This window comes from Orbicella faveolata, unplaced genomic scaffold (genome assembly GCF_042242905.1).
Source record: "Orbicella faveolata isolate gen_17 unplaced genomic scaffold, um_ofav_v1 contig_47, whole genome shotgun sequence".
Taxonomy (NCBI): domain Eukaryota; kingdom Metazoa; phylum Cnidaria; class Anthozoa; order Scleractinia; family Merulinidae; genus Orbicella; species Orbicella faveolata.
This window is the reverse complement of record NW_028301577.1, coordinates 6,874,980-6,996,875: the sequence shown is the minus strand read 5'-3', so window position 1 is coordinate 6,996,875 and position 121,896 is coordinate 6,874,980. Positions and strand designations below refer to the sequence as shown.

At 40.3% G+C, this 121,896-nt stretch overlaps 10 protein-coding genes, 1 long non-coding RNA gene, 1 other non-coding gene and 2 pseudogenes across 14 annotated transcripts in view; 8 read left to right on the top strand and 6 right to left on the bottom strand.

The window, feature by feature from the left end:
- Nucleotides 1-1,162: 1,162 nt before the first annotated feature.
- LOC110051987 (ectonucleotide pyrophosphatase/phosphodiesterase family member 5-like) lies at nt 1,163-3,776 on the bottom strand. Its single transcript, XM_089280533.1, has one exon. It carries the CDS (start codon nt 3,702-3,704, stop codon nt 2,478-2,480), a length of 1,227 nt encoding a protein of 408 aa, XP_089136659.1. The 5' UTR covers nt 3,705-3,776; the 3' UTR covers nt 1,163-2,477.
- Nucleotides 3,777-4,524: 748 nt separating this feature from the next.
- LOC110051910 (uncharacterized) lies at nt 4,525-10,611 on the bottom strand. The gene is made up of 6 exons (XM_020757997.2): nt 10,227-10,611; nt 8,600-8,764; nt 7,692-7,878; nt 7,406-7,550; nt 6,404-6,522; nt 4,525-5,471 (listed from the first exon to the last, which is right to left on the bottom strand). Exons 1-6 carry the CDS (start codon nt 10,493-10,495, stop codon nt 5,310-5,312), a joined length of 1,047 nt encoding a protein of 348 aa, XP_020613656.2. The 5' UTR covers nt 10,496-10,611; the 3' UTR covers nt 4,525-5,309.
- Nucleotides 10,612-10,648: 37 nt separating this feature from the next.
- On the top strand, nt 10,649-13,470 carry LOC110051912 (vitamin K epoxide reductase complex subunit 1-like protein 1). The gene is made up of 4 exons (XM_020758003.2): nt 10,649-10,759; nt 11,923-12,110; nt 12,526-12,635; nt 13,198-13,470. Exons 2-4 carry the CDS (start codon nt 11,947-11,949, stop codon nt 13,416-13,418), a joined length of 495 nt encoding a protein of 164 aa, XP_020613662.1. The 5' UTR covers nt 10,649-10,759; nt 11,923-11,946; the 3' UTR covers nt 13,419-13,470.
- A 993-nt stretch (nt 13,471-14,463) lies between these two features.
- LOC110051908 (uncharacterized) lies at nt 14,464-22,672 on the top strand. Its single transcript, XM_020757996.2, has 5 exons — nt 14,464-15,294; nt 16,069-16,543; nt 17,039-17,524; nt 18,098-19,652; nt 20,069-22,672. Exons 1-5 carry the CDS (start codon nt 14,569-14,571, stop codon nt 20,265-20,267), a joined length of 3,441 nt encoding a protein of 1,146 aa, XP_020613655.1. The 5' UTR covers nt 14,464-14,568; the 3' UTR covers nt 20,268-22,672.
- On the bottom strand, nt 20,927-28,976 carry LOC110051911 (general transcription factor IIH subunit 3-like). 3 transcript variants are annotated; one of them, XM_020758002.2, is made up of 13 exons: nt 28,904-28,976; nt 28,699-28,802; nt 28,473-28,579; nt 27,393-27,547; nt 26,943-27,008; nt 25,872-25,901; nt 25,441-25,469; nt 25,264-25,338; nt 24,862-24,915; nt 24,234-24,302; nt 23,725-23,860; nt 23,114-23,150; nt 20,927-22,738 (listed from the first exon to the last, which is right to left on the bottom strand). In XM_020758002.2, the coding sequence occupies exons 1-13, from the start codon at nt 28,911-28,913 to the stop codon at nt 22,660-22,662; spliced, it is 951 nt and encodes a 316-aa protein (XP_020613661.2). In that variant the 5' UTR covers nt 28,914-28,976; the 3' UTR covers nt 20,927-22,659. The 3 variants fall into 3 exon arrangements, with proteins under 3 accessions (XP_020613661.2, XP_089135519.1, XP_020613658.1); XM_089279393.1 differs by lacking the exon at nt 23,114-23,150; XM_020757999.2 differs by lacking the exons at nt 20,927-22,738; nt 23,114-23,150 and having other exon boundaries at nt 23,157-23,860.
- A 928-nt stretch (nt 28,977-29,904) lies between these two features.
- On the top strand, nt 29,905-90,160 carry LOC110051865 (putative E3 ubiquitin-protein ligase HECTD4). Its single transcript, XM_089280559.1, has 49 exons — nt 29,905-30,672; nt 31,281-31,601; nt 32,726-32,864; nt 33,337-33,679; nt 34,162-34,299; nt 35,067-35,174; nt 36,320-36,457; nt 39,327-39,891; nt 42,306-42,426; nt 42,887-42,988; nt 53,663-53,734; nt 54,301-54,522; nt 56,142-56,381; nt 57,366-57,590; nt 57,917-58,077; nt 58,597-58,757; nt 59,168-59,499; nt 60,034-60,122; nt 60,593-60,807; nt 61,269-61,531; nt 62,051-62,220; nt 62,354-62,664; nt 63,008-63,167; nt 63,887-64,318; nt 64,801-65,079; nt 66,135-66,498; nt 66,946-67,101; nt 67,516-67,682; nt 68,145-68,517; nt 68,776-68,927; nt 69,566-69,791; nt 71,393-71,636; nt 73,787-74,041; nt 74,903-75,159; nt 78,565-78,826; nt 79,552-79,942; nt 80,656-81,463; nt 81,687-83,080; nt 83,907-84,097; nt 84,415-84,681; nt 85,275-85,430; nt 85,534-85,637; nt 86,166-86,234; nt 86,940-87,092; nt 87,479-87,606; nt 88,161-88,356; nt 88,532-88,615; nt 88,728-88,869; nt 89,311-90,160. The coding sequence occupies exons 1-49, from the start codon at nt 29,975-29,977 to the stop codon at nt 89,451-89,453; spliced, it is 12,687 nt and encodes a 4,228-aa protein (XP_089136685.1). The 5' UTR covers nt 29,905-29,974; the 3' UTR covers nt 89,454-90,160.
- On the top strand, nt 42,998-47,463 carry LOC110042762 (E3 ubiquitin-protein ligase TRIM45-like). The gene has a single exon (XM_020748132.2). The coding sequence runs from the start codon at nt 43,965-43,967 to the stop codon at nt 46,173-46,175; it is 2,211 nt and encodes a 736-aa protein (XP_020603791.2). The 5' UTR covers nt 42,998-43,964; the 3' UTR covers nt 46,176-47,463.
- LOC149096950 (E3 ubiquitin-protein ligase TRIM45-like) lies at nt 48,103-50,601 on the top strand (annotated as a pseudogene).
- On the bottom strand, nt 70,700-71,005 carry LOC149096949 (Nuclear RNase P). Its single transcript, XR_016204422.1, has one exon.
- Nucleotides 90,161-91,096: 936 nt separating the features above from the next.
- Nucleotides 91,097-95,027, top strand: LOC110052174 (uncharacterized). Its single transcript, XR_016204399.1, has 5 exons — nt 91,097-91,329; nt 91,721-91,814; nt 92,755-92,833; nt 93,496-93,582; nt 94,289-95,027. It is a non-coding gene; the product is annotated as an uncharacterized LOC110052174 (long non-coding RNA).
- An 8,206-nt stretch (nt 95,028-103,233) lies between these two features.
- LOC149096948 (uncharacterized) lies at nt 103,234-110,058 on the top strand. Its single transcript, XM_089280528.1, has 4 exons — nt 103,234-103,428; nt 107,855-107,950; nt 109,322-109,486; nt 109,699-110,058. Exons 1-4 carry the CDS (start codon nt 103,258-103,260, stop codon nt 109,873-109,875), a joined length of 609 nt encoding a protein of 202 aa, XP_089136654.1. The 5' UTR covers nt 103,234-103,257; the 3' UTR covers nt 109,876-110,058.
- LOC110051988 (uncharacterized) lies at nt 105,225-106,458 on the bottom strand (annotated as a pseudogene).
- A 3,330-nt stretch (nt 110,059-113,388) lies between the features above and the next one.
- Nucleotides 113,389-118,187, top strand: LOC149096947 (uncharacterized). The gene is made up of 4 exons (XM_089278849.1): nt 113,389-113,740; nt 114,293-114,385; nt 116,406-116,570; nt 117,878-118,187. The coding sequence occupies exons 1-4, from the start codon at nt 113,576-113,578 to the stop codon at nt 118,046-118,048; spliced, it is 594 nt and encodes a 197-aa protein (XP_089134975.1). The 5' UTR covers nt 113,389-113,575; the 3' UTR covers nt 118,049-118,187.
- Nucleotides 118,188-119,401: 1,214 nt separating this feature from the next.
- LOC110052125 (ATPase MORC2A-like) overlaps nt 119,402-121,896 on the bottom strand; it is a 29,521-nt gene continuing 27,026 nt past the window's right edge. Inside the window, exons 38-40 of the mRNA XM_020758256.2 lie at nt 121,307-121,345; nt 120,610-120,768; nt 119,402-120,163 (exon numbers count right to left, since the gene is read on the bottom strand). Of these exons, the coding sequence (XP_020613915.1) occupies nt 120,068-120,163; nt 120,610-120,768; nt 121,307-121,345 (294 nt within the window). The 3' untranslated portion in view covers nt 119,402-120,067. The remainder of the gene's footprint in view (nt 120,164-120,609; nt 120,769-121,306; nt 121,346-121,896) is intronic.

The following is a 121,896-nucleotide window of genomic DNA, read 5'->3' as shown; positions in this document are numbered from 1 at the left end:
GAGTGTCTTGTGTGACCCAAGAACCCTTAGCCTTTACCACTCCATGTTCAGCTGCAATTTTGTAACGGGCAACAAAATCCAACAAAAAAAAGCCTATGCTTTCTGAGATAAGTGCAACCTTACGTGGTACGAAGCCCGCTTGTTTTAACAGTCCTCAAAAATACACCAATAATTACAAGTTTGTCAACATGTTTCATCTCTAGATTACTTAATCCATGAGTTTGACCATAGGTCTCCTTTAATTTTGTCTTCGGGTGACAGGAAAAACATATCGGGCAACCTTTCTCGGTTTGAACTAGGCAACGAGAAGTTTAAAAAGTTTTCCTAATTTTTAAACAATAAACAAAAACGACTGCTGTTGTAAAAAGGAAAGCCAAAAACCAGTGATATAACTCGTATGCTGGAAAAACCCGTAAGCACACATGTACGCAGTGCGGATCTATTTTTGCTTTTGGCGCCTATTACATGCGAAGGAGACTAAGAAAGGGTCACGAAAAGGTTGGCTTATATTGCTCAACATTGTCTTACAGCATTGGTAAACAGTTTTTTTTTTTTTTAAATAATAACCTTTCTGTTGTGGCTTGAAGTTAAAAGAAAAGATCTTTGTGAGAGTTTACCGTCAGAATCACTATTTCCAGTTCAAAAAGCTTTGGTTATTGCTTATTGTAACTTTTCCTAAACAATTAATGTTTTTTACTCGGGCTTCCGTAGGAAAGCCCGAGTCATAAAATGTGAGCCGTTCTTAGCCGCCAAAAGGGGAGCATGGTCTTAGGCGTTCCTAGCGTAGACCGTGGAAACTGGGGACGAGAATGTGACAGCTTGATTTATCGTATGCTCGCTCTTCGTGTTTTCTGAAGAAAGTCTTGGAAACAATCACGCCTTATACGTTCATCTCGCATACAAAGATGTCGATCGCTTTCGGCACGGGTCGGTCCACGAAATATATTGCTTGAAAGCCTGCGAAATAAGCAAAGTAGCAAGAGATAACAAATGAGCCATGTACGACTTCAAACTACGAAAACACTGACAGAAACCTATGACTACTGAATTAGAAACAAACTATGCTGCTGAGATGAACACATTAGATGTTGAAAAAAAGAAAAAGAAGAAAAAGAAGAAGCGTCGTAAGCAGAACTTCGAAGATAAAGCAAACTACCAGCAATTGGATCAAGAGGATACTCAACGAAGCAACTTGAATAATAAATATCTAAGCGTAACTCTTGTTGAAATATCCTGATTCTTTTATTTGTTTTTACTGTGTTCAGTAAGCTTACTTGTAAAGTACAACTTAATATTGCGTTACGAGGCCCGAGTAAACGCTCTTACATCGTCTAGTTTTTATGAAAAGAGTAATTTCATTCAGTTACGCGATTTCACAGGAAAATTGACGGGTTTGCTCGAGGAGAGTAAAAAGCTGAATGTAGAGGGTACACCCCGCCACTATGTTTGGCTCAACCCCGCCATTCCGCCACACTCAGAATGCCCAATCCCGGCTAGTTAGAGTTTCAGTCAATTCTCCGTGTAAGGTCCGTAACCTGTAATTTTCTGTTGCTTTTTTTTTCTTAACCCCACATCCCGCCATAAGAATTTCAAATTCTGTCATTTCGCATTTTTACTCTGATCCTGCAGGCCGTCAAACCTATGCAGGACGCTCAATTAACTCTTATATCAGATAGCTCGAAAGTGGAAGTGTAGAACGGAAATAAAGACTGCATGACCGACAATTTCTTAGCTATCAGATAACATTTCAGCCCACATTGAGTTAGCCGTAAATTTTGCAGTCCTCAGTTTGTGGAGTACAGCTAATAGTTAAAATATTGACTAAGGGTGCGTTTCTTTGGGAAAAAGCGGATTTTTGGTTTCTTTACTGAACAGATCAATCCAAGATCACTAGGATCATAATGCGTCAAAGAAACCGAAGAATCCTCTCTGGGCAAGGGTTCTTTGGTTTCTTTGACGCACCATGATCCTAGTAATAATGGAATCACCTGTTGAGTAAAGAAACGAAAATGAATCCGTTTACGGATTTAAGAATCCATTATTGGATTTTCCCAAAGAAGCGAACACTAATTGTCAGCTATCAGCTAGCCAGCGGAAAGGCTTTCATGCCCTGCGGTACAAGGCCAAACCGTGCGCGACAACTGAGAGCCTGCCTGGACTCACAGGCTCAGCTATCAGCTGACGCACCCGATCCAGACCCTCGGAGGCTGGACGTGCTGTCGTCATGGTTGTCATGGTCGGTCAATTGTTAAATTGACGCCAGTGTTTTATGCGTCTGTCCTCTTATTGATGACAAATTGCGTCATAACATTGTCAAAATGGCTGTGGAATGCGGCTCGTGGTTCCGCAGTAAAATTTATCCGTCTGTTCTCTTATTGATTATAAAAATGAGCCAATCAGCGCGCAAGAAATTAGAGTTATTGTAAAAACTTGACTCGATCTAAAGCCGTCACTCAGCCCCTCATCACATGGCCACATCATGGTGCTAACAAGTCTGCTGTTGCAACTAAACTACCGTTGTTCGGCAGAGGCTGAATTCCTAATATTTTACACATCAATGGGTAAAGACTAACGGATCCAAAAGGTTTTCCCTCAAAGTTCTCTTTGAACGCAGGCCCGCGCGCAATGAATGCAGTGGACATCGACTTGCACTTGCAACTAAAGCCGTGCGAGAGTTTTTTCCATTGACCATTTTTTGGCATTGGTACGCGCCTGCCTTTTTTGGAACTTAAAACCCAGCCCTCTGAAGGGAAGACCACAAGCGGCGAAATACGTGGGCTGCTCCTGAAGTGCAAATATTCGGGAACTTCATTTTTGTGATAAACGTGTAGGTGACATATGTTTTTAAGGCGTTTATAAACATCCTCCATCTTTCCAGCTTTCGGCGCCAACAACATGTTAAACCAGGAATCCCAGAAATCGTAATTCTCTGGGTCGACATATTTATCAAGGTCAATCACTTTGTTGCAAGAGGTGTTAGCCATGCCATGATCTGCTGTGATCATTATGTTTACTTTGTCGAGAAGCTCGTGTCGTTTTAATCCTTCCACAAACAAACCAACAGTTTTGTCGACTCGTTGAATAGCTTCGGGCAAGTCACGCCATCCCGCGTGGTGGCATGTTTTGTCTGGCTCTTCGAAATAAACAGCAACAAAATTGGGCGGGTTTTTAGCTGTTAACCAGTCAATTACTTTCTTAGCACGTTTCTCAAAGCTCATAACTTTACCTGTTTTGTTAAACTGGTCAACATTGGGAGAAGGCGAATATTCCCTATATTTCGGATACATGCCTTTAATTTTAATGTTGTACCCAGGCCAGTATAAGACACCACTTTTTCCCTTTTGCTTTTGGTTTGTCACCCATATTGGTTCCACACCATTCCACCATCGTGGATCCGTTTGAGCGGCACCAAATCGGGCTTTGAGGACCGGATCGTACATGGTGTTACTTATAATGCCGTGGCTTTCGGGGTAGAGGCCCGTTACAATGCTGTAGTGTCCTGGCATTGTGACTGTTGGGAAGACGGATCGGACATATGGAACAGTGACGCCAGTTTTCTTGAGAAATTCCAAGTATGGTGTATGAGCTTTTCCAGCGAAATCCCACCGGAATCCGTCCAGAGATATTAGAAGAAGTGTTTGAGGCTCACAATTGAGCCCGGGAAAGAAAAATATGGCGAAGAAAACAAGGCAGTTAACTAACATGATTGTCGATAACTCTGCTTGTCCCGATATCTCTTCCAAACAGGTCTCATTGGCAAGGTTTATTGTAGGAAAAAATCAACTTGTCGCATTTCTTGACACCAGAAAAAACCTGCTGTTTTGACAGTTCGTTTGTATCGCTAGCCTAAATATCTAAGTATCTAATGACAGAAAGGCAATATCTAGAGGAGTTTGATTATTCTGAAAAAAAAATTCCCTGTTGAACCTAAATATTCTCGAGCTCTTTTAAAAATATTTTAAAATTTACTCCTAATTTAAATTTATTTTGTCATCCGTTTGGTGAAAGGCAAATTTCTAAAAAGAAAAGTAGGTCTGCCAGTAAAGCAAGAGAGCCAGAGCTTTAATCGCCAGGTGAATATATTGTTTCTTGGATAAAATTAAAGTGTGAATTTAATTAATGTGCGCTAGTGATTTGTTCCAGTGCCCTGATTTATTTTCCAGAACACATGTGATATTCAACGCACGAATTTTTCTAATCAAATTACATGTACCAATGATGAGATCTATCAGAATCCACTATCCATTCTTCTGAGCAGTAAACCATAAATGTAAACGGATCTCACATTGATAAAAATCAAAATGAAATGGGGGTCTGGGGAGAGAAAGCCTTTCTTATAACCCTTTGGGGTTAAAGCTTGTACCAATCTTTCTCTGTTTTTTATCCAATAAAGCCTTACTTCTTACACACGTAAACTGGAAGAGCGGTGTACCACTCGGAGGACTGAGGGGGAGGGCTTTTTCTCCTGCAAAATCTACACCGACGTACAGCAAAAGCAAACAACAAAATGCTGAGGACATGAGATAGTTGAATTAAGTCCAGATTTTATTCTCATGACATTGTCAATAACTCTAAGAATATTTACAAACACTGCTACACCGACTGAGAATCGAGAGTGACTGAGCACTTTCTTGGGGACGCAAATTCTAACTTCACAAAACAGCGCTTATGACGGCACAAGTGTCTAGTTTTTACGAGGTCCGAAACTAACTAGACGAAAGCACCAAAAACAGACCATACAGTCTAAAACTTCATTCTTCACAATGAAATCTTTAACCGTCTCAAGGACCAAGGACCAAGTGGCAAGAAAGGGCGCGTATTAGCGTTAAAACTGCAATGTTCTTGCGCTCTGCCAGCAGAGCTTTCTAGACTTGGTTTCCGTAGTTAACCTGAAGATGATTAAGTACGCTTCATCATATTATTGTTATGTGACGACAGAAGTAATCCGTCATTACAAGTCTTTCAACGCGAGCAACAAAAGCGAAGTAGGCACATGCATCACAGAAAACCTTCGGCGTAAACTTGTTTCTTCTGATTTTAAGCAGATTGTAAGTGGTTATGTTGGGTGCTTTCGGAGCCTGGGATCAGAATGATCACTTTTGCCATCCATTCATAGGTCATTTACCAAACACTGTTCAAGTGAGGCACAGACAGAATGGTTGTAAACACAAACCACATTCCGAAATCCCACCAGAAAAATGATCCAAACTCATTAAACACTGTCACCAATTGTTCAAAACATCTCAGTTTGTGACAAGCTGCATTCTTCCCGCAGAATTTCTTCCTACACTAGTTGATGTTCTCACAAACTACTTTATTCTGACATCTATAACATCTTCATTCTCCATATCTAACTGCTCTGGCGTTTCACCTCCTTTCAGCTCGTCTCCATCAAACAAAAACTTGAGTCGTGAGCGTGGAAGGTTTCTAAATTCGCAATAGGCTGCCATTAGTTTCTCTAACGGGTCGGTCTGAAATGAGAAAGCAGAGTACTTCATTACATACATAACTGACTGAACAGGACTTTGCTGTTCAATATGTAATGCGACAATGTGCTACAAATGACAAAGAAATTCTGCCCTACTTGGGTCTATTTACTATCAGAAGTACTGTAATTAACCACTTAGAATAGACCATTCATGCTTTCAAACTAATCAGGGACAAATCAAGACCATTGGGCTAGAGACCGTAATGAAATGAAATCAAACCAAATTGTAACACATACATGTAACAGTGTTTAACAGAAACGACTTGATTTCACTGGTTTTCACTGAAGGACTATCCTCAGCAGGGTGCAAAGAAATTCAGTTTTCCAGCTTGTTCTTTGAGCAAGGTGTAACTGGAATGTGCAAGCCCCCCCCCCCCCCCCCCCCCAAAAAAAATTTCCCCACCAGCACAATTTTTTAATTACTACAAATGTAAGATAAGACAATAAAGGGTGGACCATAGACTTTCGAGGGAGGGGGTGTGGGTAATTTGGTACAGGCACATTTTTTTTAACCCTTTCATGCACTAGGACGTGTATATGAACAATGTGTTTTTCTCCATGTAACATGCTTTTTGGCTCACTGATCATGCACATTTTTTTTTTTTGGAACTGGTTGTGTGCATAAATTCTTTTCTGGAGCAAGATTGCTTGCAGGATATTATTTTTGTCAAAATCATTCAACAAAAGTCATATAGTCCATTCCTTTATTTGATATTTTCACATTATTCTGAAATTTTACTTTTCTCAAATTTCACCCCAAAACACTTCACTTTTCCTTTGGGCAAGTGAAGGACAGAATCAGCTAACCTGGTCACAAAATCCACAAGCGCCAGGCTACAGGACATTACCTGACTTTCTTTGCACACTGCCAGTGCTTAGAATATTGTTCTAAGAATTATTAATTTCAATAATTACCTTTGTTACTTTAAATGTTTTCTTAGAGTCAGGATCATTTCCCTGAACTTTTATTTCAATTGTGTTTTCTTCATCCTCTTCTTCTCTGTCTGCCACTGGCGCATCCAGAACCAAACATTCTAGAGAAAAGAAACAGTCATTTCATGCACAGTTGTATTCAAGGGAGAGGTTAGTTTGTTCTTATTTGACCACTGCATTCTTTGGCTTTTACACACAGTAGTAAGTTGACTGACAATAGATGGATCAAAAGTTACTAGAACTGACCAATGACAAACTTTACATAAGTCTTTCAGCCGATACCATCATGGCTAAACTGACCGATCACTTTCAAAGGACCAGACTGTTTTGTAACACCACTGACTGATAAATACTATTCACTTCACTCAGAAGATGACTTCCACTCAGGTTGTCAAAACGTCAGTCACCAATATATAGTTGTTTTCAGAGCTACCCTCACCCAGACGATCACACTATACAAACTAGTAGAAAGTTGGTTTGTACTTTTATACAGGACGGATGCGATCAAGGGAGGTATTTAACCAATAAGCTTTTGAACAACCCTTCAGGCCAAGACAAAGCTCTAGTACTATTAGGTAAAGTGGCTGAATTCTTTTTAACCACGCTACTTTGCTGTCTTTGGCTGCATTTTGCAAATTTTCATCCCACTATGTGACTTGTAGATCTTGTCTCCAGCTTAGGTACGACCCCTGAATTTTTAAGTTAGTTGAGTATAGAGCATCATGTTTTGTGAGCAATGAAACATGATCAGCATTAAAAAATAGACACTGCTAGTTCCACAGGTCATTAACACATGTGCCTGGTAAAAACCAGTGCTTAAAACCAGTAGACAATCATGGCACTACAAAATGGTGGGAATGGCCAGAGAACCTGGACCCCTCTCTAATGCCTCTATGCCCGTCCAGTAAGGGTAAGAGGGGCCCAGTGTTGATCAAGCAAGTTGATCCTGTTTTACATCGAGCTGCTTGCCATGTGGGAACTCACCAATGATATCGGCCACACTGAGATGAATAGAAATAGGTGTATCATAGCCCAGGATGTTGATATCTGAAAGGCTTAACATGATCTTGTCCTCCGTCACACCTTCCTGTGCTGCAAGCTGTGATATGATCTTTCCAAATGATTCTGCCTGTGAAGATAAAGATTGTACTTCGATTAGTGAAGAACAAGGATGGCCATCATCATCAAGATTACAAACATGTACAGACAATGTACACTAGGGGATCATACACAATGAGAAGCTTTGCGTAAAATGCACCATGATACTTACAGCCTTCATAGTGAATCTTCTTATTCCTGACCTTGTTCGAACCTTTACCACAACATTCCGCTCAGATGGACTTGGAAGACCATAACTGTCATCAAGATTAATCACACTGCCCTGTAGGACACTGTCAGGCGAGGACCAGCTGTTATCGGCCGACTTTTTCAGTGCATCCAACACATTGTCAAGTTCTCTGTAAAAATGCAAATTATTATTGGACAGTAGGTATTTTTGTTTCCACTATTGAAATGGCTAGATTTAACAACTTACATGTAATGTTGGCTTTCTAACCTTCTCTACTCATTGATGACCAAACAGATACACAAGCAATTTATTATGTTACTTTTTTGATGCCTACACCTCCTAGAGTATCTTGGTCTTCAATCAGATAAGCAATGAAAAAACCAACATATAATGTATTTGTTAAATTAAAAATGAAATTAAAAAAAAAAGTTTAAAATCAACACAGGTGCAGTATGTTTCATAGTTAAAAACATTTACACGTTGACATGTACTCAAGAGGTACAGTCTTCCCGAGGGAAGTGGCCTCTAGCTGCCATTGCTTATTATGCCTGGGCTCAGGCATTTGATGTGTGATAATACATTACTGTCAACTAAAAAAACACAGAGAAGTGTGTTTTGTTAACACTTATTTACTTGATAGTGATTTATCTCGTAATGGAAAGCATTCTTAACCCTTTTAAAACATCAAGAGTCCGGTGTTTCTATGGCTACATGCTACTAGGACAGTAGTGGGTAGAGTTATAAGCTAGTTATTGGCTGGATTGAATGCCCACTTGTCCCTAACATTTTTGTCAATTTTTAACCTCTGTTATAAATTCAACCTTTATCATATGTGAAAGTGTGTCCTGTTTTGAACTTTGAAGCACTAACTGGATTTTTATTTCACAAACCTTCGCTTTCTATTGTTTGCTTGGCGTTGGTTAATCCTGATAAGTGTAGCTGTGGAAAGTTCTGGGCATGGTGGTGGCGGTGATGGTGATCTAGTAAAACTTGTCTCTCTGATGTCACTTGTGGAGCTGTCAATTTCTTCCAAAGACTTGTCACTTGTGATCAAACTAATGACAACAATGAACAAAAGTAACACTGTCAGCTGATTAGGTCGGCATCAAATGGGTCTGTAATCATGCTCGCACAAACAATTAACAAAATTGGGAAGCCTTAAGCCAAAAAGCAATTAGTGGATGACCTCCTCTTTCAAAGATTTAAGGATGATTGTAATGTATGTCTCAAATTAGAAGATCTGAAAATGAAGGTGTTCCTTGGAGATAAGAGTGACCACTCCTGCTTACATCTCAGATTGTCACACAACACAAGGCACCTTGTCATTCTTACCTAGTAAGTCTCACATTGTTCTTTGCACTCCTTTAAAATCAACAGCTACAACAGGCCATTTCCAAGTTACCTTGTGCCTCTGTTTGAAAACGAGTCTTCCTGCAAAACCTTTCATATGAAAATGGGTTTGATTTGCATGAAAATGCAGGGGAAACACATGTCCATATGAATGATTTCACCTGAAGACTTGTTTCGACTGTAAGACTGAACTTATTGTGCAAGTCTCATGACCAACAGGCAAAGCTTGAGAGATCTACCATTCCGATAAATTGTCATGCCCAAAATGGTCAGGAAGCCCTTGTTCTCAGTCATCTCTACATGACAGATATCCTCTGAGTAGCTATAAACTTAGCATGTGATTCCTTGAAAATTCATGGAACAAAAAAACAAAAACAATGTAGTGTCCTCCTTGATCTGGTATACATGTACCACCTGATCTTAGCCAACAAAGCTGATGGATTTGTGTTTCAGGTGATATTCCACATGATTTATCTAATCATAAAACCCAGTGGATATGTTACGGTATAATTCAACTAATATTGACTTTTTCTTTGTCTTATTGAATGACAAGGCACGATAATGTATGTGCGGTTCAAGAAAATATTCATACCCACCTCCAGGAAGGTTTCTGTGTAGTTCCATAAAATATCCATACCCCCAGGAAATTCCAATCCCTTCTGTGGGGGGTCTCCAAGTATGGATATTTTCTGAAACTGCACATTGGAAATTCCAAAGAGGAGGGGTCTTAAAAGCCAAGATTTTTAAAGGAATGTAAGAGCCAAAACTGGAATTTCCAGCAGGATAAGGTGGGGGGAGGGGATGGGGTTCAAACCAAACACCCTTTGTGGGAGGGCTATGGTTATTTTCTGGAACAAAACATTAACATTAAACAAAGGGGATGTTCTTACAAAAAAATTGTCAAAACTGTTAGTCACTAAAATATGAAAATACGAAAAGGGTAATAAAGAATAACAAATGACAAGTGACAATGACAAAATAACGTTGCTTTGCTATGTTGAAGGTAACATCGATCAGAAAATTTAAATAGCTTTAATAAGCTTCCTGAATTAACGGATTAAGAAATAAAAGCTTGCTTATATTGGTATGCCACAAAATTAGAATTCTGTCATCTTAGGTTAAGTTAAAAACATGGTTAATTTGCACCGTCTTGCATTGAAAACTTACATGTCATCTTCGTCTCGATCGCTATCACTGTCCCTTGCTTTAGGGGATTCGCTTTTCATGTTATCTTCCGAGTGCACTCGCTGAAAAGCGTCGTCATTATCCGAATCGGAGCTGTCCGTATCCACCTTAACTTGCTTCGTTCTAAATGACAACGGTATTTGTCCTTTGTACGAAAAGATGTCGTCACGATTTTGCCGTTTTCTTAACAGTTTTCGCTTGGGAGGACGATCAACGGCCCGCTCTGTATTCTGATCCTCCTGCTCAGACATCGTACAACAAAAGCTACACGACACAAGCCAGGAGTTGAAAAAAAATTGACAAAGGTTTTTGGAAAATCTCAAAAACCGCGCGAAACGTTCAACCTCCTGTAGTTGTTGTTCATTATTTGACACGGTGCCTAGTAACCAGGCAATCACATTGGTAACCACGCCGCTTTTGTAAATCTGGCCTCACATGTGATCTGTATGCCAGATTTTACGTTGGTTCTAAGCGTTGAGCTGCACGCAAATTAAATCATTTGAGATATTATTCAGGTTAGTACTTATAGTGCAAGTCATCTGATGTAAATAATTGAAATCCGCGGAGTTTTTGTAAGCGTCGATCAATGTAACGGGTGAACGGCCACCTTTGTTATCGTGCAACCTTTGTTTTCAGGATATTTTGGGGGAAAATCAATGGAATATTTAGATCAGATAAAACGGGATATCGAGTGGGAAAATCATTAATTTTTGCAATTGGAATTAACGGGATACGGGATACGTAGGCCAAAAATGAACGGGTTGTGGGATACTCAGACCCCGGAGAAGGGGGGGGGGGGGGGATGGGGGGGACTCCCATATAAAAATGACAGGGGTGTTCGTCGTACCTTTTAGGGGTTAAGAACGCAGTTTTCGTATCCCTTAGGGTGTTCAGCCTAAAAAGGTCCACAGTGGGAGCTTTTGTGATACCTTTTAGGGTATTGAGCCGAAAAAAATATGACAGGAGATAAGGTGTTATGTAAGGAGGAGGAGTGGCTTTCATATAACATTATGTGGTTAGCCATTTAGGGATGTGCATTGCTGTTGGTTCACACTGAAACAGTGTGTTTCAGTGTAAGCTAAACTATATAATCATCACGATTTCTGTACCCCTAGCCTAGTCAGTATAATTTGTGTGTACTTATTGACCTTCATGTAGAATTTTAATCCAAGAAAGGAAAACCTGTCACCATGGTAACCCTATTTCAGACCAAAACTCCCGAAACCCTGGGGCTCCATAGAAGAGTCATCCTTGGGGAAGTCTAGCAGGACTGTTTCAGATCAAAACTGTCAAAAGGGTTGTTTGAGCTTGCGGTTGCCATTTAAGTGGTTACTTAGCAACAAAACAACAATGTGTGTGACTTTGAGCTGATATTTTTGTCAGACACTGTAATCAGTTTAAAACTTTATGTCAGTTTCATGATATAGAACATCTTCAAAATGGGAACATTACCAATCTTAGTTGGTTATGTTGAATATGAAAAAAATTAATACTTCCCCATAATTTAGAGAGTTTGTAGAAAGACTTACATTTTGTGAAACTTTTGTTTGTATATCCTGTGTCACAGGGCATAGTACTGGCAAATGTTTGCAGCTTCTACTATACTATTTCACAACAAACTGCCAGTTATGCAAGTCTAAGGAAGTTCTAAATTCATTTTTGCATTGAACTCTTGCAGGGTAGTACATCTGAACTGTTAGTCATGGTGGAGTGCATTGGTGTAAGCCGTTTTTTGCTCTGTGTCATTGGCATCACATTATCAGCTTATGCCCTTCATGTCGAGTTCTCAAAGATGCACAATAAGGACTACAAAGCTCTTTGTGACATCAGTGAGCACATGAGCTGTTCAAAAGTGTTTACGTCAAAGTAGGTAGTTAACAGTATCTGTGCCTATATTTTCTGGATCATGTGTACTAAAGGCATCTATGGTTGAGTGTCGATCAACACTTGGTCAACACTAAATTGACACTCTAGCGACATCTCAATGGACACTCAATCAACAGTCAATTGGAAGTTGGTCGATAGTTGGCAGAGTGTCAATCGAATCATGTGTATTGATCGACACTCGATAGTATTTCTGCCAAAATTAGTCGACTCTTGACCAACTGCTGACCAAAATGTTGATCAAGTGTTGACCAAGTATCAGTGGAGTGTCGATCGAGTGTTGATTAGGCTATATCCATGCAACAGTCAATAAATTTAAAGCACATAGGAAGTATAGATTAAACCACTTTTTACTATCTTTATTTTTAATACCATAATGATGCATTCTTTCCACCAGGTATGGAACTGGTTTTGGCTTGGTTGAACCAGTTATGGGTAAAGATTCACCTCTCAATGTGCCCAACAGTATTTTTGGAATCATTTTTTACTCTTTGATTGTTTTACTAGGTAGGAATAATGATTTATATACATTACAAATTTCTCCCTTGCAGGATAATCATATTTACATCTGTAAGTCCTGTTGATATCTTCCTGAAATCTGTGAATCATGCTTGTATACCTAATCACAAGGCAATAGGTAATTTCTGAGTTATGATCTGCCTCTGTTTCAGAACAAGTCTTCTTGCAATTTAACCTTTCATATGAAAATGAGTTTGATTTACATGAAAATGGACTCATAGGCCAAATGCATTTTCATACGCCATGGTTTTGCACATAGACTCGTTTTAATACAGAGGCAGAAGGCAACTCGGAAATGGTCTATTGTGTTCATAGCGGGGCTGTAATTAAGTTTTAAGTCATCAGTTACCTTAATCTTCACACCTGTAAAAAATTATTGTTGGTTTCTGGTTGGAAATAGTATATCAACAACAATGACATTACTGATTGATGATGTTCTAAGACCACTCCTTTTGTGCGTCATAAAGTGTAATAATATGATAATGAGATGTTAACTCAATCTTAATTATGCTTAATATTGAATGATTGAACTGTTTGATTAACATTTCAGGTTTGTCCAAAAGCAAAGTTGCTGCCTGGATTAATTTCATGTTTGCTGTCTCATCCTGTGCAGGCTCAGTTTATCTTGGTTATATTTTATTCTTTATCCTGCATGACACATGCCTTGTGTGTATTTCAACGTATGTTGTCAATGCATGTTTGTTGATCATAAACTTCATAACCCTGAATCGAGCAGTGGCGAGTGCAAGTGCCAGAAAGAAAAAAGAATGAGACCACTACACTGTTTTGTAAAGATTATCAATAAAGTTAATTTTTTTAATGACTTTTTGTGCTTGTCAGATTGTTTAAATAGGATAGCACATAATGGTAGCAGCTACAGACAAATCCAGGGTAGAGTCAACATGGTTGCAACTCAGAATAAGAAGTTACTTGTATTAATACCTCTCTTGCTCTGGAAACAAGAGTAGAAGGTCCTTAAGTCCCCTAGGGACTATGTACTCTGTGGTCCCACTAAACATCTTCTTTCATAAAATCCTTGGGTCCACCTGTTTTAAAAACATCACACATGCCTTGCTGCTCACTACTGTTAAAGTGTCTATGTTGGGCAGCATACTTTGTTTAATGAACTGCACTGGGAAATGATCTGTCCATTCCCTCAAAGAGAAGTGCCGAGAATCTGTAAGCATCTTTATTAAAGTAAGCAAGAAATCAGTGCCAGACATGAATGAAGTTATACAAGGGGCTCCTAATTTATGGTTCACCATCACTTTATCACAAAGTCCTTCCTACAGCAGCCAAGTTTGGAGGGTTTTTATTTTGCTAGTTAAGAATTTCTCAAATTTTATTTGGTTGTTCATGATGACAAATACTTCTCTCCAGTTCATTGCATTTCATGAAAATTTGCCATGGTATTATTTTGGGCGAGGGGTGGGTACTAGTATACTTTGCCATTTCAGCCCATTCCCTGCTCTTCAGACACGCTCCCTGCTCATCACTTAACAATATGATGAAGTTGACCAATATATGATGCTGGAAACTGCATGATCTAGCAGTTCTTGTATATAACAATTATTTAACAGGCACATGAAACAGTGATTTATTCTAGGTTAGCCATCAAGGCCATAATATCTAGGGGAAGTCTCTGTTTTGACAAAAGGCATTGTCCTAAACCCGGATTTTTCTAAATTCATGAACATATTAATATTTGTGGGGTTTTCCCTCTGCGCTGTTACTTTTCCGGTTGAATTCTGATTGGTTCTTGGCTACGTCATCTGTTACTATTTTTATCATAATTCACCGCCCGTATAAAAAACAACCGCAATGGCTTTGTAACCGCTCGTTGTCCCGGTAGCTTTCGACAAGTGTTTTATTCCGCAACCATGTTCAAAGATGCGTTAGTTTTGCAAAGTTCAGCAAAGAAATGGCGACTGGAACCCGTACCTACAAGATCAAGGACAAAAATTACGAGGTTAAGTTCGAGTTAGATGCCCGTTACAAGCTCTTGGAGAATATAGGCAATGGAGCTTACGGAATTGTGTGTTCGGCCATAGACACGAAAAATGGCAGCAAGGTCGCAATTAAGAAGATTCCCCGGGCCTTCGACGTTGTGACCACTGCAAAACGAACGTACAGAGAGCTTAAGATCTTGAAGCACTTCAAACATGATAACATCATCTCTATAAAAAACATCCTGAAACCGCCCGACGATTTGGAGCAATTCAATGATGTTTATGTTGTTTTGGATTTGATGGAAAGCGACCTCCACCGCATCATTCATTCACAACAACAACTAACCGACGAACATGTGCGATATTTTCTCTACCAAATTCTACGAGGTTTAAAGTACATCCATTCCGCAAAAGTCCTGCATCGAGATCTCAAACCGAGCAATTTGCTGGTGAACGAAGATTGCGAATTGAAGATTGGGGATTTCGGAATGGCTCGGGGGCTGTCGTCCTCACCTTCGGAGCAAAAGAGAGTGATGACCGAATACGTTGCAACGAGATGGTACAGAGCGCCGGAGTTGATGCTCTCGTTGAACGAATACTCAGAAGCGATTGATATGTGGTCCGTGGGTTGTATTTTTGCCGAAATGCTTGGAAGGAAGCATTTATTTCCAGGAACAAACTATCTCAACCAGCTGCAGGTACAGTGTACTGTCTGATAGTACACCCCCTCCCCTATGGAGGCTAACCTCTGATACAGGGCCTTTCTGAAAACCTTTTCAAAGAAGCTGACAAAATTTGGAAATCCTCGGGTGCAAACATAAAGGTGCCAACAACAAAAAGCTAGACTGTTGGAATCTGCCCTCCATAGGAAGGGGAAGGAGGAGGGGGGTGGGTGTGGATTTAAAAATGGAATGTTCTTATGCGAACAAGTGAGCATTTACATGTTTGGACATAACAGATTGATATATGCAGTTTTAATTCTTATTTCTGTAATGAAAATGCATTAAGGGGGTTCAGTGAGCCATGACAAAAACAAGAATACTGGATTGTTTATCAATAATCAACAAAATACAAATTAATTTTTGTTTTTAAGCAGGGTTGAGAGGGATAAAGGTCATGTTGTCTTTAAGAAGTGAGGTTTTAACGGGAGCTACATTTTGCTGCTACATGTATGTAGAGTTTAGTACTTAGAAATGAGAGTTTAACAATGTCTTTCACAAGGTGGCTTTATATCATGTGGGGATAGGAGAGTAGCATTTAACCTAGCCTCCGAAGTGGTCTAGTTTGGAACTGAATCAGCAGTTTGATATGTATTGTGATAGTGTTTTTCCAAATCCACCCTTCCCGTAGGAAAATTAATTAAAACAAATGGGATAGGTGGGGGGAGTCTAAGTACATGTAGTCTGTTGGAAGTGATTGATCAGTTCTTTTAACTTCAATGTTTGTCTAAATACTGGTAATCTGAATTTCAGCTGATTCTCAGTGTGGTTGGAACACCATCAGAAAGTTTCATAGAACGAATGGGTGCTGAACGAGTGAAGACATATCTTAGACGACTGCCAAAGAAAGATCCAGTCCCACTGGACAAGCTTTACCCCAAAGACAAGTGCCATGCAGATGCACTGGATCTGTTGGGAAAAATGCTTAAATTGGATCCAAAGGAAAGAATTTCTGTGGGTGAGGCATTGGCTCACAGCTATTTGAAAGAATATCATTGTATCGATGATGAGCCTTTGTGCTTTCCACCATTTGAATTTGACTTTGAGGACCTCCCTTTTACTAAAGATGATCTGAAGGCAAGGATATTGAAAGAAATTGAACAGTTCCACAAAGATAGGATGTTGATTTTGTCTCCAGTTCCTTGCTCTCCAAAACAATTACAATCAAGCCAAGTTTCATCAACCCAGTCAAGTGAAAAAGGAAAGGACAAAGTTGCTTCCAAAAAAGGTATGTTATAACCCTAATGCTTATAATAAGATTGGCATACAGTCTGTAAATTTTGCTTCAGATAAATTTTCTCTTGTTCCTCATGGGGGAATTGAGTAACCTTGGGTGGAAACAAATTAGCCTGTTAACAATTTAGTAATACATGTAAGTAGCATTATTCGGGGGTTTCACCAAGGGCCAAACACTGGGCAAATTGACCAGCTGCAAGGATGATTTTGCCTGCCTGGTTTGACTATCTAGCAGACAATTTTTCTTATAAAGAAGTTCAGTTCAAGTAGTTTTGCTTGCCTGTGAAAACCAGTTGCCCTCCTGCCGAAAACATTAATTAAACTCTGGATTATATGAGTAAGGAAACAGCTACATAGTTTAACAAAATTATGTCGGGATCTCACTACTGACAATGCTGATGCAAATGCTGCTGGTAAGGATTAAAGTCAACTACATTCCTGGATATTTTTAATTTGACATATCTGCTGTTGACTTCTGTCAAACTAGGCAACATTCCAGTTTCTTCATTAACCCTGGTGGATGTTCGCCAGAAAATGGAGCAAAACCTCAAAAGGAAGAAGGAGAAAGAAGAAAGTCAGAGCAAGAAGTCCAAAGCGGCCAGGAGGCAATCAGAAAACAAAGAAACAAAAACAGATAGCTCTACAGGGCTGAGTGACAGTGACAAGCAAATGCTAGCAAGGTGGGAGAACATGAGGAAGCAAACCAAACCATTTATACACCCAATAAGAAAGTATATGAAAGAGCTTCATGAGTTGAAAGAAGAAGCCCTGTGTGACGATACCAAACCAATTGCTGCAGTGCCCTCTCAGCCACTCCTCCCTCCTGGAAATCAGCAACAGTTTCAGTTTACGCAGTTTGTACCACAAAACCAAAATGGAAATGTGACTGCTTTGAAGGCTGTCAAAGTTCCAAGTCAGGCAGTACCTATTGTGACGGAGACTCTTCAGGGGGGTGGTGCTGTTGTTCAGACAGGTAGGTTATACTGCTTACAGTATTGGTAATTTTGATTACTGATGGCATTATGTAAACTGGTTCTGCTTATCCACCACTCATAATAGACCTGGCACCCCCATCTTGCCAGTGTAGGGGAAGAAATTCTCCAATGCATATCTTGACAATGATTACTTGATGGATTAAGAAAGATTCAGAACTGTGTTTGGCTGAATTTTTTGGAAAGGACCTCATGTTTTATTACATATACGTAAGTAACATAGGCTTTGCTATGATGTTTTCCATATTAAATGAAAATTTAGATCCGTACGATTTGGCAAAAGCATCTTGAGAATTTTTAAAACAATGGCACACATGAACAAAAGAAACATGCTTCAAAAAAAAAAACAAAAAAAAACTTGAAACTCGAAAAATACTTGACTGTGTTTCTTCACCAATTTAACTCTCAAACTTAAGGTTTAAGTTTCCAGCCTTTTGCATAAAGCCTTTACCACACCCTCAATTACTGTGATGTGCATGCCGTACATAGCCATCCATCGTACAGAGAGCTCACCTATCATTTTCTTTTTATTAATTTTTGGGTTTACTATTTAGTTGCAGGGAAGCTTGTTCTATTAGCACCCAACCAAGTGGTATCGCTGCCTCCTTCTGTGCTAATGAATGTTCCTGTTCCCATGGCAACTCCACAACTTGTCCTTGCTCCTCAAAAATCTACATCCCAAGCCCCTGTGAAACAAATTCTTGCAACTTGTGTAGGTAATCAAGAATCCCAAGGAAAAACTGCAAGTGTGCAAAACAGCACCATAGGAACTTCAGCAGGTCTGCCACTTGGACTCACCACACGTGTTGCAAAGACTACTGCTGGGGTCACTTGTGATCCAATTAGTAATGTCATGGGAAAGTCTGTCTGTAATGGTGCGAGCAATAAAGCAACATCTACACAACTTGTGATGAGCTTGGCAACAGCTGTTTCATCAACGCCAGTGCAGACAAGTACCTCAACTGCCTTTTCAATGCTCTCACAACAATCTTTCAGTAATTTTCAGAGCCATTCTGTGCCCAGGTTGGTTACTCAACTTGGAATTCCTTCACATGTCACTGCTAGTAAAAACTTGGTAGTTACAGCGCCAGGTCCAAATAATCAGTTACACAATGTTACAAACACCTCAATGGTCAATATGTCAACACCCCAGCAAGGAGCAGCTGTGATTAACAGCGTGACGAGTTCAGTATATCTTGCTAAAGACCAGTCATTGACAGTTTCACCCTCACCTTTATTGAATGTTCCGCACATCAACACTACATGTACAAATAATCAAGGTATTGCACTGTCAAACACATCACCTCCATTCTTGTCCACTTCAAATAATAAGTCTCAACCAACGCAAGTCACTTTGTCTACTCAAGTTCCACAGTCAACAAGTAGTTCTGTCCTTTCTACATTGGACAATATTCCTTGGAGTACAGCTTCACAGACATTTGCAAGTAATAACATTCCTTTACAGACACAAACAGTTCAGTCTGAAAATGCTTTTCTTCATCCAACTTCAAATTTCAACTCAACTTCAGCACTGGTTAGTTCATCGTTTTCCTTGACAGACTCAGTTGCATCAACTGCAGCTCCATTAGACACTAGTTTGGATTTTTGCAGCGTGACAGAAGATGAGATGGCACCATCCCTCATGAGTCCTCAAAGTCTTCAGTCTATGCTACAGTCCATGTTAAGTCAGTCCGATGCACAGTTGCTTTGGAATACAGTGCTCAACTCTCCAATGATACAATCACCCATCTTTAAGCTGGCTGACACCTCAAACAGTACTGCTACAATGACATGTACCGCAACGGAATCCCACCCCAGGACATCACCAGGATCAGAGCAATTTACATCACAGCAAAATTGTGCCATTGCCCCAGGAACTGAAGCATCCCAACAAAACAACAACTTCATTCCTGAGAGTGTCCAAGATGCCTTTAGTGACCTCAATGTACAGGGAGTAACTGAGCATGATAGGTTAACTGAGGAAGTGATTTTCTCCAGCATGCTGTCTTCCAGGGCAAAAGGAGCTGGGAGTGGCTATGGTTTAGGAATTGACATTGAAGAACTTCTTGAAAATGCTGGAATAGCACAGGATCCAGCACTGTCTAGCCTGTAAGTTACTTTTCCTATGTGTTTCAATCAACAGGGGTTAAGGGTGGGGGGCGGGGGGAATTCTGAAAATGTACACGTAAGTGTGCCATTGGTGATTTTTTTAATGGTAGTCATGATGGCTTGTAAACTGGGCTCCAGATTGAGCAGTTGGGGCTCAATTACTAGGTGGGGCCATTGCATTGTGTTCTCGGGCAAGACACTGTACTCTCACAGTACCTCTCTCAACCCAGGTGTGTGAATAGGTACCAGGGAATGCAGGGGACTGGAATCCTGCAGTGGGCTAGCATGCCATCCAGGGGGATTAGATACACTGTATACCAAGTCACTTGATCCTGCAGAAGCCTGGATAAGCGCCTGTGGGATGGGCCACTTGACCTGATGCAGACTTAACCTTTTGCCTATCTTTCCACCTATAGATCTAGCCTTGGTAGCCCTTATAAAGACTCCTGTCTCACACTTCCTGCTAGCTTACCAAACAGTCCATCCCTGTCGGCTTCGCTGCTATCTGATTGGTTGGACGGCAAAGACATGCTTCCCACAGACATTGATGAAATCCAGAAAGAACTCGAGTCAAACTCTGTTCTATCTCTTTTCCAAGAAATGGAGGATTCATGACAGCTGTTTATGTGTATTGTATGTAGTTTGTATTGTTTGTAATGATTGGCCATCTCTAAATTATTTACATGTACAAGTAGGAAGGTGCTGGATTAAGAAAAATTATGAGGAGCTCCAAGGTTCCTCCTAACCATGAAATCCTGGGTGCCCAGCACTTAAGCTTATGGAAAAAGTAAGTTTTTCAGTTGCTTTAAAGCAAAAGTTAGATGCCCGACTATTTTGTTCCTGTCACGTATGTAGTAAATGAAGTAGTTGATAAGGCAGGAACATTGCGTGCCCATTTGGCAAGTAATATTTTACTATGGGCAACTGAAAACTGAAATATACTGGTCCAGTTGGCAACTGGATTTCAAAACTCTGTTCCTGCCCTGTTTTTAGTGTTTTGTTTGTGGAATTTTACAATTGTAAATCTTAAAAGAAGCATTAGAGGATGCCACATATATTGTGTGAAAGTTGAATGCCAGTTAGAGTTAATCCTTAATACTAATTTCATTTTCTTCAGCTTCGAATTTTGATGTGACTTGAAGTTTCAAAAAAAAAAACATACTCCTATAATAAGGTACATCAGATGCCAGGCTACTAAATGCTTATTTTAAGGTGTGAGTTGTTAGTCAGGTGTCAGTAATGGAGACCTAATTGCTTTCTGACATAGGACAACATTCTCTGCTTGGCTATTTATTTGTCAAACATGGAAGTGGTTCTTTCCTAGGAAGTGAAATATTCTAACAGTTAGTGAGCCATAGCTTTAACTTGACAAAGTAAATTTAATCTGCATGCAGTTTTCTGCCATTGCTTGGTATCCATAGTTGTCAAAAATGGAGATTGCTTTGCTATGAATTTTTTTTGAATGCATGATTTGTGCAGTGTTTTACTGGGAAGTGTAAATATTCTATGAAAGTGGTTTACGCCTGTAGTATACCATTAACTAAACAAGAAAATTTGGAAATCTAATTAGATGACAAGATGTTTTGTTCAAGGTTGAAACATAGTCGTGTCATCACGTTAGAGTTTTTGACTTAATTTCATAAAATGACAAGTAGTGTTTCTGACATAGAATGTCCAAAACACTAGGATTAAAGATGGGAACAAAGAAGATTAACTTGAACTTTTACGATTGCATGTGTGTCATAGTGTACCGTTGTTTAGTATTTCTTGTAGTCCCACATTCAAAATGTTAAACTCTCATAACATAAATATAAGATCTCTTAATACATGTAGTTCTGAGAGTGTGGTGTTTCATCAAGAATACTCTAGTTAGGTCTCTAAACACTACTACTGCTTATTTTAATGTATTCATGTTTGAGAAGAAGTGACCTTCTTAGGCCATACTGATACGTTTTTGCAAGTTTCTTTTTTCATTCAAACCAAACACCTCATAAATTGTTTCCATACACACTTCCCTTTTCCTATGGGAACTGCGTTTTTCAGAGTCTCCTCTTTGGAAACCATTTTGAAGATCTCTGTTTTTCATAAAAATCTTAATTGGCATTTTTGATGGGCTGCAGCCAAAATTATAGGCAAAAATGCTCAAAAAAAGTATGCATTCTCAAACAAGAACATGTTTGTGAGGGTGAGGGGTTTAAATTATCATTCTTTACAGTGAAAGATTTAAAAAGTCAACTTGCTCTTTGGTATAAAGATGCATGTTTTTCACATGTACTATTTTTGTGTTAGTGCACTGCATGCACTCAGTGTCTGTAGCAGTTGCTTCTGGGAGTGCCAAAGTAACCACTCTTGTTCCTAGAGCCAAATGTTTCTTTTAGTCACATGGCTAGCATTTTGTATTGAGTAGCTCGGGGACAAGAATGAAAGGTGAAGGCAAGGGGCACATGTAATGACACATGCAATTGGTAGGCATATTCACCAGTTTTTGAGACCTTTAGATCTGATTGAGAGAATTTGCGTATGTGAACACATGCCATTTTGGCAAGAATGGCGTAGTTCTCAAAGGGTTCACAAACTTGTACTATCAACCAACTTAACCTGGCCATTTACGTTGCACAAAAGGAACAAGGGAAAACTTTTTAGGGTATGTCTTTTCCCCTTGAGCACTGAAATCTTGCGGTCAGATCTTTTAGTCATATTCAGATCTAAAGGTTTCTTTGTCACTTAAAGGAACCTACATTTGTGACATGCTTTGCATAAAGCAAACAAGAAACATTTCCATTTCCCAACATGGATAATCTAGCAGAAATGCTTTTTCCCTCTTGGTTATCCATTCGTGGGAAAACAGGAAATACTGCACACAGAATGTGTTGTGTGGTCATAATGAAACTGCTGATTTTGATAAAAAAAAAAATTCTATTTTCTAAACTAGCAAGATACTTTTATTATTAATCACATCAATAATTTACAGTACATGTACGATAATTATTAGAAATAGTAATTAAAGTTATTTTCCAGGGGCTGTGTTTTCTTTCTTCTTCTTCTTTGGTCTCACCATGGGGAGGGCTGGAAGTTTAAATCTTGTCCTGGAACAGAGTTTGGGAAATGGTTAACTTACGAAGACCAACATTTGGCTGTTTCAGTTGACCATCTAGGCCATAGGAAATGTGTTTTCTTTGGTTTGCATTTTCATGGCAAGTACTATCTCTCTCTAACCAATCAGAACAAACTTGCTATTTCCTAACCAATCAAAATCAATCGTGACTTCCCCTCAGCACTTTTTCCCACCCTTTCTTTGAGTTCTGATTGGTTCTGATTTGTTTAACATTTCTTTTATTCAGTAAGTCTCTATTTTTTTGTGAATCAAATTTTCACAATTCACCAAAAGCACAAAAACTTGACATTGAGAAAATCTTGTGTTAAGTGTTTTAAGATTGACAGTCAAGTCAACACAAACTTACTGGCAGGTGAGACAGAGTGGAATGAACTGGCAATAAACTGCAAAAAACAGCAAAAGAAAAACAAACCACATTTCGGTTGCAGAAGATTTCACAAATTACAGTTCGGAATAGTGTGAAAACTAATTTAAAGTTGTATTAGAAATAAACCTGTATGAGAGACCCAAAACTCAGAAAAACTAGTGTATGAAAACACTAATGTTTGCAGCTCATGTTCAAATGGCATTTTTGGTTCTCCCAAACTTCCAAACTTTTCCATTCTTGATCATAACCAGAAATTAATGTTGTCCAGTACTGGCCCTCTCTGTCACACAATGCTGCACTTACAAAAAGGGGACCCTCTTTCCTAAGTGTGAAGAGTTGCGTGACGGAAAGAGGGCCAGAATTGGAGCAAATGGTAATTGATTAATACTGAAAAAAAGAGCAAATCGGCCTTTTATAATAACTATCTGTTAAATAACTCTCTCGTCCACTGGGAGTGAGAATCAAGATACAGGGTATGTTTGGTTTGTTCTTACAGTGTAGCTCTCTGGTAAGGTATACTCTTACTTTGAGGCTCCTGCCTATTTGAAATAGGTCAAAATAGATGGCTTTGAGAGTGTTATAAGTCTTACTTGATAAACAAACTGAACAAACAAAACCAATGTCCACAAGTCGCCTGTGGCAAAAACACGCAGCCCTGTAGTCAATGTGTACTGATGAGGGAAGAATCAACTGTTCACGGACTGACGGCTCGGGAAGAAACACCCACTGAAATGAAATAATTGATGAAAGGCCAGGTTAAAAAGCTCTTCCCCCCAAAATATTAACTTGTTATCACTTAGAGAATGAAGGCAGAGCTTCAGGGGTAAAGGAAGCTTTTAGACTTGATTTGATAGCATCTAGAACCATTGACTTCTAACCCTGATGTTTTTCAAACGATACAAAATGTTGCAGTCTATTTCCATATACGCTATGACTAGTCATCCTCACTTTCTACTGGCTCATTCTGTTACTGGCTCAACTGTTATTATTTAAATCATCAGGCAATGCTGTTCAGCATTGCACGACAATCCACATAACAGCTGTCCATAAGACTACTCAACCCTAGGCTGTACAATCCCCATAATAATCACTCGCTCACCAGTAGGTATTGAAGTAAAGCAAAAGTCTGTGGTACTTTGAGATACACTCCACCTGTTATGTCAGCTGCCTGGGAAAACAAAGTGAAATGGCTTAACTCAAGCCTGCCAACTTTCCAGGATATTTGATGGATCATATAGCTGTGATATTCTCAAATGTGCTCAACAGATTACACCCCCTTCACGAGGCTCACCGATTTTCTTACTTTGTAAATTAGTGAATGTTCTATAGGCGTGCAATTGGTGCATAGGAATTGGTTGGTAAGTTGATCACAAATTATACTTCTGGCGAAAATGTTGACCAAAAGAAGGAAAGAGGGGGAAGAATGTTTTCATCGGCTCTAGTTTCAGGGAACAACCAACTTTTGCGGTTTCTGCATGCAGGGCTGTCATTAAATTTTGAGTCACCTATTGCCTTGGTTTTCACACCCGTAACAAACTTGTGACTTTGTGGGTAAATTATGTCAACAACAAGCAAGTTCACTGGCGTAACATCAAGGGCTCATCAAGGATACTCGGCAGTAACAGGTGTTACAGGTTATGACCTTAATGACAGCTCTGAGATGTAACAACATAAATAAACATGTTCTTCCACACACACAAAAAACCTGTTGCATACTTTAACCATACCTGCTGCAAAAATCCTGAGTGTTCATCTAGTACACAGGCATCGATCACAGTGTTCTAATTAAAATAACAAATGTCAAATAACACATAGTGAAAGAACGTCCTGGGCTTAGCTTATTTGCTCCGATGATGGGTTTTTTGGGGGGTAATTTTAATGGACGGATTGTTTATGGTTCAAAATCAAATTTAAACCATAAACTCAGTGAAAGCAGAATTCAGTAAATTATACTGAGTAACATATTTCCATATTTTTAACTAACATAAGGCTTAATATATGCCTTTGCATTTACTATTAAAAGGAGTTTCGCATCTCTGATTTGGGGCTTCAAAAGTATTTTCAGAAACTTGATACAGCACATACATTTTTGGCTACCATATATGTTAAACATATATTAATTCTCTTACACTTTTTTGAGCAGCAAAAATGCAATTCATTATTGGCATATATTGTGTAGATACATCTGGTGCAGCTTTCAAAACCTGTGGCAAAAAGCAATTGAAAAATTAAAGTTCTAGTCAGCTTCTAAAATGGATCCATCTCTCTTAGAGCATTCAATTTTATAAGCCATCTTTTAAACTTACCAAAATTCGAGACTTGAGTTTCTGCCCAACTAAAAGGAGACATTTCATCAGTCATATATTAAGTATTTGCTACTTAACCTCTATTTAAATTAGTATAACTTAATGGGGAATGTCCCTAAATGAAATATTAAGGTCTCAAGTTACCCTAATAGTTTGTAGATATAATATTTAAAGAGAGGTTCTATAAGCTTGTCAGTGACCAATTATTGAAAATTCCTCTTAAATATGTTTCATTAGCTCTGAGAATTTTATTTTTTATTCCCATTGGCACTGCCTGTTTGATGAAGTCTTCATTGAAACTGTACGGAGTAACTAATTAATTATTACTTAATCAAATAATCAATTATTTAATTATTAAGTAGATTTCAATACAGCACTATAATCTGCATCTTACAAAGAACATAATGCACTAAGGACTACAATTATACTACCTGGGCATTCTTTCTCTGCTCTGTGAATATCTATTTTAAAGGTTAAGGCTATCATTTTCTAATCCTAAGGATAAGAAAGAGTATAATAAAATTATGGACATTCAGATGGGAATACAAGTCCGAGATCTCAACCCTTATACTTATATGTTTGACAATCACATTCCACACCAATCCCACACCAATCCTGTACCAACAGACTTCTATTCAACTTGTCAGCAGCAAGGAGGAGTAAGGACTCCAGGAACATTAGGATCGCACATACAGTGCTGACGAACCTGAGGCTCGCCACAACAACCAACCTTGGCACAGAGTTTACTGGCCATTGTGGAGATGTGGCCATTGCTGGGAGGTTAAAATAAGTCTGGAACGGACATGTGTGGCTGCTGTAGAGAGGTGGGAGGCATGGTGGCCTCATGGTTAGTGCGCTCGTCCCTGGATTGAGCGGTCCGGGTTCGAGCCCTGGCCAGGGACACTGTGTTGTGTTCTTGGGCAAGAAACTTAACTCTCACAGTGCCTCTCTCCACCCAGGAGTATAAATGGGTATTGGTGAATTGTTGGGGAAACCTAACAAATTGCAGGGGAGTGACCTGCGATGGACTAGCATCCCGTTCACGAGGAGTAGAAATACTCCTAGCCACTTCATGCTACAGAAAACAGGATACACTCCAGCAGCTATGAGCCAGTCAGCTCCAAGGCTTCACTTTTGTAGAAAGGTGGCCCTTAGTAGAGGTTCGACTGTAACTGGATTGATATTAGAAAGATGAACTCAACTTGATCTCATACTCATACTCATATTCCAATTTAAAGGTCCTAATACTTGGGCATTTAGTTCATTTTTCTACATGTACCTGAGATCAGGTAAGATGAATAACACAGAACTGTGTTCTCCCCAAAAAATAAGCTGTCACCAAGAGAACACTCAACTTGTGTCTATGTAGATATTTCGTCATCAGGTTGAGATCATTCCACAAGATTGTACAAGGTTGCAGAAAATGACAGATTTATATTGGGTGAAGAACTGAAACATAATTATTTATGATAATTCATTTGACCACTGCTTGCAAAAGATACAACATAAGGCCATGGTCAAGGCACTAGCAAGAAGAGTGGGAGGCACCTCTGAGCTGTGGTCATCCACTGAAAAAATGAGAACATTTTTAATCCTGGGATCATCACAACTTTGGCTCATGAGATCCAAAAATTCATGCACTAAGTTTTACGTGGCCATTACCAAATTCATACTGACAGTACATTAGGAAATCATTTGCAATGTACATGTAGCTTGCTTGTAAGTGTCTCAAGTAAAAATGGAACATATTGGTTCATGTAGGAATAGTCTAACTTATGTCTACATGTACATGTACCTGTACATGATGTCTGAGAATTTGATTGGAAGTTGATAACATGAACATTGCACTAATTAAATAATTCTATTTCCTTCCTTGCAGTGTTGCAGGTATCGTATGATCAGAAAAAGTAAGGTTGGAATTCCATCCAAACTAACAACGATGTCTGTAGTACCTTTTGAATCTTCTGTAGATAACAGACTCTTCAGTTCAGTGATGATGACATCATTGACGTCAGCAAACCCTTCATATTTCCCATCTGATGGGAGATCTTTCTGAGCATTGTCATTGACACTGTCGGTAGCATTTTCTTTTGGAAACACAAACTTGCTGTTTGAAACACAACAGCATTAGTTTAACAATGTATACCTAGCACCAGTTATTTATAAAAATACCAATATTTTAGCAATCATTCCATAAGCACATTGGATAAAAGTCTGTCTTCAAGCTTTGATGTTTTACCATGCCAACATTTAACTCAGCAGGGATGTAGCTAAGAGAAGACAAAGCAGGCTTATTAAGAATTTCAGCCAGCTTTACTTATCTGTGTGCCTTCAAAATGACCTCAAATCTTTGTTTTCTACTGAAATCTCAGCTGGCAGTAAGCCCTCTGTCAGCCATTTTAATTGGCCATTAGCCTGTTTTAACTACATCCATATTGACTTCCATTTCTGTAAAAGGGAATGACTCTGCTCTCCCTGGATAAGCTGGTTCATTGAAGAGTTATTCCCTCCCCACCCCCATCTCCTGGGTGGAAAGAGGCACTGTGAGAGAAATTAAAGTGTTTTGCCCAAGAACACAATCTAAAGATTCTGGCCCGAGATTGAACTTAGATCGTTCAACCCTAAAAAACACTTAACTACCACTGTAACACCCACCCACCCACCACTGTAGCACCTACAACTGCATTGGATGTGAGGTGAAGAGTATTCAGTAAGGTGGGTAGTGTCCAAGGGGGTTGACTGGTGTGAACCTCTGCTCCCCACTGCCCATTTTCCATTTTGCATGTAATCACTTACTTATTGCCCATGGTGGGAGGCAACATCCTATCTGCAAAATCCTACCACGAGACATATCTTCAGGGATTTATTTTTTGAACACCAGTAACAGTGCAGGAGAACAGAATCAAAGAGGAAACCAGCAGTTGGAAACAGATAAACCAACTGGCTGAATACATCTAAACATTGTGTTTGAACTTTAATCAGAGTTATTTTTCTATCAATAGTACATGTGCTTGCCAATTGATCAGCCATACCTTGTGCTTGTGTGTGACACAATGAAAGAAAGACAATTGTTGTGTTTCATCATTAGATGAGCGTTACAAAACACCATGAGACTGTCCACGCAATGTGTCAAACTGATCTGAAAAATTAATAAAAATCTACATTGACTGTTAACTAAAATAGTTAAAATTTCGTATCATAGCTACTTGTAAGAAAAAAGTTAAAACTGAGCTGAGAATTTTTTAAAGCTACGCTGACCTGTTGTTGTTCGTGTCCATTCGACGGATTTCCTTCACAAACAATTCTCCCCCACCACACCGGATTGGCATCAAGAATGACCACCAGGAGATTTGAAATGATTTCTAAGGAAATATAAGGAAATCAGGAATATGATTTAAGTGAAAGGTTCAAGCAACAGTGCAAAATAGTTCATTAGAAGTTGGAGTTGGAGAATCGAGCTCACCGTCCGCCATATTGGAAGTGTGCCCATATTACAGCATGTAACAAGTCACGTTTCGTCACCTCGTACCCAGGGCCTTATCTAGGAGGAGACAGGACCCTAGGAACCTTGACGCTTCTTTCTCTTTTAACCCGTCCGCTCCGGTCCCCTAACACGGGTCAAACAGAAAATTAATGAAAAATAAGTGGAAAAGTCATTAGGATCGTTAGTCAATTGGATTTTTTTACTCGTTTTTCGTCGTATTAAAAAGGAGTAATAAGTTGAAAGAGAAATCCTGGAGTAGTTTTTAGCTGGCTCCAACTTTAAGCAGCTCACTCACAAGGACATTGTTCAAAAAGAAATTTAACCGGCAATTTAACCCAGTACATTCCAGACTTTTAAAGTGCTGTTGTAACTTTCCTCGTAGTTCAAAGTCAGGAATAACTTTAGAAATTCAAGTTTTATTCCTGTCCCTGTATGGAACTTTTTTATGGAATTATGAGAAATTGCAACTACAAAGTCTTTTATCCGAAATTCACGAGGATTTCTTCTTTCAACCTTATTTATTTATCTTATTTATTTGCTACTTTTATTCAGTGGACCTACTATTTATATGCTATGTTTGAGTAGTGTTACCCATCATTTCGAATGAGCAGTAAATTGAAAAAAACTGGAAATAAAAGAAATAAAGAAACGAGTGCTCTGAGTGCAATTGCAGCATTTTTCTTCAAATAAAGCTAATAATAAATTAAATAATAAATTACAAACAGTTGTCCAAATTAATGGACACATGTACACATCCTGTACCTATTTTTATAACACTCATTGACCAGAAAAAGATAAAAAACTGAAACTTTTGAGGTTTCAATACTTTTTATGCTGAAATTTAAGCCACCTACATTAAGTACAAATAAGTTAAAACTGAAACTTTTAAGGTCTGAAAGCATAGTGGTGAAATGTAATGAAACGTGATGAAAGGATTTTGCGTGACTCGTTACACGACATGCATTGAAGCGAGGCAAATTCAAAGATCAGCAGAAATAGCTGCCATGTTGATCTTCCGCTATGTTTATCTACAACAACAATGAATGAAAGATGACGAATACTGCAACAGCTGGCTCTGATGCCTGGTCTTCTGTCACAGAACAGAGTATTTTTCTTGACGATGGCCTTAAATTTGTTGTCGAGGTTCTCCAACCTCCTCTTATCTCCACCGAGCGCTCCGCATTTGTGGAGTGCATTTCCGAGCACAAGTTTGAAACTTCTTCAAACGCGGAACTCAGCAGGCGTCTTTTGAATGCGTGTGCTCTTCAACATGGTTCATATTACAAGTTTTTCAACTATCGACAGCGTGCTTTGCTTGGCCTTTGGCACTCACAGAAATCCAAAATAACAACTTTGTCGTCGAAAATTTCTCGACCTCCTGCCGGTAGTCATGGTGGTCTGAAAACTTCCAAGGCCGATTTGAAACTGAAAGGACAACCGCAGGATGTTTCTTTTTCGTCCCATGTTAGTCTTCTTCTCTTAGTTCCCATTCTACAGTCTCAAAGTCGCACAGATCCTTCACTGGCTGGGCAATGTTCGGAATTATTACTGCAATGTCTTCAAAATTGCGCTCCAAACTCTCTAGCCGTTGAACCTGTAAGCTGCATCAAAGGCCTAGCTGATCTTCTTTGTAGTTGGTTGCAGCAAGCCAACGGTGAAGAAAATAGAAGTAAACATGAAGAATTAGCTCGGTGTGGTGTGAAAAGAGAGGGTTTGGTAGCAGCACTCATCGCATTAGCCTGTGGAAGGTAACAACTTAATCCAGCTGTTTAATCTAATTGGCTTGGCCAAGTAATTTTTAATAAACCTAATTAGGCTTGATTTAAGAGATATGCGAAATATGAGTTAATGGTGACAAATTAATGTGCTTGAAGCTGTTTTTGAATGTAGAAAGGCTTATTGCTGTCAGATCTGATGCAAAGATTGGATACATTTAGAAACAGAAAATTTCTTGTGTTTACATAATGTGATACATTGTAAAAACATGAGAGACCATTTGGGAGAGGTCACAGATTAAATGTAATCTCAAGGTTTACATACTTTCAAATTCTCCCAAACTTTCATAGGTGTTTTATTACATCTGGTAAAATGGAAGCATATATTTTTCATTTCTTATACATGTATTATTTAATAATGAAAAACATTTTTGCAAGAATATGTGATAAGTTGATTGGCGGGGACTTGGTGGAGTACAATTTAGGTGATAATCAGGCTAGTAGGGCACAGAGGAAGCCATTAAAGCTTATATAAGTGATGTGCAAATGGTGTAGCAACTTCACTATGGGTATCTGATTACAAAACGTCCAATGTAGATACCTGTAATTACTGACCCTATGTGATTTATTTTCATCAACAGGCTCTCCATTCAACTATTTATTCAAGTTCTTGAAGTTCTTCAACAACAGAGGACTGTGTTGGGCAAGCTGCCTGTAGGTGGCACACTAAAAAAAGCTATAGAGTATGAAAGGAAGGGTTCATTCAATGACCTTGGTGGCCTGCACACATCTTGTTTTATCACTAGTTGGCAGTTTGAAGTAACTTTAACTGAATCTGAAGACTCCATTAACAGCAATGACCAGATAAATACTGTTGTTTGTGATGGGAAATTCCTGTATCTCATTAGTGGGGCTACTGAAGGTCTGGTTAAAATTGGCACTGGAAAACATGGAACACTCAGGTGAAAATGATAAGAATATTTACTGTTTATAAAGCAACGTGTGCTAGTGTAGTCATAACACCACAGAGTACAGTCCAACAATCCTAATCCCATACAAAACTGTACTGCACACTGATGTGTATAGAGACTGAGGAATGTCATGAGCTGGTCTTGATGAGAGCTGTTTGGCTCTGTGCATACCAGCAACTTAGTAAGTGTATACAATTCAGAACATTTTAGAAGACAATTCCCCAGCTTTCCAGTAAAGTCGAGCTCAATTAGTTGGATTGTATGATAAAGTCTTTTTAACTAAGTCAGCAGTTGGAAAATACTTGGCTCTAGGTCATGTTGTACAGATCTTAGAGCACTTGCTTTCTGTGCCATATTGACCTAAAGCTAAACATTTTCCTTCCTGTCTGATCCTTTTCAACATACAATAAATAATCTTGTATACACAGTCTGACGATGACCTCATTTATAGAGAGTAATACTTCTGTACTCTCTGGAGTGGAGTAATATGGTTGTTCTTTAGAGAGCACAGAGACAAGCATTTACCATGTATCTTGGAAAAGTTTCACCAAACTGCCCATTCCAAATGCTTCCATAATATACTGATATATGGACAATTCACTTGGTCCCAAAGGAATCAGAATTCATACAGTTTTTACCTAATAATACAGACACCTTCTGTCTCCATAATATGGGCACTGTACCCTACACCTTATATGTAAGTGTCCTTTTTTAAGAGGCTTGACTGCAGTTCAGATACTAGTCTTTCCAAATTAGCTCTGGAAAGGTACAGTATACTGTGGAGGTGTAGTGGCCTAATGGTTAGCACGCTGGACTCTGGATTGAGTGGTCCAGGTTTGAGCCCTGGCCAGGATCATTGTGTTCTTGGGCAAGACACTTTACTCTCACAGTGCCTCTCTCTACCCAGGTGTATAAATGGGTACTGGTGAATTTTATACTGGGGGTAACCCTGTGATGGACTAGCATCCCATCCAGGGGGGAGTAGAAATACTCCTAGTTACTTCCTGCTACAGAAACTGGGATAGGCTGCGGCTGTTTGGGCTACTGACCTGATGCAGACTTTTACCTTTGTATCATACTGTCCTTTCAATCATTGTCTGGTCTTGTTCTTTCAGGGGGAGCATGTGCAGAAGGAATGCTGATCTCAGGGAGGGGTGGTTAGCTATTGTACAAGGCTGGTTATTGTTCCGACCGAAGGTGTTTGACAACGAGCCTTCAAGTGTGTGCTACATTTTGGATACAATATCTCTGCAAGTAAGATATATCTCTCAGTAGGAGTGTTTTCTGCATGTTTCATAATGATAATAAAAAAGTGTTCACAGTTAGCAGGATTTGTTTCAATTTGTGTTAAATCTATGAGTGTTCTATCACAAATGCCATTCTCTTATTTGCCCAAGCTACTCGCTATCTATTCTGTTGTAGATGGTGAGTAGCCTAGCAGTATGTGCTTGTTCACAAACAAAGGAGCCTCTTCTTTGCATTTTCGAAGTGTCTGTAAAGAGGATTTAGATAAAGTTTTGAACAACTTGTAGATTTATACTAAAACAATTAAAATAATTATTCATTCTCAATTTCTGTGTGACAGTTGATTCAGGCTGTACCCTCTTGAACTATCATGTGATAGAAAATTTGAGCTTAATAATCTGATTGTTAAATATTGAAGACGACTTCCTGGGTGACCCCTTGTGATAGTTTTGTAATTATATTGCTTTTCTTGTTTCATTAGATAATACGAACAGTCAAGCTGAAGGATGCAATTAAGCCAGAGGTTGATAGAGTACAACCCTCTCTGCAACACAAGACCATACAGTTTCTAAGTGATGGGGTTCACTTGTATTGGCTTTGGACTACGAAAACATCAGAGCAAACTGATCAAGAGAATAGAAAACTGGATTTGTGTTTACAAGAATTCAAACTAGAATCAAGTGAGGATGAGCTTGAAGTTTTTGCCTCTTCCTGTAGTGATGCAGTTGTTGTGATGAGGAGAGAGGAACCACTGTCTTCTTTGTCATCTCCATTACCAGTCAGACGTTCACCTACAACTCCTACTCCTCAGAAAGATGCAGATGGTAAGTTTGGTCAGTCAGTCAGTCAGTCAGTCAGTCAGTCAGTCAGTCCTGAAGTCAGTCAGTCAGTCAAACAATCAAACAATCAGTCAAACAATCAGTCAATCAATCAATCAGTCAATCAATCAATCAATCAATCAATCAATCAATCAATCAATCAATCAATCAATCAATCAGTCAGTCAGTCAGCCAGTCAGCTAGTCAGCCAGTTGGCCAGCCAGTCAGCCAGTCAGCCAGTCAGCCAGTCAGTCAGTCACATCCAGTATTATGAAGTACAAAAAGAAGTACAGTGATGTAATATATCATTGACTACACATTTAATTTATATGAAAATGCAGATACTGAAATGAAAAAATCCACTAACCTTAAGTGCATTTTTTCAAAGTAAGGACGAGTGATTAGTTTGCAAACAGTCGTCTGAACAATTTATGAATAATGATGAATCAAGCCAATAAATGATACAAAACATTTGTATTGTATTTCAGAGATAGTTAGTTGTGGATTGACAATGAGTGCTCTCAAGCAGTCAGCCATGTTTATCAGTGGTGACATGTTAATCATTGTGGTACCACAGCTTGCAAATCCTTCTGGACCCATCCTGCTATCACTCAGGGGACACAGAAGTATGACACATTCTGTTTATCAAATCTTCTTATAATAAATAAATTGTATCTTAATTGCATTTGTCTACGAACACCTCTAATGACACAGACTCTTCTTCTCACAAAACTAGAAATCCGCATACATGTATTTGTCGCAAACAGGAGTGGCTAATGATAAATGGCTTCTAGAGGAATCACCTCTCCTAGCTTTAACTTTTCGAGCACCAAAGGGTTTAAATAGAATGATAACTATCCTACACAAGCTTGTAGCTGTGAAACTTGAAGCACACCACCCCCTAAACTAAAGTGGTGTATTTTGTTTACGTCAGGGTAGAGAGAGTGCCCAAGGCAAGTAACCATTTCATGTTAAAATGTGTCCAGATGCATAACAAAAACAAAAACAAACTCCTCTGAAACTTCTTGTCAGATGTTGAAATGCAAACAGCACAGCTGACGTAAAAGCACTGCTCAGGAGGGTTTCACCTACAAACTTAAATTTTTAAGTTTAAGTTTTTTTTTCAAGGTACATGTATAACCACATTAAGCTGCCTGTTGCACTAACCTTAGGAAAACTGTGCACACCAACTTTATTGATATTAAAAGTAAGGGAGTCACCATTTAAAATCAGACCAGTTATAGCTTGCCTTGACCAGAGAAACTTTCCATCAAAACTGGGTTGCTCAATCTTATAAGTATCACTGGCAAGGTTTAGTTTGTACACTAGAATATTACATTGCCAAGGGGATTCTTAGTATACATAAGTTTGTGTTTAACATCACTTCCTACAGGTCCAGTGAATTATTGTTTTTCAATCCTGGATGGTTCTTCTGTGAAGCATGAAAATGTTGTCAACTCAGCCACACCCAAGTGGCAAGATCTAGTTATTCCAGGCCTGAGTAAGTCACTTTGTTTCTTAGCTACCATTTTAATCCTTGGGTCCCAGTTGTTCAACAGGCAGGTAGTACTATCCAGTAGACTCTGATATATCACTATCCAGTTGATAAAGAGATAGCTTTTGTTAACACTTTTCCACTGGATAGTGACTTATCAGGTGGAAAATAATTTTTGTTGTTATACCGCCCAACTCAAATACGTTTTCCGATTGGAGGAGAATGTGTCACGTGTTGTGGGTCAAAACTAGGGTGAACAAAACTCACTAACTCCCTAGGGAAACAACAACTTGAACTTTAGACTCACACGTGATCAGGTTGTGCTCCTTGAAACTGTGGCAAATTTGTGAGCCAGCTGGCTTCAAGCAAAGGATTTCTTTGCAGTTTTGTTCTATTTTTAAGTTGGGAGGTATGACAAAACAATTAATGTCTGGTCCCATGGGAAGCAGTGAGTTTTGTTTCCCCTCAACCTCAACATTGAGGGTCTTGGGGAAACAAAACTCACTGTTTCCCTTGGGGCTAGTCATTAAGTGCTAATTAACCACCCTTTCAGTAACCAATCTTGGTTTGCCAGACCCTGGTGAGTTTTTATTTTTATTTTATTTATTTAGTTTTCTATATTTTGGGGATATTACCGGTAATGGATGTGAGATGATTAAAGTCAACTTGGTGCTATGCCCTCCTTGGCTAGCTATCATCTCATCTCCAACACGCTTGTGAAAGAGTTGTTAAATATTGATAAACAGAATTACAAACAGGACTTTGCAGACTAAAAACCTGGAAATTGAGATTGTTTGAAATTTAGTGAGGCAAGTCTGGATCGAAACACATGTAGAGTGTAAACAGACAATTCACTACACACTTTTCCATGGGCCATAGCAGAAAACTGAGTTTGGTTTAGATATCAAGTGACTGTATAATACCCAAATTTTGTAGCAGTAGAATATGTATTACACATTTTAAAACAAAGATGCAACATTGAGTTTTGTAGAGCTTTGTGACAGATCTCTCACTTTTGTAATTTCAAACAGGGTTGTTTCTCAGAGTTGAATAGTAATCTTTAGAAAAAAATATTTGCCACCTGACCAGTGACCACCAGTTTTGAAAACTTGTATTTCAAAAGTGTTGTTTAAATTATTACATTATCACAGGTGTTTGCCAGGACTCTGTTAATGGCCGACTATGGAGTTATGGTAACAGTCAGATGGGTGAATGGGTGCATGGTGGACATCCATCTTGCAGTCAGGTGTCTCAGCAGCTTAGAACTCCTCCAAGGTCTCAATGTTCAGGTTAGGAATCAGGTTTTACTAACCTTTTCAGCTAGAAGGCCAGGAAAAAGGTTAACTTTGTAACTGAACTTTTTTATTAATTATAACAATTTTCTGACTAGATGGTCAAACCAAGAAGTGTAAATCATTCTCACTGCTGGCCAATTTACCTTGCACGCGGCCCTTATTGAAACCCTCTGTGAGGAATTCCCTGTTTAATCTGCAAGACATAGAGATTATGTTGCATGGAAATATGAATTTTATTTTCAAGTGGTATAATAAATTGTTTTTAATATGAGAAAATAAAATTCGTATCTTCAAGCCACTATTGTAGTAATTTTGTAGTTGTATTTTGTAGACAAACTGACTGATTGTTTCTGTTAATTTATGAACAAACAGACTGTAGTCATTGATGACTTATATTGTTTCCTCAGATTCCAAACCCCAAATGGTTGTTAGTCAGGTTATCAAATGCTTTGTCTTAAATATTTGTCTTTTCATAAAAAAAATGTTTTATTAAATTGAGATATATATTTTCCACTATAATGACAAAACGAAAATTGCTTTCAACCTCTCCCACCCAACAAGAACAAAACATAGGCACGCAAGGCGTGCAAGAGTTATTTTTTTTGTGAACTATAAGTCTCGGAGATAGGCACATTCATGGAACTGTTTACAGTAATGATTTGGTTGATTTGACAAGTTTTTTTGGTTGCGATGTACAGCAAGAAAGAAACTGGGAGTTTATGATGTACATAAGATGTTACATCGGTAATGGTAAGATAACTAAATAGTAAGCCATAAAATGTTTGACTGAACAAACTACAGTAATCTGACATGTCTCCAGATTAATGTAGAGACCAACTTATTTTCTAACAGGCAATTTTATTCGTTCTTTGATACAACCCACACTGTGATTGGTCTGACACGCGCACATGCATAACTCCCTCACTCACCGATCACGTAGCCCTTCCCCCCCCCCGGGGGGGGGAACTCCCTTATATGGGCTATATAGGTCTGTGCGGCCCCGAAGGGTATGGTTTTTCAGCCGTTTTGGTCATAAATAGGGTATCGATTTTAGCTGATTTTGGCCATTTTGGTCATAAATAGGGGACGGTTTTTGCACTCTAGCCTTGATATGGGTATGCTTTAAGAAGAAGCCACTTTTTCATCATTATCGAAAAGAAAATCAACAAAAGCCCTTCACAAATTTATACGTTTACGGTAATTTAACATTGGTTTGAACTAGGGAGCTAATTATAACGCAGTTCTGAAACAGGGTTTTGATTTGAGGGTCAGGTCGTAAATAGGGTTTCGAATTTTTGGTCAGGTCATAAATAGGGTAAGGAATATCGCAGATTTTGGTCATAAATAGAGTAAGGGTTTTGGGAAGCGGGCCGCACACCCCCGACCAATTTTTCTGGGAGTACCCCCTCGGGAGCCCTTCCAGCCCCCAAGAGGAATTTTTGCTCAAAAATACTCAAGATTAAGAGAACTTTTCGCATTTTATACAAGTAGTAAGTTTACTCTTTTTACACAACACAACGTAACAACACTACTTCACCGAAAATTTAAAGAAAGAGAAGAAGACCTCTCTGACACGTTGAAAGTCTGATTTAATTAAATTGCACTTTAACTTGGTGCCACACAGTCTTCAAAGAACATTTGAACAGTTTTCATACTTTTTACCTTTAAAAATATCGGACTGAAAAGAATGTCATAAAATGCTCATCAAATAAAAATATTAAACTGCTACTGCAGAGACGTAAAAACACTCTAGAAAGGAAAGCTTCTTTTTTGTTTAATATCCTGGGAACAATAGCCGATAACTTGTAAGCTCTAATTGAATTTACTCCCATATGAAAAACAAAAGTGTCGAGTTACCATTTGTAACTAAAAATAGCAAACATCTCGTGGGAACAAGTGGCGACGATTCGTCAGCTCTAATTGAATTGACTACCTTGTGAAAAACAAGAGTGTCAAATTACCCATTGTAACTAAAAAAATAAAAATATCTCGTCATATTTGCATGCAATAAGAACAAAACAATCGTTACCTGTAACGTTACCTGTACCTGTACAATCTGTAATCGTTACCTGTACCTGTACAATCGTTACAAAACTATCGTTACACTTAACATTGTAAACGTTAGAGCTGCTTCAAATCTAAATAGTCTCGTCTCCTCTAAAACATGTCCTAAGAACTAAAAGCGACGATTCGTGACCTCTAATTGAATTAACTCCTTGTGAAAAACAAAAGTATCAAGTTACCCTTTGTAATTAAAAATAAAAATATCTCGTGCCATTTGCCTACTACTCATGAACTGCTTCAAAACTCAAGACTCATCTCGTTCATAACTAGCCACCATTTCACTGAAAATTATGCACTCTAAAACAGCCCAATGTACGTATGTAACCGTCACACTCTCCTCCAAACCGGACTAAAAATCACAAACCGACAACATACACGTCACTCTTTATTTTTCAATTACCAAAGTCCTTGTGTTTATACTTACCTTGTGTTTCTCACGTACCATTTACCTTTACAACAAGAAATTTGATTGGCTGTTCATAGTAGATCCAATCTGATTGGTGTGACATACATACATCTCTCACTCACTCACTCACTCACTCACTCACCCATTGACCCGTCCATAACATACCCGACGCGCCGACTAAGAGGTATTTTTTTTACAAAAAAATAACTCAAAAAGCATATGTTTTTGAGAACATTTTCTGGACAGGTACAAGTATGCTATCCTTTCAAATGCTGGCTTAGGAAAATGTCCATTCATACATACATGTAATTAGTCTGCAGCTTTAGGATGGTGACATGTTACAGGTTATCAAATGTATTTTTCCTTTTCTTATTGTACTTACTATTCTTGCAGCTAAAACTGTGCAAGATCTGCTTGACCCAGCGGAAGCTTCATCATCCTTAGCCCACCACATTACATTCCTCTGCCGACGACTGGATGCTAAGATACGGGTGGCTTTGATAGAAAACGATTCTGACATTCCACTGCATGACTCGACTGATTCTTATAACCCATTACTGAGCCTCATCTGCAATGTACTAAATACTGCCATAAGCGAAGGCCAGCATGATGTAACAATAGCCATGCTAGTTGCACTGCAAACTCTTATGAGGCAAGCAAGTGCTGGCTGGGCCAAACTAGATGACAGTGCTGTTAAGGACACAAGGCTACTTCTGTGGAAACTGATAAACACAGCAATTGGTACTGTTGGAGCTGAAGTGCAGCTGGAGGTCTGCAACGTGTTAAAAGCTGGCCTGGAAGTGTTTTATCCCAATGCAGTGGAAAGGAGTACTCTACTGATGCTTCTACTGTCTGAAGGGGAATCCACTCCCAACATGGGGCCATTGCTGGATTTGTTACTCACTAATTTAGCTGAGGACATATTGAGTGTCGATCCTGGAGTGACTGTAAAAGAAAGGTAAGTGTTACAAATGATAGAATGTTCTGATGTATTACTTTATTATAATCGAAGACAAAGATATTTGCTGTAGGGTGTTTCAGCTGAAATCCACTCTTGAAGACTGAACAGAAATTTAGAGCTGTGGATTATACCGAAAAAGGATAAGGAAAACTAGAGTACCTATATACACACTGGGGAAATATCATTGGATTGACACAAAATCAGAAGCATCTTTTGTGGAAAACTAGCTACCAAAGGGAGATTTACACTTGCAGGCTTGAAGGTGGCCTGTGTGTATCCATCCAAAAGACTCCACACAGTACAGATTATAAGAAAACAAGTTGTTAACATTGTGATCATTTTTGTGTGGACTTAAACATTCAACATTTTCTGTTTCACAAATTCCAAGATGACCGCAAAAAGATATAATCTGACTGGAGTTAAAAAAAAAAGTAGTTGTGGGCTTGTTGGACCTCATTTGATTTGCAAAGTTTAAAAGAGGGTTCCCAATAGGTTTGGCGGGAGGCGGGATTTGGCTTTTTTTCACGGTGATATTCGGGATTTCAGCTGAAAACAGGGGCAGGAAGCGGGAATTTCAATTGCGTGTGGGAGCGGATTCCGTGTTTTTATAGGGCTGGGATGCGAGATTGTCAAGGGAAACAGAGCGGGATATGGGATTTGAATTCCATCGTGACTTCATCATAAGTTGGCCAGCACAAAAACCGCAAGCTGGCGGAAATAAATCTTTTGTGCGTATAGCTGTGTCAGGTTTCAAGTAATGAATAGCAACGGCTCTGTACCCAGTCAGGTCCTGTCAAACGTATCCATTATTGCTTACCTTACGTTAGTATCAGACCGTATGAGGTCTTTGAGTCCTATTGTGATCTTTTGTGTTGGCCTCTGACATAAATGTCATTTGTCCATTTCCGACATTTGCTTCTGTATTCTTGACCTCAGTGTTCTCAGTCCTGATCTTTTCTAGGGTTTTTAGTCTTTGACGTCTTTCGACCTTTTTACGAGCGCTAAGTGGATTGTTGTGGCCAGTATGGCCACGCCGGATAGCGGTGACAGTAATTTACCGAACGAACCGGGAAACGAAGTATGCGACATTATAAATTGCGTCGCCATTTATTATGAAAAGGGTGCAAGCGGGAATGCCTTCCTTCGGAAAGAAAAGTTCCGAGCACAGGTTTCAAGGAAAGTGAGGACGCTCAAAGCTTTAAAAGAAACTGTCAGGAGTGTTTATTTTTTAAACCTTGGCTGCATTTGACTTTTTAGACCTTGTAGGCCCTGTAGGTATTGTGATGTATTCCCGGTGTGTCTGGTCTGATCAGGCATGACCTTCATGCCCTCTGCTTTATGCTGTGACTGTTATGATCGTTCTGAAGTGGTCTCGTCAACAGAAGTGGTTAACAATAGACGTTTATGTGTAATGTGTAAATAGATGCATATTATTTAAAATACCTTTTGTTTGAATCGCACGTAAAGTTAGTGTCAACGGGTATGCTTTCCTCAAAGAGCAAAAAGAGGAATTAATATGAAAATATTATTTATATTTCTGGTTTCAAATTCTTTGCACGTGGACGGCACGTGAGACTTGCTCTGTCAAAACCAGCCTTAGCTCATTCCCAGGGTCTCTCTTCCTCCCGACATGGGCTTTGGGACAGACCATCAGGCGAGAGTGGGACTTTTTCTGTGGCGACTGTTTACGCAATAATTTATTTTACAAGATGAAATTCTCTGCACGATTTCTTTTCGGAAAACGACAGGGAAACGAACTTCCTGCTAGGGAGAGTGTCTACATTCGGCCGTGCTGTTCGGTTCAATAGGAGGCTAATGTTCTGCAAAAATACTCAATTAACATTTTTTCTTTTTTTTCCCGACAATTTGACGGTGCATGTTTGTACAACTCGATGGATGGAGATAATACGGACCAAATCTTCCTGTCTAAATAAGAAACACGATACATAAGAACAGGATTAGGGCCCATTGAGCTAGCACCCTATCGAATGTCAGACGCACGAACTAACACACATCTTCAAATACTCAGCTGATTGTCTTCAAAAAAACCAGGACTAGGAATATGGGAGTGAACAATCTCTCTCGAAAAAGAACAAACCAAAACAGTGAAACGTTTAAAGAAGGAAACGTAACAATCATTTCTGGTTATTTATCTGCTACCCATTGCATACAGATAGGCCTTTCATGATCTTTTCTGTAATGTTTATTTTTGTAAAGTTTCTGCCTTAATTATTATTTAACAAATTAATAATTAACGGAAAAACGTTATTGAAAAGTGGGCGGGATCGGGATTCCCAAGTAAAGAAGGGCGGGATGGCGGGATTAACAGGAAAAAATGGGCGGGAAAGCGGGAACTGAGAACCCTATTGTGGACCCTCTTAAAACTCTTTGATTTTGATAATCCTTTTTAGGCTAGCTGAAGATGTGGTGTTTGCAGCCCTCAAAGTGTGTGTCAAAGAGTCCAGTAACATGATCCTGCAATGTGGCAGTATAGATGATGAGGCATTTCAATCACTTGTGGCCAAGCATCCAGTTAGTTTACCTAATTAATCTTTTATAGTTCTAATCATGTTTAAGGCGCATTTTAACTTCACTGAAGATCCAGCATCTACTTGTAATGAAATTTAGATTTCCTGTATTTTTGGGAATGATACTATTATGTAGAATTTTGTTCACGAGGAAGTTTTTTTCAGCTAGAAAAATCATGCCTTTGCAAGGGATTTGCTCTGGGTTACTGGTGTTATCTACGTTACTTTTATCAACTGAAGAGAATTTGCTATTATTTCAGTTAAAAAGTCTGAACGGCTATTTTGCCCATGGGTAGATTGTGCTAGTTTGTCTGTGGAAAACTAGAGTGAAATTGAGTTCATCTGTGAGCAAAATAACCAACTAACATCAATAGAATTGTGTGACAGTCAGCAAAGAGAAATGTTTGTTTTGAGACTAAAACTGAGGTACCCTTTGATTTCCTTATTTCCCTATTTTTACACAGGACCTTTCTCCAGTCCTACAATATCTTACAGCTGTCTTTATCACAAGCTGGAGGGATGTCGTACTCTCTGATGAACAGGGGTCAGCTGTTAGAGTAGATGAGGTTGGTTCCGTTTTATATTTCCGCCAAGTTGTACGTATATCAAAAAATAGTATGAAGAGACGGCAGCATTTGACGGGTCGTTTTGTTGCTACAGTGGAATGTCAATTTAACGAACCTTTATATAACGAAGCGGCCAAAGTTACAGGTAAACGCATGTGGCAGAACCTCAATTTAACGAACCTCGATATAACATAGAGGGTCCAACATACGTTTGGCGGGATGCGGAAAGAGAGAAAAAATGGAGGCGTGATGCGAAACGACAGAAATTTTAATAGCGGGATGCGGGATAAAAATACTACTACGGGAGCAGAATTTGCCCTGTTTGACAGGGAGGATGCGGGTTTTCAAATTGACGGCGGGATACGGGATGAAAAAACGAAAATCACACGTCACGGACATTACGCGGAGAACTGCAACTCTAACCAGGCGGGATCGGGATAAACATTCCAAATTGTGCTAGATTGCGGGATTGCACCGAAAATTGTGGCGGGTCGCGGAACTGAAGTAGCTTACAATGCAACCTCAATATTTAGCTTCTTGATAAAAACGTCAATTTCCAAAGGCCCAGACGAGGGTCAGACAAGAGCCATTTTCAACTCGCTGGTGGGAGGATTAAAGTCGGCATAGAAAAAACATCAAATTTTGCTTACCATCCTCAGAGAGATTTGTGCGCTACCTATTGCATCGTTAATTTCAGATTTTCTAATGATATGACAGCCTATTCGTGATGAATTAGAACAAACCTGATAAGATTTACTTGATTGTAATTTAAACGATTAGCATATCGTGACTTTCAAAACACAACAAACCCAGCAGTCGTGCTGAATTTTATCATATGACACCGTGAAGGGTCCTTTGTTAACAGTCTCAAATTTGATTGGTTCTACTGACACAGTCGTGACGTTGATCAATTCTGATTTCTCGGAATCTGTAATAATTGTTTCGCAACTGAGAGTCAACCGAGCGACGCGTCGCGATGGAATCCCTTTTGAAAAACCTGCAGAAGCATCTTACTTGCTCGATTTGTCTCGATATCTACAACAAACCCAAGACTATCTCATGCCTTCACACATTTTGCCTTGAGTGTCTGGCGAATCATGCAAGAGCGAGCCACAGAGAAGGGAAATTCAGATGCCCAGAGTGTCAGGCGCAAATCGATTTACCTGAAGGAAATGACTTCGACAGATTGCAGAGCAGTTTTTTCCACAACAGCCTGTTGGGTCTGCTTGCCGTCCGACGGAGTGGCGAGGGAAACAGCATTACTTGTTCCCAGTGTAGGAAGAACAGCCCTCAGATGTACTATTGCTTTGACTGTGGACGATTTATGTGCCCAGACTGTTTCAACGCACATGAAATGCTTAAGGAATCTTTCGAAGGGCACAGAGTTACACCAGTCAATGAGTTTAAAGCAGAAGATTACGAAGCCTTATTGAAGCGACAACCATTTTGCTCGCAGGAGTTTCACGAGAAGGAAGTCACCCGATTCTTCTGCTTCTCGTGTGAAGCTTGTGTGTGCCAAATTTGCATAGTCACGGATCACCGAAACCACGAAATCGTTTTGCTCGACAAAGCAGCTCGTGACGAGAAACCCGACATCTTGTCAGGCGCTGAAATGATCGAGGAAAAGATAAGGCAGCTTGGTGAGGTGATTCGACGATTTGAAGAAGCGGTTTCTGAGCTGGAAAGGAATGTCGTAACTGCTAAACGCGGAGTCTCGCAAGCTGCAGACCAAATGATCGCAGAAATTCGTGAGCGCGAGCGAGAGGCGATTATCTCACTCGAGACGACACGCGTGACAAGAATCGAGAGATTTAACTCCGCTATACAGGAAGCACAGTCCCTGGTCAAACAAATGAAGCAAGCGGTTGAGTTTGCTAATAATTTGACACAGAGAAGCTCAAGCTCGGATATCATGAGGAACAAGAAAACTTTGAGGCAGAGATTTGAAGAGCTTGGTTTTACTGAAGTTCCAAAACACGGCGAGACATCATTTGTCAAGTTTTCGTCGGCTTCCCCTGTAGAAGGCTTGAAACTGGGTTTTATTGAGACTGTGGACATTAAGGTCGACGCAAATCGATCAAGGCTTGAAGGGCTGGATCAAACTCTTCAGGCTGGTGTAGAAGCAGAGTTTACGTTATACCCCAAAACATCTGAAGGGAAGACGAGTAACCAGGCTAACCTTAAAGATCAAGTTGAAGTTGTGATAGAACCCGCTAAAGATGTCTCCAATGTGATTGTTAGTGAGAAAAAAGACGGTAATCTTCAAGTGAAGTTTACTCCAATAGTACCAGGTGCTTACAACATTGAAGTGAAGATCAATGGCGATAAACTTCCGACCTGTCCTTTTACTACGCAGGTGAAAGAACGTGAGCTTGTTGTAGTGGATAACTTGGACTTAAAATTCTTTCAAGGAGACACTCCCCAAGGGTTATATGGAATCGCTGTTAATATGGAAGGCAATATGATTGTCACAGATCAACGTAGGCACTGTGTTTACGTTTTCGATAACGAAGGCAACTGTTTAAGGAAAACTGGTGGCCGAGGCACAAAAACTGGACAATTTCAGTTCCCAAAAGGCGTTTCTTTTTTGAACAACAACGAGATTCTAATTGCAGACCACGGGAATCATAGAATACAACACTTGAACATCAAGACAGGAGTTGTGAAGAGCTTTGGAAAGAGTGGTACAGGAAAAGGAGAGTTTCAGAATCCAATTGATGTTTGTCTGGATGATGAAGGACGCATTGTTGTAGCCGAGTACGAGAATAATAGGATACAGGTGATATCCAAAGAGGGAGAAACTCGTTCTATATTTGGAGACAGTGGTCCGGAGAAACTCGACCGTCCAGTTAGCTGCATTCCTTTGAAAAACATCTTTTTCGTTTCGGATAAAGGCAATCACTGCGTTAAAGCGTTTAATCAGTCAGGAACTTTTTTGTTCAAGTTTGGGATACAAGGGAATCAAGACGGACAATTCATTTACCCGTACTTCATGCATGTAGACAGTTCCAATAATCTTCTTGTATGTGATTCCGGAAACAACCGAGTTCAGCAATTTTCTTTAGACGGTCGTTTCACAGGCAAAAGTCACGCTGTTTTACCAGATCCTGTTGGAATAACAACAGCACCGGACGGAAGTATTCTCGTGACTAGTTATAAAGAAAAGAAAGTGTACATATTGAAGTAAATGTTTCAATTGTCGTTAGTATTTGAAATTCACGAACAATGTGTTTATTTGGTCTTTTAAAAATATGACGTCATGTTTCTCTGGCGACGTAACCCTAACCTGCATTACAAGGTGAGCAAAAGTCTTACCAGTAATTGTCAACAGACCAAATGGTGTAATACGCGTGTGTTTAGATATGATCTTTCATGCTGTATATGTTGGTTCGTGTAATTTAGCATTCGTGCAAAGGTAATACGTATTTATTCTTACTTTTCTTCTAAGAATTTGTTAGCAGGGAGTTTCAAGACTGATTGTCTGTTGAGTCTAAAATTAAATAGACCCTTTTCATAAATGGCTGCCAATTTAAAATTCTTTTGTATGCATTTAAATTAGCCTCACTAAACTCGTTTGGGAGTAAAAATTCTTTTGAATTATCAACTCAAAAACGAGGTTAGTCGGGCTAATTTTAATACTTACAAAAGAATTTATAATTGGCAGCCATTTATGAAAAGGGTCTATAGCAATGGACGTTGTCATAAGAGCTGAGTTACTTGTTACCTCTCGTTTTTGATACTTGGTGTCACATAAGACTCCATATTAGCTTGGTAGGCCGCTGTAGTCTTCCTCTTCCCCTCCCCATTCCCGGTAAAAAAATATACCACGTGACCTCACAATGGACATTTATACTTCAATGTTTTGGTGACATATTAAGTTTTTAAGAAATTCAGTTTCTGATAATTTAAGTGTAACATTTTTGACTGTCTTTAGCTGAGGCATAGTTATATAATTTGTATTTGTTGTGCCAGAAACACTGAAAGAAGCTGTTCTTACTTGTAATTCTGAGAAGATTCGTTGTTGTTAGGTTATTATCATAGAAAAACTGAGATTTTGTACTCGATAATGACATAGTTTTAAACTTTTAAACTTTTGTTGCTCAAAAGCGAAAGCCGGAATGACAAGTGAGTCTGACTGAGCGAGCTAAACTGCGCTTTCGTCAAATTTGGTCCTTTGTTGTTGAAGTTTTAGACTGTATGGTCTGTTTTTGATGGCTTGCTCTAGTTAGTTTCAGACGTCGTAGAAACTCTACTTCTGCCGTGATATGCGCGGTTTTGTGAAGTTAGAATTTGCGTCCCCAAGGAAGTGGTCAGTCATTCTCGATTCTCAGTCGGTGTAGCACTGTTTCTAAGTATTCTTAGTGTAAATAACACTGTCATAGCTGATAACACGTTGACAAAATTACACGATCTTATCCTTGCTGTGCGTCGATGAAGATTTCGTAGAAGAAATTGATTAAAGTCGCCACAGAGAAGTTCGTGCGTTGAGTGTCACCTGTCCTCTGAGAAATAAGTAGGGGTGGAATAAAGGTTTGGCGGGATGCGGGATAAAAGTACCAGATGTACTGCGGGAGCGGGAATTTGCCCTTTTTGACAGGGGGTATGCGGGATAATTTTACAATTGACGGCTGCATGCGGGATGAAAGTAGAAAATCACACGTTGCCAAGGTTACGCGGAGAACTGTAACTCTAACCAGGCGAGATCGGGATAAACATTCTGAGTTGAGTTACAATAGATTACGGGACTACGCCAAAAATAGTGGCGCAATGCGGGATTAAAATAGCCTTTACTGGAACCTCTATATTTAGAATTTGCAAATGCCCAGACGAGGGTCAGACTAAAGCTATTTTGAATTTACTGATGGTTAAGTCGGCACAAAAAGGAAAAAGCTTCTACTTTCGCTCACCATCCTCAGAAGCATTTATGCGCTACCTGTTAAATTGTATATTAAAATTTTCCTAATGATATGACAGCCTTTTCGCGATGAATCACGTGAAAACCTGATTAGATTCACGTGATTTTAATTTTCGAGATTAACATAGCGTGACCTTCAAAACACAACAAAGCCAAAAATCGTGCATTTATTTATCATATTACACGCATCAGATCAACAGTAAAGGGTCCTTTGTTGACAGTCTTGATTGGTTATACTGAGACAGTCGAGACGTTGATCAATTCTGATTTCTCGTAATCTGATATAATTGTTTCGCAACTGAGAGTCAACTGAGCGACGCGTCGCGATGGAATCCCTTTTGAAAAACCTCAAGAAGCATCTTACTTGCTCGTTTTGCCTCGATATCTACAACAAACCCAAGACTATCTCATGTCTTCACACATTTTGCCTTGAGTGTCTGGCGAATCATGCAAGAGCGAGCCACAGACAAGGGAAGTTCAGATGCCCAGAGTGTCAGGCGCAAATCGATTTACCCGAAGGAAATAACTTCTACAGATTGCCGAGCAGTTTTTTCCACAACAGTCTGTTGGGTCTGCTTGCCGTCCGACGGAGTGGCGAGGGAAGCAGCATTACTTGTTCCCAGTGTAGGAAGAACAGCCCTCAGATGTACTATTGCTTTGACTGTGGACGATTTATGTGCCCAGACTGTTTCAACGCACATGAAATGCTTAAGGAATCTTTCGAAGGGCACAGAGTTACACCAGTCAATGAGTTTAAAGCAGAAGATTACGAAGCCTTATTGAAGCGACAACCGTTTTGCTCGCAGGAGTTTCACGAGAAGGAAGTCACCCGATTCTTCTGCTTCTCGTGTGAAGCTTGTGTGTGCCAAATTTGCATAGTTACGGATCACCGAAACCACGAAATTGTTTTGCTCGACAGCAGCTCGTGACGAGAAACCCGACATCATGTCAGGCACTGAAATGATCGAGTAAAAGATAAGGCAGCTTAGCGAAGTGATTCGACAATTTGAAGGAACGGCTTCTGAGCTGGAAAGGAATGTCGCAACTGCAAAACGCGGAGTCTCGCAAGCTGCAGACCAGATGATCGCAGAAATCCGTGTGCGCGAGCGAGACGCGATTATCTCACTCGAGAAGACACGCGTGACAAAACTAAAGAAAATTAACTCCGCCATACAGGAAGCACAGTCTCTGGTCAAACAAATGAACCAAGCGGTTGAGTTTGCTAATAATTTGATAGAGACAAGCTCAAGCTCGGATATCATGAGGAACAAGAAAACTTTGAAGCAGAGATTTGAAGTGCTTCGTGTTACTGAAGTTCCAAAACACGGCGAGACATCATTCGTCAAGTTTTCCGCGGCTACCCGTGAAGAAGGCTTGCAACTGGGTTTTATTGAGACTGTGGACATTAAGGCCGACGCAAATCGATCAAGGCTTGAAGGACTAGATCAAAGTTTTCAGGCTGGTGTAGAAGCAGAGTTTACGTTATGCCCCAAAACATCTGAAGGGAAGACGAGTACCCAGGCTGACCTTAAAGATCAAGTTGAAGTTCTGATAGAACCCGCTAAAGATGTCACCAATGTGATTGTTAGCGAGAAAGAAGACGGCAATCTTCAAGTGAAGTTTACTCCGATAGTGCCGGGCGCTTACAGCATTGAAATGAAGATCAATGGTGATAAACTTCTGACCTGTCCTTTTACTACGCAGGTGAAAGAACGTGAGCTTGTTGTAGTCGGTAACTTGGACTTAAAATTCTTCCAAGGAGACACTCCTCAAGGGTTATTTGGAATCGCTTTTAATATAGAACGTAACATGGTTGTTACAGATCAACTTGGACATTGTGTTTTCGTTTTCGATAAAGAAGGCAACTGTTTAGGGAAAACTGGTGGCTGAGGCACAAATTCTGGACAATTACAGTTCCCAGGCGGCGTTTCTGTTTTGAACAACAACGAGATTCTTATTGCAAATTTCGGGAATCATAAAATAAAACACTTGAACATCAAGACAGGAACTGTTGTGAAAAGCTTTGGAAAAAGTGGTGCAGGAAAAAGAGAGTTTCAGAATCCATTTGATGTTTGTTCGGATGATGAAGGACACATTGTTGTAGCCGAGTTCAGCAATAATCGGATACAGGTGATATCCAAAGAGGGTGAAACTCATTCCATATTTGGAGACAGTGGTCCAGAGAAACTCAACCATCCAGTTGGCTACATTCCTTTCAAAAACATCTTTTTCGTTTCGGATAAAGACAATCACTGCGTTAAAGCTTTTAATCAGTCAGGAACTTTTTTGTACAAGTTTGGGAAACAAGGGAATCAAGACGGACAATTTGATCAGCCGTACCTCATGCATGTAGACAGTTCCAATAATCTTCTTGTATGTGATTACGGAAACGACCGGGTTCAGCAATTTTCTTTAGACGATCGCTTTACTGGTAAAAGTACCGCTGTTTTAAGAGGACCTATTGGAATAACCACAGCACCAGACGGAAGTATTCTCGTGACTAGTTATAGAGATAGGAAGGTATACATATTGAAGTAGATGATTCAATTGTCGTTAGTGTTTGAAATTCACGAACAATGTGTTTATCTGGTCTTTTAAAAGTATGGCGTCACATTTCTATGGCGAACAAAAAGTCTTAATTGTCAACAAACCAAATTGTGTAATACGCGTGTGGTGATATATGATCTTTCATGCTGTATTTGTTGGTTCGTGTAATTTAACATTCGTGCAAAGGAAATACGAATGTACTCTTACTTTTTTTGCTTAGAATTTATCAGCAGAGAGGTTTCAAAACTGATTGTCTGTTTATTCCAAAATTAAATAGCAGATGAGCGTTATCATATTAGCTGAGGTACTTGTTACCTACCGTAAATCCTCGAATTAGCGCCCCCCTCGAAGAAGCGCCCCCTTCGAATAAGCGCCCCTCCTATCGGTCAAAATTTAAAATAGGCGCCCCTCCTCGAATAAGCGCCTCCTACCCTCCCCCCATTTTGTGGACGAGTAATGAGACAACAAAGGATGTATAGTTTTCGTCGTGTAGTATTAGATTTGTACATTGTTTCAATTTGTGAACGCGCTAAGTGAAGACGTTGAACACGTTACGTACTAACGGTGCCGCGATTTAAACTTTAGGATCATAAAGATCAGCTTTTTGTGTCGATAAACAGCTTATGTTGTTGTTTACGCGCAGATGATCATGTCAGGCTACATTTGGAAAAATTAAATAAGCGCCCCGCCTCGATTAAGCGCCCTCATCGAAGAAGCGTCCCCCAGTTTCTCCTAAATTTGAAATAAGCGCACCGGGCGCTAATTCGAAGATTTACGGTATGTCTTTTGTGACTTGGTGTCACTTAAGGCTTCAGATTAGCTTGGTAGGCCGTTGTAAACTTCTTCTCCCCTCCCCCCCCCCCCCCCCCAACCCCCTTCCCCGGTAACAAAAATATAATACGTGACCTCACAATATATTTTTTTTTCTGCAATGTTTTGGTGAGATATTAAGGTTCCAGAAAACCGATTTCCGATAATTATTTATAACATTTTTTAGATGAGGCATAGTCATATAATTTGTATTTGTAACGCCAGAAGTACTGGAAGAAACTTTTATTACTTGCATTTCTGAGAAGATTCCTTGTTTTTGGATTGCTATCGTAGAAAAGCTGAGCGTTTGTACTCGATAATGACATAGGTTTGAACTTGTAAACTTCTGTCGCTCAAAAGCCGGAAGGACGAGCGCGTCTGACTGAGCGAGCTAAACTGCGCTTTTGTGAATTTTGGTCCTTTGTTGACCCTTTGTAAAATGGAGACAGTTAAACATTTCATTGTGTGAAATGAAGTTTTAGACTGTATTGTCTGTTTTTGATGGCTTGGTCTAGTTAGTTTCGGACCTCAACAGATGGATAACGCTATCCAGTGAATGAGTGTTAACAAACCCTACACCTGTTACTACAGTGACTATACCTTACATTAAGGGTACATTAAGGGTACTTCTGAGACCATCTCCATCTCATCTCACGGATCCTACAGCCCTACAACATCCGTGTAGCCCACAAACCTACAACTACGTTACGACACTTACTGACCAAAGTGAAAGACAGGGACGAACCTAACAACAGACAGGGAGCAGTTTACAAGATCAAATGCTCCGACTGCTAGGCTTCCTACATTGGTGAGACTGGCAGAAACCTTAACACGAGACTGACTGAACACAAACGAGCCCCGAGAAATGGTGATACCAACAATCACATTGCTGTACATCATCAAAATAAAATGAAATCATAAATGAAATGAAATGAAATGAAAAACTGACAAACCACAACATTGACTGGGACTCTGCTCAGTGCTTAACCTACAGTACAAACTATTTTCAACGACTGACTCTGGAAAGCTGGTACACTAACGTAGAACAAAGGCCACTTAGCAGATGTCAGCAACTACCGGCGCCTTACAAACGACTTATCCATGACGGAAACGAAACCGACAAACGGACTTCTAACAGACCGACTTAATTTGACTAACAATAGACGGACCAAAAATCGACCAATTTGACCAACAAAAGACGGATCGAAACCCACCAATGACGGATGAACTTTACACGAGTCTTTCAGCTAATACAATCGTGGCTAAACTGACCAATCACGTTCAACGGACCAGACTTATAACATTATCGCCTGACAAACACTATTCACTTGACTCTGAAGATGACTTCCGCTCAGGTTGTCAGTCACCAACAACAGTTCTTTTCAGAACTACCCTCACCCGGACGATCACACTATACCAACTACTGATACTCCGGGGCTCAAACTATTTACTAAAACCAACTGCGACTTCTACTGGATAGTGACTTATCCGGTGGATTTCTTTTTTTATCCTCTACAGTTTTTCAGTGCAGTAGTTATGCACAGTGTTCAGGGTAGTGCAACGTAACACTGTTACTAAATAATAATGAACTATATCTCGATATAAAGCGTGGTTCTGGTATCCCGCTGACCTACCTGCGACGTAGTCTACGGTTTCAACTGACAACGTTCGGCGATCTGTTCCAGTGGGTCCCCGGCGTATCTGCGATGGATCGCCGACATACTCAAATTGGCGCGAAATGCAAATCGAATCGGCGCAATTTTGAACCATGCCATCTGTAAATGTGGGATTGTGGGAAAAATCGAGTTGTTATGTCATACATTGCGTCAGCAGATGATGTTCACACAAAATATTTTCATCGCCGACAACCGCCGGCCTGTCTGCGTAGTTGAACTCAGCTCAACTTCGCAGGCAAGCCGGCGATCAATGCCTGGGACAGATTGTTTCGGCGATAAATGTTCACATATGCCGTAACGGTGTCTCAGGCCGTGCCGGCGGCTGTGTCCCAGGTATGTCGGCGGCATATGAGAACCAGGCTTAACGAACATTTTGGCTGTTTTTCCGCAAATTTCGTTATAACGAACCCTCCATATAACGTACCCTCGATATAACGGACCCTCGATGTAACGGACCAATTTTCCAAGTCCCTTGGCACTTTGTTAACTCGAGACTTCACCGTCCTGACAAATCCTTAAAGTGTCGGTAGTATGCCGGTTATGTCACGTTTTTCTGTTTTATAAATGAGTATCTCCGGGTGTGTTGCCTGCTTTATAAGCAGAATCATTACTGTAAAAAGGAGGAATCTTTTTACCATGTACGATCTATTTTTTGCAACTTTTCTTTTTTTAATCCGTTCCTTTTCAGTTTGTGATTTGCTAATACAATGCTCTTATGATTTTCAGGTGAATAGCGATGTGCTAAGACAAGGTGAATGTCAAAAGCTGTCATTGAAAATTTTAGAAGTTTGTCAACAGGTATGTCGTGGGGTTATTGTTGGTCTTTTCAGTCCATATGCTGCATATGGCGTGACTGTTACTGGCTTTATCTTGCATGCCTAACCCTTCATTTTACGATGTAGCCCCTTTGAAGAATTCTTCAAACTGGGCATATGCCTCTTTAAAACCTGGTCTCTCTTTTCGCAAAATTGAAGTTTGCTCATGTTGCAATGCCTCTTTATTTGCGCAATAATTGGCAAAAGTGTACAGGTAGTACCTTTCAGTCTTGTGTGTTGCCATCGCAGATCAACCAAGGAGTGACAGAAGATGGTGACAGTGTCTGTTGTCTTTGGCAGTGGCAAGGAACTTGTCATTAGCTAGCCTTGATTTTTAACAATTTCCTGCAAAATCAAACCATGTGTTGAGGGATATTTTTAAGGTCCTTTACTGCTAATGCTAATGATGATAAGGGGTTCTTTGTGATTTGGTTGGATAGTACAAGTGACTGTCTTTTTGTCCTGTGTGCCTGTAAGTTCATATAAGTCTAACAAACTACTCTTATTGAGCGGTTTTTGACCACATGTAATGGCCATTGTTGCTTCTAGATTCTTGATGTTGTTCTAGAAGTACTTTCCAAACTGTCAGTGGAATACAAAGGAGATGTTAAATCAAGAGTTGAAGGCCTGGAACATGTAATGAAGGCTACCCTCGTGGGACAGACACTACCTTTGTTGGCATCAGTTGTGTCCTCTGAGAAGTGTCTAAGACTGCCCATAGCTAAGGATTTTATGCCAGTAGTCACCAATGTAACAGTGACTGCGACAAGGGTAAGAAACAATTGATCTAGAAGATGAGCTTAAAAGGTTTTATCGTGATTTGTCTAACGATTATAAAATTTATAAATCATTTGTAAGTGGTTTACCTTAATCTTGTTTGATTTCTTATTGCGTAGCTCAATATGACAAGTCTTAAAAGGACAAGAAATATTTCTGTTTTGTAATTTCGGCGGGCTGAACTAATAGCAAGGAATAGCTGTCTTAGATCGTTGCCATCACCATCGTTCCTGTTGTCTAAGTTTCCATTGTTCGTATTCGGCAATCTGTTTGCACCAGCAGATGACTGACAGATGCACAACTAGTTTGAACCACAGAGGATTGTCTAAAGAACAGCTAATCGTATATAGAATATGACATTTTGACGGTTTCAATGTTAGTAAATTAAGATGAATGAATGAATGAATGAATGAATGAATGAATGAATGAATGAATGAATGAATGAATGAATGAATGAATGAATGAATGAATGAATGAATGAATGAATGAATGAATGAATGAATGAATGAATGAATGAATGAATGAATGAATGAATGAATGAATGAATGAATGAATGAATGAATGAATGAATGAATGAATGAATGAATGAATGAATGAATGAATGAATGAATGAATGAATGAATGAATGAATGAATGAATGAATGAATGAATGAATGAATGAATGAATGAATGAATGAATGAATGAATGAATGAATGAATGAATGAATGAATGAATGAATGAATGAATGAATGAATGAATGAATGAATGAATGAATGAATGAATGAATGAATGAATGAATGAATGAATGAATGAATGAATGAATGAATGAATGAATGAATGAATGAATGAATGAATGAATGAATGAATGAATGAATGAATGAATGAATGAATGAATGAATGAATGAATGAATGAATGAATGAATGAATGAATGAATGAATGAATGAATGAATGAATGAATGAATGAATGAATGAATGAATGAATGAATGAATGAATGAATGAATGAATGAATGAATGAATGAATGAATGAATGAATGAATGAATGAATGAATGAATGAATGAATGAATGAATGAATGAATGAATGAATGAATGAATGAATGAATGAATGAATGAATGAATGAATGAATGAATGAATGAATGAATGAATGAATGAATGAATGAATGAATGAATGAATGAATGAATGAATGAATGAATGAATGAATGAATGAATGAATGAATGAATGAATGAATGAATGAATGAATGAATGAATGAATGAATGAATGACAACTTTATTTAAGTCTCAGTCTTAATAACTGAGGACAAGTGCTCTACTAATTGGGGGGACTAAACTATAAAGTCAAATGTATTCACCTAAGATTTAGTACTAAGATGATTTTGTTCCGGCGGAAAAATTTGATGGATACCAAGTTCTTGCTCTAGGGTACTTACTATCCAGTTTTCATACAAACTCGTTAGAAAAACAAAATCGCTATAAAAACCGTTCCGGGGTCTCAGACTTTTGTCAGTTCATCATGCTGAAGACTTAACAGATGATCAACCAAGTTGTAGAAAATAAGTAATGAAAATGAAACCCTGTAACCGTTGAGATTGTCAATTGTGTACCGACTAACACTACTTTACTATTCGTTCAGGTAGCCTACTTCATATCTGAGTTGAAATCCGCTGGAGATGATTCACTTGGAGATGCCACGCCAGCGCCTTCTCTTTCATCCCCGGCTGTTCCCTCACCATGGTCAAGCCCTCGTAAAGTAGAAAGTCCTCATCCTGTCAGAGACGAATATCAGTGTTGTAAAACAGTGGTGTTACCTGGGGCATCTTGTTTGTTCGTCACGTTCGATCCAAGGTGTGCCACACAATACGAATATGATAAGGTAAGGCAAGTCATATCACTGACGTTTATAGAAGACCTGTTAGTTTGCCTGCATAGAAAGCGCTTCTGCAAAGAGAAAGATAGTTGGTATAACAAAAGTTGTGAGGTTTGAAGGCAAGGAGAGTGATGTAACAGAAGCACAGACTTTGCAACCCCATCCCCAAATTGCATAAAAGTTAGTCTTTGCAGATACAAGAGCAGTTACCTATCACGTACTAGCACAATGTATAATAGGGTTTATACCATGGATTTTTCTATTGCTTTCTAGTTGACCAAACAACTGGGCAAAACTCGCGGTAACAATTAATCGGTGGCCTCGCAGTTAGTGCGCTCGTCTCAGGATCAAGCGGTCCGGGCGCAAGCCCTGGGTGGGGACATTGTGCTGTGTTCTTGTGCGAGACATTTTACTCTCACAGTGTCTCTCTCCAGCCAGGTGTATCTATGGTCACCGGCGATTTACCACCATCCCATCCAGGGGTGGGGAGGGGGGGGGGTGGTAGAAATACTCCTAGTCACGTCGAATAAGCGCGCACCCCTCATTTGTCGACGTTACGTTGTCAGACATCGAGGAGGCAGCACTAGAGAGTTCGCTAATTGCCCTTAGTGACAATGTGATTGAAATTGACTAAGTACTACTTACATATTTCCCTCAAGACCAACTGACTTTTTTTTTTTTTTTAAAGAAACTTTTAATGAACAGTTAAAATTCTGCTTTGGTACATCTTCACGTTTTGTTCTTATTTATTATCTTGTTGCAAAATAAACTTACTACTTACTGAAACTGGTGAAAATGTAATAAGCGCCCGCCTCGAATAAGCGCCCACTCTCAAGGTCCAAAAATTTGATAAATGCCCAGGGCGCTTAATCGAGTAAATACGGTACTTATTCAATACCAGCTGTTACGTTTAACCTGTATACCACTGTCATACTTACCCTATGTATTACAAGTGCTGTTGATAACATGTGTGATTTCACACATCTTCAGGTGATTCTGTATGCCGGCAAGACAACCACTGGTCGTAAAGTAGCGGAGTATGGTGGTAACTCGTTCGGTGTGGGTAGTAGAGGAGTGATACGATTAGGTTGGCCCAAGGAACCTGTCAAGGTGGAGGGTGACGCAGTGACCATCTCCTTTCAGTTGAAGAGTACACGAGAGCGTAACACTCCTGACAATGCTGTGTGGGGATTTAGCTGCATTATTAGCACCAAGGTACAATAACGAAAAAGTTTCCTTTCTCAAAAATCTCTTTATTAACCTTTTGGTTCCTGAAGAAATTTCTCCAGCAAATGTTTTTGTAATACATTATAAGTACATTCATTTATATACATGACACAGGCTTATGCAACTCTGTGAGCAATTGGGGTTAACACAAATGTAGTTCAAATTGCATCTAATGTTAGTCATAGTTGTTCAAGAGATAATTTTATAAAGAAACTGTTGCTTTGTGTCAATGAACAAGTACAGTACGTGTAGCTGTTAAGGGGCGAATTAAAGGGTATTAATAGTTTCCTTACAGCATTCCGTTTTCGTTTTAGGAGCACGATGAAAAATCTTCCAAGCTACCGTTCTTTGACGACTTGTGCCTTGGCCTCTCTGTGCTCACCCACAGCTTGCTGAACGTTAGGTACCAGGGTCCTCCAAGTACTGAGGCAGAAGATGCCTGTCACCATCTGCTCGATTCGAAGCTACTGCAAAGGTACGGTATACATTGAGAGCTCGTCTGAACTTGCTCAGGAACTGACGGTGGAAATCATAGCAAAGACCCATAAGACTAATGGTCTCTGCATGGTTTCGTGAGATGTATTCCTTGTTGATCGAACTATTTCTTCGTGTTGAAGCATCGCAAAAGTTAACGTTTCATATTATCCTATTAAGATCTAGTTTAAACACTTGACGGCTCTTTGGTAGTTGCCACTAGGGCATAGTGACGTATTGTATTGTCCGTATTTCTTAGCTTCTTTTGTGGCAAAAGCCGCGGGCGATATTAATTGTTGGACGCTTAATTCTGTCTGTAAAAGGTATAATCCTTTCGAGAAGAGTTTAAAGCCAAGTGGACTAACTAAGGATTTCCAAAAGCACTTCTATTTTAATAGTCGAGTACTGAGTGCTACAAGAAGAGGCGTGACACAAGTCACGCTTTTCTATTCCCGCTTGACTGCCGATAGAGTGACTACTTGCGTCCTGTGATTGAGGTATTTCTTTTTTGTCACGCCAGGTGTGTTTGGCCGACTACTGCCGAGGGAGCGTCGGGAACTTCCGGGATTACCATTACTGTTGAGTCAGAAAAGGGTTCCACTACAAGTCTTGACAGTATCGTGTCCAAACCGAGCTCGAAACTTTCTCCTGAACTTTTAAAACGTCTTAGAGGTGCAGCAGGTAAGGGTTGTTCCTAAGGGAATAAAGCGCACAGTCAGGGCATATTGTTTTGATGTAACACCAATTTCTCAAAACGAATATGTAAAGGAGCATGTAGTAAACATGTAGGAGAATTAATGCTAAGAACTGATACCCTGGCTCACTGTCTTAAGTCGTTTATTTTTTCAGTTTTCTGGAAATATGAGCTCCTTCAGCTAAGAAATTGAGAATGTGTTCAAGAGGACTTTTTATCCGACTTACAATTCCTCATTGAACATGTTTAACAGTACTCCTTCATCCATCAGATGTATGACCCTGTCGTACCAAGCGCAGTTGTCTTTCAAGAAAATGATTTCAGTAACAAAACTAAGCCTTAATAGTAATGATAGAAACCAAGACGTTAAATTTCATATTTTACCTGATCCACTCAGGCGTACCAGCCCCCACCCTCCGTCCCAGTCTGCGTCAAGCCCTCCAGTCTGACGCCATCGAGGAAGTGGTGCTGCGGTGTGTCATCAACCACCTGAGGCTCACCAAGACTGTGCATGGACTGGAGCTTCTCCAGGCGACGGAGACAGAGGGCGAGGAGTACAGGCACCTGTGTGGCGTGATGAAAGATGTGTTCAGTCGACTGAATGGTCTGATCAGACAGCTTCAGAACATGGCGGAGATGGAACAGAAGTGGGCTCACGAGCTGGATGATGTGCGTGAAGGAATCCTACAGCCGAGTGCTGCCTTCTTCAATGACTTCCACTTACAAGAGGTACACAGTCTCCTCCTTGATTGATTTAACTGTTGCTTTTGTCCGATTTCAGCTACAGTGCGTCTGTCAAAGGGCAAAGAGAAGGCAAAGTATGGTGAAACACATAGTTGTAGTAACCCAGATTAGAACACGGCAGCAACAGCAACGTAGCAATTAGCACAGGGTAGTAGAGTACCTGCCCGTGTAATCTCCCTGCCTCCCTAAAAGAAAAAGATGCTTGTTCACAGGTTATTGTCCGTGCAGGCACGAGAAACATTTAACAATATCTGGGCTTGTTCTTAGGATATGCTGCCATGATATTGTTACAAACATTTATCTACTATACCCATGCAAATGTCTTCATAACTGTACTGAGCTTATACCGGCATCTGAAAGGTGGCAGGTTTCACTCAATTGTTATGCTGTGAATACAAGTCTCCTTGTCTTTAGTGAACTCGTTCTATTAGCACTTTGTATGTTAACTTTGGGTTAGATTTTACGAACGACCTCTGGAGAAAGCGCTCTGCATTGCATTGTTTTGTCTTTCTTTTACAGGCTAAGAGCAAGGAACTAGAGTTGCTGTGCTCTCTGAAAAATGTTGAGTTCGATCCAATCGAGCAGGAACAGTCTGTGGGCAAACTCATGTGAGTGCACTGAATAGACCCTATTCGTATTTTCCGTATTGGACTGGAACTAGCTTGCAACTGAGGCTATGCGGGGGGGGGGTTTTCAAATGCAAATTACATTAATCTCTTTTTAATGATATTCTCCCGCATGAGCCTCCATTTCAAGCTAGTTCCAATCCAATGCCGAGAATACGAATATGGTCTATTCCAACTGAAGTATTTATTACAATACCATGAAAACCCTAGCAACTGTTTGACATTATTTGTTTTGGTTTGAAACATTTCTCGACCTTACTTTCTACAGTAACCCTCCCTCTCTCAAGAATGCTAAAGTTTGAAATAAGAATGAAAGCCTAAATATTCACCAACAAACAGCTGGGAATTCACCATTCATTAGTTTACTGCTTGAATACTGGACACAATAAAGCATCGGAAAATCAAGCCTAAATTTTTTCTCACTTCTACATGTTTCTCTGAAATCTCCTCAGACAACGTTTGGAAACTGAAGCGAAGACAGAACGCCAAGACATTGAAAACACATTGGACGTGATGCCAGTGACCAAGAAGTTTCTGTTTTCAGTCATGGAGTGTGCGGAGTTGCTGTGTAATGTGACAATCGAGTCCAGTGGAAATAAAGTCGCTCCTGAGAGGAGTATCTCGCACTGCAGCTTTGTACCTGATCATGGACAGCAATCACAACAGTGTATGTTTGTTAACCATGCTTGTTCCTTTATGTTTTAATATTATCTTCTTTGGTGTTTGTTTTTGTTGTTGTTGTTGTTATTTTGGTAAACTACTATTTTCAGGTTTTCGTCAATTTAAGGGTTATTTCGCATGTTGCCCTAAAAACTCAAAATGAGCTCCTTTAACTATATATTAAGGCTGTTAAGTTTATCACAAGTAATTACTAATCGTGGCATTCTTTATTTCAAAGTTAACTCGGCCGGAAAGGTAACAAACTCTTTTGCAGCAAGTTTGACCGCGTTGAAGCACACATCACGTCAAAACGTAGCATTTGAAGTAATCTCGCATTCAGATCTCCTCAATACTTGCATCTTGTTGTTAGTGGCTACTACTCGTTTCAATTGCGTTCTTCTGTTTACTGTCCAGTCTTCTTGTCCTTACCTCTTAACAAGCTTTCCTTTTCTTTTTGCATGTTGACAGCCACCTCCTTGAATCAGCTTCATACTCCTTCCTCGCCGCTCCTCAGTCGCTCACTATCAGCGCCGTCCACTCTGGACCAGTCGACTACAGTTCAAGAAGGCATACATGACGTGCGCAGGTTACAACGCTGGAGAACGAATGTTCAAAAGAAGCACAGTCGATGTTCTGCTGAAGATCAGACGGACTGTAATGTGAATGTGAGGACTTATGTTTCAACTGTGGCCGAGATTTTCACTTTTATTGGCAGTGATCCCGATAAAGCTGTAAGTAGGGAGCCAAGGTTGTGTTCTTTGATAGGCTGCATCTTCCTGTTTTGAAACTAAAATTTTGAGAATGGGACAATTAAGTCGAGTGTTGGACTTAGGGTAGACAATTGTTCATCATATATATGCTATTGTCAGCGAACGTTTTGAGGAGAACTAGACTGCTCGCGTGGGTCAAATTTACCTTTCGTATCATCTTTTTTCATTTGAATTTTATTATGGTTAAATGCAAAAAATGGCAAACTCTCGGAATGTGAAGGTAAGCCCATAGTCGGACAGACAGATTGGCTTAGAGAAAAAAGTAGAGGTATGTCTAACATTTACTAGAAGCGTGGTTATTTTTTACGGGCTAACAAGTAAAATGAACGACTTTGCTTTTGTGTGTTTTTTCAGGTGGGAGTGGTTGATGACTGACAGTGTATGTCCTATTGTGTCAATGTTTGCGTCATAACAAATTTTGAAAATAAAGTTATGTTTTTTGTGTAATGTGTTTTCCCTTCTTTCTCTTTTCTTCTCCAGGTGACTTGTTCCAGTTTCCTCGCTGCGGCTCGTGTCCGGAATGAGCGGGGTCTGGATCGAATTCAAGCTCTTCAGTGCATGATAGAATTAGTAACAGTTTGTTCTCGCATTGGAACTCATGTGCCTCACCTTCTCTCTTCTGTGGCCTCCATTCTCGCGAAAGGACCGCGGTTGGTTTTCATTCCTGTTTTCGTCTCTTTTTGCTATAGAATCTTATGTTTCTAAATTGCTGCCAGCACCACGCCAACTATAAAGGTGCTTTGTGTTTCCCTCTCATGTTTCTCACCATTGTTTCCGCCACAGGACTGAAGAGCTTAAGTGCGGAGGCATGGTGCGAGAAGTGCGTGACATGTTCTCGGCTGTAGTGCAAGCGGTGGTCCAACTGGCTTCCTCTGAGCCCACAGTGTACCGTGACAGCGTTGTGGTGCTCTCTGTCTGCCCATTCTCCTGGCACGAGGAGCGCTGTGTTATGAGAAGTAGTCTTGTGTATCTGCTGGATAAACTGTGTTCTTTGAGAAGCGAGAAAAGTGCCACAGCAGTCAATCTATCGGCCATGGCTTGGGCCGGTTTTCAAGTCCTCTTGGATCGAATTGTGCAGTGGGAGAATGATAAAGGTTAGATTTATTGGACTCAATGAACGTAAAACTAAATTTTACCGATTTTACCAAGATTATCTCGTAGTGCTCGGATTTATTTTTGTTTTTTCACACTTGTGAAATGATACGTTACATCTTTCCCACATGTTTGTAAATCCACGCGAAGACACTTCAAGAAATTTGGGTGAAAGGTGAACTGACAGTGTGTGAACTAAGAATGTGAGGGTTTATAGAAGAAAAAAAAAGCTAATTGCAGATAATTATAAGATAGTAAAACGGTAGCAAGAGTCAAAGGTTAGTGCCAGAGGTTAGTGTTCGTGTTAGAGGTTAACTGTTCAATGGTTGTTGCTTGTTTGTTCAGATTACCGCGCTGGTGCAATCGAGTGGTCAGGCTTGGCTCATCAGGTGTCCAGTCTCTTATCAAACTACTTGAACTGTGTGTTGGAGGAGAGTCGTAAGGATGGTGTTACTGCCAGAGACGCCCTGCAGTATGTCATGAAACTGTTACACGGCATCAGCAGGTGACTTTGGTTATAGAATTCAAATAGTTTAAGAATTATTGTTGCGAGGCTAAATCAGCCCTCGAAGCAAAGTGTGGCAGTACATTCAAGGCGTAAGCGGAATCTTGATTGATTTGTCTTTGGCCGGACAGTGAAACTGACTTATTCTGAATTTGCGCGCTCTACTTTCGCGAGACACTTCGTGCGGCATAAATTCGCAGTTTGACACTTTCTTTGTAGCAGAGGACCCATTCGCCTTAAAGGCGATTTCCAGTCCGCACTGCGCAGTCTCAGCACCCTAATGTTGTCTCACAGTCGATGGAATGCGAATCGATGTTGTTCGTTACGAACCACCTACCTCATCTTTGAGGCCTTTCAAATTCTTTTTCCAACACGGTCATTGATTTTTACAACTACGAAGTTGTCTCATCAAGTGATATAAGAAAGAACGAAGCATAAAGCTTCGGCCGCTTCGCATTCATAACGGCGGTTGTTTTCAGTGAAACTTTGAATTTACTTCATGTAAGTAGTTGCGAAATGTTTACATTTTGTGATGTCTTACATGAAACAAAACAAAAAACGCAAGCAAACTCTCGAAAATGCGCAGTACGGACTGAAAATCATCTTTAGGTGTAGTCATTGACTACATGAACAAGACTACATGAACAAGTGAACTACTTGACTGAGTCAAGTAGTTCACTTGTTTATATGTGTTTCTTTTTTTTCGCTCTCGTTATTAGGAGCAAACTTGGAGAAGGAATTCTCCGTGAGCCGCGCACCATCTCCACCCTTCTGTCTCTACTCCTGGATCGACGTGCCCCTCCTAAACTGATTCTCATCGTCCTCAAACTCTGCCGCTCGGCTTTACCACTGATGAGTGCCAAGAACTGCCAGGAGGTCACCCTACCCCACTCTGCCAGGCATTACTTGGGTGAGAAACATGGAGCTAACCAAGGGAGTAGTTCGGTGGTCCGAGTGGCTAGACTGCTCCTTGCCAAGCTGGGTGGCTTTGTGCTGCCCTCTGTAGACTCGGCAGGTGAAGAGGACCTCGAGGATGACGCTGAAGACTATGATGAGAATGACGTCTTAGAAAAAAGCGGAGCCATGATGTGTTTGTATTTGCATAAACGAGATGACCAGCCGGCGCATGAAGTTGTCCAGAAAGTATTGAGGTACGGTCAGAAATAGTGTGTACAGAGGACTGTTGTTGAAATCGTTTTAGCTTGTGCGCTTTTATCCTACGTCATACACCCATCGAGCCTGTTTAACTCTTTAATTTTCAAAGCTAATGAAGATCTAAATCTACCTTACAGTATCGATACGTTTTCGAGCAAATAGGTCGTGAGAATTTAGAGAGAAAATCATCATCTGTGGATTATTATATTGATAAACCACTTAATTCTCAGACCTAATGTATAATAAATGTTTGAAAATCATGATCAGGAAGGAAAATTTGCCAAAGCTGTATTGGATACTTGTAATACTATTCAATTCTGAAATTAAATTGTAATTCTGAACCATTTCCTTAATTAAATTCGGGTGAAAAACATTTTTCAAACGTTTCCCACTGTCTAAGGGTCAAACATAGACAGATCAAATACCCGAGTTAAGTCTTCACGAGGATTGTAAAAGCATTTATTTTCCTTTTCCGTAGTACGAACGGTACGTCGTTCATTTTTCGCGTGGGACAAGGCTCCGAGATGGAGCGCGCGATCAAACTCGACCGAGAGCTGACTGAGTACGGGCGAGGTGTTCTTTTCACCGACACATTATCAGCATGTCTTAAAAAGGCGGTCCACTGGGCTCAGACTGGACTGGTGGTCAGTGTGGGACCTGTCGGTTTGCTGGAGGGAGATGGAGAGGGAAGAAAATCAACTGAAGGGTCTGGAGACCCGGAGAGCGTGTGTAAAGCAAGGAACAGCCGTCTGTCCAGGTTTGTGTGGTGTGCTGTATTAGTCGGTGAAAACTAATCCAGCCTGCTTTGCAAACTTAAGTGCCGCTCTCGGTCTCCCTCCCCTTCTCGCCCATTTTAGGCTAGTGAAAATCCTGTCTGTTTTTTTAAGCAGCTGGAGTATTGCTGAGCTTTTGGGTTGTTGGTAAGTAAAGTGGCAAACCGTTGTGGTGACCAGCTGACGTGGTATACTGGCGCGACAACTTTTTGAATAGTCTTTCAGATGGCTGGTTGAATAATAAAAAATAAGGGGATCATTGGGTGGGTATGCCGTATGCGATCGAGGATTTATGTAAAAAAAAAAAAGAAGCGGAACTGTATTACGTGCAAGCAAAGTATGGATAGTCAAGTCTAAGGGCTGTTACAACTGCAGATATCTCAAATAAAAGAGTTAAAGAAAACCGCGTATGCTGGAAAACAGAAACACCAGTTTATTTCGAGGAATCTATGGTCCTACAGTGGGTATTTGCTGAAAACTTTAAGGAATTCACGACATGTTGCCTGACCTTGTGGACTAAAACTTAACGAGGGAGTGCTAAGTCTAGAAGAATTGGACAAAATTTCAAAGAAAGCCTACCAATGCTTAAGCAATAGGACGTTTTAAATTCGCGCGTATTTGTGAGAATTATTTTATAAATGCAATAGAGCACTTTTTCCGTGTTTACATAGCCTCAGGAGGAGAGGCTTAGAGGAGGGTTGGGATAATTCGAGACAGTTATGCTGTCAACTTTCGAGATTTCTCCTAACCCCCCGAGTGTTTAGATGAGGCTATGTAAACACGGAAAAAGTGCTCTGTTACGTTTATAAAATAATTCTCACAAATACGCGCGAATCTAAAACGTCACAACTGTGTTTACATACTCTCATCTAAACACACCTATTGACCAATGAGAGCGCGCGTAGTATCTCAGTTATTATAGAAAATACAATGTGATACGATACGATATCAAGTATTGTTGTTCATTGGGTTGTCTTTGCTCAAGGTAAGTCATGAGCTAGTGAAAATCGTGCTAATCGTTGGCGTCTTATTCTCCTAGAACTGAAAGCAGCCGTCCTTTCATTAGTGGCCAAGTGGCTCACACCATGGCTTCTGAAGTGATCTCTTTGTTACACGGCCTCCTGGCCTCCTCCGCTTCCGAGACCGCTAAGATATGGGCTTCTGCTGTCCGAGATGTACTCTGCGAGGTGCTGGATTATGTGCCTGACCTGATGAGGACCCTGGAAACGGAAGGCAGGGTGTTGTTGGGAGAGGACAAGCAGGCCACTGAGGAACAGGAGCCCGATGAAGATGGTCAGCTTTCTAATGAACACGAGTGGTTTCTCAAGGCTAGGAATGTTATGGCGTCTCTGTGTGCTTTGGGTGGTTTTCGCCAGAGCGTTCATTCTGGATGCACAGTTCAGGTAATGCGCTTGCTTTGTACAAAATTGCCATCAATTCAATGGCAAACTCTATATACCAACTAACTATACAAAGTAGAAAACGACCCATAGGGGTAATAATAGATTAAGGCAGATTAAGACGGATTGCATAAAGGGAAGATAAATTGCTTTAAGATGCACCACCATTAACATAGCTCTTTTAAAAATATTAGGACCTTATTGTCTGAGAGGAAAAGATGGACAGGAAAATACTAGACCCTACGCCTATGCGTATCATGGCAGCATTTCTGTATAAGTAATTTTGTGGAAAGTCGTAAAAAATGTCTTGGTGAATGTTCTGAACTGTACGCTAGATGAATTACTGACATGTATGGGGCCGTCAACCCGTTAGGTCCGAGATTGAAAATGAAGCTTGCGTGAGAATATACGTTGACTTTCATTAAACTAGATCTTGTTGTAACTTGACAGATTTGTGGAGAAAACATGGTGTATAAAACTGGTGAAGTGGTCAGTGTGTCAGACAGGCAAGGCGTGGCCACAGTGTTATTAGACAATGGAGGAGAGACCTACAGTGACAGGTTACAAGAGATACCATTGGCACGGCTTAAAGTGGCTAACACTCAGGTATAGTGCAAGGTCCAGACGAGAAATAGGAAGGTGCGGTGAGGTAATCGTTAGCAGGCTGGACCCCGAATCGAGTGGTCCGAATTCGCGTCCCAGCCGGGGACATCGTGTTGTGTTCTCGGGCAAGACACGTTACTCTCACAGTGCCCCTCTCCACCCAAGCGTATGTATGGGTACTGGCGAAAGTATTACTGCGGGGGGAGGAGGGGAGGTAATCCTGCGATGGACTAGCATCCCATCCAGGGACGAGTAAAAATGCCCCTAGTCGCCTTGTGGTAAAGAAACCGGGATAAGTTCCGGCGGTATGTGGGATGATTGGCATGATGTAGACTTTAAATTTACCTTTATCATACGAGAAATGAGCTTTCTGTAACGTTTTATCTGAAAAAAAAATTGAATCCTCTATATTTGCAGGTGGTGTTTCTAAGTGAATTGTCGATGGGAGAACAAGCTGTTGCCTCTTTACTTTCGATTTTAAGTTCCAAAGAAACATTACTTGATCAGCCTTCTGTGGAAGACCAAAGCGAAAACATTATTTCGCCATCACCGGCCGCACGAATACTGGCAGAACTCAAAACTAGGTTAGTATTTAAATGAACCGCGACTTAGGTTTGAGTAAAAAACAGAAGAATACCATCTTTACAAAGCGTTGAAGGTATATGTCGCGGGTCATGAAAGATGCAGCCAATCGAAGGCTAGAAAGCCTTTGCACATTCAGCAGTAATTCACGCGTTGTATGCCAAAATGTGCGGCGTTCCTGTTGTTTCTTGAGGCGGATTGCATGGTACTGGCAAGACCCTTGTGGATATTGTTGAAACTAAAATCACAGGCGTAATATTTCGCGATATACCTAGCCTGCAGAATCGTGAGGCGGTTTAGCAGGATAGAATTTCCTGCAGATATTCTACGTGGAAATGGAAATGAGGTTTGTCTTGCATGACCTTGCCACCAAACGTGCGCGTGCTGTTTGGTGTCTATAGCTTGTCCGGAAGTTGTGTCTTTGTTAGTAAATGCTGCTTATTCCAACGTTACTGTCTTTCCAGGGCAAGTATGGTGCTATCTTGTCAAGTCCAAGACCCCTCCTTTAGCAATGCCATCTTAACAAACCCATCGCTCGAACTCATCTCCAAACTGGGGGGAGAATGCGACCCAGGCTTAAGACTTCCCGTCATGGAGATGCACTGCCAACAGCTTCGAAAACTCTTCAAGGACTTTGTCAAACCCGCTGAGGAACCCAAGAAGGTAGCCAAGAGCGGTAAAAAGATGGTGCTTGACGGGAGCCGTCCATTCCCTCCCGTACGGGGATGTGTTTTTACTGAGGGGTACACATGCGTTCACTTCATGGCTGACCCTGCGGCAGGCTTTGGACTTCCCAGGGGAACGTTTGTGTATGCTAGCGCCCCATTGCCTCAAAGGGTGAGTTGTAGTAGTGGTGATAACGTTTATATACAGTCTTCTCCCTCTTTTCTGTATTGCCATACATGTGTTGCACTCACACCACGTTTTTGTGGATGGTACAGAAACGTAAATATCTCGTAAATTGTATTTATTATAATTCTGAGCAAACATCTATAGGTAGTGCTTCTTTAAATTCGCCCTTGGTGTTCGGCAAGCTGTAGCAGTCGCACTGCAAACAAGCTACTTCTTTAAATTAAGTTGTTTTTTTTTTCCTAGGCACCGTCGTTTTACTGGGAAGTGGAGCTCTGTTCCTTGGGGGACACCGGAGATCAAGATCCGGGCCCTTGTATTTCCGTCGGGTTTGCTCCTTGGACCGATCAGCTCCCTAGCGGTTGGATCAATCCCGTAGGCTCGTGTCTTCTGCACAGGTAATTTCACTTTATGTTTTTTTTATGGCGATGGCGGATAAAGGTGTTGTGTAACACGAGGCAATATTTCGCGTTGCGTTGCCTGTACAAACATTCTATTCTGGTAATGTGCCGTGCGGTGAATGAATGAGACACAAGGGAGGAGAACTGGTTGCAATCACTACAGAACTGAAGTAGAACTCAGTTCCCTTTGCGCAACGATTGCAACAACTTGTCTCGTTTTCGAGAATGTTATTAATCGTCGCATGAAATTTGACTCTGTGAGATAAAGTTTGATTGATTGATTGACTGATTGATTGAAAGCGATGAAACAAGGATCAGTTCGAAGATATCTCGCGGTTTAGTTGCTTGGCTCATGTCAGTTTTTTTTTTTTGTTAAGTTGGGACCATGCGACCCTGCCTGCAGACGACTACTATTTCCTTCGTTAATTTCACGCTGAAAAGTTACTTTTCGGTGAAAAGCAAACGTAAAAGTAGACGCTTGCACACAGCCAGGACAATGGTCGATTTTTAACAACGTTTTCAACGTTTAGGAGATGACATTACTCTAAGGAAAAACCGGTATTTTGTAGTAACCGAACTTAGATGTCATATTGGCTAATGTATCTTTTATAACAACCCGTTTTGATTTGTAATAGCAATGGCCGTGCCGTGCTGTACAGAGCAGGCGGGCTTCTCCAGTGGAAAACGGTATCGCTTAATATCGTTATGAAGGAGAATGACATTATTGGTTGTGGATACAAGAAAGCTGAGGATCATTCTGATAAAGGGCTGGCTTATTTCACCTACAATGGCCAACGATTAGCGGAGAACCTTGACGGTGTCCAGTCTGGGCTGTGGCCAGTTATTCACATACAGAAAAAGGTAAAAATATTATAACTTTGTTATTATGCGCGCATGAAATTTTGGTGAATTTTCGGTGAAATACTCTTCGAGAAAGACTGTTGCTATCCGATAGATCGAAGGATTGGAAAATTATAGAAAGACGTTATTTTATAAGTCTTAGCCAACCGGTAGAAGCTGCATTCTTATTAGCTATTGTCAGTTCTGTAACCAGCTGATCTGAACTCGACAAATGTAATGTAGATTTAAAAGCCTTTTCGTTTGTTTGTAACAATATTGTACCCGTCCACTACCTGTGATGTACATGCAGCGTTTTTTAATTGAACAAAGCAATTTTCCGTGGTTGAATTTGGTGACCGAGCGAAGTGCGGTACAGTTACAAATTAGGGCGGGGGGGGGGGGGGGGGTCATGATTCCGGTCTATTTATTTTCTCGCTTCGCATCTTCATATTTTGATGATATTGTGAGAACGTAACTTACTTAAACAAGTTACCAAATTTCCCAATCAGAATTTTCAAGCATTAAGGAATAATAGGCGTTTTTCCACAATCGTTTTTGTGAGGATCGTAATCTTTGATCCGTGGAAATTGGATTAGAGAGAGTAATTTGTAGTGAAACATAGAAATCTTTATCTCGTTTCAAGCCTGTGATCTTTACAATAATACTACAAAATGCTAGCCAAGATGCTAACTGAAGGTATTGCAAGTTCTATTTATTTCTGTGACATTGTGAACGTAACAATTTCTAGTGTAAAATGAATCATACATTTGAACTACGTATGAAAGAATGAAAGAGAAGGAGGAAAATATTATCTTAAACAGTTTTTCTCTTCTTTAGTCTCTGAAATTCTTTCACTGCATTTCACATTCAGGAACTATTTACATCCTGCATGTATTTTACCATAAAATACTAAATCTAGAAATAAAGGGGTTGGATGAAGAGTAGTCTGAATTGAGTTATGGCACCATGTGGTGCTACCTCGCTGATTGAACTAACCATGCTGACCGTGCGACCTTTCCAACTGTGACGCAGCCACAGGCATCCTCCTCCTGACGAGTCAGAAGGCATCATCTGCCCAGTGCAACTCGCCAAGCCTGTTTCTAGTGACGCACCCCTCAGTTAGGAGGGTATCCTGCTGGAATAGCAAGCAGTCTCTGTCTCAGACCTTCCCAGGGGCACAGGCAGGAACGCTGAGTTCCTCGGAAGTAGCCCCTTAAGCGAGCATTTCACCCAACCCCATTCTGAGACTCTTCTATTCAAGTATTTATCTGCTTTCGAACTGGTGATCTCACACTTGTGGTATAATTTATCATATTTTTTTACATTCTCTAGCTTACTTTTCGTTCCTTTCTACAGTTTACCTGTACTAATTGTATATGATTATTTTAGGGCTCAAGGTTAAAGGTCATTTGCGTTTGGTTCAAACAATAAAAAAACTAAAACTGCGCATGCGCAGTAAATAGTTTGGTCAACTTATGCTGTAAATAATGGTATTCTACGTTGTTTAAAACGTTTAACTACTTTTTAAGAAAAAAAGAGCCTGGAGCTTATCAGTATCTTTAATTTTCGCCCTCCACTAGACTGAGTCCAACCTGTTTAAATGACATCTTTTATTCCACCAGAATGTGCGTGTTCGAGTCAATTTTGGGGCTCGTTCGTTCCTGTACGCAGAGGGTTCTAAACACCGTGTAGCAGCGGACATGTGGAGTGACTCGTTGGAGGATCTCAGGGAGGGATTCAACGTATTGCCCTTCGCTCTGGAGCCCGACAAGGAAGACGCAAAGGATGGAAATACGCTCTCCAAAGTTTCTAAACCATCGCCGCCTAAACCTGCGCCTCTCACCATCCCTAAATACGCTGGAAAAGGTTTGTGGATTGTTGATGCCACTTTTATGCTATTTCTGCGTGGCGTTTGTTTGGTTGAAAGCGTACGACTTAACAATTAAACTGCCTCATTTGAAGAAAACTATCCTAAATAATCTTCCCTCTTACGAGACCTTGCAGTTTATGTTAGCAAATGAATTTTTGGCTCCAGATTGTTAAGTCTCAGAAACTTTAGCCTTAATTTTTCAAGTTCGTCGTTCTCAGTTTTACCCTATCTTAAAGATACCTGTTCCTTTATGATTCGTTATTGTGGTCGAACTCTGCTAACGGACATCAAACAGCAGTCCCGGCGATATCTCCTCTTTTAAGAAAACTATGTTTGTACCCTCTTGTAAGCGAGCAGCGGACACTGACACCTTTTCAGTGTCTGCAGGGCTAAAATGACTTCCCTGAAGAGGACAGTTAAAGAGATCAAGACAAAGTATAACATAAGAAAGTCAAATTGGTTTTTTGACCTAGTCCCACCTTCGCGGGTGCCCTTCGGGAAAAAAATCGTACGCGCGCCAGTTTCAATAAAACCCCAACAAACTATATATCATAAGAAAGCTTAATAAATGTACTTTACGAAAAAAAATACAATTTCAGCAATTCTTTTTTTAGAAGTGTCAGGAGGCGGTAAGGCGTGAAACGACCGAGGTTTCTTCTGTTGAATTTATCGGCTATCGGATTCCGCAGTACGAGCAAAATGGCTGGACAGTCTTATTCACAGGGCATCAATCAACTAAAGTGTGTCGGGCTTTTTCGATATTCTGATTGGTTGTCTAGATATCCACATCTAAAGTTGGCGTAGCTAAAAATATGCGAGACGTGTTGCGTAAATGGACGCCACGGGAAAAATGTGTTAAATATCAAAATTTCCCGACACACTTTGGTTTGTCATTATCTCTGGAATGTCCTGTTGAAATTTCACGAAAATCCGTCAAATCTGCATACCCTATAAATTCGCTCAAAGTGGATGTATTGCGCCAAAAATCAAATGGGAGATTTTACCTTGTAAAGGTTCGTAAACAACTCGCGCCACGCCCGGAGATTATCACGCCTAATAAAACCGCAAACCAATGGAACAACAGGACCTCCTAGTGTCTATGACAATAGATCAAAATTTCCCGGGAAAAGCATCGCGTTGCATCTTTTTTATCTCGCTCAGTGGAGTTCAATTTAGGACGGCGACGTAATATTATGGGCAAAGACGCCAAAGGCAAAGGCAAAGGCAAAACCCGTGCCAAGAATGTTTAAGGCGGAAAATGTGCCGCTAAAAAACAAGACGTTAAGGAATCGACGGACAGCTTAAAGAAATACCCTTAATGCCGAAATGAGTTCCCTTGGGTAGGTTTTATTTTCTTCATCGCTTCCGCCAGATTCCGACGAAGAATCTTGTTCGCAGCCTGCACTGACGTTGACTTTGATTTTAAAGCTACTTGTTCCAAGGATATTTGAACGCTCCGAATCTTCAGCAGATGCCGAGATTGTCGAAGGCGTTTGGCCAAACCAAGAGCCTTTGTCGCTTTCGGCAAGCTTGTTTTTTTTTTTTCTTTCCTTGACAATATGGAGCTTTTTCTTTCTTCTTTGGGCCGGTTTTTTTCGTTTTCTTTACCTAAGGACTTTTTTCTGCTTTTGATTTTTCCAAAGGAGTTAGCGAAAAGAGCTTTCACGTGGGAATTTTTGTCAAGTGCGTGATGTAAATAAATGACATGAAATACGAGCGATGAGCGTTTGCCGCGAAAATTGCCCCAGAGTTCTCGCCCGTTGACAAGATTATGACACCTTCCTAGTTTATTAACTTTATTTGAAAATATGTTTTTTCTAAATAACTCGGCCGCTTTTCGAGATTTTTAATGTTTTTCCTTTGGAAACGCTAGATAAAATGACGAGCGTAAATTTTGTCCAATAAAAGAAAAAACGATTTTTTTGGCCTCTGAAGGTGGGAAGTAACCTTAACTCCAACTCAACCATAATAAGTAACTATTTTTCGAGTTATCGCTAAATTTCGAGTTAACAAGTGACTTAGGTAACCGTGACATGGCTTCGTCAGGGTTCTCTTTCTGTTTGATACATTTTGAACGTGGTAAAGCGTTTAAAATATATCGCACCTTCAAGCATTGCCCCAAATTCTGCTTCTTTGACAATCACAGAATATGACCCAATGTCCTGTCTTCAGTACAAGCTGACTAGTAGCTACGACAGAATGACGGATGTGGGTCCTGTGGCACCACTGCATGTAAGTGAAGAGGGCACCAGCCAGGGCAGAGAAGCCCCACCGGTGGACCCAGCCCGTCTGTTGGTGAAAGCTTGGGAGGACAAAGTGTTCCCTGTCATCAGAAGACGGTTCCGGTCTAATACTGACCGGCAGTCGGGGCTGGAGCAGATCAAGGGGGCACTGCTGGCAGGTAGGTCCTATTATCGCTCCTTAGTTGTTGTACAGCATGGATTTGGCAAGAATTATCGTATCAAGTCATCTTGACTTTGAAGCAATGGTTGACCTGGTTTTAATAACGTATTTTTTACTTTATTGCGGAAACTTTTCGCTATGAGGCAACGTTTGCGAAGTGCTCGTAACGTGACACCTTTCGTAACGTGTTCATGTCGTGGCAACCTTCGGAAAGCGCCCTTGACTCGGTAACTTTCGGAAAGTGCTCGTGACAGGCCTAAGAAACCTGATATTCTCTATTTTCCAGTTGCCCATATATTCACTCAGTTTGCCCCCCAAATTTTGCATATACTATTGTTGTGAAATGCTCATGGGAATATGCAGACCTCCCAAGAGCATTTCACAACAATAGTTTATGCAAAATTTGCGGGGCAAACAGAGTGAATTACGGCCAATAGCCCTTTTCACGGTTACCTTTGCTCATTTGCATTACAATAAAATCTAGCAGTACGTCAGGCAATTTCGGGCTATTTTGTAGTTTTAGCCCGAAATTGCCTCGCATCCACGTTGGATTACATTGTAATGCAAATGAGAAAAATGAACCGTGAAAAGGGCCATTGGAAAATAGCGAATTGGGCTTTCTGGCGTGCGTTGCAGGTAAACATAATCGCAAACGAAATCAGATCAATATCTCTTTCATTAATGTTTCGGGATTCGTGGAAAATCATCATCTAACTTCACTCGTGAACTCAAATTGCTGATATCGCTTATATTTTCATTTGAAATTCAGCATGGAAATCTCTCATCTGCAATCGAATCTTCAATACAACGATAAGCATGTAACACCACCAGAAGTTTAACTTGACTCTTTCTTTCTCAGGTATGATTGACATCGCAATCGCCACCGTAGCTGATTTGTACGAAGACAATGGCGGCATCCCGGCAAGCTTACAGTTTCCTAAACTTGATGATGTCAAAGCTGACGTCAACAAAGTGAGCGCGGGAGGCCTGAGACCGGGTCAGGCTGTAATCATCAACAGCTCCACTCTGAACCAGGCCTCCGCTCTTCCCGGCTTTGCAGTACCGGATATGAAGAAAACATTTGGACTCACGGGGGTGGTGAAGAACGTCGACAAGGTTTGTTATTTGTTGAGTCGTCTCAGTTTTGCGCAGCGCGTCAGAAGATTTGTGGCGTCTTTTTTTTTGTTTGTGGGAATACAATACTTGGGAACTTCCGCTCAATTAACGGAGATCCCATGGATGACATATTTTATATCTGACAAAATCAGTAGTATTTTATTCAAGTATTTCGCTTTTCTGTGTCGACATTCAGCACACCTTTTGGTGCCAAATTACCATCAGGCTAAATGCTCCGTCATTTTGATCATTTCAGGCCGCTGTTCTGCAGATGGACGTCAATTTGCAATATTCTTTTCAATCACACGCGTACAACCACAATACATTCGCTTCGTAATTACCCATCTCTTGCTTTAGGGGACACAGAGCTAAAAGATACTAAATCGTTAAGAGAGACGGCTTCTACGTATGAAATAGCACGTTTATTTCTGTCTCTCCCAATCTAAAATGGAAGTTTTGTCAAGTACCTATTTCACAGTGACAATACGGAACGAAGTGCATGTTTTATAAATAATGAAATGGCCATAATGTTCCGTTTTGCACTAAGGTAAGTTCAGTTACTTTACAAAGTTCAAGTTGCGTAGTAATGTTAAGGTTACGTAATAAAGCTCCTGGAATTACGTTACGGTTTACAATTCAAATAATTCCAGGCTAATTTTGTGTTGTTGGCTGGCATTTGTCCTCGTTCTTGAAGTATCTGTCAAACGGCACCTCGTAGGAATCAAGAGGTTTGAAAATGTCCAGATAGAGCGACTGCTTTTCTTCAAAGGTCAGTTTAGCCATGGCTTCCCTTACATCGTTAGAAACAAGCTTGGCCAGTTGCTTGTCCAGAGTAGTTTCTCGTTCGTGAGATTCCTGACCGTCTTTGTACGTTGTCTTTCCATTTTCCATCTCTGAAGGGGTAGAAACCGTTTTTCCCGTCGCGTTTATTTTACCTTTTGCTCGCTTGATATCACTGTTTCTGTGGGTCTTGTTTGAATGCTGAGTGGAAAGTGAGGCCATGTTTTTTTTAGCATTACTGCAAATGAGGGGTCCAATCAGGAGACAGAAACACAGGCGGGATATTGTAAACCATATATGGTATGGCACTGAGAACAAACGTGTGGCGCCTTCCATTCAACCAAAATTCTGGAACTTTTGAAACGGGGACAAATGGTACAGAAATTTCCTTGGAAAGTTTCCAGGAAACCGGAAAATTATTGAATTTCCGAAATGCGAACCATTCTACCAACAATTCCAACTTCCGGGAGGAAAACCGAATGGAACGGGAATTTGGGCCGCTTTCTATTCGACCACAAATTCTGGTGCACATTTCCGGAAGTTCCCAGTTACGAATAGAACAACATTTTCGGAATTTCCAGAAAAGAGAACAGCCTTGCGAGGTATAACGAAAATTTTGGAAATTTCTCATTGACAATTACCGTTCCATTTGACTTTCACCCAGAATTTCCAGAATTTTAGGTTGAATTTTCGGTTGAATGGTTCGCTTTGCAGAAATTCGACAATTTCCAGATTTTCTGGAAACTTTCCAAGGAAATTTCCGTACCATTTGTCCCCATTTCTAAATTTTCGGAATCTTTGGTTGAATGGAAAGCGCCCTCGACGTGAGAAAATTTTTAAAATTTGAGTAATTGTTCTCTTTTCTGAAATTCCCCAAAATGCCGTTCCATTCATCATAGAAATTTCCTGAAATTCTAAAGAATTTTTGGTCGAATGGAAAGCACCCGAGATGTTTTATTTCCATATAGGGTATGACGCAAGAGACAAACGAGAATTGGAAAAACAATAAAACTCAAGTGAGTTGAAATAATATCATGATTGAGAAAATTCGTTTGGAAATCCGGAGGTCTGTTATAATGGGCAAAATGTACCAGGGGGTAGCCTTGTGTGCAAAGGCAAATTGAAAACACAAAACAGAGATCTGCACTCGCTTTGATTTTACTGAATTGAAGTAATTGGCAAGGCAGGTGGACAAACAGAAAATTGAAAAACAAGCCTTAAAATGGACTGTCGGCTTGATTTTACTGTAAGAAGTAATTAGGTGAGGCAGATGAAACAATAGAAAATTGATAAACAGGATTAAAATAAACTGTCGGCTTGATTTTACCGTAAGAAGCTATTAGGTGAGGCAGTCGAACCAATGGAAAGTTGGAAAACAAGAACTAAAATGAATTGTCGGCTTGTTTTTTTCTGTAAGAAGCAATTGGGCGGGGCAGTCGGCGGTCGAACCAATGGAGAGTTGAAAAACAAGAATTAAAATGAATTGCTGGCTTGTTTTTTCTGTAAGAAGCAATTGGGCGAAGCGGTTAAACCAATGGAAAGTTGAAAAACAAGAATTAAAATGAATTGTCGGCTTGATCGTACTGTAAGAAGCAATTACGCGAGGCAGTTAAACCGATGGAAAGTTGAAAAACAAGAATTAAAATGGACTGTTGTCTCGATTTTACTGTAATTAAGTAATTAGGCAAAGCGAAAAAGCATTAAATTAAAGCGTTAGCTTGATTTTACTGTAATTGGACAAGGGAGATGAAAACAGAAAATTGAAAGACATGCATTGAATAAAGTGTTGGCTTGATTTCACTATCATGGAGTAAGAAGTTGAAAAAAACAAACATTGACCAGTAAAACACTTTGTAATTTATAAACTAGAAGTTGATAAGGGAGAGGGGTTTGAAGCTGGCTTTTCGAGCCTTAACCCCTTGGTCAGAGCAAAACAAGCATTTACGTAAACTGTCTGTTTGATTATACACTCATGACTTTAATTAGGGTATACATTTGACTAGCTTTACGAAAACCGTAGTCTGTCCACAGACATTTATTTTTCTTCGGGTCAATACTTTGCACCAAGTGACCCATATGCACGTTGATTTCACAACTCCTAATGGTCTTCAAGCGTTGAAAAAAAGTACTGAAGAGCGCAAATAGGAAGATAAGGCGCACATTCTATTCTATTGTTTCGTCTACTTTGAGCGAGCGAGGCTTTTGTTATCACTGTGTTCATAAATCCAGACGTATGTATAACCGATGAACAAGCGTCGACAAACGAGGGAACTTAGTTCCTATTGAGATGCCACCATGGTAGAGCTGAGTCACTCTCGTTGAATTTCGTATTATTGCAGTCTTTGTACGTGTTTGGTCAGCAGATAGTGCGAAAACTAAAATAGAAACACTTTTCTGAAAATAGGTGTGGTTGGATTTAATTCTTAGAGAAAAGGAATGGAATTTTAGGGAGCGACCTGCATCATTTACAGGGTTATTTTATAATTGGCCAAACGGGACAATTGATGAAGAACAAAAACAATGCAGACTAGCAAGAACGAATGAAAATAGAGGTTTTTAAGAGGTGCAAGTCAACCCATTTGTCACTTCGCTATCTTATACTGGAATTTTTTTCTGTTCGTGCAGCCTAAAGGTTTGGCAGAAGTTGAAACATACAACCGAGAAGAAGGCACGCTCATGAGATTTTGGTATCCAATCAGTGCACTAGAGCGTCCGACCGTTGGCCTGGCGCGCTCGTCATCACTGGCTCTATGTAGCGAGGACCGCACGCGCGCGGATATTTACTGTGAGCTGCTCAGAAACGAGGCTGGCCTGACCCGGATGTACTGTAGAGAGGCGCAATCCAGGTTGCTTGCAAAGAAGGCGAAGAGTGACAAACAACTAACAGGTTAGAATTAAAATGCCACGTTGTATAAAAACTTTCAACTGGGCGTGTATTTTAGCCTCAAGCTATGATTACCGTTACTTTATTTCATGAACGCTTGATGAGCTAGAGTAGTGTGTCCTCTTGGATCAATTCTCTCTCCTTTTCCAATTCTGTTTGCGTAATGGTTTAACAGAGGAAAAAAAAAACTTGGAGTTTCCATTGTGTTATAGGAACACGAATGGAAGTTTGGAGAGCGAGAAATGCTGTGGGAATACGAGTCGCTAGCGAGTGTTTCCGCAGCTTTTTCGAGTTTTCCCAAACTTCCACGAGTGTTTCTGTAACTCGATAGAAACAAGGAGGTAATGCTTTGTGTTTGTTTTACAAAATGCTGCGACAAAAAAGAAAACCTCTCGTTTTTTTCGACTTCCCTTCGCTTGGGCCATTACTTTGTTTACATTTCGTGCTTATTCTGTGCTTTCTTACAGGCTGTTTCCTAAACATTGTATAAATGGTTACCATTTCTTTCGTTGATATCTTATAATCTCATTTCACTTCATTTCATTTCGCTTTTGTGGAACATCATCTGCTGTGACAAAGCTATAGCAGAATTTAACAGACAAACTGTACTTTGTTTTTCTACACTGGGGAGGGGGACTTCAGCTTTGACTCAAAGAAAACAGGCACGATTTACGTGATACAACGTTACTGATGTGGTATTGATTCTCTTCAATAATGTCAACTTGCAGATATTCTGTCCCTCCTACAAACCCTTGCCACTCAACTGTTGGCTGATCCTCAGTCTGACGGCACCATCATCATAACGTCACCCCACTCAGCCCCAGATCCCCGTCACTGCCTCGCGGCCAACACTTTGCAGCCTAGTGCGATATTCTTCAGTGAGCCCGCGCGCTTGATCTCTGAGGTTCGTAAGCTCCTGTCCCTGGCAATCGAACAGGACGAGGAAGAAGTGCTGAGGGTGGTGAATACAGTGTGTGAAGGGTTGAAAGACGCTCCCCTGGGGGCCTGCCACCGAGAAGTGCCGATTAGCGCGGGAAAACAGGACGAGGAGGTGTTAATCCCTGGCGCCGCTGTCACAGTGGTGTCGTGTAGGGAAGATCCCGGATGTCTTAGTACTGGGTACGTAGGTAGTCACGTGAAGTTAACGCATTTAGAGTGCAGTTGAAATCGAGTTGTGAAAAGTAGGAGCGCAAAGTAAATTGTCAACCAAAGTTTAAATGGTATGTTCAGCGACTCAATTACGTCAGGTTTCGATTCAAAAAGCATCCCAAGACCTGTGTTATTGCTGGGGTCGTTTCTCGCTCAACAACGTTTAAGACAATTACATTAGCGGCGGTGTAAGTTAGACGAATTAGACTAGTTCTAGTTTTAATCGTTAAGGGATGAGCATGGTTTCGTTTGACCTGTCCTTGGTTGTTGTAAAACAGCTAAAACGGCGAAGATCTCCTTTTGAAATCTGTCAATCCTAGTTCATAATTATGCGCATCATTGATAACTTTGTAGGCATTATCACACATTCCGCCTTCCACAGGTTTAATCAGTTGACTGTAGCTCCCAGTGGCTTCCTGGGGCGTAGGTGGTATATAGAGCGTTTGCTGGGTATCACAAATAACATGTCACGACCATTGTTAAAATTACGTTGAAGTATCAATTTCCTTGAATTTTAAGTAGATAGATAGATATACAATTATTTGAACACGGTGATGGCATGAAAGCTGAAAGCTCATAAGATCTCGTGTCTACAAAATCAAAAACTAAATTTATCTGAATTACATCAAATAATTAAACTTTAACTGTAACGTCTGACACGAAAAATAATGTCTTCTTTTCAGAGGCGTGGCCAATCCTCGATCTCCTTGCGTGTCGATTTCGTGTTACCATGGGAACCAGAAGCTAAACAAGAATGGGCAAGTAGCTCGTTACAAAGTAGTTCAGTATCCAAACGCTGCTGATCTTAACACTTCCGGTTCAGCCAGTTTCAACCTGTATCCAGATATGATACTTCCATGCAACCGACTCCATTTACACTTCTTGACCTCGGCCACAGAAGGCCTAATGGTCCACTTGAACGCATTTCCGGCAGAATTCTTCCTTTCGCTCGTCTTCATTGAAGTGTTCGTTTCGTTCTACTTGGAAAACACCGCAGAGTTTTCAAGAAATACAGAGACCAGCGTGGTTGAAAACTCGGGAGATGTCGCCGATAGGAGAAAAGCTTCCATTCAGAAGACAGTCGCGTTTAACTTGACAGATCTCCTCAGCTCGTTTCTGTTGAAATCCAACTTGCCTGCAGTCATCAAGGAGATTGTCTGCCATCTCTTAGCTCAGCTGCTCCGAGCATGTCATCATGTAAAGTCACAGGCAAACCAACCTCATTCTCCCGAACACTTGTTCACGTTAGACTTGGTTCTATCACGATTGGCTCCCCTGCGAACTGAGCTACAGAAGCTGTTAGAAAAAGAACTTTCGGCCACAAACACCGCTGCCCTGGATTTTATTCTTAACTGCAATTTTGAACACAGCGAGTTTTCATCTTACTTGCAGGCTCTTCTTGGGCTTGTTTCAGCAGCCAATGAAGTGTCTTCCAGTCGAGGCAAGTCAGGCAGAGGATTGTCGCTTAAGGAAGTGCGCGAGGCTTTACAGGCAAGTGTACTATATAGCTGATGACAACGTGGTTTTTAGCACTCAACTGGTTTGAGTGAATAACATTTAGTGAACCTTTTCCCGACTAACAGCCTGTAAGAAACTGTTTTGCGATGGCGAGTGCGGAAAGGTGCATGAGGTGTTTTTCTCGTTAAAACTTTTAAGACCGATCACAAAGGTAATGATCCTCAATAAAACTAAACTTTCTTTCTCCCTTCTCCAGGCTGCAGTCACTTCAGATTCAACTGACAATGAAGTACGATCTGCACCTCCAACCAGTGTAGACAACACGTTCAACTTTGATGCGGAGGCCATTGTCCCGCCTTCCTCCACGGAGACCGCGGCCTCCTCTGGTCCACCGTCCCCCAAGATCAAGGCGAGTCAGAGGCGCGGCAGCGTGCGGCGACGTAAGCGAGGTTTCGGGCACGGTATAACGTCCCCTACAGAGAGCATGCCTTGGTTTGATAAGATTGTCAGCACCACGCTGCTGCTGCGGAACCTCATTCATGGAGACCCGCGCGGATCCTTGGATCTTTCCGATAGCTTGACAGCGGTGATTTCCACAAGAAGTACCGCTCTACAACGGCTGCTAGTCATCACTAACATTGCTACTACTCTGAGCAAGAAAGAGGCTGTGAATGCCATAAAGAAAGCTTGCAGACCGAGTGGCGGTATTCACGACAGTGAGGTGTACATTCCAGAAATTGAACCACGCGTCACGGCTGGGGGGTCGCGCCTTGAACAAGACAGCGAAGGAGTGGACTCTAGGGTAAAGTCGATGACTGAGCTCCTACCCAGTGCCCGACAAGATAAACCGGAGAGGATTCTGGGTTATGCAGTGGTGGAGTTGAAGAGCGCAAGTCAGCTTGATCTTGTGCGGCAGGCTCTTTCTTCCAGTAAGACTTTAAAGGATCAATCTTCGGTAGAACCTAACATCGGTGTGGCTAAAGTCAACTCTGAACTCCTCATGGAAGGAACCAACGAACTTAGCGCTTTTGCTGTATTTGACGAGTTTTTAAACGCCAGGCTGTTCGATGTCGAAGGGGCAAAGACACTATCTGTCTCGGCCACAGGGGCGATGGCTGAAATTTTCTCAAGTTGTGGGTTTGTTGCGAGCAGTGTAGTGAAATCTGTCAGTGTAGATAGTGGAACTGAGACAGCTCTGTCGAGTACGCCTTCAGATTCACAGAACGTTGAACCCTCTGGGCAAGACAAAGTCATCACGGTTGAGAAATCTGTTGCAGGACCACAGTCCCAAGAATTTTTGGGCCAGAATTCGGAGCCTGTCATCAATAAGGATGCACATAGCGAAAAGAAGTCAAATCAAACCGGCAATAAGTCGTTATCTGAAGAACTGTTGACAAAGGATCAAATTTGCAGCGTGACACCGGGCAATCTGCTGTTATCGTTTTTCAACGCCGTGCGTCACGCAAAAGAGTCAGCTGTGGAACTTGTCACACAACTTTTAAGGGATCACGGAAGCCCCATCGAAGGAAGCGAGGAAAGAGCGCTCGGTTTTAAGGGGTTTGTAACCTGGGCGTTGGCCAGGGGCAGTCAGGATGTCCGGTCGATATGGAAAGGGCTTATTGCTTGTGGGTATGACTTGCAGTTCAAGAGGTAAGGGCTATTATCGTTTATGTTTGTCTTTCATAACAGAAGGGAAATCGTGGCCAAGGATCCATGAGTATGTGAATTCTCCCAAGCCTTCAATTCACTCTGGGTTGATTACAAATGAATCCCTAATTTTCACTAGTCTGTCTACAGACCCTGTATTTTGTCTTGATTTCGTCGAGATCGCAAGCTTAGAAGAATATTAACCCGGCGCGTGAGATGTTAACGAACCAAAACGCAAAAGGGTGGGGCTGGGGAAAGCTTTGCGGCCGCCCTCGCGCTCCGCGCGTGCATCGCTCGCGCGCTCGAAGAAAAAATAACTCATTGCAAAGTAATAAACCTCTGTTGACAGACTATAATTTCACATGCTACGTCATTTGGGCGCTTGTTATTTACTTAATCATATTGAAGCATCTACCAAACGTCTAGATTAACAAATAAAAATCCCTTACTATATGTTTAAGAGAACGCTAGAGGGAGAGTCGTTTTATGCAGAAATTTAACGGTGATATGTAAGTTTCAGGAATTCCTGCGGAGCCCTCGACCGTTTATTGCAATGTTTGACGTGATTCATGGACACTTACGGCGCTACGGGTTCGGCTTCCCGTCATTTTCTGACATTGTCTTTAGAGAGTAAACTTTTCTTACAGTTTCCTGTGAGTCAGGCAATATCTGAAGTTGGGAACAACACGGCAAACAACCTAGTGCGGACCTGTTCGCTCGCTTGTTCCTTCGTTCTTTCGTCCCTTTTATTCCTTATTTCGCTTCTGCCTTCTTTAATAGTCGTTCTTTTGAGTAAATGTTCTTACTGACAAACCTGATATGTTGTTAGGTGTACATATTTTTTGTCGTCGGAGATGGAAGCAGACCATGCTAACTGGCCTCTGGCTCGTGACCACGCCCTTGTCCTGTATGTGGATACCCTGTGCCGCGCTTGGTCCACCACGCCTTCCCGTCTGATGCCAGACGAACTCCTCCTCTCCGAGGTGGATCTTACCAGCGAAGACTTCCATCTTCTTCAGGGTGAGCTAAAATAAATTTGTTTGACTCTTCGTTAGCTTCAGCTAGATAACAAGAGCCTAAATTTCACTCGGACCGGCGGACACAGCTTATGCTCGAAATGTCGTCTGCTTACATTTTATATTGCAGTTGAAAGTCTTAACTTAGACCTTAGGGACAAAAAAAAAGTTTTTATGGAACAGTACCCGGCACATGACAGGAACCCATAAGGAGGTTTTCATCCCTGATGAAATCCGTAGTGTGTGAGACCATGCGATACTGCTTATTTTATATTTAATGTGAGTGCACGCACTACCCTTACATTTTGTGTCGTGGCCTAGGTCTGTCCCTCCGGAGCCTTAGGAGTCGGTTTGCCTTCCTTAAGGCATTGAATTCAGACGTGGAGCGCCTGCTGTTACCAGTGACCGACCTGAGAGCAGCCGACACGTACAATCTGAGCACTGCTACCCTGCTGAGAGAGGGACGCGGCCTCCTGTTTTATCACACCAAGGTGGCGCTGTTGAATCACGTGCTTAACCACACGGCGCATCGCGGTGCTGAGGATTCGCCGCCTGAAGTCTCGTTAGATCCTCTGGAAGCTTTGGAAGGTGAGTTCGTAAGAATAAAGTACAGTGATCAACATATCGTTATGCTCTTACCATATTTCTTCGTTTTAGTACACCAGCATCTCTTTTCAATTCTTCCCTGGCTTCTCATGTCCCAAATTCGACCCGAAAGCCTCCATATTAATCAGGTAGTTGCACAGAAATTCGTTTAGTGTTTCGCACTGTTTGTTACGTGCGCGCTTTTCCGAGGGTTGATTATTAACAATAGGACTGCGAGCTGGAGGTGTATATCGGCTTAGTTATGATTGGCGAGGGGCAAAGTCGGTGGAAACCGTCAGCGACCAGTCTGATTTTATTTTTACCAAAACCCAGTGGCTGATGTATTTAGCACAGAATATCGATAAAACAGATTGTGCGCGCGCTCCGTGTGCCCTATGCCGACCAACAGTAAGTGCCTGCTTAGGCAATCTTATTTTAAGTTTGCCAATCGTTAGCCACTGGTTTGCTTCCTCAAGTCGCACAAAACCTGAAGCGGACGATACGCATTTGCTCCCTCAGTCATTTTGACGTCAATAGTTCTCAACAGGGTCTGTGTTTTATTTCATGGTTGTAAACTTTACTGTGTGTCATTTCAGCGGACAAGGTATCGTCAGCCGGACCACAGTTCTGTCAGGCCGCACGTGACATCTCTGCTCTCTCCTCTAGTGGACTCAGGGTCAAGGTCGCCACAGGTGGTGACCCAGTCTTCCCTCTTAAGGTTCAGCTCCGAGGAGAGCAAGTCCTGGGTTCAGGTAATAGTTCTTCTACTGGAGTGTTTTTAGAGTGACTAGCAGTGACAATCTAACCTTCTTGTTGTTATAGACCTTACAAATAATGATATCTTTTCTGTCTTAGGTGGCTCGTTTCGTCATTTCATGTGGCTGATGGCTCGAGAACTCCAGGGTACCCATGTAGGACTGCTTGTTCCATGCCCCAGCTCTGCCGCTAACAAGAACAAGGTGTGTTCAGTTTTGCTGTACCGTAACTGGGGGCTCAATTTGTAACCGTTTGACCTATTGTCTCCCAAACCAGCCTAAACCGGTTGAGGTGCGGTGGCCTCGTGGTTAGTGCGCTCGACTCCGGATCGAGCGGTCCACGTTCAAGCCCTGGCCGGGGACATTGTGTTGTGTTCTTGGGCAAGACATCTTACTCTCACAGTGCCTCTCTCCACCCAAGTATATAAATGGGTACCGGTGACCTTAATGCTGGGGGTAACCCTGCGATGGATTAGCATCCCGTCCAGGGGGAGTAGAAATACTCCTAGTCGCTCCATGCTACTGACCTTATAGCGCCGACCTTATAGGCCACTTGGCTCGTATGCAGACTTTACCTTATGGTTCTTGTACTACTTGTGAGCCTATAGCTCTTCTCGCCAGACGTTGTTTTGACAATGAACTGGGATGCCTTGACCTATGGAATTTGATTCGCTGAGGCAAACCCTGTAACTGGTGTTTAATAGTATCTTCTTCCTGTGTTTTTGATCGTAGGGTAAATTCATAATGAAACCTGGCCCCATGACGTACGCGGAGGAGAAGCTGTTAATTTTCTTCGGTCAGGTAAGACCATTCTTGAGAAGTTAGTTTAAACCTGTAAACTGAAAAGCATCCCCTCTCAAAAACGGAAATAAAACCCTGGGATATAAACACTAGGGCCGGGTTGTTCAAAGCCCGTTTAAGCTAAAAATTGATTAGCGAGAATTTTGATTTCAGTTTTGTCTCTTTTTTTTTCGATGAGGGTTTGTGTTTAGATTGTTTGTCTTTCAGTTTTGAGTTGAATAATCTAAAACTACACAAAATAAAAGCAGTGAAAAACATTTATATACAAGAAAAATATATACTTCGGTTAACTTTTATTCATGGATTAGCGATAACCGGGTTCAGAATAACTCGGCGCAGGGGCCCGTTTCTCGAAGGTTCCGAAACGTTTTCGCACCCGGAAAGTGGTAGCAAAATCTCAAAGCCTTTGATTACAGAGCTGTCTTATTCACATTTTCTTAATATGAACAGAGGTTCTCTTCATACAAGGAGTTTCAGGGGTATAGAACTCTCTGTTTTTAGGTACAGATTATCTAAAAATGGCTTTGCGGGCCTGAAAAGTTTCTGGGGTTTTCGAGAAACAGGGCCCAGGTCTCTAGTTCAGACAAAGTGAACTCTAAAAAGGATGTGATTTCTTCCGGCGATAACCCGTTTACGAACCCAGCTTTAACCAATAGACTGAAAGAAACCGCTTCTATCGTAACGACTTACGACATTTTTTCACAGCTGTTAGGGATTGCATTACGATCAGATATTCCCCTCGCTCTGGATTTGTTGCCGTGCTTCTGGAAAAGCCTGTTGAACCTGCCGCTAGACCCGCATGACAATCTCAGAGAAACAGATGTTCTCACCTACAACTATTTACGGCGCTTCTCAGAGGTGAGTTACAGCCTCTTTAAAATGCTCAGAAAACCATGTTGCTCCGATGTAGCCATACTGTTGCAGCAAGGTAGTTTTAAGACCTTATTATTGAAGAAACTGCGTAGCGTCCTTTAAACTACAAGTAAATGTTTAAAATATTGTTAAAAAGACGCTCAGTGGCGGTACAAGACCTTGTCGTAGGCTGTGATACGGGAGTCAAAATGTGAAAATTTTGTGGAAAATGTATATAGAGCTAACCACGAGATTGCGCGCTTTTTAACACAGAAGTGCGTTCCTCAAATTTTTTGCTCAAATGTATTGTTCAAATAAAATGGCACGGAAACTGCAAACTGGCTTGCTTGTTGTGTGGCATGGTTTGAAGCTGTACGTTCTTTGTCTTGTAGGTGGAGAACATAGAAGAGTTTCAGACGTTGTGTTTTGAAGCAGATCTGTGTCCGTACCGATTTGTTTACACATCTCTTGACGGCGAGGAAGTGGAACTGTGTAAAGATGGAGCCAATGTCGCTGTAACGTAAGTGTTTACCTCCACACTTAACTGTCTTATACCTGCAGTAACCATCAACAATCATGATGAAATTTGCTGTTTTTTAGACGTAATAATACTTTACAAATACCGAGCTTAGAGAGAGAGGGAAAAAAAGTCTGCCTAGAGAAATTTTTGCGCTGCGTTGAAAGAGTTATCAACTTGAAGTAAACCACTGTTACAAATTCCAAATCTGACTTTAGAGTGTTGAGGCTTTCCCCAGCTTTTCAATTGTGCCATGGCGTTTAACTTCAAGTTGATAACAAAGTGAGTAAAATTCTGAACCTTGGTATTTTCTCAAACCGTCTTTTAGCGATAGTTGAGTCTGCTCGTCAAAGAGGATGTGTGAAGTGTTTTTAACTTCTCTTCTAAAGTTAAATCAAACAGGGACACGCTTGCGTATGCGTGTTCGTTAGATTTCGCTAACAATCAAGGACCCGTCACGTTCTTTGATCGGAGGGCCCTGCAGATTGAACCTTTGATCTGGAGCTTTACGTTCTGTTACCGTCTTTTCGAGTTGAGTTTGTCGTTCTTTGTCACAGATGGGAAAATCACAAATCTTACGTACAGGCCATCAGGGATCTACGACTCAAGGAGCTGCGGTGTGAGTCCCGTATGGCGGCCGTTCGCTGTGGCCTGTCTTCAGTGGTCCCTTTGCATGTACTGACGGTCATGACACCGCTGGACATGGAAATTCGTACCTGTGGGCAGCCTTCTCTTGATTTGGGGTTTCTTAAGGTTTGTTACACGTATTTCTCAGTTGTTCAACAACCTTAGTATCTCTTGTACTACATCATTTGAACAGGCTGCATTTCTCTGCGTGTATGTAACTAATCCTTGCTTGTAATTTTAATCCTCCCTATCTGTGATTCTACGGTAGTCAAGCTCACTGATTTCTGCTTTCGTTCTCCAGGCCCACACAGCTTACGTAGCTGGAGTCAAAGATACGGATGTACATATCGAATACTTCTGGAATTCCATGGAAAGTTTCTCTCAGGTACCCCCTTTATGAAATAATATAAGGTTTTCATCGCTATTATTCAGTTGTTGATAACCAAGAAAACGTCATTTTCTCGCTTCACATGAGTTTTTGCTTTATTCGTTCCCAGGACCAGCTGCGAAAATTTGTTAAGTTTGCCTGTAATCAAGAGCGGTTACCAAGCCGCTGCACGTGTCAGGATGGTAATCCCCATACAGCTGATGTACACGTGCCACCGTACCCCATGAAGATTGGTCCGCCTGACGGCAGAGGTAAGTCTTAGTTTTAATCGTTCTCGTTATGAGGATATATTTAATTGTTCCTGGGTTTGTTTAAAATACCAAACAAAACCAAAAATCCTGCACAGGACGACGAAGGGTGCCGTAAAAACTGTATTTTAAAATACGCTAGGGGTAAGGGGGCGTGTTTATTTTCAAAGCCTTAAAGGGAAGGGTGTGAGGGAGCTTATAGAGACGGGGTTGGGAAAAAAAATGGGGGCCCATTCAATCAACTACTGCGTGCTTAGTATTTTCATCGTCTCTTTCCTTTCTCTGTGGTGAACGGTTCATTTTGGTACTTGCGTCAATATCAACACAATTGATTTGTTGCTGCCCAGTTTCATTTTTTTTTTCTGGCTTTGTTCTTTACGTTTATAGTGTGATAAAACGTAGTGCTTGGCGCTTTCATTACGTCCGGGTTATCTCAACTTTCAGGTGCTTCAGACGCGCGCTATATACGCGTGGAGACATGTATGTTCATGGTGAAACTACCTCAGTACTCGACCCAGGAAAAAATGACCGAGAAACTCATATACGCTATCAACTGCCGTGAAGATCCGCTGACCGACATGACGTGAATCTGTTCTGAGGAATGTCAGGAAAAACACTCGCTAATACAAGGACTAAGATTTCAAGAGGAAGTGAAACGACATTTCACGACAATTCAATAACCTGCAATTGCGCGCGATGGCAAAGGAAAGACGCGGTTGAAGAAACCGCGAGGGGTATGGGGATTAGGAGAATGTCCCCTCTGTCCATTCCTCTCGCGGATAACTTCGCCACTCGTTTTCCAGGGTTCTCTGCCAATTAGTGTGTCAAATATATTGCGGATAGCCACCAGCTGCAAAGGCTAGAATACAAGGAAGTATTTAATAAATTGTTTTGGAAATAACCACAGATTCATTTAATATTGGTGCTGTGGCACAATTCGAGTACCCAAGTAAAATGACAAGTAAGGATGTAAGGCAATTGTCATTTGGTCTGGATATTAGTTCGGTAAAATATTTGTCTTAAAGACTTAGAGTGGAAGTTGCTTATATTTTTGAATACGCTAAGCCAGCCGATAATACATACTGTCATATCTAACTTAACTTTTTATTCTCCAACAAGGGGAATTATTGGAAATGTATGAAAAACAGTTAAGAAATATTTTGAGACGAACCTGAGGAGTTAACAGGTTAAAAGAATACAAAACTGTTTTCCAATGTTATTTCTATTAGAAAAAAAGAACATTATTTTTACAATTGTTATTACAATAGGGAATAAAATTGTTGATTCACATAAAGTTTCTCTGGCGTGTTGTATGAATATTATTTAACATTGTACAGTTTGGATTCTGCTCCCGCTTTGAATGGCATGTTTTACCAGAGTATAATAGGTGGTTGTAAGCTTCCCTATTCTTTAAATAGCGTAACTGTTTCTTCCCCTGGTTGAGAAGAAAGAGAAACTACCTTTATACACACGTTTATGTGAGCTATCTGAATTTTGTAAATGTTCTAAAAATAAGAAAATCGGGGAAAAAAACTTACAAACGTTACATATTCAAGACGGACTGAACGTTTTCAATATTTTTTTCGCATTTCGCTTTATCGAAACTAGCTCTTTCAGAGTCATGTACTCTTTGTGCTAGAACAGGGAAATGAAAATTTGCCTGTAAAACTGTCACGTCATTTTCCCGCCAAAAACCATTAAAATCAAGAAGACAAAAACGATACGACTGTTTGGGGCGAAGTTTGAGGTCCATCGAATAAACGACCCAAAGTTTTTTTTTCTGAGGGTGCAGCTTTAAGCCCTCTGCTGACCCGGGGTGCAAGCAAGTAATGTTTGCACAGAATAAACTGTTTATATAAATTTAAGAAGGCGTAGTACCTGATAAACAGTGCTTAAAACAATTACGGCCGTTACTAAATTTCTCATTTCTGGACATACGTGCAACACTTACTGGCATTTAAAATTAGACCATATCCTGATGGCAGTCTCGACTGAGTGCGCACAAAAATTTTTTATCTGTATGTTGTCTTGCTGATGATAACAAATGGCCAGAGATTGAGCGCTCGCGTCAGAAAACGTTAGTTAAAATTTTTATTTCCGTAAGAAAAGACGGAAGGATCCTAGTAGCTGTTGTTCTCGACCTTTGTACCAAGAAATCAAAGATACGCATTTGAATTGCAAATAAAATTCTGCATATTAATATTCAATAATTCATCTCACACGAGGAAGGAGCGAAGCGAGCGAAGACAATCTAAACGTCGTTCCGTAGTTTTTGTTGGGTAAAGAAAACTGTTACGTCAACGTTGCTAGCATGGAGAATCGTCCATATGTTCATATTGGATAGAGTCCTTCTGGTGAGGTTTGAACAAGCCGAAGTGGAGTTGATGTTTTACAAGAACTTTGCTGCGAAACGATGGCCGCCAGCACGTGCATATTCGATGTCGTGGAATCGCTTGCTGAGAGGTAATTAACAAAACGTTGTATTTAAGAATTACTTCAGTGGTGTAAACAAATGTATTTTATTCGTTCGCTATGATTTTCAGAGTGGATTTTTAAAACTACTGATAGGTTTGTAAGTCAAAGGGAAGTTCATAATATACCGACGGGGTGGGTGTGGAAAATTTGTGAGGAGGGAGGGGTTCGTCCTATTTTGGGATGAGAGAGAAAATAAGTCGGGTTTAGAGCAATGATGATGTGAGTTAAAGCTATGGGGATATTTTTATTTTAAACCCTTTGGATTTCATTATGTCAACTTCATCAAGTTTTTCTCCATTCGTTTAGATCTGGAAACTTATTTTGTATTTATCATGCACGTCACACTTCACGCATTCATGTAGTGTTCATCTCTCACCAGGCAAAAGCAAAGTCACGCAGACATGACACAAGCAGGAAGTCATCAAACGAGCCTAGGAGAAAAGAACAACTACAAGATAATGCTCCTTGAAGAGGTTAGTTCAATTTAGCATTTTGTGAGGTGGAAACATATCCCAGGATAACGCAATGGATAGAGATGCACTGCGAACTCCCAAACTGATTCATTTTTGGGGACAATATTTTAATGCTATAAAGAAAAGATGGAATCACGTTTATAAATGTTTTAATATCCTGTGATGCTGCACTGCCAGTCAAACAAATTTTGTGGAGAGTTTTACAAGCCTCCTTAAATCAGTTTCGCACATTTATGGTGAAAGTTTTATTAAGAAAAGCTGACATTCTTGAATAATAGAAATTGGCTGAGAGGGAAAGCAAGGACTGTAATCCATGAAGTCTCGATCGATTCGCCGATTGCTTGAAAGATGTATTGATTAATTGGCCGAAGCCTCCTTAAATCAGTTTCGAACATTTATGGTGAAAGATTTCCCTCGGCAAGCTGACATTATTGAATAATAGAAAATGGCTGAGAGGGAAAGCAAGGACTGTAATCCATTAATCCATTAAATCTTCACAAATTATTTTTTATGCCCTTTAATGTCTGGATCGATTCGCCGATTGCTTGAAAGATTTATTGATTGATTGACCGATAGAGTGATTGATTTAAAACTAAAAATTAAAGGAATAATCCTCCATTTTGCCTCTTTCCGTTCACTCGGAAGTTGTTTTCTTTGTCGTCTATCTCTCGCAGTTAATCTCCTTCGACCCTGTTATTGGAGTCAACACTTAACGCGCTCGACAAGGGGACATGGCAGAGATTTGGCGTGGCAGGCAAATTCATTTTGTTCTTGTGCTCTCCCATTTCTCGAGTCGGAGAAACAATTTCTGTCACTACTGACGAATACGTTCAGTCTTGGTGGGAGATTAGGGGGGCTACTTTCTCTATGTTATGTACAGTAGTTGTGAAATGTTAATCTAACCTTCCTTAACTTTTTCTTGTATCACGCCTGGTGCTAGCGTGATGACATAGGATTTGGAGAGGATTCTCAGACATGGATGGAGGGTCACAAAGACAGACGTTAATAATTACACTGTGGTAAGTGTTATAACATGATAAATATTTCCACCTTAGCGCGTCGGTTGTGAAATGTAGCTATTAGTTTTGCTTGCTTTGCCTGAAAAGAGGCAACCCCTTTGGAGGTGTGGCACAACCCACTCGCCTTCTATTCAAGACCCTTTGCTGAAAGAAGGGATCATTTCCTATAATCGATTTGTATGCCATTGCCTCTAGATGCAGTAAAATACACGGCCTTATATAGCCCTATGTTAATCATATGGTTGAATGGAATTTTTCCTTTGAGCAGAGGGAAGAGATATAAATGTCCTGAGAGCTAAGAGAGAATGATTTTTTTCTTAATTGAATGCAATTTGCTCCACTTTTCTCAAATCCATGGGTGGGGTAGAGGCCTAATGGTTTAGTGTTTCACTCCTGACTGACAAGTCCGGGTTCGAGTCCCGGCTGGGTACTTTGGATTGTGTTTGCGGGAGGACATTCGGCATCACACACAGTCCCTCTCTCTCCATTTGGTAATGGTAAACTGCTGGACAATAAACTGCTAGGGAGTAATCAGCAACACACCCCATCAGCAGCATCCCATCCAGGGAAATCAGCAATACAAGTGTTTCCTTACCCTCGTAATCAGGGATGGGCGCGCCACCCAGCATAGCATTGAAATCATGATACTTATCCCCCTTCAGGCAGATGACAAGCATGGATCGCAGCGTGAAAACTATCAAGGGCTTCTTCAGAGAGGAGGACAACTTCGGATCACGTACGTCAACGAGGTTAGCTGATTAATGTCTTATTCACGCTGTAGTTCAGGTTCTAATATTGCTGAATATCAATTCAAATAGTTCATGGGATTAAATTTTATCCAAGGCTCCATTGCTTTTGTTTAAATGCTTTTTAGATTTGAGGTCGTCTGAAGTAAAATTATTAAAATTTGAACAAGCAGTCCGCTATAAAAGAAATAACACTTTCCAAAGTCACGCCTTTCCGATGCAAAATGTAAATTTAGAATGATAGCAGTTGCGGCAAATTGTTGACGCTAACGCCGCGTGAATTAAACGCACTTCAGAATGTAATGAAACAAAAATATCACAAAAATAAAGGCAGTAAATTTGTAACGCTTTTAAAACATTCATGGATGAAATTAAACGAGTTTAATCGGTTACGGTCGATGAAAAACGCCAAGTTATTTGATAGCTGTTTACTTTTCAAGCGACATATTTGCAGGACAGTTCTTTCGTGAGATAAATCGTATCGCCTCTTGCACCGTTTGCAATACACATTAAGTTGCGCTGAATTGTCCATATCATATCGATGTTAAATAGGCGGTCATCTTGACTGAGTCAGAAGTTGAACAAAGAGTTACTCCTGTAAACGGTGCTTGGCCGTAAATTATATTTTACGGTGCGAAACCAGCAGCTATTATGCAAATCTAATTTACCGAAACGATTTTCTGATTTCTCGTGTTATTCTTATTTACAGGGGACCGGATCATGGATCAAGAATCAAGAATTCCGCAAGTAAAAGTCAAGTTTAATGGTCAGGTAGAAAAAATATGCGAAAACAGTAGGCTTCAATTAAATTACAATTACTCGGAAGGACTCTCAGCTACAATTGTCTCGTTTGGTTTTATTTTTGTTAAGACCACTGGGAAAGAACGTAGTTTAAATTGTCTTGATTTTTCAAAACTTACCAAGTGCAAAGTTTAGAAATTTGCTTAAATTTTTTTTAGCAGAGGTGCGAAACAAAATTATCTAGATTTCTCTTATTTCAAGACTTCTCAGAAAGAATAGCTGTACAAATTTCCTGTTTGCAAGATTGTTTCAAGCTGTTTACGAAATCTGAACTTCGTGTGAAGTTGTAGAAAATGTCTTAGTAGAAGTGCCATTAACTTTTTTGCTGTGATTATTTCCATGCTAACATCTATTTAAAAAGTTTTAATTTTCCCGCCAAAAAACTTAGAAAAAATACGGGCGCTCAAAATACGCACGCGCCAATTTTTTTAAAAAAATTAATTGCTGTAAGTAACATCTGTTTCATTATTTTTAATTTTCCCGCCAAAAAACTTAAAAAGTTTATATTTTAAAAAAAATGGCGCATGCGTATTTTAAGCGCCCGTAGTTTCTAATTATATTGTCAATAAAGTAAACTTGCTTCTTGTCTGGGTGTCTTTGTTATAATAATATTACAGTCAAGTCAATAAAAGCAATACTTAATATAATGTGCTCTTGGTGATCTTTTATTATACAATTAAATCAAGTAATCAAGCACGAGTGTTTCACATTTCAATAAGCTTTATTCAACTTAAATATTCTTTAATTAGTTAAGTAATAATCAGTTAATTTATTAAAAATGTGTGAAGAAAAAATTTGCCCTTTATATACTAAGACTTTTGGCGGGAAAATTGGAAAACATTTGCACAGCGTTTCCCCTGACAACATTCTCGGCAAAAAAATTCAAAATGGCTTCCCTTAAAATTTCCCGCCAAAAATATGTAAACGCCACCTCGTGCAAAACGTTTTCTGGCACAAAGAATAAACTTCCAATTCTTTCTAAATTCAATTTTGGATGAAAAAATATCTCCAAAATCCTTAAGTTTTACAAATTTCTTGTACGAAATGGTGTGTACATATAATAAGACAGGCAACATGACAAGGTATATTCTGCTCTGAAAAATGCATCGTTCGGCTTATCGCGAAAATATTTCAAATTCTCGATAATATTTCCAATTTTTTACTTCTAAACTACTCTTGCTTGCCATGTTGCGTCTGATAAAAGACCTTTTAAAGCCGACAATCTTTGTAACACAGGAGATATTTAACTCTAAGAAAATCTACCCAACATTTGAGACATGCAGGTTTATTTGGAGTAAAAAATTCAAATTCTGTAAGTTGTAGCAGTGACATGGGAAAATTAAAGTGTAATTTTTGCCACGAGGGCTCAGAAATATGACAATTGCTTAGCTCCATGCCTTTTGTTATGTAATTTTTGAGAAAACATCTTGGCAGAATTCAGAATTTTTCAGGCAATAAGATTAACAAATCAAAGCTCCAAATTCAGTTCTTTTACTTAAGTTCCTATGGATACTTTGTCCTGTGTTACATTGATCGCCGATAGAAAAAGGTTCTTTATACTTAATAATTAACTAAGAGCTTGTGATAAAACGAATGCCTGGTTTAACAAACGGACGCGTTGTTTTTATTTCACCTTCCTACCAAGAATTTTTCTGCTAAAAACACGCGTGTAAACATAAACAACAAAACGTTCTAAGTTATACAGACCTCAGTGAAGATATCGAATTCAGTTTGAAAAACAAAATTTTGATCGTTTGAATTTTCTTTTGATCCAACGTGTGCTAAAAATGGAAAAGGAAATCTTTTGCAATGATTTTGTAAATATTTAATCATGGTAAATTAAGAAAATAAAACTATTATTTCTCCTGTTAAGTTAGAAGATAAAGGAACAATTTCTTTGCTTTAAATCTTGAAATCACAACAAGAAGTAAAATAGTTTTGGAGCAGGAGAATACTTGCATAATCTTCCCTAAATTTTGTGACAGGGCTGTTATTTGCTTACATTTTTTTGTTATTCAACTTTGGCAAACATGAACTCTTTTTTGTCATTGTTTCAACAGCCAATCGATCCTTACATAATGTGATGTTACAAATTTATTTCCAAAAACACGAAGTTCGAGACACTTTTAAGTAAAACATAGCAGGAATAATGTTACCGAATCCTTCTGGTTTTTCTGTTTATCTATACTCTTGACTGTGAACAAGTAATCATGATTTGTTGTTTGTCAAAAAATTATCTTCATTTTGAGGTCTGTGTAACTGTAAGCTCCGAGTTATTGAAACCGTCTAAATACTCCGGAACCAGGCATTATGGTTTTATATACAAAGCCCCGAAACTGTAAGAGAACACAGGCGCTTAGCAGTCCGTAGGTTTTCTTAACTATATCAAGCCAAACAACAAGTCACTTCCTGCCGCCTTCGCTGTTTAAACTCAAAGGCGTACTGTAAGAGGGGCCCCAATTGTCAGTCGACAGTGAACGACACCATATAAACGAACAATTCATACGTGAACAAACGAATTTCATTTTTCTTTTTTTAATTATTTTTAAATCGATCAGAATAAAACTTTTTTCAACATTTCCTCGAAATATTTTGCTTTAAATCATTTGGAATTCCACTTGTGGCAGCGCAACAGACAATTACTCAAAATTTTCATAATCCAATAAATTTTTTTTTCTTCGTTAATTATTTTAAACCAACAGGATAATGAAACGTTTTCAAATGTTTCTGGAAATATTTGTGTTAAGGATCCGAAATTTACCGAGCAAAAAAAACAAACTTAGACACGATAATGTCACAATTAGCTCGAGAGTTGATGATGAAGCAATCCCGTGCTAAATTTAAACTCGTGCGATCAATCAATTTGGAGAACATAACTTTACAATCTCTGAAAGAGTCTTTTAGATTCACATCTTCGCAAGAGACTGAAAATACGTTTTCAACGTCATATTTAAGGTGGATTTGATATTTGTAGAGGAATTTAATTTTCCACGTGCCAAACGAAAATGCAACTGAATTGGATAGTATTGAATTTAGCCAAGACCCCTCTTTAAAGTAGGCCTTTGAGTTCAAGAAAAATTTACGATAGAGGATTTTTCCATTGTAACTTGAAGGTCTGTGTTCTCTTGTCAACAACAATTTATCAGTTGATGGAGCAAATATGAGAATATTTGAAAGGTGGCACTGTCAAGTTTACGAACAAAATTCGTACAAGATCGAAATCACTTATTTTACTTCAAAGTATTTGCTACACTTTTCCTTTTGTCCAAATGTGAGCGAAAAATGGAAAAGACCTTTTGCAATGATTTCGTAAATATTAAATCATGATGAATTGAAAGAATTCCTCTGCTGTTAATTTAGAAGATAAAGAAACAATTTCTTTGCCTTGGATCTTGACATCAGCAAGAGAATCAAAATAGCTTGGAGCAGAAAATGTTTGCATAATCTTTCCCAAGTTTTGAAATAGGGATGGTATCTGTTTTGAGTTTCAAACAGTACATTGTTTTTGTTATTTGTTTGGCAAACAAAAAAAATAACTTTTTATTCTCAAGGTTTGAACAGCCAATCGATCTTGAAGATTAAAAAAACAAATGAAAAGTTACCTCTGGAAATAGATGGTCTTTTAACACGATAATAGCACAATTAGCTTGAGTAATTTGCAACATACAGGACAATGAATTTCTAATAGTGTTCTCCAGTAAAGTTTGAATTAATTTTGTTTCTTTGTTGTTTAATTACAGTGCTGTGAAGTTTCAACCATAGTTTCATTGCCACCTTAAAAATATCACTTTTTACTACATCAACTGACTTTGTAACATATATAACCACAGTATCGCATGGTACTGATTGTTAATCTTGATCAATCAAACGATTGTTTTGCTTTTAAAGTCAAGGTTCAATACATTTAATTTGAATCAAAACGATTATGGATTTCTTTCGACGCAGGGTCAAACAAATCATTCAAGAAACCTAGTACGAATTGGACGACCGCTCGAGGTTCGTATCGTGCGATAATTTTACAAAACAATCAGTACCATTTGAAAACTGCTAAAATGGTGGCTGAAGTTAACTTGACGACTTAATTTTCAAGTAATCTGCCCAACTGTCCCTTCTCTCAGGTTTAAATTTGGCAAAGCAGACAATCGGTGAATAAATACGATATAAATCTGATAAAATCAAGAGAGAAGCTTTTCTTTCAAATTATCCGCACCAACTGTCCTATTTCTCAAGTTTAAATTTGGCAAAACAGGAAATCAATCAACAAATCGCCCGATTTTTTTTTTTTAAATCAACAGTGAAGTTTGTCTTTTGCAACTTATGACCGGGTTAGCCACCACTTTTACTTAAGTAATAATTTCAACATTCTTATCTTTGTAGCCTTTCCTCCTGATTCAGTGATTCCAATTTGTCGTCTTGATTTCTTTTCTCTCTTATGTCCTCCATGGATTGAAGTTTTCCTGAAAATAGAAACGACGAATTCATTGTTAGTAAATACTCGGCTTTTAATAACATTTCTCGCTCGTTTAGCGTACAACAGCAAATGTGTTTGACTGCGAAGGTCACAATGTTACAAATACACTTTTTGTCTAGGCCAAAAATTCATTATTTATTGTTGACTTTGTAACACAATTCCAAAAGTTAAGTTCCAGAAAACCTTGCAAAGGACTCGCGAAATGTGATCAAAACACAAATGCAACAGCACAGGGTGCGTTGTAAGTTTTGCACATGTTGAAGGCTTTTGGCAAACATTACAAAGCGATAGACCTCAAATTTTTGTCAGTATTTATGAAATTTCCATCTTTATTTCGAGCATTGCTCAAGTGCCCAATAATCTTCTCAAATCATTAGCGAACGAAACAAAAGATGCTTCTTTGCTGTTGAATATGGACCCGAAGCGACGCCTCGAAAGTGTGCGTGTTGACCAACTTCGGTACAACTTTTGTTCTTTTCTATATATTTATCTGAAATATAGCATTTGCAAACGCAATGCTTACCTTAGGCTGTATTGCGTAAAGACTTCATGTTTCCTTTGAGTCCTTCTTCATCCACCAAGCATCTTCTTCAAGAGAAGAAACTGTTCCTCGCACAAACGACACGTCTTCACACATTCAAGACCTGTTCGGTTTGAAGCACATGGCGCAGATTGCATGAATATGGATTAGAAACTCAAACCAATCGCTGACTAATACTCTCAAATGTGGCGCAGATTTTGCTAAAACGCTTTTTTAACCAGCGAATCGTAAACAACTGTAAAACAAAAGCTTTCGCATATGCTAACTACCTTGTTTGTTTGAGTTCTTTTTGTGTTTTTTGCATGCAGTAATGAGCAAAAGGGTCAAATAAATAAAGGTATTTTGGTGAAAATGTTGTGTTGTTGGTGTATACCAGTACAAAAAGACAGAATCTAAAAAAATGGGAGACAGAAATAATTATAATATAAATGCAACTTTGTGACATAATAAATGAATTATGCATTTTTAAAATGATGCGCGCCCTTTACGTGAGCGCAAGACTGCTTCGCACCGTTTGTCTCTCTCAGCGCCAATTTTCGCGCAATTTGACGGAGACAGAATTGTTTTCTAATTCTACAACTTTGCGCGCAGGAGTCTTCTATCTGCTCTTTTACGCGCAATTATTCTGTCCCCTGAAAAAAACTTTTGGGTGATAAGCTGAACTGAATAAACTTGATGGATGAAAAAAAATTACAGAAAAAACGCGCGCAGTATGGACGGGTCGTCAAAGAATGAAATGACAAAGTTATTCCAACTTACCTTAATAATAGCGCCTATTTTTTACAAACCCTTCTAGACCCCTTCAATTATTTTCTTGAAATGACTTTTACTTTTTGACGCCTCTAAACGCAGTGAATTCAGGAGATAACGAACAAAACCGCACAACAAATGAAATCCCGCCATATCAAATACCGCTACTACAGCGCTGAAAGGAAACGATTGGAAAACGCTACGTTTTGGTCATTTTTTAAAAAGTACAAGAAAAAGTAAAAACGACAAAAAAAAAATTACAGTTAACAATTATAGTCATCGTGTTCTTAAGGGCTTGAACCCACTACCTCTTGATTGGGAAGTAAATGCGATCACATTGCGCCATATCAACAGTTACGTAAGTACGAGCTAAAATTTCAAATTAAGATAAATGCTCTCCATATTATTGCGTGGCATTCAGTTTCTGTCAGAAATTACTAGTCACTAATCATAACTTTGAAGCGTGATCCTAACACTAATAGTAAGCCTGAGTGCTGGAACGTCGGTCCAACTTTCGTCAACACCCAACCTTGGTTGAGATCTATTCTATCCCAGTGCCTCCATGGGATCCTAGTGGCTCGACCGCTACACTGTTGCCATCAGTCGCCCGTCGCCTCTCTGTCCTCTCGTTCTTTCTCATTTCGATACGAGCGTTTACCGTACTCTCCCGGTGTGTTTCATCGGTTCCCCCTTCACTATTAAATTAACAAGCACACAACCTTGACTAATTCCTAACATTAGCAGTTAGCCACCCTGACATAACAGTCAACCCCCCCCCCCTTCTCGTATGGGTTCCCAGTGGCTTGAATTTGCATTCGCTGCTCCTCTATGCGCTCGTTTTTCCGTGAATACTCGCACGTTTTGAGTGCATTCCTGAACTCTCTCACGGAGAATTTCCGTGCTTTCGCTCTCGCATTTCCTGCGTGTTCCCCTGTTCCTTCTTCACCTAATCTATTAACCCCACCCTAACCCCACAATAAGACCTAACGTGCCTTTCCGATACTTTCGTAACCCTGAACCAACAACCAATCCCGAAGCCCGTTCCATTCGACCAAAAATTCCGAACGTTTTAAATGGTGCTGAAATTTCCTTGGATAGTTTTCATTAAATTCTTAAATTGTTGAATTTCCGAAATGAGAGCCATTCAAATAACAATTCCAGAGTATAATAAAGAAATCCAAATGGAATGGAAATTCCCTATAAGAAATTCCCGAAAATTGACCTCGCGAGGTCGTTTTCTTTTCAAGAAATTCTGGAAAATGCTGTTCCATTCGCCACTGGAAATTTCTTGAAAATCTAACCAGGGGCGCTTTCCAATCGACCAATGATTTCGGTTTGCATTTTTGGAAATTTTCAGTGGCGAATGGAACAACAGCAGGTTCCCCAGGTACCCGGTTCCTCAGTTCCTCGGTCTTAGCTACCTCCTGGGTTCTCAGGTCCTCGGTTTCCAGTTACTGGGTTCCCAGTTCCTCAGTTCCTGGGCGCCCGGTTCCTTGGGTATTCGCTGAAGATTCCCCCGTGAGCCTCCTTCTCCCTTGCACCTTTCTTTTCTCTCGATTTCCCGTTGTTTGAAAAACTGGGGAATTTTTGTTCGAATGGAAGGCGTAAACTGTTGGTTCATAATGGTTGGCTTTGCTTTAAGATCCTGTTCAATCTTGTGGCTGACAAATACAGGCTGAATAATGGAACGAATCTTCTGGCTCAAAATCATTGGGTTGATCAATGAGTTAAAGAGGCAAACATCGCGAACAGAATCTGATCTTTCCCCCAACAAGCGATGGAGCAACAGGCTGATCTGATGCCTTCATGTCGGGCAAAGGCAGAATTTATTAATTTGCGCAGGGATAAGTCGAGAGAAAAAAACATTCAAGTAATGACTTTTATTCTGAGAAAAAGGACCCGTTAGAAGAAAGCAGAAATGCGCGATCAAGCATAGTCTTAACAAGGAGTAAGGGGAAAACAATTCACCTTCTTACTCAGGACTTTTAAGGAGAGTTGATCTCGAAGTAAGGCGTTTGACGAGGAAAACGACGCGAACGGGACCTGATCAAACCGCGACAAGAGATGAAAGAACAAGTTGATCTGATGCTTTCAAGGCAGTACAGCGAGTGAAGGCAGAATTAATTATAAGTTATTTGTTCGGGTAGTTAAGTCGAGAAAACATAATTTCAAGCCATCACATTCCTCTGAGAAAATGGACCAGTTAGAAGAAAGCAGAAATGCGCTATCAAGCATTAGTTCATAATATATAGATCGCATTACATCATCATATGTGCTAGTGGAAGTATTTAACAGGATAATAGAGGAGTGAAAAGCTCATTTAAACCGCATCTAGCCACCAAAAGCAGTATTTGCAACAAAAAGGTTTCTGAAGAAGTGTGTCCTCTGACTGAACATGAAAACTACACTATCAGGTCAGTGGAAAGGCCTTATCGGAACTGTTTTAAGCTTTGAGGTTATGTTTTGGTTTGGTGATATTCTAGGATACATTGTTAGAGGGATTAAATGATACAAACGCTTGTTTAATTTATCTTTTTGTGCTAGGTTAGCGCTTTAAGGTTTCGCCATTGTTCGTTTGCTGGTTGGTTGAAGGCTAAACCTTTTTCTTTATTCTCAACAAACATTATTACATGAAATTTTCGCGACACGTTTATTTTGCGACTTAAATTTCGCGATTTCGCGAAAATTTTGTATTTAACTTCGCATTTTTGAGTAACGCAATTTATTTCCTTGGCAATGTTACTTAAACATGTTCTTGAATTTGCTAAACCGACTTTATCAAAGGTGCAATAACGTCAAAATTAACAAAAACACAACGGCGGGACATGTTAACAGTAACATAATGCGAGTCACTTAATTTTCGTTATGTAATGTTCGCGACACTTATTACACTGTTATTATTCCCTTCACTTCGATTTCGCGACTTTTTTTAAATCGCGAAATTCGCGAAAATTTCATGTAATAAGTTAAGACTCCTAGTAAGGCGATTTAATTGGCCAGTGCAACTCTACAAACTAATTTTCAAAGTTATGGCTCAATGTCTCTCCTTACAAAAACGTTAACTCTCATTTTTATCCTAATAGGTTACTCGCAGTTCGTGGTTTTGCTAGGCATCATGTCGGTTCTGCTGAAGCTTCTTGGCAGCTCTATGGCGTCCTCAACCCAAACCAGCACTGGCCAGGCCGATAGAAGGAGTTCTCTTCCTTCAAAGTCTGTCATTGCAAGCTTCGCATATTCCAATGTTATTCAAATGCAAAAACTTGTCGGCAAAATTCAGGCAGAGTTTGTGAGTAGAAAATGAACAAAGTTATTGAGTTTTAATTCGATAACTGGCTTATATTTAGTAACATTTTAAAACAACGATTCTCCTCAGTGGTTTGTATGTGTTTAGTAAGCTATGAGAATTTGGATTTGGGTACGTGAAAAAAATTGTATGGCCAGGTGGATTGCCATCTTTACTCTTCCAATTTGTCTGTAAGAAGAAATTGAATGTAAGTTGTAGATATATATAAAGGTTCATCATGAGTCGTTACTATTCCATTACTTTAGAAAGGAAAAACGTAATAAGCCTGCGCGAGTTTTAGCTGCGCACCAGTCCCCAAGGCTGAACAAATGGCGGGAATTCCGTCGATCGTGTAAAAAAAGCTACCAACTTTATATGCTTTCCCGGTAAGCAGCAACATTTTAACGTCACTATTTATGTGCGTCCTTCCAAATCGAAGATGACCATGACATCACTTGTTGGGTTACTAGGTGCGATGTGTCCGGAGGTGGCTAATGAGGCCGATCTGGGCGTGGAATCCTCTCCCACAGGTTGGACACGTGGGTAGGCGTGAAATGCTGTAGGCATGCTACTCTGGCCTTGCGCGTCACTCGCTTCTTCTCTGCTATGGTGGTTGTACGTTCTTCAGCTGACCGAGCTCCAATGGTAATAACGCTGCGCCAGGTGCGAGGGGGGAAGGGGGGTGTGAGAGGCAAGGTCCACCCATGAATCTGTCCCAATAGAGAGGTCCTTCATAGAGACCTTCAGGGTATCTTTGAAGCGCTTACGTTACCCTCCGACAGAGCGCTTGCTTTGGCAGAGCTCACCATAGAGTAGCTCCTTTGGGATGCGGTTGTCAGGCATGCGGGTGATGTGGCCTGCCCATCTGACTTGGGCCTTGCGCATGATGAAGATGATAATTGTGGAGTTAGCTCGTCGGAGGACGTCTGTGTCCGACATCAATGTTTGGTGAGTGACTGAGGGTGCTGCCGAGGTATGTAAAGTTCTTAAGTGCTTGGGGGTACTTTCCTTCACTGTGATGCATGGGTCCTGGTGTGGGTTGCCAGGGGCAGGCTGGAACATCACTTCAGTCTTCACGATACTGATGGTAAGACCGAAGCTTTCACTGGCTGTAGAGAGCTTGTCCACCTTCCACTGCATCTCTTGCTCAGTGTTGACGTTGAGTGCGCAGTCGTCCGCGAAGGGAAGGTCTCTGATAACAGTTTTCTTGACCTTTGTGATAGCCTGCAGACGCCTGGGGTTGAACAATTTCCCATCAAACCTGTACCAGATCTTGATGCCGGCATCACAGTCTCTGAATGCATCGGTAAGGATGACCGAAAACATCATGCTGAACGATGCCGTAGCAAGCACGCAACCTTGTTTGACGCCGTTGGTTACGGGGAAATAATCCGTTGGTTCGCCACCGTCAAGGACATGGGCAGTCATGCCCTCGTGGAACTGGCAGACGATAGCAATAAACTATCGGGGCAGTGGACCTACTCTGCTGACTGTGTCGAAGGCCTTGATCAAGTCCACGAAAGTGGTATAAAGATCGCGGTGCTGCTCCATGCACTTTCATTCATTCATTCATTCATTCATTCATTCATTCATTCATTCATTCATTCATTCGTTCGTTCGTTCGTTCGTTCGTTCGTTCATTCATTCATTCAATCATTCAATCATTCATTCTGTATTCTGTTTATTTGCATTTTTACCCGATATAGTAATTATTTATAAATATTTAATGTATGGCGAAGTGACCTCTAGAAACCACCAGGCTTTTAGTTGAGGCCACCTCGTTCGTAACCATACGGTTACATAGCTAGTGCTACAGTGTGCGGCTTTGCCAGTTCACTTCTCCTCAAGCTGGCGGGCAGTACATATCATGTCCACTGTTCCTCGACCTGCGCGAGAGCCGCACTGACTCTCAGGGAGGAGGCCCTGCTCCAGATTGTGTAGGAAGCGGTTCAGCAGCATGGGAGCCAAGACCTTACCGGCAATGGACAGGAGAGAGATTCCGCGGTGGTTGTCGGAAGACTGACGGTTCCCTTTGCGTTTGTAGATGTGGACAATTGTGGCATCCCTGAAGTCCTGAGGGGTGCTCTTTTTCCCACACGGACTGGAAGAGACTGGTGAGCCGGTCACGAAGGGATAGGTCACTTGCTTTGTACATTTCGGCAGGGATGGCGTCCGATACTGGGGCTTTCCTAGTGGACATTTGCCTGATAGCTTTCTCGATCTCTTCAGCTGCAGGGTGAGTGTTTATTTCAAGGTTGACAGGCATCTGTGGGAGGCGAGCTATTGCAGCGTCATTGATTGTTGAGGGACGGTTGAGAACAGTGTCGAAGTGCTCTGCCCATCTTTCCAGAATCTGCTCCTTCTCGGTGAGCAGGATTGTCCTTTCGGATTCAAGAACGGGAGACCTGGAGCCTGGGGCCCATAGACAGCGCTCAGAGCATCGTAGAACCTTTTGCTGCCATTCCTATCTGCATAGCCCTAGATCTCGTATGCCTTAGCGCTGAATCAAGCCTCTTGCATGTTGCGGAGCTTGGTCTGAAAGATGCTACAGATGTTTGTGAATGCGGCCTTTTTTGAAGGGCAGAACGGGTCACTCTGGTGAGCTAGGAGTCGGCGTTTTTCTTCCAGCAATTCCTGGATCTCGACATCATTTTCGTCGAACGAGTCCTAGTTTCCTCTTTCTGGTGGCAGGAACAGAACCTCGAGGGTGGCAGAGTGAACCATGTCCCTGAAGGATGCCCAGACCTCTTTGATGTTTTCATGGTTATTGACGGCGTCAGAACATTTGTTGACAAAGGCTGATTGGAACTCTTGGGCAGTAGCTGGGTTCTTCAGTTTGGTAACTTTGAGTCTCTTGATGACATTCTGCCTTTAGGCATTCTCTTTGGCTGGATGTGGAGTTGAGTTTAGAGATAATGTAGCGGTGGTCTGTCCAACAGTCGGCACCACACATGGCCTTGGTCAGCTGCACGTCCAGCCTGTCTCTTGGCTGAGATAATCGATGAGATGCCAGTGCTTTGAGCAGGGGTGCATAATCTCGCCAAAGTTTGCCGTTTAACCGCAACCAAAGTCAACACGCACTAGACTATACAGAAAATCATCCACGAGGTCTTGTTGAAATCGCCAAGGAGAATAAACTTTTCTGGCAGTGGAACAGCCAACATGTGGGCTTCGAGTTCTTCGTAAAACTTGTCCTTGGTCTCCTCGGGGTTGGTCATTGTGGGGGTGTAGGCGCTAATCAGTGTAGCGGCCTTGCCGTTCACGAGCAGAAGCTGCATTTTCATCAGGCGGTCATTACGATCCTCGGAGATGCTTGCAAGCTTCTTGACAACGAGGTATTTGATGGCAGAGCCAACACTCACCTCGCGTCGCTCTCAACGTTACGTCCACTCCAAAAGAAAGTGTAGTCACCGCCAGTCTCAGAGAGTTGGCCTTTATCCGGAAGACGCGTTTCGCTGAGTGCTGCAATGTCGACCTTGTAGCGAGCCAGTTCTCTGGCCACGAGAGCCATCCTTCTGGCTGGTCTATTTACTCGGGTGTTGTCAAGCAGAGTTCTGGTGTTCCAAGAAGCCAAGACGAGTGAAATATTTCTCGGTTTCCTTGCATTTCGACCGCTGGCCAGGGTTGTGTGAAGCAGGCTCTGTTTAGGGCACCTTTCCTGGCCCCGTGCTCATGCTACGGAGGCTGACAGAGCGATCCTGAAGATGACTGCTCGGTCGCTCAGGTGGCTGCTGAACTCAACTGTTCCCTATGGCCTGTGTCTAGGCTCACGACTACAGCTTCCAGTGGGTCCACATCTGCTAGCTACTTCGACATCATCCCCTCAGTTCTTGAGGGGATGATGTCATGACTTGCGCGAGACTTGGATTTGAGTAAGGTGGACAGCTGGTGTATTGTTTTCGTGGGGAACCAATTTTTTTCGGACAAAATCAACCTAAAAACGACTCCCGAAACCTTTTTCCAGCGGTGTACGAGAAATATCGGTGCGAAGACACCTTTTTTCAACAAACCCTCTTTACATGTTGCATCCATATAAGCAACCAACTAAATATCTAAGCACGTGAGCTTCTCAGTAGGTAGGAGGAGACTGGCTTTCTTAACAGTGAAACGCCGAAAAAAATTCATGCTTGCTCAAGGGCGACATCGTCACGTACCTTAGTGCAGTCCGCCGCTCTTTCCAGCCATTAATATTGCGAACCATTGCAGCTTGCATTATTACCTGATCCTGCAAGTAGGGGAATGCAAAGTACCTTTTTCCGCTCTGAATTCTATCACGTCAACGGTATTTCTTGTTTGAATTCTGGCAATTTGAACTTGCTGCTGAAGACTGAAAATGGCAGAGAAAGTTTCAATTCATTCGTTCACATAGTACAAACAATGTACTATGTCATTACACTCACGCGTCTGTTGGCTTTTCTTGTCTGTGTAGGCCAAAGATCGTCTAGGAGATCCATATTACGCTGATTATAATCACAGAATTGCAGGGCTACCTCGCCCACCATGGAACGGGCTAGATAAGTTGTCGGTAAGTTTCAAAAGACTTTTTACACTCATTGTCTTATGCAGGTTACTAAGTTTGAAGAAGTTCAAAGCCATTTAAATAGTAAAATATATCTAGGTCGACTTTAAGAAAAGTAAAGATTAATTAGGGCCTCTTAATTTACAGTGATCGAAAGAATGCCATCTTTATTATATGGGACCATAAAGAATGCAAACTGAAACAACACATGAAATATTGATACTGCAAACTTTAAGTAGCCAACTGACACCTTCGTTGTTTCTTGTTGCTTCTTGTACTGGCTCAAAGGGGTAATATTTAGCTCGTATTGACCGAGCAGGAGGCCTGTATGGGAGAATCTTGACCGAGGTCGTGAGCACAGACCGAACGCAACGAGGTCTGCACACACGACCGGAGTCAAGACTCTCCCATTCAGACCAAGTAAGCTCGGTTAATAAGATGTTTATAATATGGCAAAAAAGAAAAAATTTAATTCTTTTAATGTAACTGGTTTGTACTAGCTGAGATGTTGCTTCCGACCAGCGATGAGCTGCACTTAAATCTGCCAAAATTTGCTCGTCCGCTTTACTTTTTTTCCAATCAGGCTTTTCAGCTCGTCGAAAAATTATGGCGAAGAAACTAGCCAATATTTTTGTATTATGCCAGTCTAGATGGGAAAATCTAGACCGCGGTCAAAATCTATTTCAGCCAATCAAATTAGTGAATTCACTAGTCTCCAATCTTTGTGAGACACAGCCATATAATAAGAACCAATACCAATCTGTCTGTGGCTAAATGACTTAAGTTTCTAATTGAAATTGTGACTGAAATGTTTTCGATTCTTCACTGATTGTTTCAAACTGTCATCAGATCTGAGTATAATACAGGTAAATGCAGCAAAGCACCTTTGTGTCCAATGTTTAATTAGATGTAAGGCGCTACCTAACAGCTGAAGTAAAATCAGCCATGTCCCACACAAATTTGGATGAAAATGCAAATTACAGTGCGTAAGGAAACAAGGAAGCACTTTTTGGAATTACAGGAACTCTGATATTGTTCATGGCAGTAAAACACTTTTCAAAAAACCCTTTCAACCTGCCACCTCATTAAGCGGCCGCGGCCACCTTTTGGTCGTCCCTTTCCAGCAACCTTCCAAAATTTAACTCACTAAGTTTGGCTTTCTTTTGGAAAAGACGATGAAAAATAAGAGTCCGGGATATAATTCAAACACACGTTTATTGTGATTGTCTTGACGTGATTCTATGTTCACTAAGCAATTAACCCAGTTTAATATTTACACGTACATGAACCCCTATTAAGCGGCCACCTCCCATTTCCCAGAGGATGGTTGCTTAATAGCGGCTCGATTATAATTTTTTCTCGTTTTCCTAATTTCAGGAGCAGGTCTTTCTAGACAAGATTGCAAAAGAACTTTACATCTTCAAGAAATTCATTGCCGAAGTGAAAACTCTTGAATCTCAGAAAAAGAACAGCCAATATGTGGTCGAGATGGAACGTATTGATGGTCAAATTAATCGCGTGATCGGCAACGTTAATGATATGGTAAGTGCGATGGAAAAATTGTAAGTAAAGGCCGAAGTTTATAATGCTAAGTTCTGGTACAGTATTCTTTGTCAGTCGCAATTGATTCTTTTTCTCGATCGTATTCAGCAAAATTTTTATCAACTACCTGTAGGCTTTTTTTTAATGATTTGGAAAACGATTTTTTAAAACGTAAATTTCATTAGTTAATGAATTACTTTCTCTTCAAACAGCAAGCTCGCCTTGGCTATGCACTAACACAGATACCCAGTTCTCCCCTGCCCACCCGGAGGCCGTTTGCAACTCAGAAGAAACAGAACGAGTGGGAGCTGGGCGTACTTAAAGGCTTCTTATGGTGGCACAGTCCTGTCTACATGGCATTTTATCAGGAGGCCGGACTAGGCCAATAATTTCGATTATTATTTTCGTACATTATCACGTATCAATGAACTGCTTTATCGTAGAGTTCAAAGCTCGTTCAAGGTTAACATTGGATTAGACTGTAATCCATAACTTCCCAAACTGAATTGTAAGAATATACCACTATGTCAGCGGAATAAAACAAAGTCTGTTATTGCAAACTCATAAATAAACTGGAAGAATACATTTTTTATATACAAGGGAACCCCGTGAATCCGGTCACCAACGGGCCACAAAAAATCGGGCCGTATTGACGGGTGGTCGCATTAAAGGGGTTCTTTAAGTAAGAAAATGACTGACTGAGCTTTTGTTCGGGACAGAATAATTCCCCCTATTGAATGTGCCTGCAGGGAATCATATGCATGGTAGTTGTATTCATCATCTTGGACTGGATATTTATTTTGATGAATACAGCTACCATGATTCCCTGCAGGCGCGTCTCACAGAAGGAATTGGTCATTCTGTAGTTTGCAGACTCCACATCCCCGCTCTTGCCTGTAGTTCCTAGGACTCAATATTTCGCCGCGGTCAATCGTTTCAGGTCACGTGGTTCGGGGCGAAAAGTACGGTCTGGGGAAAAATCCGAAAATTAAGACAAGGAGACAAAGACAAGTCAAATCGTCCAGGCTCTGGACTTTGCACTCAGATCACAAAGCAGCGACACAATTACTATTTCATCATGACAAGCGCTGTTAGAACTGCACTCTGAGAAACACACAGACATTTCACCAGAGTTCTAACGTAAAATTCTTACAGGGGCGAAATATTCTTCCAATTTTCGGTTCAAAAGAATCGTAACTAAATTAAAACATTTCGTAGTTTACCCGAATTTTTAGGTCAAAACCTGTTAGCATTCGCAGCCTGATACAATTGGCTGCTTAGGCTTTCAGTTGAGGTGCATGTCAATCAAAAAAGTTTGTGTGACGAGCATAATAATAGTTCTAACCGTAAGTTGCATTGTAAGGAAGTTGATCTTCTGTTCCAAACTGCAGCAAACTTGCTAAAAGCACAGTTTCCCATTCCTGCGAGGTGCAGTAATCAGCATCTTTTTCGACTGAGGTATTTGGAGAGTTATTTGAGTTATTTGAAGTTGTCCGGATAGCAATGTTGATCGAGTAAATGAACCCCTTCGGTTTCCTGCTCTACATAAAAAGTTTCGAAAGACCAGGAATTGAAATCCCTGAAGCTCAACCAGATATCAACATCAAGCATTCTGCTGATCCTAACACATGTGCAGTCTGTTTTTGTCTAGGTTACTCCGGGCCGTTCGTCTCGGATTCGTCACCGAAATCCATTGATCGTGAAGGCTTGGGAGAAAGCCGTACTGAAACTAGGCAAACCCGCTCTACCTAGCACCAAAATGCAGAGCGAGGGCTCTGAAAACGTCACAGGCTGGTTTCGAAGGTCGCACTCATACTTAATCTTATACTCGTTGTCCAATCTAAAAGTCAATAACGTTGTTAAACCAATTTGACGAATTAAATTGTTAAATAGGCCTAATCACGGTTTCTACGCCATCTTGACGGGTAGTCAAAGCGGTCCGGAAGTTACAGTGTTTGTAAGCGTTTCTTTAAGAAAATCCAAGATTGGATTCTTAAATCCGAAAGAGTCCGAAAACGAATTTTCTTTACGAAACAGATCAATTCAAGATCTCTCGGATCGTGGTGCGTCAAAGGAACCGAAGAATCCACTTCCAGAGTGGATTCTTTATGTGATTTCTTTGTCCGAGTTTTCCTTTGCATTTCCTCTGCAAGATAACCAGTCCATATTTTTCCTCGATTTTGAAGTTTCGTAGTTAAGCTGGCTAAAAACAGTTTCCAGCACTTTCCAAGACTTAGATTTTATGGGTCATTATAACATTTCTTTATCAAATGATGCTACAATCATGGTATCAAAAAACTGCCCAATCATTGGTGAACACCTCGTTATCATTTTCGTGGATATATCCATACATCTTTTTTATTTTCGTACTTAACGTTTAGTCAATGAACCGCTTTATCGTAGAACTCAATGCTCGTTGTTAACGTTGGACTAGATTATAGACCTTGACTTCCCAAACCTAATTTCGAAAACGAGCGCGGTGTTTCTCCTTTGTTTCTATTTATGGCAAAAGTTGATCATTGCCTTACTGCAAGGCAAGTCTTAAAAAAAAACCTGTACGTGGAACTATCTTGAGCGCGAACTTCCTTAAACATTTCTACAGCCGATGATCGTTGCAATGGGGATGGAAAATACTTTATCCATTTTCTAGTGTGGAGGGAAAACCTTTGTTACGTTTTCATATTTATCCGGTTTAGTGTGGACCCGGCCTCAGTTCTTTTGGTTTTGACAATGAAAACCACTAAAAATTAGTATCGATTCCAAGAAACCTTTCAAGGAAGAAAACAGTGTTAAACGTAAACAGCGCTACTTGATCGAGACTTATCCTGCATTGGTTCTGAAAACAGTTACGAAGTCTGGAGCCCATTTGAGATGCTTTCTTCAGTCACAAACTCTGACTAAAAGTTTTGCACAAACATAAATTCTTTCAAGTCAGTAAAATGAGCGAAGGCAGAATAACTTAATAGTCTTAATTCGCCCGGGGATTCTAGTCGAAAAGAAAAAAAAACTTTCAAGCAATCTTATTCTTCAGAGAATTGGACCAGTTAGAAAAAAGCAGAATTGTGCGATCAAGCATAGTCTTCAACAAACCGCGTTAGCTCAGCGCATTTAGAAATGCTTCCCGTAAAAGTATTTATTTTCAGCTTGTTTCAATTTCCCTTCTAAATCCTCTTTACTTGACTTTAAAAGAAAGCTGATCGCGAAATAAGGTCTTTGACGAGGAGAACAGCGCGAACGGCAGCTGATCAAACCGCAACAAGCAATGAAAAAAACAGGTTGATCTGATGCTTTCAAGGCAGTAAATCAAGTGAAGGCAGAATTAAGTAATTTGTGCGGGTAGTTAAGTCGAGAGAACATAATTTCAAACCATCACATAGTTTCTGAAAATGGACCAGTTAGAAGAAAGCAGAAATGCGCGATCAAACATTAGTTCATCATATTTAGATCGCATTAGATCATCATATTTAGCAACATGTCTCGTGGCTCGTTCAAAGAAGGAGAAAGATCATTCAAACCGGATCTAGTTTCTAATAGCATTATTTGGAACAAATCAAGCGCGTTTGAACAACTGTGCCCTGTAAACATGAAAACCACAATACCAGGTCAGTGGATAAGACTGTTTTAGGGCTTTCATTTAGATTATGTTTTAGTTTGGTGACAGTCGTCTAGAATACTTTGTCAGAGGGAATCTACAAACTAAATATTTATTTAGCTTGATAAGCTGTTGGGTCCGCGTTAACGAAGACAACGTTGATGTCAAACGTTTATCCACATATTAACCTAAGTAAGCTCCGTGCCACCTGGCTGTTTCATCAGTTTAATTTCTTCTCTTTGAAACAACCTAAGCTTTAAAGTATCATTATATTAATGTGATCATCGTTTTAGTTTATCTTGTGGCTTAGCTTCAAGGGCTCGCTTGATCGCTCGTTGTTTGAAGGCTAACCCTTCTCCTCGTGGTAATTACTGAAACTAAACAAACTATCGTTCAAACTTGTAGCTAAATCTAAATGTTTCCCCTTTCAAAAAAAGTGTAACTCTCTCATTCTCATCGAAACAGGTTACTCACAGCTCGTGGTTTCTCTGGGCATCATGTCAATTTTGCTGATGCTTATTGGCAGCTCCATGGCGGCCTCAGCCCAAACCAGCACTGGACAGGCGTCTCCACCTCAGCCTTCAATGTCTGTCATTAAGAAATGGATATTTGCAAGTCTAATTCAACTCGAAGGAGCTGTCGCAAGAACTCAGGCAGACTTTGTAAGTTAAATATTAAGAAAATTATTGAACCTTAATTTATGTTGCTCTGAAGAAATCTTTTTTTCTGTCATGTTGGGGGGTGTTGCTTCCCATCGATTTCTTCTGAAAGGGTGCACTAGTAGTTTTTGCCTATATAACTTGCAAAAATATTCGGACGCTTTTAATTTCGGACAAAAAAGGTATCCGAAAATAAAATGGTCGTGAATTTTTACAGTGAGAGTAAAACTTTGCCGTAGCTCCAAAGCTTTTAGTTCCCTTTATGGAGCGAACTATGGTTGAGACTTTGCTTGAGATACGTAACGGCTTGATAGACTTGAGGGTGGAGTAAAACTGTCTTTTTCAGATGTTGTTTCAAAGTTTTTGGATAGAAATTTGACAGAAATGATATAAAGTGTTCAAACCCTAAACGTCCGAAACTTTCCTTTAACGTCCAAAATGTTTGCAAGTAATGTAATTTTACAAATTCAATAAACGCGTATCAGATTTCCTGACCGTATACTATACAGTATACTATATCATCGCTCATGCAGCTTGCTTGTCTTATCTGTATAGGCCAAAGATCGTCTGGGAGATGTTTATTACGCTAACTACGATCATCGAGTCCGAGGACTACCTGATCCAACATGGAATCTGTGTTCACTGTCGGTAAGTCCACACTACGTTGGAGGAATTTGAAAACGCAACAATCACCGGTCATTTTGGAGCTGGCGTTTTCAAATTCCACTGGTTTGAAAAGCGTTTGCGAAAAGCTAGGCCTAACCGTTGAAATAAACCTCTGTTTTCAAATTCCTCCGGCTAAGTGTGGACAGGGCATTAGAATACTTTGAAATCATTTCTTATTTACGCAGATTATTCAGTCGGCTCGCGAAGTTCAGATTCATTACAAAAAAATAATTTCTACGTACAGTTAGTAAAAGCTTTTAGAAAACAGTCCTAAGAAAACACGCGCGCTGATTGGTTAAAAATTGTGTTTCTATAACTTGATAGAAACACAGAACTAGCACGAGCTGTTGACGTAATGATGGCGCGAGCAAAGAGAACTTACGTTTCGATAATCAAAGTTAACAAGTTTTTTTCCTTTTTCTTCCACTTTTTCGTGGTGTTTTCTAAAAGAAATAGAAAACATGTTCTCCGTGTTACTATCGAGTTATAGAAACACTCGTGAAAGTTTGCGAGAACTCGAAAAAGTTGTGGAAACACTCGCCTGCGGCTCGTGTTCCCACAGCATTTCTCGTTCTCCTAACCTTCCACTCGTGTTTCTATTAAGCAATTAGATTATGAGCTCGAGATTTCTATCGCGTGATAGTTGACGAGGGCGCAGCCCGAGTCAGCTATCACGCATAGGAATCGTGAGCGAATAATTTAATTGTCTTAGTATAAATCTACTCGTCATTCAAAACTTTAATCTAAATCTTCTTTACAGACACTTCGAAAACACAAAGAAGCGGCCTCTAGCGCACGCTGCTACGCTACTCACTATCTATCGCAGAATAGATAGTGAGTAGCGTAGCCAATCAGAGAACGCCATTCGTGGTAGAACGCTAGTAGACTTATACTAAAACTCGATAGAAACACGGTACATGTTTTCTACTTCTTAAATGTTATTATAACATAGCGCGCACGCTAATCCTACCTTTATGTACGCACGGCCGTGCTCAATAAAATGACGTGTGCAGTTTCATTTCAGCTGCAAAATTTCCGTCGAATTTAGTGCGAGTTCCTTTTTGTTTAAGTTTCGGCAATATGAAGATTATTCTGAACAATTCAAACCCTACTTCGAGCCTTTGACTTTTGCCGAGCTAAGATGTTTACTTAAACTTGAGTATTTTGACTTTGTTTGTCTACATTTTCATCGAGTATTTTTGACTTTGGTTGCCTACATTTTCATTATAATTAAATCGAAGAAGCGAATCTTTCGCTGACAATTTTAGAAACCAGGTTAAGCGTTTCCGTTCAACTGATTGTGACCTGTTAGGATCCTAATGATCTTTGTTTTCCTTCACCGTGCATTGTGAGAACTTTGTAGTTAATCACAAATAAAACATGTTTTAGCGCCCAATACGTTGTCGCCATGTTGTAAAAGAACTGGTTCATGCTTTTAGCTGTGCGTATATCGAGTTATGTATGCACTTGGAAAGTTTGGAGAGCACTCAAGAAGCTGGAGTTGCTCTCGGCTATCGCCTCGAGCAACTCTTACGCTTCTTTCGCATCCATAACTCGATATACGCACGCTAAGCATGAAGCAATTCTTTAAAGTTCAAGGCTACATCTATTTGCTTTGATCGAAAGAACGCCGCTTTATTCAGTGTTGGCCTCTGAAAGGTCGAAACGTCGGGACAAAATCTATTTCTAATAAATTACTCATTAATAAATAAATTTTATAAGATATATTGTGTGACCGCGCGATGCGGTTCCAGTCGGCAAAGACCCACATTTCACTCTTACTAACCTGAAGTCTCCAGTAGCTCAGTGGTTAGAGCATCCGGCTGGATCACTGAGGGTCGTGGGTTCAAATCGCATCTGGAAAGCGGATCTTTTTACTAGTTGATGTACTTTCTACATTTAATAAATAAATTTGTTTATTTATTTTAGTATTTTGAGCAAATAGCACCTGGAGTGACAAGTTACGAGACCAATATATTTTTTCTTGTTTTCCCAATTTCAGGAGCAAAAGATTCTAAAGAAGATATCAGAAGAACTCTATACCATCAGGAAATTCATAAGGGCATTGAAAACTCACGAATCTCAGAACAAGAACAGCCAATTTTTGGGAAAATTCAGACAAATAGAAGATCGAACAAACGCCGTGCTCGGCTACATTGGCAGATTGGTGAGTGTGAAGGAAAAATGTATAATCAAATACTGAAGTTGACAATGCTAAACTTCAGGTAAAAATTTTACATGCCTGTCTCCTTTGAATTGTTTTCTGTATCGCATTCAGCGAAAATTTAACAACTTTCCTTCACCCTTTTTTTTAAAAATTCATTTGGAAAAATATATAGTTTTTTAAAAGTAGATTTCATTATTGAGAGACTAATTCACATCATTTGATGTCTCTTGTCATTATCTAATCGACTACAGTGAAACCTGTATTAAGCGGACACCCTTGCGACTCTCCTTAATTAGTGCTCGCTTAACACAGGGTGTCCGCTCAAAACAGGTTCTAATATTGTGCAATAACAGTTAATTATTAACCATTTTTAACACAGTGTGAGATCCAAGACTTCTCATAGCACAATGTCCAATCAGTCAATACGTCAATCTGGAATAATCACTTAGCTTTAAAAAGACATCGTTGAACGATGTTAAAGGAGTCTCGGTTGAACTTTTAGAGGCAAAATGCCCTTCAAGTGTCCGCTTATTGCAGGTTTTGTGCAACAAAATGGCTTAATACTGGTGTCCGCGTCCGCTTAAGGTCATTCCCCAGTATTGCATTGCGCATCCTTACTGCACATAATTTATGGCGTCATTAGCGCACGTTGGTGCAGGCGCACATTGAAAACATGGCAGATTTGCCTTGATATCGAGTTCTGTCAGTTCTGATTAATCAACTAATCATTAGCTTTGCGTGAGAAAAGAAAGACTGATCTGAATTCTATGTTTGAAAATTGAATAAATAAGAAAAATAGCAGCTGCACCGTAGTCTTTTCTATTTTGCAGTTTGATAGCCGTGGCAAGCAATTTGGGTCCAATATTTTAACAAGGACTCAGCGTTCTGTCAAAATCAAACTTAAAAAGTTTATTTGTCTCCGACACAAGTATTGACTGTAGTTTGAGGCGTGTTTTCATGAGTCTGGGCTCACATAGAGTTTACAATAACTTGGAATGCGTTCTTGTGATAAGCATTAAATAACGCTAAAATGGGACATGTTCAATGCCTTACTGCTCCTTAACGAGCATGGGCACCCCCCTTTTTTATTTTATAATTTAAGTTCTCATATGATAAATATTCATTGGACAAAGTTTAAACAAAAATCTATGTGCAGTTTTATTTCAGGGGAATTACCTTAACAGAGGTGTCCGCTGAATTCAAGTTTATTTTATAGTAAATGTGTGAAGAAATTTTAGTGACTCAAGCTTGTGTCCGCTTAATAGAGGGTGTCCGCTTAACCCAGGTTTTACTTTCTCCTCACACAGCAAACAGCCCTTCACTATACAGTAACACTAGAACCCAGCTCTCCCCTGCCCACCCGCTCGCCGGCTGCAACCCCAAAGAAACAGGACGAGTGGGAGCTGGGCGTACTGAAAGGTATCGCATGGTGGATCATTCCTGTCCGAGGTGAATTTAATCGACACACCAGCCGTTAACTGAATTGACGAAACTAATAGTGTCGATTATATTTTCGTACATGCTTTATCGTAGAGTTAACATTGGACTAGAAGATTGTAATCCTTGATTATGTCAGTGAAATAAAACATAGTTTGTTATTGTAAACTCATAAATAAACTTGAAGAGTATATTTCTTTATGTAGAAAAAATAATGACGACATTGAACCAATTTGACAAATTAAATTGTAAAGTTAATGAAGACTTCACCTGAAACAGGAAGTACTCCAGGTTGTTATTATTTCCAGAGCAATATTGACTAGAATTCATGCTGGATGTAACTGCAACCAGATAAAAAAAAATCGAAAAATCGAAAAATCGAAAATCGAATTTGCATTGCATTTCGCTAGTGAAGAGAACTAATTTAATTACAAAATCGTCGGGAAATAACATCTCTATATATGCATGTTGCCACCATTGATCGAATTTCTTTGGTTTTGACAATGAAAACCGCTTGTACCATTTGTATCGATTCCAATAAAACGTTTCAGCAAGAAGACAGTTAAACGTTAAGAACATTACTTGATCCTGCATTGGTGCTGAAATTAATTACAGCGTTTGCAGCAAGTTGAGAGTTTTTCTTCTCACAACCTCTCAAAAATGTTGGTTTGAACCTTTTTCAGTTTTCCATGAACTAACTATACGCACGAAAATCTCGTCAAATCCCAATAGTGCATTTCGCACACAAAACCCACCTGGATGACAGACTCATTTCATTCGAAGGTTCATGTAATGCTAAAAGCAAAGGCTAACACATGCTAGTACATGCCAAACACTGATTCCTTGGTAGATAATTGTAATCCACCCACAAAGTTGTCGTCCAAACTCTCAGAAGACGCAGAATTAGAAATGTCGAATTAAGGCCAATACATAAGCAACTACTCCTGTATAAAGAAGAGAACAAAGATGGCTGTTTGATAATCAGAACGAAATGTTCTCACCGATTTACCTTTACAAGCGGCAATTTGATTGGTTGTTCATAGCAGCCCCGGTCTGATCGGTGTGGCATACATAGATGACTCACTCACTCTCACTCATCCACTCATCACATAGTCCAGACCCGACGACTTCGAGCCATGGATTTTTTGTTTTTTTGTTTTCACACTCACAAAAAATAATACTCAACACAATCGCGCCACTTTGTCAACCAATCAGATGTGAAAACAGAACAAATCGTGACTCACTCCCACTCGTTTTCCCGCGCTTTGCGTCGGCTACATGTATTGTGATTGGCCAGAGTGACTGTCTGCTTGGGTTTTGGTTTTACGACTGGCTCAATAAGGCGTTTGACTCAACATTTGAAGCGTTAAAATGAGGCACAGTTCTAAATGAGATTTTCTGTAAAAATTATTTTTATAACTGCTGTCAAGACCGGGCAATAATATTGACGTAACTGAGAAAGTTACCTCTTGTTTGCGATAAATATCGTTTAACAATAACATAAACTCATATTTATATATAGATCTGTCTGAAGTTCAAAATGACTGAAATACTGTCTTATACCCTTGAGGTATCTGTGTGAAACACTGAACTTGCACATTTGTATTGTCAATATCGGGCGAATGGAATTCGATTTCCGTCCACTTGCAACAGCCTTCTCACTTGCAACGGTCGAAACATTGCGTGACATTGACCGTTGCGTGACCGCTTCAAACATCACGGCCATTTGGGATCTACAGTTTATCTTCTAATAGCATGATTATCGAAAATTGTTTTAAAAAAGCAGCATTTAGCCATATAACGCTGTACAATCACAATTCACAGCCGATTGCTGCGTTAGTCTTAAATAGCTCAAGTAGAAAAGCATCACTGGTACTTTCACGCACAGCGCTAATAGCACATTTGTATAAAACTGTCATGGACGTCATAGTACAAGATCGAGCGTACGAAATCTTGGGTCTTCTGTGGCTTGTAAAAAGACGGTGCATGATGAAATAAAACAAATGAATGACACGTAAGGAATTCAAGAAACAAGCTTGGGGGAAAAAAATTCGTTGTGGCTATAATCGCTCGGCAGCCTGATGCGCGATGGTTTCCATCATTTCATCCACTGTATCCGAAACGTCATCTTCGCTTAGTAAGCACTCGTTAGGATCCTAAAAGAATAATAATAATAATCAAAAAAACAATAAATGAGGATAACGCGATGACAACTGTAACAACAACAATAGCTAGTGCAGCAGCAGCACCAAAAGTAACAACAATAACGGTAAAACCACAATAACAGCAGCATTTATTTTACTTCTTACTATTATAAGAAACATTGTGAAGATTTTAACTAATTTATTTTTTCTTATATAGTAATGTAAGCGCATTGAGTTTTCTAAATGCGCCCAAAAAACTATTAAATAAATTATTATTATCATCATCATTATTATTATCATCATCATCATCATCATTATTATTATTATTATTATTATTATCATTATGATGTAATTACATCAAGAACAACAAAGGCAACAATTTCATTACAGCAACATGAAGCAAAACAGTAAAGAGCATGTTGCTACGTGGTCCGAGTACATTGCGGTAATCAACTAACCTCTTGAATGACACGAAGCAGTTTTCCTGCATTCTTCCTTAGATTTAATAGTTTCGTTGTGGACTTTTCTTTTTCGTTTTCCGTTTCCTTCAAACGCCCCTCGACTTCCGCTACTTTTTGCAGGGCTTCCTCCTTCTCATCACGAAAACCATTGACCAACTGAAATCGCAGAATTGCCACAGGTCAGCTAACAAACTAAAACTTTATATTACTACATTTCTTCTGTTTCTAAGTTTGACACTTTCGCAGCACTGTCTGATCTTTCACTGATGGTATTCTGAAATCACAATGACTGTAGACGTTATCTCTTTATATATCGTTTTAACTACTCGTTCGAATGTCCCGTACATGCAGAGAAACGTTTTCAGACGCAAACTCCCACCTATATTTTAAGCCCAACCAGATGTAAAACGCAAAACCCATTATGGATGGATGTGTGTTCGGTGGTCCCGAACTCAATCCTTCACTCTTTGTAAAAAGCCAACTGGTCAGCCTGCAACTAGCTTTTCACAAAGTTCTGTTCAATTTACAATATTTGTTTGCTTATTTCAGTGTCACCATTAAGAACAATTTTAGACACTGACACAAATAAAGTGTTTATTTACTTATTAATCTCTAAACAAATTTATTTATCAATTTGTTTATTTATTTTAGTATTTGGAACAAATATATAAACACTTCAAGTATGAATATATACCTCCGTCAGGCCTTTCTCGTAGTAATCAAAGAAGGATTCCTGTAAAGAGGGAGAAATCAAAGCGTGATCACTTTTTACACAAGACATTCATGAACGACTAACACATACGTTTTTTTAAACAACAAAACAAGCTTGCCTAACAATGATCCTCGCAGACCTTTTACAATTGAACGAGGTAACAACAACATGGCGTTAGCTACTATTGCTTGAAGACCAGTTGTGTCACTGTACATCTGTATATATGCTTGTCTGTCTGTCTTTGCATATGTCTTGGTGTCAACTGCCTTAAAAAGCACTGATCTACTGTTTTCAAGGTTTGAAATGTGATCGCACTAGGACTAAAGGAGCTAAGTCACGTTATTTTGAGTTGTTTATTACCGTTAAATTGAAGAAAACTCTGAAAATAAAAGTTCACTTAGGAAAAAAAAAAAGAGTTATATAATAATAAGCCTTAAAGGAACAAGGATGGTTAGGGAAGGAGAAGATAAACACGGATTGCAAACGACTAACTTCAAAAATTTAGGCTAAACTTTTCAAGATGCACAAACTGTGACGCAGCTTCTTTAAGGGCCGCTCGCACTACCGTCCAA

Excerpts from the sequence above, each read along its gene's own strand:
- LOC110051987 (XM_089280533.1), bottom strand. The coding sequence starts at position 3,704 with ATGTTAGTTAACTGCCTTGTTTTCTTCGCCATATTTTTCTTTCCCGGG.
- LOC110051910 (XM_020757997.2), bottom strand. The coding sequence starts at position 10,495 with ATGTCTGAGCAGGAGGATCAGAATACAGAGCGGGCCGTTGATCGTCCT. Across the intron at positions 7,879-8,599 it reads GCAAACAATAGAAAGCGAAG|AGAACTTGACAATGTGTTGG; the intron begins GTTTGTGAAATA and ends GCATTTTTACAG. Across the intron at positions 5,472-6,403 it reads AAACATTTAAAGTAACAAAG|ACCGACCCGTTAGAGAAACT; the intron begins GTAATTATTGAA and ends TTCTCATTTCAG.
- LOC110051912 (XM_020758003.2), top strand. The coding sequence starts at position 11,947 with ATGGTGGAGTGCATTGGTGTAAGCCGTTTTTTGCTCTGTGTCATTGGC. Across the intron at positions 12,111-12,525 it reads TCAAAAGTGTTTACGTCAAA|GTATGGAACTGGTTTTGGCT; the intron begins GTAGGTAGTTAA and ends TCTTTCCACCAG. Across the intron at positions 12,636-13,197 it reads CTCTTTGATTGTTTTACTAG|GTTTGTCCAAAAGCAAAGTT; the intron begins GTAGGAATAATG and ends TTAACATTTCAG.
- LOC110051908 (XM_020757996.2), top strand. The coding sequence starts at position 14,569 with ATGGCGACTGGAACCCGTACCTACAAGATCAAGGACAAAAATTACGAG. Across the intron at positions 15,295-16,068 it reads ACTATCTCAACCAGCTGCAG|CTGATTCTCAGTGTGGTTGG; the intron begins GTACAGTGTACT and ends TCTGAATTTCAG. Across the intron at positions 16,544-17,038 it reads CAAAGTTGCTTCCAAAAAAG|GCAACATTCCAGTTTCTTCA; the intron begins GTATGTTATAAC and ends CTGTCAAACTAG.
- LOC110051911 (XM_020757999.2), bottom strand. Across the intron at positions 27,009-27,392 it reads ATCTACAGAAGATTCAAAAG|TGGATGACCACAGCTCAGAG; the intron begins GTACTACAGACA and ends TCATTTTTTCAG. Across the intron at positions 24,916-25,263 it reads TTTTTGCTGCTCAAAAAAGT|AACACTGTGATCGATGCCTG; the intron begins GTAAGAGAATTA and ends TATTTTAATTAG.
- LOC110051865 (XM_089280559.1), top strand. The coding sequence starts at position 29,975 with ATGACGAATACTGCAACAGCTGGCTCTGATGCCTGGTCTTCTGTCACA. Across the intron at positions 81,464-81,686 it reads AAGTGCGCGAGGCTTTACAG|GCTGCAGTCACTTCAGATTC; the intron begins GCAAGTGTACTA and ends TCCCTTCTCCAG. Across the intron at positions 86,235-86,939 it reads TGTTAATTTTCTTCGGTCAG|CTGTTAGGGATTGCATTACG; the intron begins GTAAGACCATTC and ends ATTTTTTCACAG.
- LOC110042762 (XM_020748132.2), top strand. The coding sequence starts at position 43,965 with ATGGAATCCCTTTTGAAAAACCTGCAGAAGCATCTTACTTGCTCGATT.
- LOC149096948 (XM_089280528.1), top strand. The coding sequence starts at position 103,258 with ATGTCGGTTCTGCTGAAGCTTCTTGGCAGCTCTATGGCGTCCTCAACC. Across the intron at positions 103,429-107,854 it reads GCAAAATTCAGGCAGAGTTT|GCCAAAGATCGTCTAGGAGA; the intron begins GTGAGTAGAAAA and ends TTGTCTGTGTAG. Across the intron at positions 107,951-109,321 it reads ACGGGCTAGATAAGTTGTCG|GAGCAGGTCTTTCTAGACAA; the intron begins GTAAGTTTCAAA and ends TCCTAATTTCAG.
- LOC149096947 (XM_089278849.1), top strand. The coding sequence starts at position 113,576 with ATGTCAATTTTGCTGATGCTTATTGGCAGCTCCATGGCGGCCTCAGCC. Across the intron at positions 113,741-114,292 it reads CAAGAACTCAGGCAGACTTT|GCCAAAGATCGTCTGGGAGA; the intron begins GTAAGTTAAATA and ends TTATCTGTATAG. Across the intron at positions 116,571-117,877 it reads TCGGCTACATTGGCAGATTG|CAAACAGCCCTTCACTATAC; the intron begins GTGAGTGTGAAG and ends CTCCTCACACAG.